This window comes from Strongylocentrotus purpuratus, unplaced genomic scaffold (assembly GCF_000002235.5).
Source record: "Strongylocentrotus purpuratus isolate Spur 01 unplaced genomic scaffold, Spur_5.0 spur5_scaffold_5, whole genome shotgun sequence".
Lineage (NCBI taxonomy): Eukaryota > Metazoa > Echinodermata > Echinoidea > Camarodonta > Strongylocentrotidae > Strongylocentrotus > Strongylocentrotus purpuratus.
In genome coordinates, this window is record NW_022145611.1 from 16,977,721 (window position 1) to 17,082,681 (window position 104,961).

Consider the following 104,961-nt stretch of genomic DNA (forward strand, 5'->3'; position numbering starts at 1 on the left):
AACCAACAGAATCAGTAATCGTACCATTTTGAGTCAAACTAATCAGTAATCAGTTATAATGTTCTTATGTCAATATGGTGTGAAGCAATATCTAGAAAAATTGATCAAGACATTTTCAACGATACATGATCTTAATGTTACTCTTCCTAAGACTTTGTAACCCATCCTGACTGTTTGCCCTCTTGAATCTCTCCTTGTTCCTCCTCGTGAGTGATTTGTGCTTTTTGTTTTATCCTGCTACGGGTATGTGACTCTTCCTTCTTCATGTACATGTATGTTTTGGATTTGTACATGTACTTTTCGCGTATGTACAAAGAATATTTTGGTAAGTCCTGTCTTGTATCACATTTTATTTGTTAAAAATTTGGAGTTTGTTGACATGACATCAATTTTAGTGTTCAAATGGAGTTGTAGGGATATTCATTAAAAAACAATTAATATATCACATTTACATAAAGCTTAACGTACAAAAAACAAAAGGTTGATAATAATAATAAGAAGAAGAATTATAGTGGAGTCTTGTAAAATACTCATGTCTGGCACATTGCCACTCCTAGTACTCCATTATTATTACACCAGCTTTAGCTGTTTACCCATTTACCTCACCTGGTTTGAGTGCGGCAATTGTAGATTAATGTCTTGCCAGTGCTGTGACTGGGATAGAACCCTGTACCTTGTGGTTCACAGTGCCAAGACTTATCCACTGGACCAAAACTGGACCAAATCAAAGATATGTTGTGAAGAATTGTAAAATGTCTTAATACAAATTGAACCAAAACAAAGTAAGATAATACATTAACAATCGATGCTTAATATAGCAGAATTACATAGGACATTTTTAAAGGTAGACATCAAATGAAATTGTGAAATTAAAAAATTACACATAGCTCTATAACTGAAGAAGTAACAAATAAAAATATTATACAGATTGAGAATCCTGATCTCGACCAGATCTGTTCAATCTTTCACCGACTCCAAAATATGCTTCACTGAAACTTTAAGAATCTTTAAGACTGAGTAATGAATCTCGAGGGGAACAAACCAACAATTTTTGTTATTCTGGGCATTTACGGTAGATCAAAACTTAAACTCACAGTCTGAAGGAAGAAAAAAAAAACAGATTGATAGATGATATTCTCAGCTAACAAAGAAATGATCTGTTATTCAGAAATGAAAAGAAATGATCTATTTTTCAGCTTCTATGGGAATAAACTCCACTATAAAGCTTAATGCAAAGTATCACATTATTACCTGGCTGTAGCTGAGCCGCCATGATAATGCGATAAGGGAATTTCTTCCTACCGGGTGCCCATTTACTTCACCTGGGTGGAAAGTGCAAAACGTCTTGCCAAAGGAAATTAGTGCCACAGCGACACTTGAACCACAAACCATGTGACCATCACTCTGGTGACATATTCACTAGACTATGACACCTCTATCTATATGAATTGATGGACAATAAAACAAAATGGGAATATTTATTGAAACCATGTTTCATAGTACCTTTTTCAAATATATATAAATCCCTACAATATAACATTTTGTCTTTATACTTATAGTATTGATATATTTTCAATACTTGGAAATATGGACAGTAATGCTAACAAGTTAGTTCTCATTGATTTTACCTAGGTAGGAGAATTAAGGGACATGCTTCCCGTTGGGCATTTGTATAATTTGTTTAGATCCTTTTTACAAATATTTTTAGAAATGCTTAAAGTGACTCAGATTCTGAAACAAAATCTTGGATTTAGCTCATGCTGCAATTATAATTATAAATCTTTAGGTCAGTCAGGAACCCCATGACCTTTACAAGCTGATCGCCATCTGATTATCAAGATATTTATGAATCAAAATCGAAATTTCATTATGACACTACAGTCTATTGTGGGAAATGAGTATGGTAAAACCGGTCAGTCAAAGATTATTTACTTTTTGAGGCACTTCATGATCATTTTGAAGCGCAATTTTGTTAGGGCTTCAATATTACACCATATCACAGACACTGATAACACGTAGGGCCATGCATCTCAGATTTAACATTGTTAAACGATGCCTTTAATCTAAAGTTATACAATCTTACTACAAAAATACTCCAAAATACACTTTATATGTAATCATGGGTGATATATTTGTATAGTAGCTATATCAGTGCATCTCTTACAATATTACATTATACAAAAAGTCTGTGACAGGGTACCACTCGTAATACCAAATTAAATTATGTTGAAAAACTAAAAGATGTCAAAACAGTCTTTAAGAAATCCCAAACAAACAACAAACTAAAACAAAACTTCTATCAAACTTAAGTTTCAAAAATTTGGAGTAAATTTCTGTACAATGTTTTCAAACATGCACTTGTGACATTAAAATATAAAAGTAAAATAAACTACAAACTGCATTTATTACAAAATGGGAAATAATTTCAAACCCTTACAGTAGATTTAAGGCTTCCATTTTATGCATCTCCATTCGAACTTTGAAATTGGTGTTTATTGTGTCCATTAATTTCCATCAAATTAAATTTGATCTTTTCTTTCTTTTCAAAGGTGTACTCTATGCCCTGTGATAATAACTGTATGTGTATGCCCCTGATGAAGTGTTAGTTGCATACACAGATGATTCAGCGCATTGTACATAATATGAGACAGGTCTGACAAAATATTTGATGTTAAAATTGATTTGGAAGGATGAGTACTTAAACCAAAGGCAGGAAAGGGAAGAAAGCACAAGGAACTGATAGAGTTAAAAAGAGAAGCAAAGATACTCGAAGGAGTGCAGACAGCAGTGGGTTATGATACCTTTGGAGGAGAACACACAAAAGTCATTGCATTGTTGAACATGTCTTTGAATGTTTGGAATCAATTTTTAAAATTCACTTTCAAGTGATTAAAATCCATGAAATTGACATCAGAATTGAACAACTGATTAATGATATTACTTTGTATTGATTCAAGATGGTTTGATTATTGATTGCTGTTGAAGATTTCCCATCATGAAATCCCAAGTTTGGACTCGCTTTTTAGAATGCCAGTCTACTGTGTTATTGTTGGTTAATCCTTAAAAACCTTTCAGCTTTCTTCTTTTGTCTCAAGGTGATTTGACCAGGACTGTTCTAGCCTAGTTTCGATGGTAAAGGAGTTTTCTCCCTCTCAAGGAAAATATGATGGGTTGCCCCTGGAATTCGACTAAAATCCCTGCCATGTCGCTCTCTCTACAACACTCTGTTCGTGCTCTACAGGGGTGAAATGGCAGGGCTGTTAGTCTAATTCCAGGGGCAACCCATCATATTTTCCTCGAGAGTGAGAAAACTCCTTTATCCTGGAAGCTAGGCTAGAAATCTCAGATTGCAGTTATTGTTTTGCTTCCATTGTTTCATCTGCCTTTTAAGCTTTACTTCTGGAAAATGAACACCGGTCTGCTATTGTGGCATTGGTCATATTATCTTCGTGGGATATCTGCATAAGGTGCTGAATTGTTGGGGCAGATGGTAATGAATATTTATATATGCAAATGATGTCTGGGGATTTTTTTTTTGTTTGTGGTGACAACAGAGGGGTAGCCTGTACTCCAGACAATAAAAACAAATGCAGGAAATCATTCATGTTGTTACTTAACATTTTATTTGCATAAAGAATCAAAGACACATGTACTCTCTGTAACTTATATTTTTGCAATAAATTTGTCTTTCCCCCATAACTGAATACATCGACTTTGTGTTGTTTCTGTCTATTATGCACCAAGCTCTTGATGGTTATGCAGTTTAATCAACTGCAAACTCCCAAAAGCTCAGTGCATTTAGTGTTTTGTCTGAGAAAATTTGCTTTTACCAAGATTTTCGTTTAATGAAATATTTTCCCCTTCTATCTGATATTACCATTTTTGGAAGTTATTGTTTTTCAGAATTCATAAAATCTCAGTAAAAGCAAATTTACCAGTTCATACCATCTTACTCTATGCTCTGGGGTAACCTGGGTAAATACAGGGGTGGGGGAGAAGTAATAAACATTTGGTTTCCTTTTCCGATTTATGGGAGTCTACCATTTTAGAGTATCTATATCAATATATGCATTTTCCAATTCATGAGTTTGCAGAAAAAGATTTGAACTAGTTTTGGGCCGCTGGAATCTCCTTGGGGAGCTAATAAAAATTGTACATCAGTTTTATCCTTGCACAATTTAAGCAATTTTTAAGCTCATGACAAAATAGGAGACTCCACTAAATTCCTTGTGAAAATGTTTATATCACATCCTGTCTATTACAAAGTACCCATAGAGCATAAAGTAATTATTCTCCAAGCCTGATGGTGTCACTTTATATTAACTGTCTACACATGATAGTTAGAAAAGCCATGTAAAAAGAGGGTAATTTTAAATTTTCAGGGATTTTCACTGACATTGAAATGATTGCAGATTTGGCAAAGGGGGTACCGCATTTTTTTTTTCAAAAATAGGGTACTTCTCGCAAGAGCCCAATTTTGTTTCTACTTGTTTTTATGCAAAAAAAGGAGACATATTTTATGGAAAATGTTCCACAAAGATTTCAAACTTGGGGACCATCTTTGAATTCGCTAGCGATCATGTGTTACACCTTTGACTATGAAGTGATACCACCAGATCTCATAAGTAAACCACTACAACTTACCTTCTCTTTGTCGTTAATACCAATGCAATAATATTCTGTTTTATTGTTTATTATCTACATCCATGTCACCCGTCAATGGCTGCCTGTGAATAGAATATCTTTGAGCTTTGTATACATAATTTCATTTGCATTCAATAGTAATATCGTATTTGATTCAAATATTCCATATTCTACAGTTACTTGACAAGATAGTGTCACTGACTTGAAAAGTTGGCCCCCTTGTTATCCATCACAAGTTCCAATAATTGATATAACCTATTAAGAAATCCCTGCATTTGATTGGCTACAAGCAAATTTGTCATAGATCCATGGCTATTGTAATTGATATCAAGTTTTAATAAAAACAAAGCCTTGTGCCAATTTGTTGGCGTTTCACAATAGGTGTGTGAGATAAATACTATTACGTTTGAAAATTTTGAAAGCACAAGGAAAAAAACACACTTCATATATGCTTTTCAAATTTGAGGAACAAAAACTTTCCACAAGCTGTGCCTGTAGCTTATTATTTCTCAACTGAAGCCATGAATCTGGAAAAAATACGGGCAAAAATGTGTCAAGTTATTTACTAATTTTTTTTCTTCAGTATTATTTTTTGTTGTTTTTGTTTTGAGGGGGGCTCACCGAAATTGTGCATGGTAAACAACAGTATTAATTGAGACTTTTTGTTCTCTCTTCTTTACCACCGATACCACAAAAAAAAGATCTACATCATTAAATCTGGAATATTACCCCAATAACACCACCTGCAGGTACTTTTCAAGTCAATGACACTACCTTGAACAAGTGATCAGTAGAACAAAGATTCAATACATGTGCCATAAAATGTTGACCATAACTGCTTAATATGAGTAACAGCAAGTTTGGTCCATCCACAATTCCAGTCCTCCCAGTAAGCCTTGTTCAGATATGATGCAGCAAAAAGTGCAGCATTTTTTTGTTGATGTAAAGTTGTAAAACGCTCTACATTTCTTTTAAACACACCTTGGTGAATACACGCAGGCCCTTTGTTGCACGCAGTTGCCATTGATTTACATGTTCTTAAAAAAATGAGCATTCTTTAGCGCAGTTTATCGCATCATATCTGAGTGAACCTTTAACCCCCATTGCCATGACAGATGCATAGTTACTGAATTGACACCCACATTATTCTAAGCATCTTTTTCTCAAACTGCCAATGGAAAATCGAGGTCCAAAAATTCAACATTTCAAAGCTTTATCACCTAAGTAGCCTTTTTTTAAAACCAAGAAATACATTCTTTCAGTGCATCTGGACAGATATCTCTTGGGGATTTATGAGAGAGAGAGAAAACAAAAGAGCATGATGATAAAAGAAATGTCCTGCAATTTCGCTTTCTTGAGTGGATCCTATTTTGATATCACATGAAATTTTGAAAACCTCCTTAATTTATTGTCAATGATTAAATGAGTTCACTAACAAGATTACTGAAAGAAAATATGGAAGTAATCCATGATTCATCTTTTGTGAAATTTACAGTGGAAGTGACGAAGGCAAGCTATCAATTTTCAATAAATGATTTGATACATCTCAACAAACAAAGTTCATTCCTACTTCAAAAACTTGCATTCTAAATCCTAACAAAATAAATACATTACACAGAAAATGGATATATATGCATATCCAAAGATTGACACATCAATAAAGTAAAATACCAACTAACATAACACGTCGAATAAGAAGCCCTGCATCTGACAAATTAATTATTTAAAGAAACACATTTCTGAAGAATGGATCTAGAATATGAAACATTGCCAACATCCCATTGGAATGCGTACTAATTTTAATACACAAGTTTCAAAGGGATATCCACAAAATTGTACTAGAAACCTTCATACCAGTAAGTACCAGTCCTGATAAAGTGATGCCCTGATGCACAAATTTGATTCAAAGTCCAGAATTTACCCTAAGCACCAAAAGTGACTTGTGTTCAGCCTGTAGCTAGCACAGTAATATACAAATACTATTTTCTTCAGAAACAGCCAAGTAATCAATTTTCTTTCCAAAGTATTATGAAACCAGAAACTATTGCGATACGAAACATTTCAGATATGTCAGTGATCAGATTAATCTAATTTAATTGTTTTTCTTTTCAAAATTCCTAGAGTATTCAAAGTATTTTTTGAGCTCAGCGTGACATTTCCATCAACATGTAAACCTCAGTCACTACACAAAACTCCAAACTGACCACTTGGTGGCCACTCGGGTTACAGATATTTTTTGTTCTGTCTGTTGAAGGTCTGGTGTCGGTCTTGTTGGAGTGACTAGGGTATAGCCATTGTGAGTGGCAAAAGAGTCTATAGAGCATCATTCATGAAGTTTGTACAAAAAGACCATACTTTCTGAAACAGGGTTCAGAGCTTAAATACGGACATACAGAGGGCGTAACACAGACTGAAGTTGTAAAAGCTCATGGTGAGGGCAGTAGCCGCATAGCTGACTTAGAGTACCTACATAAAGAGGTACTCTAAGCTGACTGAACTATCGCTTTGAAGCTTGCACTGATTGGACTGGGCGTACTGGAGGAATTTCATCTCGTAGTGGAGTCTGGATCCGTTCTTCCGCTCGCTAATTGCAACGGCCTAAAAGAGAAAAAGAAAACAAGATGAGTTAACAAGATGGAATACAGTCAATACAATTGAATAATGTAGTATTATTAACCCAACTTCGCCAAGGCTCTAGAAGCATTCGAGGAATACATTCCTATAGGTATACATTTACTTCACCTGGATGGGAAGTGGCAATGTAGATTAATACCTTGCCAAAGGACTTCACACTTCACCCAGGTGAAGTAAATGGGTACCTGGTTGGAATTTATTCCTTGAAACGCAGCGCGCGTAACAGCTGCACTGCTAAAGCCAGGGTAATTATGCTGCATTATTGTAGAGCGCTTAGAGACTTCTGACAAAGTAAGTGTTAGGCGCTATATAAGCACTGTAATTATTATTATTATTATAAAGGACATTAGTGCCACGGCATGACTCAACAGCAAACCATGTGATCCACAGTCCGGTGACATATACACTTGACCATGACATCATAGGATTTGCTTTAAACAACAAGTGTAAGGGATCATGTACAAACCTCTTCATATGCACATCATCCTGTACTAACTCAAAAATGTATCATGACTAAATATCAAAATTCGTTTTAACACATTTAAAATCTATCTTGATTGCTTCCTCATGACCATGTAGTAGTCTGCAGGCACAAACCCTAATCTGAAACTTGACCACTATTCCTAAAGTCTTGAAAAAAGGTTATTTCTGGGGAGAAGTGAAAATAATTTGCGAGCGGTATCATTCTTGTTATAATGCAAGTGTGGAAGAACATCAGCGAAAAAAAGTTCCCTGAAAAGCATGGCTCTTCAAATGCCTTCATCAGGCGCGTACGCAGGGGGGGGGGGGGGGGGGGGGGGGGGTTTGGGGTTTGAACCCCCCCCCCCCCCCTTGGTATTTTTATGTGTGTATTTTTTAGGATCCCCCTTTGTTTGTTTCTGTTGTTTTGTTTTGTTTGTTTTTTAATTAAAAAAAAAAATATATATATATATATATATATATATATATATATATATATATATATATATAATGCCCATGGCTCACCTAAAAGGTGACCTTACCCCCCCCCCCCAACGAAGAAAAATGTCAATTTTCAAATTTCGAGACTAAAAAAAAAATTAAAAATAGTGTCCTCTTAAGTAAGGAAGAGAGTAACATTAGAAAGAGGGGATAAGATTGAAATCGGTGATAGAGAAAGTAAGATAGAAGGGGTTATATCATGATTGATTAATAAGGTGATAAGTGGAGGTCATCTCATTGAATCTTTTTATTTTCTGATATATTTATTTATTTATTTATTTATTCGTTTGTTTGCTCATTGCTTTTTATTTGGTATTTGTGATTGGCTCCCCCTCCACCCTTTTTCGTTCTTTTTTCACTTCCCTTTCCTTTCCTTCTCTCCCTTTTTTTTGTAAGTGGAGAGGGGGGTAATGCCCACTCCCCCGCCCCCCCCCCCCCACCCGATCCCCATCATGGCACCTTGTTGGTGGGGAAAATTGCAACTGATCTTCCTTTCTTTTCCCCCTTTTCTTTTCTTCTTCTTCATTTTCTTTCCCTTTATCTCCTCTTTTCCTGTTGTCTTTCCCTTACCTTCCTTCTCTCTTTCTTTTTTGCTGGGAAGGGGGAGGGGGAGGCAAAGCCCTCTTCCCCCTTTCTTTTCTCCTTCCTCTTCTTTCTTTCCCTTTCCCTTTCCCTTCTTTTCCTTCTCTCTCTCTTTTTCATTTCGCCACGCTTGCCCCCTGGACCGCGCCTGTATTTCAGGCATTTCTTAAGCGTTTTAAAATAAACCACGTTAATGTTAGCTAGTCCTTTGAATTAACCTGTTGAAAATATTATTAGAACTGTATTTCTTCTGTCTTTTGGGTTATCCACACTTATATTACATTACATTACATACTAATATCAACATCTCTCAGTATGAAGTTCAAAACACACACACTAATACCCACTCTTTGTTGTGACAATTAATTCATAAAAAGACATTTAATATGTCTGCCTGCCTTAATGACAATGTTATGACTCAAATCCCCATGATGCGCTGACAAAAGGGTAACCCTTATAATTGAACCTCACAACACAGCCAACTACATGCACAAGCACAGCAATAGATGGTGCTATCATAGACACATTGCCTGAGGAAGTGCTATTACATAATACGCATGTAGTCATGTCATGCATCAATGGTACAATAAACAAATGGCTTGAGTGACAATGCAACAAATAAGCAATGTCAGTTTCACCATGTAGAAAATAAGCAATTTCAATTTCTTACTTTATTTACTTTTTCAGCCATTATCGATCCACTGCAGAATGAAGGCCTCAGCATGCTGTCTCCAAATGACTCTGTTCAGTGCCTGTTGGTACCAATTAGCCATTCCCAGTATTGTGTTGCAGCTCATCTCTCCATCTTTTTCTTTGGCATCCCCTGATTTCATTTTCACCATGCTACAAATAAGCAAATAAACAAAAAGAATTAAAAAAAAATCTTTTCGCAAAAACAATGAGCTAACAACTCCTTGCCATTTTGGCCAAAAACTGATGATTTTCCAAGTTTTCTCTAATTTGCCCTAACACACTTTTAAATCAAAGTCAGTGATTTTGACAACCTAACACATTGTAGTTGAGACCAAATAAATGAAAAGGCAAATTTTCAATCTTTTTCGCAAAAACAATGAGCTAACCCCTTCCCATTTTGGCCCAAAACTGATGGTTTTCCAAATGTTCTCTAATAAGTAATTTCCTCACTTATGATGGAAATAGAAATTTATGCACCGTCACAGTGATAGAAAATACCATACGTAAATGTTGGAAAAGAAAATTTTAAAACAAAAATTTGTCAATAAAATGTGTTCTAATGTAATACAGTCATAGTAGTGACGCTGGAAGTCTCCAAAATATTTGATTTACAAAGCGGGAAATCTCGTACTCGTCATTGTTCACGAAAATGTTAGCAGTGATCTGAATCATAATTAAACCCAGCCTATAGTCCTTATTCTCTAGCTCTATCTGAGTAACTGCATGAGGCAACATTTGTTGTTACTTTTTGCTTCTGGTGAAATTGCAGACTGACAATTTTTCCCTGGCAACATCTTCCATCAACAAGAGTGCCATAGCTGCGTTGAAAGATGGGCCAGTCAAAGGGGTGCAATTCTTCCAGGTATGTTCCTCCATTAACGCTATAACCATCCATTCTGTTATCCTTTGTATTGAGGGGATGCATATCGACGTACTTACCGCTATATTTGTGAAAAGAGCGTATTAATGCTCACCAGTAATGGTAATTTTATACGTGGCCTTGTCATAAGATGTATAACAAATAAGAAAACAACATCATAAAGATAAATCTACGATAACGACAGCAAAACTTTCGAGAAAACTTACAAGGTCATTTTTTGACACTTTAATTCCTGATTTTTTAAAACAGAAATTTAGGGGGGCACATCGACGCCATATTATTCCTCATTTAATACTTTTAACCCGTGAATGTCTTTATTTTGTCTCACGGAACAACCAAGTATTTCAACTGCAATAATAACAAGATATGGAGACAATGGACATCCCTGTCTTACACCACGCTTTATCTCAAATAACTCATCTCTCTTTAAATGTATACAGTAATTTCACCCAATATATAAAATACTGGTCTAATCCAAATATATGAAGAGCATCGTACAGAAAATTCCAGTCATTCATATCAAAAGTTTTTTGTCAAAGTCAATACTCAAAGCTAAACCATCAATATTTTCCATTTTACAAATGTTTTGTAACAAAGTAATAATACTTGTTCGCATAGATAACATACCGGAAGAGTAATGTGGCTGCAGCGAGGTCGATAACAAATAAAAAGTCTGAACAAAGACTTCTACGGGAATTCGTACCTTTAATGATTGGAGTAACCATTTCATTCCGTTTCATTCCGTGAAAACTGTGGAATAACGACACAGATAAAGAATCATAAATACAAATACATCATAGCATCATCAATATAGCAATATCACAGTCTCTTTGAGAAATCACAAAATAATGTATATTGTGTCATGATCTTCATAACCTATTAAAATAACCCCAGTCACTATTCTAGTCCCCCCCCCCCCCCCCCACTCCGTGAACGGAGGGATACCATGCGTGTCCGGTTCGTAACAAAAGAAAAAGGTCTACCCGTATTGACTTAACACATCGGACTTTTGCTGAAAGGGGGGGGGGGGTGGGTGCTGAAAAAGGCTCGTATAACAAAAGAAAAAGGTCGACCCGTATTGACTTTACACACCGGACTTTTGCTGAAAAGGAGGGGGGTCGCTGGGAACACGCATATGCGTACCCTAAATAACACTGGGTGGGGGGGGGGTTTCTAGTTACATCTGCATTATGGCTTTACATAAATACAAACTCACACTACAAGTGTCTCAACTAGACTTCACTATAGCTTGTTTAAACGATTAACTAGACAATAATACATTCCAAATCTCTACCTAGTGCTTCAGCATAATATATCTTCAAATTAGTTAGCAGTATCATCACTGTTATCATTGTTCTTAATACAATGTAAAATGTACATACATCATATTAAATCAGCATGGACTTGTATTTCTTGCATTACATTACATACTACACACATCAACATCTCTCAGTATGAAGTTCAAAACACACACACTAATTTCTACTTTATGTTTTGACAATTCATAAAAATACAGTAAATATATAACAAAACTAACCTCTTTGCCTGACTTAATGACAATATTATGAATGAAATCCCCACGATGCGCTGGCAAAAAGGAGATCCTTGAACCTCAACACAACCATGTTCATGTAGACTTTTGAGTGTTTAATATCAAGTGAATAGCAATAGATGGCGCTATACTAGGCACATTGCCTGAGGAAGTGCTATTACAAATATATATTTATTCATGTCATGCATCAATTGTACAATAAACAAATGACTTGAGTGATAAAAGTAATTGAAGTGCACTGTCACAACAAATAATATAAAGCAAAAAGGAATTGTAAACCGAACATAACAAGTCTTTGATATACCAGAATATTTTATATAACTCTATGGGAAGTCCATCCGATCCCGATGACTTATCATTTTTTAAAGTTGTAATAGTTTCATAGCACTCTTTCTCTGAAATTAGATCACCTCAAGAAAAATGTCTTTGATATCCAGTTTAGGTTAATCAACTTGATTAATGAATTCACCTGGAAAATCTTGTTTATCACTAGATGCATATAGATCGAGGTAAACAACCTTTCTTCCACGAGAATATCTTTTAAGTCGGCAACCGGTCCATTCGCTGTTTGAAGCCTGGAAATACATTTGTTTCTGAAAAATCCATATTTATTGACTGCTATGAGAGGCATCGCTGTTTCTACAAGCCCAGCCCGGCACTAAATTATTTGGCAAGACGTTAATCTACATTTGCCACTCTCTACCCAGGTGTTAAATGGGTACTCGGTAGGATGAGAACGTTTGCTTTAGCATCTGTAAATGGCACCTGACTTAATTGTTCCCCAGGGAGTGGAAAATGTTCATACATTGTGTGCGGGCAATCCGATGATCGGGGTATATAATGATATATCTGTTAAGCGCTTAAAAGAGACATCGTCAATGTATTAAGCGCTATATAAACGCGGAAAATTATCAACATTATCCTTCGTGCTGTTGTATGACATTTGGCTGTCCCTTGAATCCTCACGGTCGGACGAAGAAAGGTTCGAAGGTTCCTGGTTCAGGCGAAGGGAACTGAGCAATGGTAAAAAGAAATGAAGAGGGAGCGAGTAAAGAATGAGACGGGGTGAGTGAGGAAGAGAGAGAAAGAGAGGAGGATGAGGAGGGAGGGAAGGAGAAAAAACGGATTAGGAATGTGAATAAGAACAGAATGCTTTATAACGGATTCCTTTATGGATAAAATAAAACATCATTCATTTTATATAGCGACTGGTTGATTAAAAAATTGATGATTCGATCTCGCACTAAACGAATTAAAATTCAACCAGTCGTAACACAATCCAAAACGTACATTCCCTTAGTATGTTTCAATAAACGAACCAACACCGAGAATTAAATTCAGATATCAAAACATAATGTAACATTCATATCTGAACTCGATAATTTCATACCTATTTTGATAATATAATGTTGCGTTTGATTTATTATACATTATAGATCAATGGCATAGCATGGCTCCAGACATTAAGGGGGCTCTGTAGTCATCGGGAAACAAAAGAGGCACCACATCTGTCATGGTAATAACATTAGCATGCAATAGAACAAGGCTATAGATTAATCGGAGGGTGTTCGAAGGGATTATGTCAACTTATTTCACATTGCCTCTCCCTTTCCTTCTACATTGCCCTCTCCCCCCTTTTTTTTGTTTGCCATTTGCCTCCTGCAGCTACGCCACTATTATATCATGAAGAACCTACCATCCTGGTGAACTGGTCCACACAGCCGAGTCTGATCCGTTCAGCTACCGAGGGACTGTCTAACCGAAAGACACCAGTCAATCCTTCATCTGTTCTAGCTGACATCATGGCGTCCTTGATAGCGAAGAATACTGAAGAGCTCAGGAAGAGAGGCGGCTCACCGCAAGCCTACGTAGTAGTACAGACAAATCAGAGTATATACAATTATTTATCACCCGACGAAGTGTTGCAGCGGCACACGAAACGTCGTGATCTTTTAGATCTCTTGTTGACCATACATTGCGAGACAAACGAATATCACTAGCGACATATTTCCGATACAATCAATTTGTTTCTCGAAGGATTGTATGTGGTATAAGGGTTTGTATTGGGAAAACTAAGTCTTGTGTCGGAACAAAGGCAAATTTAGACGAAGCGTTACATGTTGTTACGAACTTTGACTATTATAAATTATTTATACATTCATTAGTATGTAAATGTGTGATAATACGTATTCGAGTTGGTAAATGGGAGATTCAATAAACCACCAGTCATGTGTAATACTTCTTTTTCGTTATTTCCTGTTTTGAGTATTTGTGTGTTTGTGTGAGATAATCAGTCAATCATACAGAGCCCTCTCGTTGCATTTCGATTTTGTTTCTTGAGTTTAATTGTTTCTGTTTTTGTTGATCTGCTGGTTTGCTTGTTTTTTGTTGTTGAATGTTTTATCGTCAGGGAAGTTACATATTTTGGGATTTTTATCCAACTTGTGATTCTCTTTGCCTGTTTTTGATTGTTATATTACATGGTCAATCAAAAACTTAGCAAGTTTGAAGCACGACCTAACTTTCGTCATAGTATAGTGTTTATATCTTTTTACCCTCGTCGATACTATTTGGAGAACTAACTCTCCCAAACTAGAAATTTCGTTTTCACTAGCAGCGGTTGGCAACGCTTTTTCTTTCCATTTTTTATCACCTTTTTAACGTTATCTGACCATGCTGGTCGGTTACATCCGGTAGCTGCCTTCCAATATCTGAAATCAGGCGCGTACACAGAGGGGGAGGGGGGGGTTTGGGGGGTTAAACCCCCCTTTGGTAATTTTTTGTGAGTAAACCCCCCCCCCTAAATTTCTCTAAACCCCCCCCCCCCCCCCCCTTTTGGATTTTTTTTTTTTTTTTTTTTTTTATTAAAAAAAAAAAAAATATTCCCATGGTTGACCTAAAAAAGCTGACCTTACCCCCCCCCCAACGGAGCAAAATGTGTACGCGCCTGTCTGAAATGTATATGCAATTATATCCCATCTTGATATGTATAAGGTGAAGATTTCATCCCCCCCAACTGTCAGATGGGCCAACGCCCCTTCAACACACGAGATTTTCTTTAATTAAAAAGGTGAAATCAGGGGGATGTTTTACATTTTATGCCCTAGTTATTCCCACTCTTTTTATTAGCTACTGTCCATGAGCCGGCCATGTTGGTATCGCGGGGCTGTCGAATTCTTTACCAAGTGATCGCAAGATCGAGTCACACTGTCGGTCTCATCGGCTGTCAGTCTTATGGGCTGTCGGTCTCATGTTATTATCCAAGTGTATCGCAAGATCGAGACACACTGTCGGTCTCATCGGCTGTCAGTCTTATGGGCTGTCGGTCTCATGTTATTATCCAAGTGATCGCAAGATCGAGACACACTGTCGCTCTCATTTGCTGTCAGTCTTATGGGCTGTCAGTTTCATGTTATTGTCCAAGAGATCGCAAGATCGAGTCACACTGTCGGTCTCGTTGGATGTCAGTCTAATGGGCCGTTCGGTCTCATGGGCCGTCACGATTGATCGGTACGTTGAGCTGAAAGTCAAGTGAAACGACCAGCTCTCCATTCAAACTGACCTTAGATGAGCAGATGTTGTCAGGGTTAGATGAGTTCTTGAGAAGAGTCACGTTAAACTCTAATGGCACGTCACCAAACCCTGGTATCTTGTAGTACCCAGGCCCTTTGGTCAAGAGCTGACCATTAGGTGACCATCGTAGATCCTCCATGACAAACAGACCATACCCCTGGATAAAGGCCCCTTCTATCTGCAATGTGTTCGAGTGAGAATGAAATGAGGTTGCTATTCTGGTCATCTAAGTGTGTGAGAGAAGCAGTGGGGTTTCCAGCATAAGGTAAAACTTGGCCCTAGATGTTTCATAAACTTGTTATCAATAACAAATGATAAATTACTTTGACAAAGTTGTTCTCTTCTTTCAAATACCACGGTTTCAGTACCTTATAACAGCTATAATTGTAACTTGATATTGATAACAAGTTTTATAAAACAGGGCCCTGGTCTAAACCCCCCCCCCTTCCATTCCCAAAACTCAATAAAACTTTCAATACTGAAAATAAAACTGATAGTAGCTGCGATGAAATACTAATATATAGTAACCAATTTTTTTTTAATCACCATTATATTATTACGACCTTTACAAAAGTACCAAAACATAAATCATCAATATGTATTCTTCTGAATGAAACTCAATGTCCACTTTTTAAATAGAAGCATCCAACATATAGACGTTTGTTTGCAAGTAAAACGGAAGAGTGGAAATTACAAAAGTCATATCAAGTAAGAAAAATGATTCTATATGAAATCTAATGTGCAGTGCTAAATGTCATCTTGGAATATTGGGGAAAAAAGTGAGGAAACAAATGGATTTCTTGAGTGAAATGGACGAACTGACCTGACCAACGTCGATGGCAGGGTTGATGCTTTCCCCGACATCCATGACGATGTCGGTTCTGAGAGTTCGATGATCACCAGTCAGGCAGTCGATCTCGACTTCGGAGACTCCGACACCGTACGTAGTGTAAGGGAAGAGCTTGCCCTCGTTTTTCTCGAAATCATAGTTCAAATCTGGTGTCCTGCGCAGCATTGGATACAGAATTATATTATCAAAAGAAAGTTAATTTTATCTCTACATGTTTTATTTAAAACGGAAATGAGAATATGCGGTAAATTTAGTATGGGCCGTCTATAGCTGAAGATATTACCTTCACATCTGTTTTGGTTTTACACAAAGGTCTCATTGTATTTAGATATAATTTTGTCGATTAAATCTGTAGTACACGCATCCAACTAATGAACAAATTTAAGAGGCCTACTTGTCATTTCATTCTACGAGTTTACTTGTTCACTGATAGAGCCAGAGTATAGATTTTCACATGTATATCGCAGCCAAGGAGGCACTACTTGATAATGTAGCTGTTTGGAGACTCACTTGTAAAATCCAGTTGCCGACAAGCTCACACGATCGTTATAAGCTGCTTCGACCTGTAAAATAAATTTAATATTTTACTTAGGGAATGTGTCAAATATAGTTTGTTCATCAAAAGGATGCACTTTTCCTTTATAAATTTATATTTACTGAATTAATCAATCATCCTACTAAATCATTATTTAAAAGTACTAAATAGGTCATAAAATTGGGATGGTTGTGTAACACGTACGCCTCCAATGATGAAATTTCCCATCAATTTTTAATTGAATCAAGAGTATCTATAATTTCTTTTTTCAAGAGAAAGATGTGGCTATAATCTCGAACATTGTTTGAGCAAATAATAAACAACTTTTCTTATGGCAAGTAATACCACCAAAATATTTCATCATACGACCTACAATATTCAAGATACGATAAGTCAAATATGAAGAGCTACTCATTTTGCCCTTACCCATGCTTTCCAATCGCCTTTCGGGTTGGCGTACATAAACGGCTCCAGTCTTTGTTTCAGAGTCTCACAAGCTTTCTAAAAATCAGAAGTAATGAAACGAAGAACATGGTTTATCTTAAAATAATAACAGAAGATGATTTAATTTGTAAACTGAGACACAAAGAGTCACTGAACATGGAGTCACGGATTTTAACTATGCTTGAAACACCAACAGGTGCAAACATAATCAGCTCACTTATTATATGTACACTGTTGGTCATAATGGTGGAATAATTATTTTTACCCCAATTTATGGAATGATTTTGACAATGATTTATTTCGAATAGATCTTGATAATAGTATACATTCTCAGATTTTATTGAACAATAATTTGTGAGTGTTTGTTTTGCGTGACTGCTAAGGCATGTGTGTGCTACTAGGGTAATCAGCTAGGGGACCTACGTCTTTAAGTCATAACTGACAGTAATGAGGATTAATGCCTCACAAAAGGGCACTAATATAGCACATCGACACAGTTTCGATCCTGGGGCCTCACAGTAACGAGGCATATTGCTTAGCCACTGAATCATGACTGTACGCAGCGGTTGCTAGGGTACGCGGCCGCCCCCACAAATCCCCCAAAACGAAGAAAATGCAATGAATTATCAAAAATTAATTGCATTTCCCACCGGCCCCCAACAGGAACAAATATTCTGTATGGCCATGCAACATGGTTCAAGGCATGGCCACACAGAGTAATTTTTCCTGTGGGGGACCGGGGGAAAGTGCAATGAATTTTGGATAATTTATTGCATTCTCTTCGTTTTTTGGGATTTGTGGGGGCGGCCGCGTACCCTAGCACCCGCTGCGTACCATCATGATTCAGTGGCTAAGCAATGGCCTAGTTACTGTGAGGCCCCAGGATCAAAATCGTGTCGATCAGCTATGTTAGTGCCCTTTTGTGAGGCATTAATCGTCATTACTGTCAATTATGACTTAAGGACGTACGTCCCCTAGCTGATTAGCATAGTAAATTAGCAGTCACACAAAATAAACACTAGCAAATAATTATTCAATACAATCAGAGAATGTATGCCATTATCTAGATCTATTAGAAATAAATAATTTTTAAAATCCTTGCCTAAACTGGGGTAAAAAAAAAAATGATTCCACCATTATGACCAACAGTGTACATACTCTCAACAGAGCATGTCCAACGATTATTAATAATTATTTACAACATGTTAATAATTGATATCCCGAACATATGGTTGTGAAACTGTTAGAATGTCAATACCGGATGGTAGACCTAATCATAATATTTTCACCTATATGACTTTATCAATATTACAGTTCAGTGGGTTACGCACTTTTGGCAAGTTGACCACGCGATGGCCCTGTGCAATAAACATAACGCTAGTGCAGAAAGTTCATCAGTTCTGTATCGCTTCAAAAAATGCCTTATCAATGCCCAATTCTTTGTAAAGTCTAACATCAAGTTATTTTGTGTAAAAATGATGAAATATTGGTAATGGGAATGTGGCAGTTAACAGGTAATACCGACATGACAGCTGCGTCTTTAATATGCCGAAGACAACGTTCAATTAATTCGTTAGTGGGACGGATGGACAGATGGACAGACGTATAACCCGTATTTATAATGCCTCTGCATTGCACCAAATTCGGTGGGCAGAGGCATTAACAAAATCGAAGGTAGTAGGGGTATACCCCTTCTCGTATGGATAATGCATGTGTATATATGTTGGAAAGTGAGTAAGGGGGCATTGGCTAGCCGGATATGTTTCTGCCGCCGTGCAGTGAGTGACTAGCTTTCCTCAGTTCCATTCTCACCTTAACTGCCCCTCCATTCAGATCTGTCCCTGTACTGGCAGCCGTCCCTGACATATTGGGAACTTTGGTGGTGTTGGTCTCTGTCAGATGGATCTCCCCCTCGGGGACTCCGAGAGTCCTGGCAGCGATTTGGATCATCTTGGTATGCAGACCCTGACCCATCTCCATGCCTCCGTGGGTGATGAGTACAGACCCATCGGTGTAGATGTGAACTAGAACACCAGCCTTCAAAGTATATCACCCAAGATTCATAAACGAATCATAATAATTATGGTCAAAAATGATTTGTTTCTCTACCAATATCATACCAATGTTTTTACAATAAAAAAAATCTAAGCATTACTGTCACAGTGATAATTTCTAGACGCTATATTTGTCCAACCATGGTAGGAATTGTTTAATAAAACATCATCAACAAATAATTATAGCGGATCTAGGAATCCTAGAAAACAGTGTGGGGTTGGAAACGTTGCCTGGAATATGGTTTCGGGAATCCCGCCGACCTTGGAAGACTCGTTGAGTAAGGTAGGGGAGGTGAGAATGAAAAAAGAGTTTTCCACACCCCATCACTTTTCATTTCCTTTGAATTTTCCTTTTACACCACCCGGTTGAAAACAACTATAGCAAGGCCCTTTAGAACAAAATGGCTTTTGTAGACAGTAGGACACCTAAGACAGCCTCACCTGATTTAAGTGTGTTATGTGAAAAGAAATGCCGAACTTGGCAGGGATGATAGCAAGTCCTCGCTTCTTCCAACGATTATTCCTACAGTGTTAGGGAGATTTTTAAAAATGAAATTATTTGAAGATTATTTGTTTAAACATTGTAATCATCATAGTAGTGGTAAATAATTCTCTTTAAAACAAATATTTTGCATGTTTACATGTTTGACCACTAGTTCTAAGACAAGAAATTTCCAATACATGTACTACAGTTGCTAGGTTTTTTAAAAAGTATAGTAAAGCAAACGACGAGGATGGGATTCGAACCCACGCGTGCAGAGCACAATGGATTAGCAGTCCATCGCCTTAACCACTCGGCCACCTCGTCTCTTAAGAACCTGTTGGCATTTCCCCGACATAGCAACAACCACGAAATTGTTATAAATCTACACATTAATTTGTTTTAAGTTACGCCTTTTATCTATAGGGTAGTGTCAATTATAGTGACGGTATATAACAAAGAGTTGTTCTGACCATTTTCATTCTTATTAAATAGCTTTTATCTTTTTTTCTTACACCCCCCCCCCCTCTCTCTCTCTCTCTCTCTTTCTCTTTCTTACTTTCTTTCTCTCTCTCACTCTCGCCATTGTTTGTCCTTGCCTTGTCTTGCTTACACTCTTCTACATCCTCCCGTCTATATTAAGTTTTGCTGTACCTAACGCATAGCTGGTTACCCCCCCCCCCCCCCCCACATCCCCCAAAAGACAATTTATGAACGAACCTGTTGAATAAATCGACAGCCTCCCTTCGCATGGCATAGTCACTTTTGGTGAGGCACTCATCCCAGCAACGAGGTAATGTGAAATCCTCAATTTTCTGGTTTTGAGGTGTGACATCACCCTCCTGGTAGAAATTCATCTTTCTCATCTGATGAAGAAAACAAAAAAGAAGAATGAACAATAGAAAGCTATGACAAATTTCAAATGTTGATGACAAAGAAATATATTTTTAGTAGAATTTAAAGGGAAAGTCCACCCCCAAAATAAGTTTGTTTCGATAGAGGCAGAATAATAAGAAAATCAGGTGAGTGAAAGTTTGAGCAAATTCTGAATGAAAATAAGAAAGTTATGAATTATTGAAGTTGTGATCAATCAAATACAAATTGGCAACTCTGTGACTTATTATACGAGCTCTCCTTCATTTGCTTTGTGCATAATATTCTAAAAAATACATGTTTTCTTCGTTATTGATGACGGAATATATATTTGTTCCTTGCAGGGGGAGTATAGAAACATATATGCAATTATTATATTTAGGGTGCATGTATGGTTGAAATTTTTCTTGAGGGAAAATGAAAATTTTAGATTTTTTTAGTACTGAGCAAATGGAAGTTGAGCTCGCATGATACGTCATAGAGTTGCCAATTTGTGTTTGATTGATCACAACTTCAAAAATCCTAACTTCCTTATTTTTAATCGGAATTTGCTCAAACTTTCACTGACTTGTTTCTCTCATTTTTCTACTCCTATTAAAACTAACTTAATTTCAGGGTGGACTTCCCCTTTAAGTAAATTGTTTAGATGATATGCCTTTATATTGATACATGAATATACCATTTTTTAATACGAACTTTCTTAAAGGCAGGGAATTTTACCGACATTGCTATATTTTCAAATGCGCCATCTTTTGATGTAGTTGTACATAGAGCGAATTCCGGCTCCTGTACCCGAGGATTATATGGCTGTTGACATATCGGAACATTGTGAGCAACAGATGACAGTATAATTTTATGAACATCTAAAGTAGTATCTGTAGAATACCCTGCCTTCAAGTTCATAACCTCCTAATCATTTTGCTAATTTCCTCGTGTAATATTTACCATCCGATTAAAACTTATGAAACATATGCTTTACAAGAACTCCATCTGTTTACCGCCGATATGTTCACATGATTATTTTGCAAATGCTATAGTAAATATGTAGAAATATGATAATATTTTCAAAATCATACGGTAGTTGCATCATTCGTTATGACATGATTCTCCATTTCGCTTACTTCATGTTGAGGGATCCCGCACTTGATTGCGACATCGTCCATGAGTGTTTCGGTGATTATCATCGACTGCGGAGTGCCAAACGAGCGGAAAGCTGTGTTGGATGGCAGATTGGTGCGACAGACTCGTCCCTCCACCCTGAACGCGGGCAAGCGGTACGCGTTGTCGAAGTAATTCATCGCTTTATCCATCACCTGAGATAGACAAATCAAACAGTTTGAACAAAGTTTGAATATGTGACGAGAATAAGGAAAGCATTTATTTGCTTTGTCAATAGTAGTCAGGTAAAACTTTACTTGATGTCAATTGATTTGTACCTTGTCAGGTTTCCTAATTCTAGATAACACTCAAATTGTCACAAGTATTCTAAACGTTTAGTTAAAGTTCACATACATAGAATGTAGGTCAAGTTCTGAGCAAATGATGATCATAATGTAATGCATATAAATTACAAAAAACAAACTATGTTAACATTCATATGATAGCAATACAAATTTCGATGATATTGGCGGGCTCAAGGGCGACGATAGAGGAGTTAAACTTCACCTCTACAAGTGATTCGTCAGCAAATTTTATTCCTCTTTTCGCTTGTTGAAAAAATGGGCATTTCCTTGAAAAAAAATTTACTACGACCATTTTGTACAACTGTAGGAAAATTTCAAAATATGGGCGCCATTTTGTGTGTGATAGTTACGAGCTATATATTGGTAATTGGAGTGGGGATGCCAGTGGAAGCTACTTACGTTAGTTGAAGTATCATAACTGAAGCCGCCGTTTGAGAACAGCTTGATGTCAACACCGACGAGTTTGCCTTCCTTGGTACATCCGACCTTATAGCGACCTAAGAAGGGATGCCTGGTCCCTGTTGAGATCATGTCTTCATCACGATCGAGCATGAAGCGTACTGGACAACGAACCCTAGAGATAACATGGAATTTAACACATTCAAGAGTGTCTTTGACAGGGTGACAAGGGCATTACTACAAGGTGGGGGCAGTGTTTTTATTTTAAATTTCTGTGTGCAATAAACAGCTCAATGATTATTGCTGGAAAATTTCTGAAATTTTTTTCACGTTCTCTTTTCCCTTAATAAACGGCATCCCAAATCAAATATTCAAATAGGCGAGCAATTTGAAATGTTATCTTTCAAGTCAACGATTTGCAAACTTTACAGTTGATTAGTCTGAATGGAAGGATTTGTGCTTATCAGACGAAAACTCTTAATTTCTTTGTGATAATTTTTTATGGAATTATGGAATATTTTTTAGATATCTTTATATGTCCTAGCTAAAGCGTCAACACGTGCCTCAATATCGCTTCTGGCTACATCAAAAGAACAATTGCCTACTTGTTTGCAGCTACTGCACATGCGGCAGCCAATATCGCCGCCCGGTACTGCTTTCCACCAAAAGCGCCACCGACCCGTTTAACTCGACATGCGACCCGGTTAAAGGGACCTCCAAGGACAGAAGATACGAATCTCTGAAATCACAGAATAATGTGTAGTTAAAACAAAGGGGGCTAGGGAAGAAAATTACAAATATTTTTGAATGTTTATATTCATAATCTATAAAGAGTAGGAGAGTGCAATGCAGACATACAGGTGTAGGAAAAGAGAAGCCTAGATCTGTACAACTGTGGTACACTGATTAAGACTACGCCACATTGGGTCATAGTGTACCACATTTTGTAACATTGTTTACACTCTGTATAACATGATACTCTGTGTCTCTGTGACCACACTGTGTAACATTGTGACATTAGCTATAATACATCGTGATACACTGTGCCATACTGTAGCACACTGTTTAATTGTGTGTCACACTTAATATTGCGTCACACTGTGACTTACAGAGTGAAAACACAGCACGAAAAATATAAATACACTGTAAGAACACACTTTCGTCAACACTATCAAATTGTCAAATCATTTCCGTCTGTGGTCACAGTGTACATAACACTTTTTTCTTTTAACAGAAATATAGAGGAACATGTTTAAAACAAAACTAATGATTGGAATCTTACGGGCACGGCGGACGGGTTTTGGGTACCACAAAAGACTTCAAACTCGCCATCCTCCCCCTTTGGCACTACGCATGCGCACTGGGTCTCCATGTAGAAGTGTTCCTGACCTCCTATCTTCATCTCTCCCTCAATGACGTAATCAGACTTTTCGAAAGCCTCCGAGAGATTGCCATTTTCCAGTATTCTCAAATAGTCGAAGAAGGATCCCTTCTCGATTGCGTCCTGAATCGAAAAGGTTGAGAAAACGGGAAAATATTCATCGTGGTGAAAATACATGAAAAGTTAATTAAACATAGTGTTATTCGTTTATATTGGAAGAGGTGTCTGAACCGCTCAGACGCAATCTTTATATAGTCATTGGTTGAAATGTGTGCCATTCAGGAAGAACGCTTGCAGTTTGCAAAAGGAGAAGTGTTGCCAAATTATCCGAGCAATACCGGCATTCGTATGATAAAGAGTTCTGTGGGCCATGTTTTGTTCTTCTTAGTCTACATGGCTTGTTGTCATCTCCCCGCCCTTCCCCTTCAAGATGTTCCTGCATAGCCCTTAGTCATTAATTGATTGTCGCCGTTTACCTCGATCGTGATCACGGCCTCGAGATCATCGAAGTCAACTTCGACCAGCTTGGCACCTCGTTGAGCTACCTCCTTGGTATCAGCAACAATAGCTCCGACTGCATGCCCAATGTACATCACCTAGGTGTTCAAGGATATATCAGGTGTAATTTTGTAAGTGGACATCGCAAAGGGTTATTGCAGTAATGTGCTCGTAAAGAATATAACAATCAGAGAATAGATCTTACCCTCTTCATAGTTACAGACGAGTGGAAATCCCCTTTTTCAGGAATGTATTCCACAGAATTGAGAGTGGATTTTCACTCCTAAATGAAACGATCACTGATATGACTCGCAAAAAGTGGATAGAACCGAATTCTAAGGGAAAAAGGATGATTATCTTTTGGACAATTAAATTTTATCATTGTTCCTCATGCTCAATACATAAAATGACCTCTTTGGTGGCGAACAGCTCCTCGTCTTGAAAGTTGACTCCCACATAGTTGCTGCCAGGGACATCTACAGCAGATATGAAGTCACGAACACCCTCCAAGGCTAAAGCTTTAGATGGGTCGATAGCTCTATACAACAGGAATTAGAGAGGGCAAGAGGAAATAGGGAGAGAGAGGGAGAAAAAAAAGGAGATAGAGACAAATAAATAAAGAAACAAAAGAGAGGTATGATATCGTATCCATGTGATTGTGTAAAAGGAAATATACGAATGAGGGTGGGAGAATTGAAAGGAATGGTGTTAGTGAAAGAGGAAAAGAGGGAGAGATAGATAGAGAGAGAGGGTGTGTGGGTGTGCACATGTGTGTGTGTGTGTATATATATATATATATATATATATATATATATATGTGTGTGTATGTGTGTGTGTGTGTGTGAGAGAGAGAGAGAGAGAGAGAGAGAGGGAAAGAATATATCATTAATGGTTTTTAATTATTAATTTTGTTTTGACATCGATGATATGTTTCTTACCACACGTTTTGCAAGAAACAATTATGCATAATTTTGTATGGTTATGACTAATATAATTATAAATGCATCTACATGATTTGCCTGGGGCTATATTTTTACAAAGAGTATACTTTATCCATGCAAGCAGTCGGAGGAAATGCTTACGTGATTTTTGCATGCGCCCTCCCGCTATAGACAAAGGCCATGTGGAGTTCACCTTTGAAAACAGATATAAAAAGAGAGCACTGTTATATAAGAGAAAATAGTCAGAATGCCGGAAAGGTATTTAATTGCTCGATATTGATACCCTCTCTTGTATTTATGTGTGAAATGATCTTTTGTGGAATTTAATGACATGTTTGTATGACCGATTATTTATTTACTTTGATAACTTGTTGCTAGTACCATCTGTATATTCCCAGGACAATGCTGTCGGATAAAGCTGTTGTCTGTTTGATGATTTTGCTTGTTTGTAATGATATGAACCCGCTGTCTATTTTACAATTGTACTTCGTTATCTTTATGATGTAATCGCAGACACATGTACAGCCCAATTGATGTAACTTTCTCTTTATAAGTGAACATGCCTTCCTTTACTTAATTCTCTCCTCTCTTCCTTTCACTTTTTTTTCTTTCCTATCAACGTTCTGTTATATACAATGTAAATTTCATAATAATATCTATAATGTTCTTTCGGTAACTGTGTTAATTTATTATGGGCGTTCCCAACTCAAGCTACGCTTTCCGGGTTTTCGCCTCCTTCCGTATCTGAATTAATTACTGTATACTCTATGTTGAAATAATTGTTACATATATCATGTATATATACATTGTGTTTTATATTGTGCTGTTGAGAAGGAAATAAATGTTAATAAATACAATACAAATACATAATTACTACTATCTTTGCGTCCTTAGATTCAAATGAGCATTACTTATGCTTTCGAATGATGGGTCTTTTTTTCTGAATTAACAAAAGTTTGGAAGGTGAAAGTTGATCCTGTCTTCATTTATTGATTATGTCCAGAAAATGTCTGGGATTATACTAAAAAGTGTATATTTGAACGATCACTAACGACTTTCTGTGGATGACTAAGCGAACAAATATTTGAAAAAATAACTCTAAAAGCTCTAAAAAGTCTAATAACGTCTCTCTGTCGATGAGTGTTAAATACTTAATACGTCTATAAAAAAACCCTCATTTATTAACTAGACGCTCATGTGTAATCAACATTTGAGTGTTTTTACCCGACATTTTCGGCATGTCATCGATGTACACTGCTTCTCCCGTGGCGTGCTGGTAGGCACCCTTGTGACTGACGGGACGACCTACAGGGTCATGGTCTGGCTGACCAGAGGGCACTTCCTACATAAAAACATACACGCCGTCCAATAAAGTATTAATTTACATGCATATTAAGATACAAACTATACACTCTTAAAGGGCAAGTCCACTCCAGAAAAAAACTTACTTTCAATAGAAGCAGCAAAATCAGACAAACCATCAAAAATCAATTCATAACTTTCTTATTAGTTATCCGATTTTGCTCGAACATTTTTTTATTGGTTTGTCTGATTTGTCTGCTTCTATTATAAGTAAGTTATTTTTTCAGTGGACTTGCCCTTGAATATACATTTCCTCCTATTCAATTGCCTGGAATGTTTTCGTGTAATATGCACTCATCAAATAGCGGTCCTATACGTATAAAGTTTCCTTGAAAGGTTGCTGTCGTTATCGTAGATTTATCATTACGATGTTATTGTTTTCGATGTTATTTGTTTTTATTTGTTATACATTTTATGACAAAGCCAAGTGGAAAATTATCATTACTCGTGATATGCTCTTTTCACAAGATCGATATGCATTCCCCCAATACTATAGATAACAGGATGGATGGTCCTTGCGTTAATGGAGGAACATACCTGGAAGAACTGCACCCCTTTGACTGGCCCATCTTTCAACGCAGCTATGGCACTCTTGTCGGTGGCAGATATCGCCCGGGAAGAATTGTCAATCTGTAATTTCACCAGAAGCCAAAAAGTAACAACAAATATCGCCTGTTTTTCAAAATGCTCATGCAGTTACTCAGATAGAGCTAAAGAATAAACACTACAGAGGCTGGGTTTAATAATGATTCAGATCAACTGATAATTTTTTCGTGGACAATGACGAGTACGAATTTTCTCACTTTGTAAATCAGAATATGTTTTAGAGACTGCCAGTGACACTTCTATTACTGAAACATTACAACACATTTTATTGACAAATTCGTGTTTTAAGGTTTCTTTTCCAACATTTACGTCTGGTATTTTCTACCACTGTGACAGTGCATAAATTTCTATTTCCACCATACGGGGGGAAATTACTTATAACTCTTTATGATGAATAATTGCTTAATGAAAATGGTAAACTTACCGGGCGAGACTGCAGTTGTTCAAGTACCATGAAATAAAACTTGAAGAAGAATCCCACAGCTAATGATTGTCGGTAAGGTTCCATCCCGCCCGGAGCCCCGGCGGGAAGGGGGAGGTCGTCTGATAGGGAGGTGAAGGCTACTTCCAGCATTGATTCGTCCCATTTTCTTTAGGAGGGTAAGATGGGGACACAGAGTCAGAGTCGAAAGAGAAAAAAAATAAAGACAAAGAAAGACAGACACCGTTTTAAGACCAGATAGAACGCGGGAAATGAGGAAATGGAGAGATCGGGTGAGGATACGAGGCGTGTATAATTATGAAGAAAAAGAGTATAAGGCAGGGATGAAAATTCTCTTTTTGGAAATATCTCTTTTATTCAATAAAGTAGAATATTACTGTCAGGATTAATCAAGCAAATCGAACTCTCTTAATACAGATGAGTAGGAATACACTTTTAACGATTTACCCCAAAAATTATCAATCACTTCCATTGGAGTTGATCTACTACATTGGCGGTTGAATAACTCTGTGGAGAGTGGATTCCACTATTTACTTTTTGAATTCTGAACATCGATTACCATTTCAAACAAATAATCCCTACCATTTTGGCATCTGATAAAGCTTAATCAAGGTTTTTATTTCCATTTTAAAGCGGGAATTTCCGAAAAAGTGCAAAAATAAATTTTTCCTATTGTTTTTCTTTCCCCGAGTAAGAATGTATTCGACTTTAATCACATACGCTGATATCTACATGATAAAATATATGAATTCTGTATTTAATATTTTGTAATTGTTGTTATATAACATACTTTTAATGTCATGCATTTTCCAGTAAAATGGATTTGTCCTGGGCTATTGTATCTTCTCTTTTGTTGTTCAAGTTTGAACAATAAAGTGATGTTAAAAAAAAAAAACGTACAGGATGAAATGTATGAAATCTGTATTCGACTAACTTTCCTCTCAGTTTCTGCATGGTATTGGTAGCAAGGACGGTGGTTGCTGCCATCCCTCCGAAAGACAATGTCAGGTCTCTGACGATGTCGGTGTCGCACTCGAAAGCGACTCTCATTCCAGCGTTGACGATAGCGATGTCGTCTTCACGGCGTGGCGATTGTTTGAAAGCGAAGACATACTCATTCTTTGTAGAGAAGTAAAAATGGACGAAGAATAAGATGCTGCAACGTGCTCAATGATTGTGATCAAAAATTGCGTGAGTAAAAAGGTCATTTGTTTTTGATAACATTATCACAAATGTTACATATGCAATAATGCAAGGGACCTTTTCACCATTATTTTGTATATATTATTAATCGTTAAATATTCCTTCAAGTGAAACACTTTCACCGTGGTGAAAGAGACACACTGTGATAAATCTTTGTCTAAACTGTAGAACACTGTGGCCGCTCTCTGCACTCACTCTGTTTCTACGCCGTAGAGCACTGTCATTAATTTTTTTTTTAATTTAAAAAAAAATTATCTTGTATAATCAGCTATATTCTTGTTGTTGAGTCTATTGGTTTTATTATGTATGTATATTCATATATGTTTTGTTATGTTTTGTAAAGTCGAAAGCAATATTGAATAAAGATGATTTTATTAAAGAAAAAAAAAGTTATTAAAAATATATTTTTTGTTTCTCTACAATGCTTTAAATTTGTTTTTACACAGTGGAGCACTGTGTAACAATGTATTTACTCTTCCACATTTCCAAACACTGCGTTATTTCTAGCATGGTACTTTAAAAAATACAGATTTCATAGATGTATTATTACAAAATAAAAACCGTCTGTAGGCAATCAATTATATTACTTAACAAATTATAACGACATAGCATAAACATTATCTCGAGTTCATAAAACTTTCTTAACTGAAATAACATTCCATATTTTATGTTTAGAACCTATTTCTTTCCTTGTATCATTTGTCATTATATGCGTTACGTATAGACAGTTTACCTCTTGGGTGAACGGAATCGTGATAGACCTCAACACTTCGTCTGGCTCGATGATATTTTTGCGATATCCCGTAAAGAAATGTTCATCCATAACCACAAAACGAGTACCTGTATTTGTAATGATTTGGATAATATACTTGATAAATTTGTTCTTAAAGCTTATGGAAAACAACAAGGGCATCACATAATTAATGAAAGTCAAAATGAATAATTAACCATGTTCAGCAAGAAAAATAATTTCTCTGATCTTTTTCATTTGTAGATTAGGTATCAAACCTTACGCTTTAAATTGCACATTCCTACAATAAATGAAATGTCAAACAATCAGAGACTACATTGGAGAATAAGTCTAAAGTTACGGTATGATCATTTAATTTGTCTACAACAATAGCATATACATGTACTACATAGATTTGTTGCCGTTTCCCTTTTTACCTCTAGAATGTGATACCAGTTCTTAAGTACACTTGGCTGCCATGAATATTGGATTAAGATCTGAGATGGGGCTACCAGTCACGATGTTACCTCCAATCATCTGCATGTTGGATGATACAATAAGGCCAGATGCAGCAATGGTGATAGAGGTTGTATTAGTAGTATTTGTGGTGATACTTTAAGATGATGATGAGGATGATTATAGTGATGAAAAGGACGATGGTGATTATGATGATGGTGGCGGTTCGTGAAGATTTAATAATTTTGAACATCTCACTAAAAGCACAGTTAATGTAACCTTAAAGCAGCGTAAGTAAATAATCACCGTCAAAACATCAAACTGTAAATTTTACCCTAGGTTAAACCATCAGTAAGAGTGGGCCAACGTTAGAATTCTAATAAAAGTATATTTGTGACTTTATAAATGGAAGAGCTATGCTTATCCAAGAGAATTCATTAATTCTCTAATGAATTGAATATGATGATGACAATATTTATGTTTCATAAGATTCTTTTTTTTTATTTGTATAGTTTCATAAGATTCTTACAGCCACGTCTCTGATTTGCCGACCAGCGAACCAGCGGAGCATCTCAACGATTGCGGAGAGTGTTGGTGTCTTGAAACCTGAAATAAGAGATATCTTTAAACTCTGGGTGATCGTGCAACTGAGAACATAATATACAATGTATAAATGTAAGAAAAAAGAAATAAGCTTCAAGACAAACAGATGAATGGAGATAGAGAGAGAGAGAGGGGGCGGGGGTGAGAGAAAGAGAGGGGATAGAGAGGGGAGGGGCAGATGAGGTGGAGACAGAGACAGAGAGAGAGGGGGAGAGAGAGAGAGAGAAGAATAAAGACGGATAGAGAGTGGGTGACAGAGAACGTTAGACAGAGAGTCAAACTGATATTATCTGTGAATAATAATATCAACATTATACTCCTGATTAGTCATGTTAGTGTAGTGCATGACATAGAGGCAATATTCCTTTTGCATCAATCGTTTAAATGTGGATTAATCTTGTTTTATTGCAAAAACATCAAAGGTCAGCAAATATCAATACGTTCACATCTAAATGAGATTACATTGTATACAAAATCACCTTAACATAAATGAAATTTTTATTTTGTTTCTCTTGCTTACCCTCTTCTTGTTCGATGATCTCTTTGAAGAAGCTTTCCACTTCACTAAGAGTGGCGGCAGAACCGATCAAAATACCACCATCTTTGACCTTTAGCTCTCTTAATTCTAGGACATGGTTCACATCGATTAGTTCAGGGTAGAGCCTGTTCCCGAATTTTGTTTCAATACCTGCAATAAAAATGACGTCAATCAATTTTGTGTCATATTATGCCAGTCTTTCTCCATTCTCAACTTTTCAAATGTAATACCACTTGTGTCCATAAAAAAAAAAATATTTTGAGATAGATTATTTAATAATTCCTAGCACTTCAGTTAAACGAAATGATCTTACAGATTTATTTTTATTTTTCCCCAAAAAATCTGTAATTGTTAAGGTTTCATGCGCTGACTTATGAGCAGGCCTTACGTATCTTTGCTATTTCAAAGTATTAATCTAAAGCTATAACCATTTGTGTTCTATGTGCCTTCAAATAATGCATTTCTCATGTTTGAACTTAATACTCCTGGAAATGCAAACACTATACTATAAACTACAACAATTCAAGCCTACTTTAATAAAATAACTTTTCTAGACGTAGATTTATACCAAAGATTGGTGCTATCGAATTATATTTTGTGTACGCATATTTGATCAATAATACTCTTGGTACATTCTAGTATGCATTCTTTGTTTTCGTAAAAAAAGATTATTTATGTTTTGATCAATTTCAAGTAATTTTGTGTAAGTGTGATATTATGTATAGGAGAGTCATTTGGGAATAACACATCTTTCAGTGCATCCCAAGTATTTTGAAGTGAGAAAAAAAAGGAACGCAGAAATATTACCAATCTCAGTATTTCCTCCAATTAACTTTGCAGTCGGATATTTCGTCTTCAAGTCAAGTAGCTCATTCAAGGTCAAAGGTCGATACCAGGTCACGCGCGGACCTTTGAAGGTCAGAGAACGCATATCCTCTTTCGTAGCAGATAGCTGTATATTATTTGGAAGAAGCAAAATAAGAATAAAAAATAAATTGCACTACTGACTTGAATGACGTAGCGTTGACACTTTACATGTGGGAAGAATATGATGGATCCTCGTTCTAACAAACTCATTGAGGCCTATCGGATAGTTCGTTGTTTGTTTGGTTGGTTTTATTTTCCATATAAAAACTATATAAACATACTTATTTACATAAACAAACAATTATTTTAAAAGAATACGCCTGGGTTGCTCTCAATATAATTGCTCTGTTCTTCATGGAATTACAGATGCTCAAACCTTTTTATCAGGTTATATCAGGGATAAAAGGCAACAAAACCCAAATGCCCACGCTTTCTGTGCCGGGGTGTTCCTAAATGGATTTTACATATGCTATGTAAAATGATGAAGAAAACATGTATGGGGATGTTGATTTTAGATCAAAAGAGAAAGAGAGGATAAAAAAGAACTATTGTGAAAATCATATACCATTAGATCTGGAGGGTATATTATATCCTGTGTTGGGTCGTATTGTGTGAACTTGGTTGGATCAAACAATCGGCATGGTAGTAAGCCCTTGAGTTAATTTTTGAAAGTCTTTATCGTTTTATGGGTAGTTAATACTAGATATATCTACTGCTAATCTAAAGTTATATGAATTATCAATCTACCTATACTTTCTAACTTGATTTAACAGGTGGGACACCTGTTAAATCAAGTTAGAAAGTATAGGTAGATTGATAATTCATATAACTTTAGATTAGCAGTAGATATATCTAGTATTAACTACCCATAAAACGATAAAGACTTTCAAAAATTAACTCAAGGGCTTTTTCAATACCTATCGTACTGTTTTAATACAGACATCACGTTCAGATTATATTATGCCATCGTTCGCACATTTCAAATATTGACCCACTTTGCTATTAAAATTGCCTCAGGTTGGTTTGTTTAAGTCCTCTTGACCATGTACCTTGTGTTTACTAGCACTGTAGTTGTTGTTTCTAACATTATATCTATGGTTTCCTAATAGTATTAAAGATCAAGGTATGGACTTCTTCAATAAATACTAATTTATCAATACCATACTACCGGGCTCATAGTCCATTGGGCACGAACTGTTCCAAAGAGTAACTAAAGATTGATAAATATTTGTTTAGGAGATTGAATCAGCAATTTTTGTAGTCTTTTTATTGTATTTTGCGTTTACGTTTGTGTCATTTATAGCCTGTAATGTACGCGTATGTAGAACCGAATTTCCTCTTGTAATATTTTACAAAGGGAAAAATTCTACAGCTGTTCATCAAGAACCATTTGATCAAAATGAAGGGGGAAAAAAGTAGTACCACATAACGGTGGTTACTTTACAAAATTATTTATTGTCTCTGTTGTGAAACCCTATTTAAAATTTGTATGAACAGATATATTTACTTTTAAATTGTTCAGTTCATTTTGTGATTATAAATGTCCTTACCTCATCAGTGACGTTGTTTTGCCTACATTTCCCTCCACAACAACCGCCATCCTAAAGGAAAATGTTTAAAAGATAAATAAAATAATTTACTGATTCAGTGACAATTCTTCATACATGGAAGGTTGACGATTGTTTGTAAGGATAACAGTTAAATTATTATAATCATCTTTATCATTAAAACAATCAACATCATCATCATCTTAACTTAGCAAACGTCTCCATCATCAGTATCATCAAAAACATAATCGTCCTCATCACCATAATCGTTAACATCGCCACACCACCACCATCATCATTGTCATTATACATCATTAATTATCCTCATCTGCCTCATCATCATCGGTATTTTGCTCCTCCTTCTCCTCCCCCTCCTCCTCCCCCTTTTCCTATTCCTCCTCTACATCCTTCTCATTATTATCATCATCATTTCCTTCTCATCCTCTTCAGCATCATATTTTCCACTTCACCTTAGCAAACGTCTTGTAACCTTCGAGGATGGGTCTGTAACCAGTACATCTACAGAGGTTCCCACCTAGGGCTGTCTGGATTTCTTCCATGGTAGGATGAGGATTGTTTCTCAGAAGTGTATACATCGACATTACCATTCCCGGAGTACAAAAACCACACTGAGTACCAGTATATATATATTTTTATTTTTATTTTATTGCGGGCCTATTATATCAGGGCACTGTTTCTTAAAACTTTAAATCAATAAGAACTGCCACAGATCTATGGCGAATCTGTTCATAGCCAATAAAATAAAGGGATTTCGATGGCTTATAGATTAATAGTTTAATGAAACCGGACTCACGTGTTATGGCGGCAGCGGTGGGATAGAATTTGAAATGAAATGAGGGCGAGTTCTGTCTTTACCTGCACGGGGTGCAGCTTTGTTTTCGTGCTTCCAATGCCTTCTACAGTTGTGACAGCAGCTGCACCGTGAATTGAACAGACGGGAGCTAGACACGCATTTACAGCTCGATGGCTACATATTCATGCAGACAGAGAAGAAGCAGGTTTTACCGAAAAAGAGGACGACAATGTCAAGAATTGTAGCACGACTTCAATTTGTATATTTCAATAGATGGTTAATGTTAGAGTTTTCTTTGATTTTATTCTCAGAGGTCTAGTCATGGAGTTTCCATCTCATTTTCATATTATCTCTCTCTCTCTCTCTCTCTCTCTCTCACTCTCTCCTTCTTTCTCTCCCTCCCTGTTTATTGGTATCATCATCATTATCGTCATCATCATTATGATTATTATTAGTAGTAGAAGTAGTAGTAGTACCGTACTACTATTAATAATAATTATTATCATTATTATTATCATCATCATCATCATCATCATTATCATAATTGTTATTGTTCTTATTAGAGATTAATAAGCCACCGCCATTATAACATATCACTAAAAAAAAAGGATACCGAATCTTGTTGGAATTGGAATCATACGAAGAAACCATCACTGTACACGCCCCGCAGCTTCCTTCTGAACAGCCCAACTTTGTACCTTTTAGCCCCACTGTATTTATACATGCGTAATTAAGGAATTATGAAATATCTCAGAATGTTAACCCTTACAAAAAATCTCAATACTGATATGGGACAACATTTAATGTTTAAACATGCTGTAATATATCTGTAAAAGCAAAGGAACAAAAGATTCATGCTCAAACTACAGGCCATTAACGTTATGTACCGCACTGTAAAAAGTATATTAAATTGATTCATGTATGAAACCTTCAATCTTATTTGACTGCTAATGATCTTTTAACTGTTGGAAGAATAATATGTCCTATACTATAGAACATCATTCTACAGATACATGGCTCTAATGTGCTGTCGATGATCGGCGTGAGAACACAATGAACCAATAAATGGTTGGCGCATGCCATTCAGATAAATCGAAATTTTGATAAAATTAAACATGAACTTACTATTGTACATAATGGATTTTCAAAGAGTCGTACTAGATAAAAATGAGAGATAATTTTCTAAGCACATTAGCATATCAACATGATCAATGTTTTTGCGGCCTAGACTTTGTAACGAAATGATATGCTCGTATGGACAGGCGGACAGATAGACATACAGACAGACATACAGACGTGCATACTGCATACTGTTTTGCCTGGAGATGGATTCCGTTTTAATCTAGTTAATGAAGAACAAGTTTTAATGTTATTAATACCTTAGATTTAGAAGGCTATTGGTCCAGATAATACACCAGCTGAAAATTTCGAAAATTATAATGACTTATATTTTCAAGCCTTTAAGATATATCATAAATCTGTCTTTTCAGTAAGGAGTTGTTCCTCCCCAATGGAAAATATCTCGTGTTATTCTAGTTTTTAAATCGGGACAAAAATCTGATATGAACAATAAATCAATAGATCAAGCTTCCTTGCTTATGATAGTTGGCCTCTGCATTTATCTTGATTATTTTTACTTACCTCATACTTTCAAGCTTTCAATTATGTATTTTTTTTTTTAATGTTTTATATTTGATTTATCAATAAATGCAGAAAAATCTACTAAAATATATATATATATATATCAATTCTTCCAGCGATAGCTAATATTGTTGAGAAATTTGTATTTGTATGATCGACTTTATGGTTATATGTATCAGAACGGAATTATAAGTTGCAACCAAACTATAATGACATCTCCATTGAACGTCACTGAAGACTGGCTTGATAGTTTAGATAAAGGTAATCTTGTAGGAGTGGTGACCCTTGACTTAGAAAAGACCTTTGATACAGTGGACCGCTCAATTCTTTTAAATAAGCTACGATTTATTGGCTTCAATGAATTGTCATTACAGTGGTTGTTAGCTACTTAGCCCATCGCATGCAATATACTTGTGTACATGGGATTCATTCCAATTCACGAAATATGCAATGTAGAATACCGCAGGGGTCAAATATGGGTCCGTTGTTATTTATCTTCTTGAGTAATGATCTGCCTTTATGTCTGAAAACATGTGAAACATCCCTGCTGATGATACATGTCTTTATTACGCTAGTGGAAATCATCAAACTCTTACCGAATCATTCAATGCAGACTTCATTACTTATTGATATTTGGTTAAAAAGAAACAGACTTGCCCTAAATATGAAAAATTGTGAATTACTTTTTATTGGAACGAAGAAACGGATGAAAAATATTATAGAACCAGATGTTTAGATACAAAATGTCCTCTCAAACGTGTAACCCTTTGTAAGTATCTTCAATAGTTATTGATGAACGTTTTGATTGGGGTTAACATATTGAATATTTAAGTAAGAATGTATCAAAGAAAAAAAAATGAAAAAAACTTGGACCATATGTTACACAGCAAACTGCATTAATATTTTATAAATCAGTAAGTTAATGTAAGTTTGATTACTGTAGTGTAATTTGGAGGAATGCTGGGACAGGAAGTTTAGAAAGTTTGCAAAAAACTACAGAATGGGACACTTCGGGTGGTACTCCAAGTTGAATGGAGGGTCCCGAGCCAAGATTTATTTCTTTGTTTGAAACAGAAAATCTATCAGAGCGGAGAGATAAACACGTTTTATGTATTTTGTATAAAAATTGTTCATGAAATGATATTTGGTGGGTTTAGAAAGTACTTTGTTATTAAAGAATATTATTATAGCTTGAGAAATGCTCATAAAACCTTAAAACTGCCAAAACCACATATGAAATTTAAGAAAAAGAGCTTATGTTATAAATGCATTAAATCTTGGAATCAGCTACCTATGAACGTAAAAGATATGTCTTTCTATGTATTTAAATCAATTTTAAAAAGCCCAAATGGGAAATATGGGTGACAGGGGGTATGTGAAAAGGTAAGGGGAACAGGCAAGATGAATAAAATTGCAAATAGAAGGCAGATAATTTCATAGATTATAGGATTGACAGACAACAAAGACAACGGATTTGCATTTGTTTTCTTTAAGGATACACTTTGTTCTTATATAAACCAGCAATGACATCTCAGGATCTGGATGATGCTCTTCAACCTAAAAAAGACAATCGTTTTAAGCATCATATTGGCGAATATAGCGAGTTAATTCACCCCCCCCCCCACAAGCTACACACAACTATACACGCATTCAATATGTTTAAAACGCTTGAGAATACTTTCTCCTTATTATCTTATGAATAATAAATTGTTGTTCAACATCATGTGAGGAAATTAAATTAGTCAAATCACATGGGTCAGAAATTCGATTTATATCATATTACTGATCCACAATTGACAATAGGTACTATTGTATTTCTCGTACACCTTACAGTCTACGCAGCATCAATCTGTTTCATCATATAATTCTGTAGTAATGAGCAAAAGAGGTTAAAATTAATTATGTTCGCACGGAGAGCAACCTAGAAAAGTTTGCTTAAATATGATACGACTTACTCTTTTTCCATTGCAGTAAAACATCAGCGGATCACTATTAGCCTGCGCCATGTTTGGCAAGAGAGAACTTTGCTCCTCCTTCTTCTTATGCTTCTTCCTCCGCTCTATCGGAGATCAGCAGCTACCAGAGTACTGCAATATTATTGTGTCAGATCGAGGACAAGTACAAGGTCCATGGTCATAGCAGGCAGGAATGGCATGTCAGGTAGATAGTGTACTGGAGATTGCAATAGCACTATCAGAGTGTATATTGTATAGAAATGACAGAAGGTTCTTTGGGTTTTAGAGCATTGGAAAGTAGGACTGCCCGGTTGAAGGTCTCTGGGTCATCTGGTCTGAACAGAGCGAGTGTCAACTGATAAATGCCCCTGTTGTTAATTTGTTGTTTGATTTATAGGCAAGTCAGTAATTTTATGACCATTATTGCCGAATACCAGAGGCGGCGATCTCGGGGGACGGGGGAGGGGGGGGGGGGGCGGCGGCCACGTCCTCCCTCAATTTTTTTTAAGGGGGGAATCGTCCCCCCGGAAAATTAAAAAAAATGCATCAACAAAAATGTGTAGCAAATACTTATTAAAGACTGCATCACACTTTTAGGCTCTGGAGGGCCCAAGAGTGCAGCGTTTAGACTAATAAAAGTAAAAAAAATCTTCTCTCTCGGTCGCTACGCCCCCTTGCATGGTATCCTTCAAAATGTACAGCTAAATATTGTAGAAAATCTGTATTCCGTTGGTATCATGTAAGGACAGTTAACACTGTATGTTTACAAGATTAAGAGTTATAGAAATTGATCAGTGCTACAAAAATGAATATTCCGCTTGCTACAGCATACTTTATGTAATTGCCAGGCTTTGTTTGTTTTATTTCCGAAAATCATCATAAAAAACAATAACACAATATAACAAAATCAAAGACTTATTTCAGAGCCATTAACCTAATGGCTCTGTTCTTCCATGGAGTCCAATATATATATAATGATACTATAATAAGCAATGATATAACAAAATAATAAGTCGTAATTAAAAAGGCTGATCTTTGCCATTTCATTTAAGAGGCCTAGAGTGGGAAATAAAAATCCCATCCATGCCCAAGCTCCCTACTTACTAAAGTCTATCTACTAAACTGATATTACACCGGCAAAGTAAAAGTGAAGTGTGAAAAAGGGTATATTTCAATTCAATTTGCTAAGGAATGTAATTTGTTATTACAACAAATCTTCAAAAACATGTGAGGGGGTCATTCATCTTCGCCCCTCTCGTTCACTATGCTCCCTCGTCCCTCGCACTGGTGTACTGATAGGGGGTTTGGGGCAGGTGCCCCCCAAAATTCAAACGTTTATTTCACGTTTCACGTTTATTTTTGTGAATTACACTTTTTTATGCGTTTATGGAAAATGACAAATTCCCAAATTTACAGTCATGCAAAAAATATGCTTATTTAGAAGCCTTCAAGACAGGGCCCGCGGATCGGCAGGCTTGGGGCGGATATGCGGATTAAGGGATTATCCAGAGGCTACATGCCCTTTATACTATTTGTCTAGGGCAATTTTTTTAAAATCCCAAATTTGATACTTGGATGTTGTACTCCGTTTGTGATTGATATTTCAAAGTAATATATTTATAATGGTTATTATAATTTGCGTTATAGCGCCATCGCGATAACATAATGTTTCTGTGCGTATTTTCCTGTTCCATATTCTTTTGGTTCTTCTTCTTCTACCCGTTTTTTTGTACATGGCTTGTTGACACTTCGTTTGACTTTGATTAAATTTACGGGCCCATCAATGTACAAGTCTATAATGACATGTCTTATTTTTCTCAAATGACTCATTCGCGATGAGCAAGATGCCATAATTTACTGCTATGAATGGAGACGTTGTTCAATATATTTAAGAAACAGCAAATTTTCTCACTGGTTAGAAAAAGTAGATACAATGTAAAAAAAAAAAAAAAAATTGTGATTATTAAATTTTTCACAACTTCGCATTAATGTTTTAGTTCAATTTATGAGATGGCAAATCAACTAAGTAAGTGTCCCACATTCAATTATTAAGCAAGTACATGTGATTCAGTGAATATGAATATTCATTCAAAATTCTAGAAACCTGAAGTAGGTGCACACCCTGTCATATCACAATGAAAATGTCAAAAGGATAGAGGCATTTGAAAGCGTTTTACTTCTTTAATGATGAGTGTATTACATATATGGATACTCCATTTAATGAAGTTTGAATTGTTATACTATCAACGAAGGAAAGTGTAAATGTAATAATCACACATTCCCATCAGTTTCATTCAGTTCATATTTGATCATATTTTACACCAATAATGCAACATTAGTATCATGAATCTAAATTAGTAGTTTAAATAACACACAGGCATATATACATATATGAAAAGAAAAACTAAAGTAATGCAAACAAGACAAAATCTCATTATATGAGATTTTTCTTAGCAATACATGAATTTAGAAATGACAAGTACATGTACATGTATTATTTCAATATTTGAAAAGTGCGCAAAAAAGGAGAAATGTTCAGACATTACAACAACAAAAAATCCAACTTTCTACAAAACAAAAAGAGAGTAGCATATCGTGGTATGATTACAGACTATATAAATAGGTTTCATATAATTTCAAATTCATACATTTGACCTAGCACAACTGAAAATTGTGTATGATTTGAGCTTGACAACAATTTACAATGCACACACTGTTATTACATAAAGAAGATTCTAACTGATATAATATTCTAACTATTGTACATGAACGAGACACTGATATCAAATACTGAATTTTAAAAAAGGGATAATGAAAACCCTGGCAAAACTTGTGGCAAGATAGTTCACTATATTGCCAAAATTTTGGAGTGCGGAAATGTATCGGCAGTCAGACTGTGCTCTACTGTTTGATTTGAGATTGCTCCAGCAACAAACAATATCTTTGCCCTCCTCATATTGAATTCCCAAAACATGGAGTATGTGAATTCAATAAATGACAGAGAAAAGGATTATATATCCCTTGCTGGATAACCAATGAAAGTAGGTGTGGTATCCTGAACACTATGTTATCTTTCATGTTAGGAAAAGTACATGTACGTTAACTGTCATAACAAGGTAACAATAAGACAAGTCATTGGTCGGTTTTTGCCAAAGCCGACTGCATAATGAAATTTAACATAAACATGTCCTTTTTACTAACAAGAGTATTAAAGCCCCTGATAATTAGCTTTAATAATGCTAGACTATGACACTGTAAATGGGTCTTATCCCCCAAACCCCAGGTCCAGACTATGACACTGTAAAGGGGTCCTAGCCCAAGACCCCAATTCTATACATGAAATGGACATGTACAAATTAGCTGATGTCTTAAACTAACACACCCATTTCACAATTTCCCACCACAATGCAATCAAAACTCATATACATTTAAAATGGTTATATCAAAACAAAATGGGTATAAAGTTGAACACACAAGCAACCTTAAATCACATTCAGAGCCTTATAAAATCATTTAACTAAAACTAATGAAATAAATTTTGTGCAATATCATCTTCTTGGCAATGGAGCAATTCATCTATATGGATTGCTTAATAACTTGGCAAGATTTTATAATGATTCAGAGAATCTCACCATCTGTGCATCTGTTTATAAACTGAGAGTATCCTGTATATACAGGTTTTCCATGTTTACCATACCGGTATATCTCCTGTGATGGAAACACTTAAAAATAAGACATTTCTCTTTAATAGAGGTTGTCTGGTTTTCCCTTCACCTCCTGTGATATTGCCAGTGTACACTTCGAGGGGTCAGTGACACAAAGACGTAAATCCATTTTCGCCATTTTTAGAAAAAGTGGTTTTTGTGTCACTGAGCACTTGGGCCGTAATGAGTCAAGTCCATGTTTCACTAGCAATTGACTTCAATGGGGTTTTTGGTAGAGTTAAGTCTTTGTGTTTCCTGGAAAGTCCACATTTTTCTGAACATTTAAATATCAAATACTAATTTTGGCAAAAAAATGGAGTTACGTCTTTGTGTCACTGAAACCTCAACTTGGGGATTGTCAACATCATATTATTAGCCAGAAAAGTCCAAAGGTATTTGTTCATGCAGTGTCTCATACATTACCAAATACATGTATTATAGTGTTATGCCCATTTATTGACATCAAAAGGATCATATTTTAGTCAATAGTTGGTCTGAACCAAGCTCTCGTCAGGCTTGCAAATTGATGATCGGATTTAGTAATCATCAATCTAAATCAACTTAAGTCTTCCATGTTGATAGTATTATAAGTTACCTATCCGACAAATCACAAATGATAATCTGGGTAAGCGCTTAATAAGTTGATGTCTCTATTTATAAAGACAAACGGAAATACTATTACCCTGTTCATCGGACTCAAGCTTGCCTGCAAACAACGTATGTACATTCTTCACTCCATGGGGAGCATTCTAACCAGGTGTCATTTTGCAGATGCTCAAAATGCAAAATACAATGACTAAATTGCATCCTACCAGGTACCTATTCAACGCCTGGGTGGAGAGTGGCAAAAGTGTGTTAATGTCTGAACAAAGGCTAATAGTGCCCTCAATCCTTGGATTGAGAGTCAGGTGAATGAACTACTATACCACAACACCTCTATAGCCAAGACTTGCCCAATTACATTAGAAAAAAATAGTATACTGAACTTGTGTCATACTAGTATACATAACACACATTTATCTGGGTAATATGATAACTTAGGTCTTCTCTCAATAATAGCACACTATTGTTTTAATTTTAAACAAGAAGAGTCATTGAATCTCTGCATTCATACTAATATAATAAGAAGATGAATAACAAAAGCTACATTTATGTCCCACACGTACACTAGGGTAGAGAATGGCACATTGGTGCTGCAGTGAGACTTGAACCATGAACCTTTTGATTTACTCACCAGTGTAGTGGACACAATTATATCTTAAATCATATCAAATATTTTCATCAAATTCAATAGTACGTGAAATTCAATTTTATTTTACATCTTGACGCATTGTAAAGAAGACATACATGTACAAGATTTCAAGGCAAATAAAATGTCAAAACAAATAACCTCAATAAGTTATAGAGGAGTAATATGGGAAAATCTACTTTCTTAGCCTTTATTGCACCGATATGCTTCATTAAATTTTAATTTCTGAGTTCCTATGTCTGACCCTTCTTAATCCAAACTTTTGTTCCAAATATAGCACCATTACAAAAGATTCTTTTCTTCACCCCTCATGTTTTCTAACTTTTTATCTCTAAACTAATCTAAAAGTACTAATACATGATGACAATCTTTGACCTGCTTTCTGAATTACTATGTCATTACCATAACATCTCAACCCTTATATTCAGTTTGTTAACAATCAAGCATTTCAATGGTGAGTGAAAACAATTGGGTTCAAAGTGTACCAATCACCCAAAATTATAATTTCTGTACGGCTAGAATCTATCTAATCAACCTACAAAAAACTCACCTTGTTTCCTGGCATTCTATACATTGTTAGCCAGCAGATATTAAAGAGAATGAAGAAGAAAAAATAGAACTGCAAGCATGAAACCCTATAGAGCCCTATTTGGTGCAAGTGCATACAGGCCAGGTGCTTCACGTCTGCAATCAAATGTTAGTTTTTATTTAGGGGAACCTATAACCTACAAGCTAACCTTTTTTAATAGGTTCCTCACATTTCACCCTGTATAACCTACAATTTAAAACAATTAATTTTGACGTCTTTACAAAGACTTGATTATATATTTCATATTATGTTCCAATTTTTTCATTTGTGTAAAGTCTGTTTTGTGAAATGTGGAACAAATAAACTTGAAACTTGAAGTAGTCTACTCGCAAGTCACTTTTATGTTCATCAAGAGTGTATTTAAACATGCTTTATCTCTTCACAGAAGTAATATTTGAAGCTCACATTCTAATAGTGTAGCCACGCGGAACCCTTTACATAGAGAACAAAATATTTTGGTTGATTGGTAGACTTTAGGCCCTCCTTTGTTTCACCTCTTCACCTCTTACAGTCCATATGATGTCATCTCTAATAATGACTTTTGTTAAACAACAAATGCTTGTTAAATTCCGGTTTGTTCTGGCTAACACAATACCCAATCAGTCTGGTCTTAAACATCTAGGAGAACCTTTCACACATCAAAGTCCCTTTACGAAACAAAAAAATATGAAAAACAATCGCCACAACTTTATGACAAATATGATAACGGCCATTCACATGCTAATAATTTCAGTACAATTTAGATTCCTTAAAATAGGTAAATATTTCAAAAAAGAGACTGAATGACTGGGCAAGGCCATCAGGCAGAAGCTGATTCTAAGCCTGAGATGGACTAACAATTCTGCCAACAGATGGTGATCACAGGAAGTTCATGATCAACACCCTGGTGCAGGTTCATTCGTTGTCAAGACGGCCATAAAAGGACACAGAACCAGATAAAGGGGTGACCCTAGGTTCGATCTGGTGACATTTCATCTTTGGTTAAAGCCCCTCACCTTTTGAATGAAATGCAATCATTTGTTTTCCACCCAGTATAAAGGAAAGCTGATGTAGAGTAGTGTTCTCTTTTCCTCTAGATGGACATGATGTAACAGCTTGAAACTGTATGGGCGAGGACCGCTATATGGTAAAGGCTGACCACAAAAAGCAACCTTAGGAGGCTGCCAGTCAATAGAACCAACAAGCCCTACAGCAGCAAATAAAATAGATGTATTCCAGATGTACCAAGGTTGAAGTTTGACTCATACCCGACTCCATTGCTTTCATGCTTGTACGATGTAGTCCTGCAAGTGTTGAAGTTTGACTCATACCCGACTCCATACCTTTCACGCATGTCCAATGTAGTCCTGCAAGTGTTGGGGTATTGGCAAGAGCTGCACAGACTCTGAAGGCTTGGCCAGCTTGGGAAAGCAGATGCTCCTTCGTATCGTCACTCGACACAGATCGGCCAACGACCGAGGCATTTCTGAGACAAGAGATAAATGAAGTAGAAATGTGTCACATTATGTCTGGCTTTAGTATTAAAGAATGTAGTGAAGAGATATGTTATTTAAAAAAATGAAATGAATGGCAAATCGTGACTAAAATAGCAATGAAATGTAGAAATTTCAAAGATAAGAAAATGAATGCGACTGCAACTCAGATATGCCTCTGCCAAGATTAATTTAATTCATAGCTAATAGCTACCAAACTTGGATGAACTTGAACTCACTCAAACTGAATGATAGTAAAACTGAACTAATTTTATTGGGTTCAAAAATCAAATCTTGCTAAGATACAGTCGTTCAATATATCCATATCAGATTCTGTAATTAGTCCTTCCTCGCAATGTCGTAACCTTGGTGTCATGTTAAACTCGTCTATGTCATTGCCAACTCATGTTTCTAGTATTTGTAAGTCAGTCAGATATCAACTAAGAAATCTAGGTTTTATTAGGAAATACGTAAGTCGTTCAACCACAGAGAAACTTGTACATGCTCTTATTTCATCACGCTTAGATTTCTGTAATTCTATTCTCTATCTACTCCCTAACACACAACTTTCTCGACTCCAGAAACTGCAAAATACTGCTGCACGTATTGTCACACTTTCTTCTCGTAGAACCCTCATCACCCCCATTCTCAAAACTCTTCACTGGCTCCCGGTATGTGACCGAATTATTTTTAAGTTGTTGTTGCTAGTTTTCCATTCTTTGTATGACTCTGCTCCTTCCTACAATATCAAGTTTATTGTTAAGTATAAGCCTACAAGACATCTTCGTTCATCTCAATCCTCCTTATTAGTTGTCCCTAAGACGCGCAGTTCCTGGGGGGATAGAGCATTTTCTCATTCTGGTCCGTCCCTTTGGAATAAGCTGCCACTTAGTATTCATAATTTAACTACCCTTCATGCCTTCAAAGTTGCTCTAAAAACCCATCTCTTTCTAAACAGTGCTATTTAATCATGTCAATGTAGCGTAATAATTTGTCTTGTTTTAGTTTACTTTATTTTAGTTAAGAAAGTTATATTTTTGGTGATAGTAATACATGTATGTACAGCGCCATGAGCGTCAGAGCCTGGCGGATACCGGCGCTATATAAATATCCATATTATTATTATTTATTATTACCATTTTCGTCTCTGAATGTTTTCATTGATGTACAATATTTGAAATGAGGAAGAAATAAATCTGTGGAAAATCCATGCTTAACTTGAAATTGCATCACAGAAAATACCCTCAAATATCCCAAAAATGACCTTTGACCTTACACATGTACTTGACACCTTATGCCAACTAGTTTTCTTATGAATACCAATGCAAAGTTTGAAGTTCACTGCTCAAATGATTATCAAGAAACCCTATAATTTATGACTATTAACTCCACAACCTTTGACTTTCTTGCTGCAAAATCTCTACTGGCTGTATCTCACAGCATATAAGGCCCAATTATGAACTTCATGACCCAAATGGTTCTGGAGACCTATGACCTTTGACCTTGGACCCACTTACCCCAAGCTCTAATCAGTTGGTCTTCCTATGGTGAAACATAAGCTAGCACGAAATTCGAACATCGTACCTCCAAGTTTTCTTGAGACATCACGATAAAGAAAGCAGGACGCACAGATGTACGGACAGACGAACGGACAGACAGACAAATAAATAGACAAAGGAACTATCTGACAGACAACCCAGAAACATAATGCTTCTGGCACCACCTTCAGTGAACCATAACAATCAAATTGAAGCTTATTCTCGAACAGAATAAATGATGAACAAGAATTACGACAAATATTTCTTTTTTCTTACCAGGTAAGGTACCAAGAATTTCAATAAGATGTTCATTCCTTGGAATCTCATCAGTATACGTCCACCAAATCTTGGCCACTTCCTTGACAGTTCTTCGGTGCAAACGAATATCATCAAAGGTCATAGAGTCTAAATCAAGTCTAAATCCAGCCTGCAATACAAGTTCAAAGCAAGGCGGTGACTGCTCCCATACACCGAGTTCAGTGATGGGAAAAGAGATGTCTCTGAGTGTTGGGCAAGATTTCATGTCAGCACAGTTCATGAGGAGGATCTCCAGGAGTGTGTTGCTCTTCAGGAAAGCATTGTAGAGAGGACACCGATCCAGGGGCTCAGCGATAGGAAGATTGCAATAAAGAGGTGATGCGCCTCTGGACAGGAGATACCTCACCAGTTCAAGGTTCACCTTGTCAATGCAGGTGAGGATGGGTACTGCATCCTGCGATGATCGGAACTGCTCAAGTTCTGTGGGTGGTAGCTTCACACCCATATCGGCATCGAATCCTGCATCAATAAGTGCTTGAACACAGGGTAGATTCCCCTTGCGAACTGCCAAGCACATGGCATTGTTTCTGGACATCAAGGGCTTATTATCACTGCATTTTTCTAGGATGACTCTTAATGATCTGCAAAGGAGAACAAAACAAGACTTATTATCAGGTTCAGAATATTGAGATTGTAGTTGAAAAATTGGAATCCTAAAGAGAACAAAAAACATTTGCCTGCAAAATAATGTGATTTTATTGTTATAATGGTGTAAACAATAATATCTAAGGGGGGAAAATGCAATCTAATCTATGTTTAACATTATTCAGAAATACTTATTACATAGCAATGTATATATTATTAGACACTGATGGAATTAATTATTATGTTTCACTTGGTACACACTTTAGAACAACTAAAATAGGTCATCACAAGTTATCTGCAGTTTAAAAATAAACAAAAACTGAACAACAGTCAATTAAAGTGAAGTTGAATCTCAAAATGTAACAAATTAATTGCTTACTCCGTGCTCTCGTCTTCGGCGGCCATGTCAAGGGCTGAGAGAGGTGCTTTCATGGAGGAGATAGGATGCTTGTAAAGGGCCATGGGATCAGCTCCACACTCCAGTAACCTCCTCACAGCGTACACATTGTTTTCTCGTGTGGCCACCAAGAGTGGGGTGAGTCCAACCTTAGACGTAAAGTTCACATTGGCTCCTGGTCAAGCAAGATTAAGAGAAACACTGAATTTTCTTGAGGTATATTAAGGTGACACAACTTTTGCTCTGGCAACATTTGCTTGACACTCTTCTTCTTATTTCATCATAGATATAAGGCTAGGATAGGAGATAAGGTTGCAAGGTGAAGGGTTAGGATTAGGTGCAGTGCTTCTCTTTATAATAAGAACGTTGAGACTGCTCATTTTTGGTGCTTTAGAAATGAAAATTCTCTGTAACTGGTAGTGTCTGCAGGTGCATACAGATTTTTGTTTTAGAAAAGAAAAAGTTTATTAGGTAATTAGGTACTGGGAACAAAAATAACAGTAAATCCTGGAAAACCTGATAACCTTTCCTTTTAAACTAAACAGTGCCATATTTCAGCAAGTTTTGTCTGCCGAGAGCCAGAAGAGCATTAAAACTTAACTTAAAATGAAATGATATATATTGACTGTCTCGTTCTCAACAAATGATATCATGCATTTTTCATCAAGCACATGGTATAGGGCTCAAATCCCTGTCACAGCTCCATATGTCATTATATGTAAAGTCCTTTGGCACGACATTAATCTGCATTTGCCACTCTCCATTCGAGTGAAGAAAAGTGGTACCCAGTTAGAAATTAGTTCCTTGAAAAGCTAAGAGTGCTGTAATAGCAGCCATGCTAAAGCCCAGGTAAAACAGTAAATTAAATATGACAGACATGAGTGCTATACAAGAACCCATACTATATCACTATAATTATAATTACCTTTTTCAAGCAGAGTATCAAGAATAACTTCATTCTGAGGGCTCGCTTCATGCAGTATTTCCTGCAGGTACGGGGGAGGTCGGCTGATGAATCCCAGCATGGCTTTATTCGGTCCGAACTGAGCTGCCTTGAAGAGGGCAGTAAAACCACTGTTGTTCTCAAAATTGACAGGGACGTACTCCAGCAACTTGTTGACGCACTCAATGTGGCAGTTTTGTACAGCTATATGTAGAGAGAGAGAGAGAGAAAAAGAAAGAGGCAGCAAGAGAGAGAGAGAGAGAGAAAGAAAGAGAGAAAGCGAGAGATTGGGAGAGAGAGTGGGAGAGAGAGAGAGAGAGTGGGAGAGAGATCAAATACCATTACTGAAGGGTTCAGGAAAGACCAAATATTCCTTGAGTGAGCTAGAGTAAGTTAAAATATTCATTATTTAAAACTTTTTCCCCACAAGCACATCAATAAAATACACTAAAAACAAAAACAAAACAAATCAGAGAACACAGTACTTACACAATCTCAATCCAAAATTTACTGGAAACTTTCAATGATGCTTTTACAATAAGTTTGGGATTTCAACCTCTTCGAATTCAAAGACATGGCTATGAAGTCTTTAATAAATAGTAGCACATTGATTTGAACATTCAGACATGAAATACATGCAGAGGATACAAGAAGAGTAATAACAGAATATTCTGCATCATCAGTTATCAGGAGAATATGGGTGGTATTCTTGAAAGCGGACTAACTATAGTCCATGGTTCAACCCTATGACTAAGTATGGAATGCCAAGTGTCCATATGAATATGTATTTGAATAAATTAATCTGTCACTAAATGAAAATAAAATGTTTTCATTAAAGAAATATTTTGTAATAACATCTAGTTAATTTCAAGTTTACAACAATATATCTATGAAATAATTATGTTATCATGGTAATTTAAGGACATATCATATTAATTAAAACTATATTCATATGGACACTTGGCATTCCATACTTAGTCGGATGGATGACTATTTTGGGAATACCACCCTATGATTTTAGCTTACCCACAAAGAGCGGAGTCATGTCAAAGAACTCATCTCCTTTGTGTGGGTTCGCTCCTGCCTTGAGCAGAGTGGAGACCATATGGGTGTGTCCTCTGAAGGCAGCCATGTAGAGCAGTGTCTCTCCTTCATGGTTTGGTTGGTCCAGTACTGAGGAAAAAGAAAATAATGTTGTCTGATGAGACTCATCTGCCAAGTATGTTCATTCAAACTAAGCCCCTATCTGTTAGAAGCCGCAGGGTGGTACTCTAGGGGTTTAAACATGTAACAGCGACAGGTGTGAATTTTCATTGTAAAGGTTTAAACGTCAGCTACAGGTTTTGATTTACATTGCACAGGTTTGAAAAATCTGCAACAGGTACCTGTAAGTATTCATTGTCAACCAAAATGATGTATGATACATCATTCATAAAATGTATTTGGAAATGCTTCTACAGATCGCTCATCTAAGAACCTTAGAGTTCTTTAGCAAGCCCTGGAGCCCTGCCACAAAGGACCCTGAACTTCGCATAAATAAGTTCATACTCCAATGTTTACATGTTTGAATTTTTGTTTGTGGACTACCCTGAATAGTAATTCTTAGGTCTTTTTATCATCTATTGAGAGCCAGAAGGATGTCCTTCAAATCAAGTATATGATTTCATGTCCATATGGATCTGAGCAGATGATATCTTCATGAATTGACATGGTATGCCTAGTTGTGTTTTCTCTGCATTACTTTTCAATCTTTCACAAAACCACCAAATTTTTATGAAGATAAGTGGTTAGAGATGGCCTTCAAAAAATTATTACACCATAACAATATGCAAGTAAACTGTGAAAACTTGTACATACCTTCTTTTGACAACTTCTCCAAGAACTCTGAGGCAAGTTGATGGTTGCCAGACAGTGTACAGTTGTGAACCCTGGTCCATGCCTCGATAACGTCTGGCGGATACTGCTTCATCGCCCAAGGAACGTACTTGTTGGGGTGCTCACTCTCGAACGGAAGAAGGACATCGCCGCAATCACTGCTGGATCCATCTGAACTGGTCTCGTGTTGATCATCCTCGTCGAAGCTGACCACGTAAGGGTCACCTCCATCCTCCCATTGTGGGCCTGCTTCATCAGACTCAACAAAGGAGCCTTCATCTACATCTGACATTTTAATTGCACGGGTCTCCAAATGTCTCCCCAGTGTTGCTAGATGTTTTTGTTATTCACAGAGTGGTGATCTCCCACAAGCACAGTAGGAATTTGAACACAATCTGCAATCCAAGATTAAAGAGAAATGAGTTTACTAAGATTAGAAACAGGAAAATTCTCATCCTTTTGATTCTGGCGATAGCGGGATTTTAATCAATGAAAAAGTCTTTCATAACATAGATAAGCTATTGTAACATTAACTGATAGAATCAATAGAGAGATCGATCAAACTAGATTTAATATTAAAGGTTACAACAAGCCGTAGATAGTAATAAATTGAAAGATAAATAAGATATAAATAGACTCCTACTACCGTTTCAAGTTTCAAGTAGATCTACTACAATCACAGAAGTTGTAAAAATGTCAGAGGTAAAGATATCAGAGGTATTAGATGCCAGAGACAAAAATGCCTGAGGTAAAAGTGTCCAGAGGTAAAAAAAAAATATAAGAGGTGAAAACGTTCAGAGGTAAATATATATGAGGTAAAAATATAAGAAGTAACAAATTTAAAGATTAACAATCTCACAGCCAGAGGTAAAAAATGTCAGAAGTAAACATACCAGTGGTAACAAAAAAAACAGAGGTAAAAAAGCAAGAGACATAAAATGAAAGAAGTAATCTTCATGGGGATAAATGTCAAAGGTATAATTGTAGAAAGCCCACATTGTCTCCTCAATTCCATTTAGTAGTGAAAATATTGACAGATTCATAATCACCAATTGGAAATGATTCAGGGCTTGGCAGGACATGGACATCAGTGAGCAATGCTCAAATGTGGCTTATATGTTCTATTAATTAAATTAATTAAGTATTTATTGTCCTTTTGGAAATGTGTTTTTCACTGGTAAATGATTTACAACCCCAAAAAACATAATCATAGATAGTTACAGTAATGGTATTAAAACTGAATTCATAACAGCTTTACTTGAAATACAATGACTGTTACTAGCATATTAATCATTATTATTGATGTAAAGGGATAGTTGAGTTCTGTTGCAGAGGGCGCTACACAAAATATTTTTGTTGTGAGATAATGAAAAAGTGAGTGTCAAATTTGAAAGAACATAATATTTAAATGACAAAATCATCTTTGTTTGATCAAAATCGGTTCAGAAACGCTGAAATATAACGATTTCTAATACTTGTGTACCACCACAAATATTGGATATTTTGAAAACTTTGAAAAAAAACGTTGAAAAAAACGAAATAACGCCTTTTACGTCGTATTTCAGTCAATGCGATGTCGGCATTTTTGTTGGTATTTTCGCGTTGCTTATATTATCCACAATTAGCCGGCTCATGTATTGTTATTTTAAATCAAATAACTAATTAATGGTCACCATGTTTTTTTGAAAGTGGAGCTGAATTGGTATGATCGTATTGGCTAAATTGGCCAAAGCGTCCGTCTGTCAAACCAAAGATCCCGGGTTTGACTCCCACCCAAGCGGATGACTGAAGCCTGCGTCGTGTGTTAACGTGCCCCTTCGGCCCTTCCCTTGTTCATAGACGCAGGTTATGTCAAGTGGAAAACACTCCGTCCCACGGATAGGACGTTAAATGGAGGCCCCGTGTAGAGTTACTCCGGGAAGCTCCAACACCGGCGCCGGTGGTGTTGGAGCTTCCTGGAGTTACGTGTAGAGAAGAGTCACTACCTTTGCACGTTAAGAACCCAACGCACTATTCGTATAAGAGTAGGGGGAAACCCTGGTGTAGTGGTCCACCTGCACACACCCCCAGTATAGTATGAAGGGGTGACCAAAGTTCGCGGATATTTTTCTTTTCTTGCACGTTACAAAACATCCAGATCAACATATATCATGTTCCATACGTCATAAGAATCTTAATTTATCATATAATCAGATTCTATAACATTCCAAGGCTTTGTTTACTTGAAACCAATGATTACACGAGAAAATCGGAAGGCTTACCACTACCGACGTCTGTAAAAAAGTGTGACCAAAGTTCGCGCATGATATTTACTGCCCTCTTGTGGTGGGCTTTATATATGTAAACATTCCAAAAAGTGACATCATTTCAACCAGAAGCCGGATTTCATATATAAACATTGAAATTGATAATAATTACTCTCTATCATTGAAATTTTGCCCAAATAGATTACCCTTGTTAAATTTTGCAAATAAAAGACAATTTTGTTGTATTGTTCACGTGTTAATGTCAGTGTATTCCCTATCTAGTCTATCTTTTTTTTTTTTTTTTTTTTAAATACAAATATTAATAAATATGTTTTGTTGATTTGTTTAAAAGTTAATAATGTAACTCATGTAATTCATACTTTTGCACGATAAAATCTTTCTTTGTTAATGTTTGAATATTGCAATCGTGCAAAAAACACTTATTCAATTTCAAAATCATGCAAAAATAATATATAATCATCATTTATCATGGAAATTAATGTTTTATGGGCCCCACATATCCTTTTTTTTTTTTTAATGAAACGCAACTAGCTCGACTCTTTCATCCACACGACAATCATGACAAATATATTGGAAATTAATCATTTAAAAAAAATGGAAGATACCCAGAAAATAAAGAAGAAAAACAGGCAATATCAAAATTGTAGAGGTATTCAGTTGTACATGAATCTGTTTATTCATAGACTCAAAGTTTTTCAAAGTTTATGTTCTTCAAGAACATTAATTTTTTTCATATTCACATTTTATTTATAATTGATTTATTTCATTTACATATTTTACATTATATTTCACATATTACATATGGGGTCATTTCACGTTAAGTGTACACTTTTTGAAAAATGGGGTTTTCCCCATTTTGGCATCTTTTAAACAATTATTATTTTATGTTGGCCATTTTATTTGATGGACCTTATCAACAGCAACCTACAGTTCAATTTTCATAACACTGCAAACATTATTTCTGTTAATTTCAGCATTTTTAGTGCATTTTTAACGGAAAAGGGATTCTCATTTCATAATTTTGATAATGTTCATTGATATTTTACATGAATCTATTGAGAGTTGTGTAAAATTTTAATGTTTTAGTGTCAGCACAGCCACTATGTAACATCATAAAACTTATTTGACCAAATTTGACCAATAAATGTGAAAATGATGAATATTTTTGTAAAAGGCATCTTTTCCGTTAAAATTAAAAAACATGTCCTCTCCATAACATTGAGGCCAGCAGCAGTGACTTAAAATGATATATATGGGCCTAAACTCTATTTAAATAATCTTCAGAATGTTTGAAAATGAGGACATGTCTCAAATCAATGAACAAAATATGTGATATATATTTTATTGCTTGGTTAATTTGATGACTTTATTTTCCGTTAAAAGTGTGTCCTCTCCATAACAGGTATTTTCTTCATATATTAAAGCACTGAGGCTTGCACTATCTATGGCACTGGTATACAATAATAATATGCCTCCATTTAATATCATGAAATGTGATTTTCCATCTACATATCTATAGATGGTCAGTATCTCACACTAATGCAATGTTAAACTGAATGTCCTCTCCATAACAGAGTTACCCATTGTTAACAATGTACAGAAACAATTATTTTTTTATAGTATAATCACTTCCTTCATGTAAGAAAACATTGATATGTTGTTCCACTCAGTATAAGAATTCATTAAATATCATGTCAACAGCTATAATTTTATTTTGGTATTGATTTTCATTAATTCCTCTATGTAATTGGGTCATTTCTGAATGCAAAGACAGAAATATTCTCACAACATAGTCTGATATTAAATACATTTTAAAGTGCAATATTTGTAAGTGTGTAACTGACAAAATCTACTGATCATTGCAATCATTTACCACCCTGGTAGCAATATAATGTATGCCATTAGGTTGTTAAGGAGAGGACACATTTTTTTAACCAGGCACTTCAAGTAGGGAAAACAAATCCTCTGACCTTTGCCCCATATACATCCATCCCTATGTTTATGTAGTCAATACATTGGAGCATGGGAGTGCATGCACATAGCAGTGTTTTCCTTGGACCAACTGCAATGCACCACTTTTACTTATGAGCATGTGTGATGTTGGTCAAATTATGCAGCAGTGACAAATATAAGTCAAAAGATTACAGTTATTGAGTGACCATGATTTAAATTTTTACAACATTTAACAATTTGTCCACTGATGCATATTGTTTCAACACAATAAGGAGGGTGGACTATAAATGCACAATTTGGAATGTAGATTTCGAAGAGGACTTTAATACTTGCATCACATATTATGCATGTATTTGTACGATGCATTAAGCCAGAATATGTCACTGCAATAAGCCAGTTTCGTAATGTAACCAAATTTAATGCATACGTCTTTGTGAAGTGCCTCAATACAAATTATTTCATTCACCTGATAAGAATAATAGTATTTCAATAGTCAGAATGCAACTGCATATATTAAGTGTTGCTAGGTAGGTCAAGCCATAATGTTTGTCCAACCTGGCAACAACTTAATATATGCAGTTGCATTCTGACTATTGAAATACTATTATTCTTATCAGGTGAATGAAATAATTTGTATTGAGGCACTTCACAAAGACGTATGCATTAAATTTGGTTACATTACGAAACTGGCTTATTTAATATAAATTGTGATAGGTACCGGTAGTCATGTTTGTGGCAATATTCTATGGCATACATGTATGCTATAATACATGTATGTCAACTTGGAATGAATATCCCCAAAAATATGCTTTCAAGGGAGCAATAATCTAGTTTCTTTCAAATAGATTGAATATCATTGATCGTTTAACATATAATCTTGCAGACAACATTGAAATTGAGCCTCATTACACATTCATGCTCTCAATTCTTTCAATTGGTTACATTACATTGAAGGTTTTCACCCTCTATTGTTCGTTTTACAGCAACGAAGAATCGGCACAAGACATCAAGGAAACACAAAGAAAAGAATGATTCATTAATCTAAAACGTTAACAATGGCAAGTGAACATAATAAGTACAGTGAGACAATGTGTCTTGAGGTGGAATGGAAAAGGTGGACAAATAAATTTGCAACAAATAAATCAGTTAAATGCCAAAATGGTTGATCCAAGATTATTGAAGATTTTCAAAAACTTTGACAAACTTTTTAATTTTTTACAGACACCAATTTCCTTTGCTGCAATATTCATTAAAAAAAATCATACTTGAATTAAAATGATATACCGGTACATGATGCATGTGAATGTTCTTTTTTAATAATTAATTTATCAATACTGATACTCACTGTATCCAATGCTTAACTAATGAAAGCTTAATTTATAGGTAAAATGACCTTTGGTCTTCGACCTAATGACCCATTTACATGTATGCAAAATTGAGATGAGGAGGGCATTTCCTTACACAACTTTCAAAAGTATCATTTGTGTTTATTAAATTTACAGGTATAAGTGCATCTCATGATTGGACTTAGAATTTTTTATTTATTTATTTATTTATTTTTTTTATTTTTTTTTTTTATTATTATTATTATTATTTTTTTTTTTTTGGGGGGGGGGGGGGGGGATCACCTACACATCATATTTGTAATAGATACACATTTTATGTTGATGATCCCAGCACTGTTGATGGTTTATAGCAACAAAAAAGTTAAAAGTATATATAAAGAAAACTATATCACTTTACGACACTGATGTGTAGATTTGATCTGAAAATTTCTCAAGAACAGTCAATATATGAAGGTATAGACTTTTTGTTAAAGACAAGCAAGTGACTTGTTATCTGTGAAGAAAAAAAAGTTGTTAAAGACAATTGTTTTGTTATCTGTTTAAAAACGAACTGTGTTAAAGACAAGCAAGTGCCTTGTTATCTGTTAAGAAAAAAAAAGTTGTTAAAGACAAGAAGTGTCTTGTTACTGTTGAGAAATAGAACGGTTTTAAAGACAAGCAAGTAACTTGTTACAGTACCTGTTATTCATTTATCAGTTAGGACTTTCTGATCAGTTATACCAACAATTATGGAAACCTATATTCTCATATTGTTTTTGCAGGAATTTAAAGTAAGATGTTTTTTTTTTGCTTATTACTCACTATAAATACTAGTTTAATTGACAATATGCATGGTATCGGGACATTTCCTACCTTATATTGCGTTATCTAACTTGGTATATGAAAATCAAAAATAAAGACTGGTGAATGTATTGATTACAAAAAAAGTAAATTGCATTTAAACATTCAGATGTCACTGTTAAACAAAGTGTCCTCTCCATAACATACAATGTATATCAACAGTCACTCTTTGAGAGTTTGGATTATAGAAAAAATAAATAATAAGACTTGTATATAAAAACTGGTGTATCAATAGACAATATCAGTATTGTTTTTATTGTAAAATACTGTTTAAATAACATGAAACAATGTATGAATAACAAAACTTTCACGCCATATATTCTGAGATAAAGTTGGAGTTGTAATGATGGTGAATAATTTGAAGTTTATCCTCTCCAATATATGTCACTTGGCTCATATAATGTTCCAATAATCTATTGGCATGTTCTTACAGAAATGTTAGAAATGAATGATGCATAGCAATTTACATATCAACTAATATAGTAAGAGTTCATATTGCTAAGATTTGTTGTTAAACAAATGTCCTCTCCAAAACACGTCAATGAATTAAGTTTGGAAGCTCATATTTGATTAAAACTTGCATTCACTTGTTTTTTTTTACACAGCATCAAATAATTTAGACATAAATGCAACACTGTATACCAAATTTGAAGTCTATATAAGAAGAAGGACAAGAAATTCTCATGTCATTAAATAAATTCAACCTCCCCATAATTCAGTTTCCTATAAAATACACTAATTTTATGGCAAAATATGGCTTAAGTGAATAGGAAATAAGTGCATCAACATCTGATAAGTATAAAAAGGCATATAAAAGTACAGAAAACTATGTGTATACCATTTACAGGTATAATAAAGCTGATGTGTTCTTTGTTAAACAAAATGTCCTCTCCAAACGCCTATTTTTGTTACTGTATTTCAATCGAATATTTCTATATGTAAACACGGACTTGACGCTCTATAATTTTACACATTTCTGACATATACCCCAAACTTTCAGAATCTGTGCATCTTTTGCTCTAACAACAATTTTCATTTTTGACCCCCAGTGAGAAAAAAAGTGTACACTTAACGTGAAATGACCCATATACCTTTTCATATATATATATATATATATACATGTATATACATTAATTTCTGAAAGATGCATTATTTTACATATTTTACATTATATTTCCACAGAAATATATTATTACAACCATTGTAACATATTCTTTTTTACATTCTACACATTGACACAATATGAATATTTTAAATATTCACATATTTCATTATTTACATATTTTTATTTATATATTTTACATATTTATAATCCATATAGACATCGACCATGTGTTATATATAATTGAAAACAATCAAAGCATAACTATGGTGATTTTTATAACAATATATCTCTTACGATTATGTGTGTGCATGTTGAAAGATCAACATTAAGAAATGGTCCTGGGGATTATACTAACATTGTAACAAAAATAGAAAAATGGATTGCTTAAGGTTCAGTCAAACAGCATGGGCAACGGAAGAAGTCATCATCCGCTACCTCCTTTCCTGCACAGCGTCCAAGGTGGACCCAGTGCTGGCAGGATTCACATTCCGCCCACATGATGTTAGTGTTGGCATTATCTGAGTCTGTAGGAGGATCGTCGAGGTTGCACTGACAACATTTCTCCCCATCATTCCCATTATCCTGGGCATTGACGTGATCACGTGTAGGTCTTTCAACGGATGTCTGCGCGGTTGCTGAACGGAAAATTGTTAAAAAAATTCCATTCTCCTTAAGGGCTACTCCGCCAGCTTCATACTCGGGTGCAGCACGTCGCTTCCTCTTGTTTGCTTTTTTTGTCGGAGGGGATGGTGCTTTGCTCGCTAGGAGAGCTTCAACGTTGCTACTAGACGGTTGAGGTGCCGGGTGCCCTTCACAGTTTGTCACCGTACTAGGTCTTGTCATTCTGATGACATCGATAGCCTCTGGATTGAAGGGGCATACTCCAGACTTCCTGAAGGCTCCCTCCAGATTCCCCCTCCTCATCGATTGTAGGTACGAATGGCTTATCAGCCCGCAAAGGTCGTACCTGGTGATGGAACGTCCTGGATGTCCAGCTAGGAAGTCCGTACATTGTCTGTTAAAATGTGCCTTCATTGGGCCAAAGCACCCGACATCCAGAGGCTGGAGAATGTGGCTCGTGTGAGGTGGCAGAAGGAAGAGGATGATATTGTTCCTTCGTGCTTCCTCTATGAGGGGGACAGTGATGTGGCTCTTATGACCATCATAGAGGAGCAGTACCCTTTGCTCTGGGTCTCGATCTGGCAGGGATGGAATAAAGTGCTTGCTCAGGAAGTCCCTGAACACAACACCGTTACTCCATCCACTGTCGGTCATCTTGAAGCGGCTGCCTGGTAGACTGCCCTCCGATAATTCCGTTGAGAAGTTCTTTCCCTTGAAGATCAGGTAGGGTGGAAGGGAGGTGCCTTGGGCAGACCCACAGGCCAGGAGGGTGGTAGTGGCTGATCGGCAAGAAACGATTGAAGGTGACCTCTTGCTGCCACTAATCACCCTCAGTGGTGCATGTTCTTGATTAAACCCAGTCTCATCTACGTTGTAGATAAACTGTGCCTTGTCCTTCAGGTCGTACTTTGTTAAAATTCGGTTCAGTTCCTCATAGTACTTGGTTATCCTAGCTGATGTTGTCGCTATGGCTCTGTTTATTGCCAAGGAGCGCGGTCTTATAACCCGAAGAGCTGGCCATCTCCGCATAAAACCATAAAACCACCTTGTAGATAGTGTAGGGCCTGCAGTTGCTTTCGTCGCATCAAGGAGCACCTCTGTTGCTAGCTTCAAAACCTGTAAATTAGATATAATATTTGCCTATAATTAATATCAATATTGTAATATGTAATACATAAATAGTAAATTGTGAAAAGGTTCAGTTATATAAGCTTTATGATGATGTTGATGTTGATATTCATTAATTTTTTCAATAATAAATGATGATCTATGATGAAGAAGAGAATAATAAGATTGATAATAATAATAATATAGTTATGATAATGACAGAATTAATAATAATTATAGCAGGGGTGGTAGTTTAATATTATCAACAACAATAGTAAAAAATATATGTATCTATAGCTATTAATAATCATATTTCTAAAAAATATATTGTTACCCTGATTATTTTATATCCAGTTTATCAAACTTGAAATGAATTGTGTGATGAATTAGAATATGAATAAATGTTGAGATTTTTACCTGGGAGCGATTTAGTCCATAACCACACTCAGCCATATAAATGAGGTGGTTGCTTAGAGCCTCTTCTTCCGCGAAGCTTAAAGCTGTGGGGCTGCCATTGGCCTTGGGGTGCCTTTGGACAAGTTTGTCCCTTAGAGTCGACTCCGGAACACCACACCTTTCTGCAGCACCTCTCACAGACATTTTTTTTTGTTTTGACGACACCAACCTCGAAGCTTCTTCCAGGTTTATCCGGTCGTAATTGTAGTATTTCGAATGTTTCTTTGGATTTTTCTGAAAGGAGAAATACATTTAAATTAATTTAGAAGAGTAACTATCATCTGACACTTTTTGGTATTAATCAAACATCTTTCAAATCCAAAGGTATGAATATTATTGTCCCACCCCCCCCCCCCCCCATCTCCCGCATCCCACTACAAGCCCCAATTCTCCCCCTCCCACGGCACCCCCTTTGTATTAGTCACTGGCCCTGTATAGATCTATTCGTTTTGAGCGTTTCTCTCTCTCCCTCTCTCTCAGCCATACACAAGTTCTCGCTCTTTTCTCTCTTTGTCTCTCCACTTATCCCTTTTTAATTTGTATTCTTACGAAACCCATAGATCATTGAAATTCAGGCACACACATACGGTGGAAGCAGTTTCCGTTTTTTGCGTAAGAAATTGACATTTTATCGTTATTTTTCGAAGTGAATTCCTCTAATAAACTGATTTTCATGTAAAAAACACAATTTGTGATGATAAAAAGCGTTAAAAAACTAGCTTACTCACATTTTTATGACGCATTTTGAACTTCGGGGTTGTCGATGGTGCTCACAGATTTCGGTGTCTCAGTCCCACACAGGCATCGCGTATCGTTCCCCTGTTTAAGCGCTTTTAGTGTTGGTGCGCGAACTTTGGTCACGCGCGAACTTTGGTCACACCACCATACAATAATACGATAATACTCTGTAAAGAGGTCTGTAAAGAGGTCCTTTTGAGGTCTACTCAAAAGGAAGAAGAAGAAGAATGAAGAGCATTTTTAAGTGTGCTACTGCTAGTCTACTGTGAGTTAATAGTCTAGTCATGTGAATATTAATCAATAATAATGTTATTATGAATAATATTAGACCTCTATAAGTGGCAACACAGTCACAGACACTGAGAATGAGAGAGTCAGCCTACACAAATACCTGAATACAGTCACTAGGCCTAACAAATATGACAAAGTCAAAGGCCTTTTAAGCCCAGATCTAATTGTAGAGGCCTAGTATTAGTTCTGTCTAGAGTCAATAAAATCTTACAATCTTACAATCTTACAATCAATTTATTCAAAATTAATGTTATCTTGCACTCACTAACTCAGTTGGATAGATGCACAGCTCAGCTCATCACTATCAGGAATAACTCCATCATCGTCTCATACAAAAATACATCCACACATCATATACAGTGCAGAGCCTATAGCCAGACTCTGCATCTAGGGAAAGGAATTGGATTCCTAACTTCAGTCAAAAATGAGTGCAATACCAATGCGGGGCCAATGCATAGCGGCTGTCTAACTTTTTGATTGCAATGAATTGTATGGTATCCTATAATAAGCACAGGATAATTTTAACACCATTGACAGTGGCCGTGACCTCGGATTATCATTTAAATATGTTCCTTTTTTTTTTCTTTTTTTTTCTTTTCTTCTTGGCAAATGTCGAAAATAAAGATTTCTTGCACCTCAATCAGTGGCGCGGGGGGGGGGGGGGGGGGGCAAATAGAATGGTGAGAGCATATCAAGAGGAGAGATGAAGGAAAAATCAATATTTGGGATCCGGATAGTATAATTTTTGGCAAGAGGCCCCAGCCTTCTCACACAATGTGCCTATGTGTACGAGAGTTGGAAAACAAATCCTCTTTGATAAATTGTAGATTGGGGTGACACCAAACTTGGTGCCATATAAGTGATATAACAAAAAAAAAAGGCCGGGGTTGACAAACGCTGATCTGGACTGCGCTGGTGACCCCCCCCCCCCCCCCCCCACGACTGAGCCCATGCTACACCATTGACTCTGCATTGTTTTTGGTTTTCTTGTGCGGTAATTGTATCTGTATACTGTACTCATTTATTAGTTTTTTTAATTTTTTTTATTTGGTAATCACAGAATGTTTCCAATACATTTAAACAAAAAAAATATAGATAGATATGTCTACATTTTAAAAGCTATAAACTTCTCAGAACTCAGAAAACTCCTCCATACAAAAATTAAAGCTTCATATAGTCGTATTACTTTGTTGTTTAGATTGATCTGTTCAATGTGTTCTGTATATTTTTTCTCTCAATCTTGATTAATTTGTGGAATATGAATATATAAATATAAAAAATAAAGCGAGGACGAACAAAATGAAGTGGAAACGTTCTTTCAAAGACACCTTAACGGAGTTCCCTAATAGCTATTTTTAGAGGTAGGCAATCTTTTGGAACCTGTAGAGGTTTGCGCACGTAACTACGTAAAGGAAATGTTGACGCCCCCTAATGAATATGCATTATGCTTGTGCCGACACGGCGTGTGCTGTCCGTACACGCTGTGCATGTATATCTATCTAGGCTATGACAGCACATCTGCACTACCGATTCAAGCAAGAGAATATTATACAAATAACGCACGTCCCAGAGTGCAATAGCGGTGAATGCAGTACGCGCGAGGTTTCTTTAGATTGGTGCCGCTCTGTGCAACGAGCCGCTTGCGGCGAGTTGACAGTGCGAACCATCTGAAGAAACCGAGCGAACACTGCATTTACGTTTCGCACAACAGGGTCAAGTGCGTTATTTGTTTTATAAAATAGCGACACAAACAGCAACAAACAAAAGTTTAGATCTTTTATAATAGTAATACGAGAGTTCGATCTAGATCTAACTGTTAGAGTTATGTTGGTTCTAGAAATAAAATGAGGGTCTAAGACCTTGCAGGCTTACCAAAAAGTCCACGGGATTCATTGTTTGATTAAAAATAAAATGCATAGGGTGTCTAGAGACGAGTCTACGTACATCAGACAGCTGAAATTCCTGGCTTCATTATAAAATCCAAAAGTAAAAACGGGTCTAAATCCAAGGCAAAAGTAAAACAAAAATTTGCTTTCTAATAATACCCCGCTCTAGCTAGAGCTATTAGCTACGCGTACGCTGCGCTGGGGATCATGGTGGAGCGTACAATATTAGCTACGCGCGTAGCCTATAGCCTACAATGCACTCGAGGGAGCGTACTAGTACTACGCGTACGCGTGCGCACTGGATCTCCATGGTCACGTACGCGCCGTGCAATATAACTTTTTACTGCGCTTTTTCTGCACTCATTTCTGCAAAATCGTGCTTGCATCAAAAATTTGTCAATGCCATGTGACGCGTATTGACCAATCACGATGCTTAAAATACTAGAGCCATTTTATAAATGTATTTCACTACACTTGTATTGTTTTGAATACATTAATTGCATCTATACTTGCATCAATTAAGTTAGTGCATTTCTAAATTTGTATTGTACTGTTGTGACTTCAAGTTGCATCCAGGCGCGTACGCAGGGGGGGGGGGGGGGGGTGTTTGGGGGGTTAAACCCCCCCTTTAGTATTTTTTATATGTGTAAACCCCCCTAAAAAATCCCTAAAACCCCCCCCCCCCCCCCTTTGGTTTTTTTTTTTTTTTTTTTTTTTTTAATTATTAAAAAAAAATAAAAAAAATTACCCCCATGGCTGACCCAAGAAAGGTGACCTTACCCCCCCCCCCCAACGGAGCAAAATGTCAAATTTTAAAATTTCGAGACCCCCCCCCCCCAAAAAAAAAGTGTCCTCTTACCCCCCCCCCCCCCTCCCCCCTCCCCCCTCCCCCCTGCCCCTCCATCCCCCCCCCCCCCCCCCCCCCACTGAGCAAATTTTTGGCCGGCGCGATTTTCAAATTTTCCTGAGTCGTTGCGAAATTTTGGACCCGATTTTAAACCCCCCCCCCCCTTGAAAAAATCCTGCGTACGCCACTGCTTGCATCAATATAAGTTATTGCATCTAACCTGTTCCAAACTGCATTTTGCGTGTCCCAAATTTATATCTTTGTCATGGGTGCATTGTTTGCATCAATCAAGTTATTGCATTGTACATGTTCCAAGCTGCATTCTACGTGTTTCAAAGTTTCTATCTTTAGGGGATAATATTGTTTTGCCTACACACTCCCATCATCCAAATTATTGCATTGTACATGTTCCAAGCTGCATTCTACGTGTTCCAAATTTTCTATCTTTTGGTAATTGTATTGTTTTGACTACACACTCCCATTATTTAAATTATTGCATTGTATATGTTCCAAGCTGTATACGTGTACCAAAATTTCTATCTTTGGGTAATTGTATTGTTTTGCCTACACACTCCCATCATCCAAATTATTGCATTGTACATGTTCCAAGCTGCATTCTACGTGTTCCAAAATTTCTATCTTTGGGTAATTGTATTGTTTTGCCTACACACTTCCATCATTCAAATTATTGCATTGTACATGTTCGAAGCTGCATTCTACGTGTTCCAAAATGTCTATCTTTGGGTAATTGTATTGTTTTGCCTACACACTCCCATCATTCAAATTATTGCATTGTACATGTTCCAAGCTGCATTCTACGTGTTCCAAAATTTCTATCTTTGGGTAATTGTATTGTTTTGCCTACACACTCCCATCATTCAAATTATTGCATTGTACATGTTCCAAGCTGCATTCTACGTATTCCAAAATTTCTATCTTTAGGGGATAATATTGTTTTGCCTACACACTCCCATCATCCAAATTATTGCATTGTACATGTTCCAAGCTGCATTCTACGTGTTCCAAAATTTCTATCTTTGGGTAATTGTATTGTTTTGCCTACACACTCCCATCATTCAAATTATTGCATTGTACATGTTCCAAGCTGCATTCTACGTATTCCAAAATTTCTATCTTTAGGGGATAATATTGTTTTGCCTACACACTCCCATCATCCAAATTATTGCATTGTACATGTTCCAAGCTGCATTCTACGTGTTCCAAAATTTCTATCTTTGGGTAATTGTATTGTTTTGCCTACACACTCCCATCATTCAAATTATTGCATTGTACATGTTCCAAGCAGCATTCTACGTATTCCAAAATTTCTATCTTTAGGGGATAATATTGTTTTGCCTACACACTCCCATCATTCAAATTATTGCATTGTACATGTTCCAAGCTTCATTCTACGTGTTCCAAAATTTCTATCTTTAGGGGATAATATTGTTTTGCCTACACACTCCCATCATTCAAATTATTGCATTGTACATGTTCCAAGCTGCATTCTACGTGTTCCAAAATTTCTATCTTTGGGTAATTGTATTGTTTTGCCTACACACTCCCATCATTCAAATTATTGCATTGTACATGTTCCAAGCTGCATTCTACGTGTTCCAAAATTTCTATCTTTGGGTAATTGTATTGTTTTGCCTACACACTTGCCTCAATCAAATTATTGCATTGTACATGTTCCAAGCTGCATTCTACGTGTTCCAAAATTTCTATCTTTGGGTAATTGTATTGTTTTGCCTACACACTTCCATCATTCAAATTATTGCATTGTACATGTTCGAAGCTGCATTCTACGTGTTCCAAAATGTCTATCTTTAGGGGATAATATTGTTTTGCCTACACACTCCCATCATTCAAATTATTGCATTGTACATGTTCCAAGCTGCATTCTACGTGTTCCAAAACTTCTATCTTTGGGTAATTGTATTGTTTTGCCTACACACTTGCCTCAATCAAATTATTGCATTGTACATGTTCCAAGCTGCATTCTACGTGTACCAAAATTTCTATCTTTGGGTAATTGTATTGTTTTGTCTACATACCACTCAGGCGCGGAGCCAGGATTTTCCAATAGGGGGGGGGGGGGGGGGGGGGGGGGGGGGGGGGGGGGGGGCCGGAAGTTTAAAAATTGCGCAGACCGTTTTTGTCCAACTCAATATACCAATACTGACAAGGTCATAATAGAAGCACCATACCGGTACATCGGGGGGGGGGGCTATAGCCCCTTGCCCGAAAAAGTAATTATCTGGTTTCACAATTCGGCTAGTGAGCGAAGCGAGCGAGCAAAAATTTGAGCATAATATGTATTTTGTGAAAGTATTATTTGTCACCAAAATAAATGAGAAAAGATTTTTAAAAAAATCATATTCGGGCCGCTCGCTGTTCCCCCCCCCCCCATTACTGGCGAAGCGCATAAGCTTTGATGCTTCATTAAATTATGAGAGAAAGAAGATGATTCGTCGTTCCATTCTCGATTCTTAATCCTTGTTTGAATTCAGTTTTCTTTAAATTATTAGAGAAAGAAGACGATTCTTTGTACCATTCTCGTCTCTTAATCCTTGTTGAATTTAGCTTTCCCCCTTCAGCACGAGGCGTGGAAGCTTTTACGTTTTATTAAATTATTAGAGAAAGAAGATGATTCATTTTTCCATTCCTTGACTCTTAATCCTTGTTTGAATTTAGTTTTCATTAAATTATTAGTGAAAGAAGACGATTCGTTGTTTCATTCTCGACTCTCAATTCTCGAACAACGAATCATCTTCTTTCTCTAATAATTTAATAAAACGTCAAAGCTTCCACGCCTCGTGCTGAAGGGGGAAAGCTGAATTCAAACAAGGATTAAGAGACGGGAATGGAACAAAGAATCGTCTTCTTTCTCTAATAATTTAAAGAAAACTGAATTCAAACAAGGATTAAGAATCGAGAATGGAACAACGAATCATCTTCTTTCTCTCATAATGTAATGAAGCGTCAGAAGTTTACACGAGGGCGGGGAAAATTGAATTTAGACAAGGATTGATAGTCGAGAATGGAACAACGAATCATCTTCTATCTCTAATAATTTAATAAAACGTCAAAGCCCCAGTCGTAAAAAAATAGGAAAAAAATAGGGGAAAAATAGGGGAAAAATAGGACTATTTTTTTCCTGTTTTCTTAGAGGAAATAGGAAAAAAATAGTCTGAAAAAAAATATAGGTGAAAAAAATAGGGAAAAAATAGTTTGTACTTGAAAATAGGAAAAAAATAGCCCTATTTTTTTCCTATTTTCTTAAAAGAAATATGGAAAAAATAGTCTGCATTTCCAGAAAATAGGGAAAAAATAGGAAAAAAATAGGGAAAAAATATATTTTCGCAACACACAAAACTACTAGGGAGCTTATGCGCTTCGCCAGTAATGGGAGGGGGGAACAGCGAGCTGCCCGAATATGATTTTTTTAAAATCTTTCCTCATTTATTTTGGTGACAAATAACACTTTCACAAAATACAATTTATGCTCAAATTTTTGCTCGCTCGCTTCGCTCTATAGCCGAATTGTGAAACCAGAAAATTACTTTTTCGTGCAAGGGGCTATAGCCCCCCCCCCCCCGATGTTCCGGTATCGTGCTTCCATTATTGTCAGTATTGGTATATTGAGTTGGAAAAAAACGGTCTGCGCAATTTTTAAATTTCCGGCCCCCCCCCCCCCCCCCCCCTTATTGGAAAATCCTGGATCCGCGCCTGAGTGATGTGTAGACAAAACAATACAATTACCCAAAGATAGAAATTTTGGAACACGTAGAATGCAGCTTAGAACATGTACAATGCAATAATTTGAATGATGGGAGTGTGTAGGCAAAACAATACAATTACCCAAAGATAGAAATTTTGGAACACGTAGAATGCAGCTTGGAACATGTACAATGCAATAATTTGAATGATGGGAGTGTGTAGGCAAAACATTACAATTACCCAAAGATAGAAAATTTGGAACACGTAGAATGCAGCTTGGAACATGTACAATGCAATAATTTGAATGATGGGAGTGTGTAGGCAAAACAATACAATTACCCAAAGATAGAAATTTTGGAACACGTAGAATGCAGCTTAGAATATGTACAATGCAATAATTTGAATGATGGGAGTGTGTAGGCAAAACAATACAATTACCCAAAGATAGAAATTTTGGAACACGTAGAATGCAGCTTGGAACATGTACAATGCAATAATTTGAATGATGGGAGTGTGTATAGGCAAAACAATATTATCCCCTAAAGATAAAAATTTTGGAACACGTAGAATGCAGCTTGGAACATGTACAATGCAATAATTTGAATGATGGGAGTGTGTATAGGCAAAACAATATTATCCCCTAAAGATAGAAATTTTGGAACACGTAGAATGCAGCTTGGAACATGTACAATGCAATAATTTGAATGATGGGAGTGTGTAGGCAAAAACAACACAATTACCAAAAAATATAAATTTTGGTACACGTAGAATGCAGTTTGGAACATATACAATGCAATAACTTAAATAATGGGAGTGTGTAGTCAAAACAATACAATTACCCAAAGATAGAAATTTTGGAACACGTAGAATGCAGCTTGGAACATGTACAATGCAATAATTTGAAAGATGGGAGTGTGTAGGCAAAACAATACAATTACCAAAAGATAGAAATTTTGGAACACGTAGAATGCAGCTTGGAACATGTATACAATGCAATAATTTGAATGATGGGAGTGTGTAGGCAAAACAATACAATTACCCAAAGATAGAAATTTTGAAACACGTAGAATGCAGCTTGGAACATATACAATGCAATAATTTGAATAATTGGAGTGTGTAGGCAAAACAATACAATTACCGAAAGACAGAAATTTTGAAACACGTAGAATGCAGCTTGGTACATGTACAATGCAATAACTTGATTGATGCAAACAACGCGCCCATGACAAAAATATAAATTTGGGACACGCAAAATGCAGTTTGGAACAGGTTAGATGCAACAGCTTATATTGATGCAAGTATGAAGTCACAACAGTACAATACAAATATAGAAATGCACTAACTTAATTGATGCAAGTATAGATGCAATTAATGTATTCAAAACAATACAAGTGTAGTGAAATACATATATTCTCTTGCTTGAATCGGTAGTGCAGATGTGCTGTCATAGCCTAGATAGATATGCATGCACAGCGTGTATGGACAGTACACACGCCGTGTCGGCACAAGCATAATGCATATTCATTAGGGGGCGTCAACATTTCCTTTACGTGACGTGCGCAAACCTCTACAGGTTCCAAAAGATTGCCTACCATTTTTAGAGCATACACAACAAGTAAAACGACTGTACCGACTGTGAGAAATCTCCGAAAAAACACAAAAATTGTGCCTAATAATCATGGAATTGCCAAGCTCGTTTCGTCTTGATAATGGTGATTTAGTTCAGCAGGTATGTTAGCTTCGTCATGAAATAATCAGATTGTTGTTTGTACCATTTACTGCTATGATTTTGGATGTGGATAGATCCTAATTGATTTGTGGGAGAGCTAGAGATTAGACTAGCCGTGGGAAGAGGGATGCAGTGCTGTAGTGAAGGCCTACAGCACTGCATCCGAAGAGGTGTGACTCTTGATGTAAACAGAGCCATGATGTACATGTATGATGTAGATTAGACCGAAAGCTTCAGTCTCTATAATCGTCGGTTGTTCCACTGAGACTACGTCTGGCTCCACTAGACCTCCGGTTATAGAGACTGAACGACTGCCTATGCCAGCCTGTGTTGAACTTATTCCGCTAGATTTTAGCCGCTAGGCCCCTCCCACAAACTTGCCACGGCCGTATTGTTATGCCCCCAAAATCCCCCAAAATGTCATTTTACCTCGTTCATTTCCAATTTTAAATTAGGCCTAGGCTATAATACATCGGTTCCACTTACTAACTTGATTGATATAATCCGTTTAATGGTCCCTTTTAAGGAAATTATCGGTCAAAATCGACATCCATCTTGCAAGCCGTGTTAAACTCTCGCTGCCGTCAATCTCATCTCTTCTAGTCTACGCCGAAGGCAAAATGATTATGAAGGAAAAACTGTGATAACGCCATTACGAACGTGTAGACCAGGCTTGCTTCATTCCGTCGCACGCAAGTTGTGTGTACAGTGTAGAGTCTAGGGAGTGAGAATGAAGAAACCAAGGCATGTGACGGAATAATCAATACCCGATGACGGTGCGAAAGTACACTAGCGTCACGTTACCTAAGACTTTACAATACATGCAATTGATCTTACGGTATGTGCATGTAAAATGCAAAAATGTTTTTCTACATTTATGTTACATGTACATGTATAAGCAAACATCCAACATTTTCAATAATGTTTTCAATCAGTCCAAGAGCCAAGCAGCAAAGAGAGCTAAACAAAATTGGCAACTCAATTATGAGCTTATGATGCCATTCTTTCACTCTTTTCTGTTTTGCATATTTTGATAGATTTTCTGTTTTCTTCCTTAAAAATGACAGTGCATAATTTGCATGTATTCATCCATAAAAATTAATTATTCTCTTTTATACACCTTTTAGTTTATAATTTCATAAATTTTTGTTTTTCGCATAAAATATCTTTAGAAAACGAAGGGGAAAAAATTCCTTTTTAAATACATATAGTCAGGAAATTATATCACAATTTACAAACTCAGAATCAAGATGCCAAATTTTCTCTGTACTACCTTCATGTGATTTAATCTAAAATTTCCCTTACTTTATTATCAGTAGTCTGCTTGAGAATGCTGTCACCATGATACTCTCTTTAGTGTTCACATTTATTTTCCCAAAGTGAAGAAAAGATCTTGGTGTGATGTGATTTTAATCTTGAAAGAGAATTTTGTAATTTGTTAGATGAATTTTTAAGATTCTATGAATATCTTGATTTTTCTCTTTTCCCCTTTTCCCTAGATTGGCTTGCTAGCATGGCTGCATAAAGGAGAAGATGCCAAGTCATTGTACAAAATCATCACTGGCATACGGGTCGGACATGAACTGTGGCATAGACTCAGTGGGCAAGATGAAATTGAAGCATATCGGGTAAGAACAATTGTTCGTTGTCACCAGAAATCAGTTTTCAGATATTGATCAGTTTGTCTTAAAATTAGTATGTTTTGCTTTAATTTGTTAGAGCATCAGCTAGATTCGTATTTAATGTGCCAATTAAATTATAACATCAAGCGTATATATGTTCACTTGTTTCAGTTTGCCACCTGATGTGGCAATAAGTTAATATATATATATATATATATATATACTGGAGCAAAATGAATTGTTTTTATCAAGTATGTTACACTGTGAACTTCAAGTACAATATCAGATTTTGAAACATTGTCCATTCATCTGATATTCTGTTAAATATTTGTGTACATACATACATTTAGGGTGTATACATTGAAAAGAAACTTGAAGAGTGAGAAGTTGGGAACTAATTTTGATGAATTTACTTTCATACATATCACTTTTCATTTGCAAATACAGTACATGTATATTCCTACCATTTTCATTTTTGGCAGGGTGTGGATAAATTAAAAGAGTTTATTAAATTCTAGTGAATCAATAGTGCATATAATCATGTGTCAAAATTAATCTCAATCTTTTAGTAGTCAATGTACAAAAACGACCGACAAGAGTTGATGTCTGAAAATTCTATATGTCCTGTGTTTTTCATTTAAAAATTACAGTTAGATAGCATGTAATTGCAAATTTTGTAGCTCTTTCTAGCACTGTACAAGCTGGCATACTATGTCCCTTGCTAAATGAACATGACTGTACATATACCTGTAGTTCATGACTGATCGAGTGATATAGTGAGAACATACATAAATCAAAAATTTCTTTTCTCTTTTCCTATTCTTCTTTCATACATGTAGGCTGAGACAATTGGTGCAATAGTAGACTACACCAAGAAAAACCCCAAGGCGAGCAAAGAGGACCTAGCAAAAATGGTAGTCATACAGCTCCAGCTATTTGCGAGTAAAGTAGATGCTATGTAATTATTGTTATATGATTCTTTTGTATAAATATGTACATTGTATAAATTCATTTATATTCATTTTAGTTGAGTAGATTTATGTTTTTTAAGTATTATAGTACCTAATGTATGTGTGGGCATTACCATCTCACAATGATTTTTCTATCTCACTTGGTTAAATTTGACTTGCAGAAATATGAAGAAAGTTGTACATTAAAAAAATCAACTTACCGGTACTCGAAATTCAAATGACAGAGTTTGTCCAGGTGTTCAAGGCTCAATTATTGAATTACAGATTTTAAAAATCAATCTTCCTTTTTTTCAATTTTTTGGGACACATCCTTGGAAAATCAGGTTATATTGAGATGGTATACATTTTAATAGATGTACAATATGTTATATGTCATGACCAAAATCATTGTATCTATCCATGTATTATGAAATCTCACAATTTGATTTAATTTGTAGGGTGACACTGATTAATGTTCAAATTAATTAATTTTCATGAATATATGCAAAGGTCAATTCTAAATCAAATTAGTCAATTCTAATTTTGAACATTTTACTTTCATGAAGATCTACAAAGGCAAGGAACTGGCAATGTTAACTATCCATTGAGTTGCTATTTTAAACAGAACAATTGTTAGATGGTAACATTAGATTGCATATTAAAGTGATATGGAAGAGTAGTTCTGTTCACTGTTCGCATGGACATTCCTATCGACTGCCTAACATTTCTTGTTGTGCTATAGTGTTCTGTGATATCCATATAGAGTCAATTTAAAATCAAAAGCATTCAAGTGTATAGTGCAATGTACAGTGGATGAGTCTGTAAAATGTTTTATTTGTTACCTTAAACTACTACTACTTTGTACATTTAGTTTGTGAAAAGGGTTTAAGGTTACTAAATGAGAGGAAATGGCTGTTACAAAAATCATTTACTTGTGAAGCACTCTGCCGCTAAATGCATAACATGATAATCGTAGCTCAGTTGTTGTTGCATTGTTATATCTTGATGTATTTATAAAAATATAAAAGACATATGCATAATTATGTAGAATAAATGGAGAAGCTGGAGTCTGATCTACTATGTAAAATTTACTTCTAACATTGGATACAATGTTTTTTATTTAGATCAACTGAAGTACTGAACTCATGTATTGTTATATTTCTTAATATTAAGGTAAAGCATGCATTTGAACACCTAAAAACAGCAATTAAAAGTATAAGAGTTCTAATCCCAAAATGGTGCTCATCACATCATGCCATTTAGATAAACATGTTGTCAAGAGAAGTCTCTTTGAACTGATAAAGAAGAAATTTCTGGATTTTGTTTAAATAGTGAAACCGAAGCTCAGCTTTGAGTTACAGCATGGAGGGTTTATGTACCAGATCAAACTGTACTATTGTTATAATATATTATCCCACTGCTTGTTTACTTGTACATGTACAACAATTATTTATGTAATTATTAAAACTGTCAGTCTATATGTAATAAATATGGTAAAGTCATTCAAATGTACAAATATGAATGTCTCTTTTTGTGTGTACATTTCCAGAACCCTGCAATTATTTCATCTCGCATGTACAATATTATCAATTGAAACATGATTGAGCTCTATAAAAGCAAGAAATCCACCTCATTGCAAACTTACTGGATAGTTTGGATACTTTAAAGTCGTCCTTGTTTGAAGCGTTTAAATAAATTAAAAACTATATGAAATTCTGTTTCTTTTTACTTTGTGACTAATGAAGATAACGGTAATTAAAATGTTGACTACTAGTATATCTGTAAATAATTCAAAACACAACAATTATGAAAGTGAATCATAGATACAATCACAACACTTTTTTTACTACCACAAGTCGCTACAACATCCCGAGGCTTTTGTCTGAATAAGTTGTGAGATGGCAGGTGTGATACACATTCAGTATTGAAGTCTACTCCATAAATAAATGATATACACAATTGTTATGATTTTAATAGTGGTTAATGGTTTTTTAGTGGTTTTTATTTAGTCAAAAGTAAACCTAAAGTTATTATAAAAATATATTTTTTGGAAAAAAGGGTCCCAAAACTTGGCCTATTGTTTCCTACAAGCTACATGTATAGTTCAACACAAGATATAGCTTTTGACACGCAGTAACTCTCGATCGAAGGTGTCAAAAGATTATGTTAATACATTTTAACATGTACAAGTTCAAACAAGTGGCACGAGTCGTGTATGTACAAAATCTGAGAAGACAAATAACGACATGGTTGTAGAGTTGAAAATTCTCAATTTATTGAACACACTTTGATTCAACATTTCACACTCGAGTCAAAACCTGATTATTGACAAAACAGTATGGTTAAACTGTTCCTTCTCATACAAGCCAAGTTAATGATTTTTTTCCTCCCAAATGCATTGCACTATTCTTCAAATTGGCACTAATTGTATACATTACCAACACAAAAAGTTGGCGAAAAGTGACTCATAAGAATAGCACAAACAGTGTGATAGGGTTATCATTTGCAAATAATAGTTCAAGAGAATCATTTATATTGGGGAAGGGGATTCATCCCCCATGAAAAAAACTAATACAACTGCATGTGAATATTCTAAAATACATTGTGAAAATATTTTTATGCTTCATTCAGTTGTCAGTCTAAATACCTAAAATATTTTTAAACCATCAAAAAAATATGTGATACTTTAAGGCAATCACAAATTGCAGCACTTATCTACATTACATTATGTTTGCTGACATCACATTTCAATGTACTGGTACTGTACAAAACAAAATCAGAATGGTGCACAGTATCAGGCCACATTTTACGTAAATAGTTCCCAATGACAGGAGCAGAATTCTCTAATAAAATTGCTCTTGGCCAATCATATGCAGCGATTTCAGGAGCTTATATCAATTAGTGTAACTATGGTAGCATGTGTCAAATAATAGGGCATGGACATTTTTTAAAACATATACTAGTAATGCATTCTTTCAAAGATTTGTCCAGTATAAACTCACTGTGATATAACTTTTATTGATAATTTAGATTCTATAAAAACTAATCTCTCATTATCAGAACTTGAGGCTTCAAATCATTTCTTATAATACAAATAAAATGTATAAGTCTGCTTTCACATTAAATATAGAATTATAAAGCTAACAACTTTTGACTTTGCAACATGATATGTCTTGCTATAAAAGAAAAGAGTTCTGTGAAGTATCCTAAATTAAGTACAGTGAATCTAAGTATGGCAAACAAAGCATAAATAAAGCTCAACATACATAGATTAGTTTAAACTCATGTATTCATCTATGAAAGCAAAATCAATACTAGGTACAAAACAAAACATCATCACTCATAACTCTGTTAATTTCTTTAAAACTACATGAAGATGTATTAATGTAATTCAACTGACCAGCAATATTAGTTTGTAATTGTACAATGTGTTTAAGGCATGTTTAAAGCAGGCATACAAAATTGTTCAGCTTCATTCAATTATAAATTCAAGTGCTCATGTGACCTCCTATAGATGGAGATTTTAATGCTTCGTACAACCAGTCACATATTCAATAAGCATTATTAATTTATACCTCTGTCACTCACACTGCCAAACAAACTCCAAACAGATGAATTCTTGGCATTTGAGGAATTCTTGTTTGATGAGTTGTCGGTCTGTTCTCGTCGGTGTGACCGAGGTATTACAGTTAAAAGTTGCAGGAAGACAATACATGTAAACTCAAAAAATGGAAATTGAAGAAAGTCAAAGTATTAGATAACCTATTAGACAATTTTTCGCAAATTGATACCCTCATGGATGAAAAAAGTTTGGTATTTATTCACATACCTAATAGTTTTCCCATAAAATCATATTTCTATAGAAACAGAAACCATGTTTAAATGATTATTGCAAGTTTGCAACAAATAATAAAATGATATTACATGTTTCCTGAAGAGAAACGCATGTTCCCAAATAGTACAAACTTCTTTAAAATCTACATCCACTCTTGTTCACTTTGGGGAAAAAGCATAAGCATTACAAAAATATAGTAAATGACATACAGCCAGTATGCAGCTCTGCAGTCGGATAAACAATAGCAAGTTCAAGATGATGATTAGAAAAAAACTGTTATATAATTTCGCTCGACTGATTAATACTTTGTGATTAATATTTACATATCTCAATAGAATATAAAGACCACGCATATATAAGAGCACTCTATGATGTAAATTAACACTTTCACATTAAAGGCATATTTAAATTGCGCAACAGAACTAAGTTACAAGCAGGAGAGGCGAGACTAAACAGCTAGGGATGTGTCATAAATTGATTCATTACACAATTGCTAAGCAGAAAAGGGAAAGTCAATTCATAAGAAAGTCAAATATTGAAATACTGCTTTGGAGCTTTCAATACACCATTGTTTTTCAACAACTTACTTCGAAATATAATTAAATGCTATACAGCAATTTCCCTGTCATACCATGGAGAGCCTAATACCTCCTTGGTCAAAACATATTCTCTCTGTTGCCATTTAAAATCAGTGGTAAATTTTTTGTTGAAAAAAGTCACGACTGGTATTAACAACTAGATCAAACAAAATTACCAACCAATGTTGAGCACAACTATGGCAAATATATATATATACCATTTTTGGCAAGAGTTTTATATATTTACTCAAATGCATACCCATGATCAACTCAAGATCCTCTTGAGTAAGATTAAATATCTTTGGACTCTCTTTAGTAATTGCAGACAGATTTATAAGATTTAATAAACAAATTCACAATGTTATGTGTTTCTTTTAAAGATAAAAACTATATAATTAATTTTACAAGTCCCAGCTTGGAATCTAGCAAAGGTTATGAGTATTTATCTTCCAATACAGGCTATTCAATTTAAATCAAATTTTCAGAATGCAATATTATTTTACAAAAACAAAATCATAATTGCGATATAGATTAAAGCTCAGACTCTGGCTCTAATAATTTCTAAAATGTCTAAAATTCAGGCTTTTAGATGACATAACACATAAAAAATACTACATTTCATTACACATCATATGAGCAAAACATGATTTCCAAGCTCTATACTTGTGAAAAAGCATACATTGAATACACAAGATATTAGGCTTTCACAAGTAACAAAAATACATGTATAACTTAAAATCTACTTATTCATCTAAAAAAATGAATCTTCAATATAGATATTGCACTTTCATATGGTTCACATGGTTCATAATATCATTCAAGCAATAAATCAAAAAACAAGATAATGAAGGCTTTTTAATAAATTCACTATATGGTGCTAAATCACACTATATACTATGGATAAGAAATAAACATACAATGAATAACCTACAACACTGCTTCAATTATCTTTCTTTTTTAATGAAAAGCTAAATTTGAGTTGAAAATAAAACAGAATTTTTGGCATTGGACGAGATGCTTTTTATTTACAGGATTCTAATAAATCACAAAATGTTGCCGATCTGGTCATAAAGTTTGGCCATTTTTCTCTGCCACCATTGGCCATGATTATCTATAAAATTCAATATTTTAAGAGAAATATTTCACCTTGTTTTGTTCCCCTTGATAAATCATCATTATCTAAACACTTTGGTTATTTTTGTGTTAATACAGTCAACCATTTTTCAAACAGGACCATCATGGACAGCATCTGCAAGGCTTTAGAGTTAATGGTGCCTTGGGTATGTTCTTGACATATCCCAGAAACAATTCCCCACTAGCAGAAGGTTGAAGGTTCTGATCAAAAGCTGTCATTTCTCCAACTTCCCAGACATTCCATCGAAATTAGTGTTAATCTATTTTAATTGCAATAGGATGTCATACATTTTAGATTTGAGGCTGGTTCATATACACCTAGGCAAAGCGCCACATTATTTGTGTACTAAATGAATGGCAATGTGGCAATGAAAAACGTAAGTGTGTGCAGCAAACGTTCTATTGGTACTCAAATGTCTGTATACAATACAAAAATATGAAGCGAAGTACGCTTTGAAAACCTATGGTAAACCATCAAGGTTTATAGCGACATATGTAAACACGCCTTTACAAAGGGTTCTCTCCACCAATGGACATAAGTGGTATATCACTTTATATAAAGGGTTAAAGGTCTTGTATAAAAGATCAGTCTATGGGATGCCATTGGTTAATGGTGCTTGAGATGTTTACTGCTAATCTCCCACAACTGACTTGGTTTTATAGATGCACATTTGGTCAATATAATCTCGTTAACCCCTGCTTTGTGTTCCAAACACTGGCTCGTGCCTGCATGATGTAAAAGACCTGTTGCCTGCAGGAAAGAAACAGAGAGAAGCAAAATTTGGTTAGAAAATCTGCTGTAAAACTATAATTTGCTGTTGAGTATTACATCAGCAAAAATAGTCAAAAATGTCAATATTCCATGATTTACACTAAAACTATTTCCAAAAATCCCTTTGAGTTTGTTTATGTTTTTCAAATATTTTAAAATCAATGTCCTAATAATTTTCCTTCACTGATCACAGTCTATGCTTCCTGCCTCATCAAGTCACCTCAATTTGAGGGCTCAAAGCTTCCATACTGAGTTTTTACATCCATTTTTTTATCAAAACAAAATTATTAACCTTTCAAGACAATAGGCAAGTCAAGAAAATATATTCATATGTCATACCTGTTTTTTCATTAGAAGATTCATTTTCATTGCCCCAAAGCTTGTCTCAACCTTTTCTGATATGGCAACACTAAGGTATCCAAGGTGGATTACATAAAAAGAGATACTACCATACATACACATACCACATGAATTATATGGTTTATCAAAACAGTTTCTACGAAGTTATGTACATTAAAAAAAAATATTTGAATTAATAATTAATTGTGATAGTACACTACTACACCATCTTAATCATTTATCAACAAAATTTAAAAATAAGAATTAGGAATTTTTAGCACGGTATGCCTTCGAAAATAAGAAATCGCACTTGATATTTAAATAAAAACAGTCTGGGAATTCCCCTGTAACTGACCTCATCAAAGGACCATCCGCCTCCTGAGCCGCCGCACCTCCTTAACCTGACTTCCTTGTAATGATCATAGGCACACTGGTCATGGATGCGCAGCTGCCCATTCTCTGTCACTCGGAACAGCTGGTTACCTCCCGCCCCGTGACAGTATGACATCCCTACACGCCCGCCATCTTTAGACCCCATGGAGTCTACACAGAGCGACCCCTTTTTTGTTCGAATCTGAAAGTTGGAGTGACATAGAAGAGATAAGGAGGTTCATTCATAAATGTAATTTAAAGCAAGGGAAACAGATGACAAGGCCATAATAAAATGATCAATCACCATGTATTCAAGATAAAATAATTTTAAAATCAATAAAATTATTTATCTAAAATACTATACCAGTAGGCTTAACTACATAATATCAAGTGACATGAACAATAAATCTAACTCCTCTGAGAAGCTTTGTAGCACTAGGAAAGACTCAATTTGAAGAAATCCACCCAGTGTTATCAAGAAAAACAGGTCTTCGCAAAACCTTTCACCTGAACTAACACTGTGTTTTACAATTTAACCTAAAAATATTACACTATATAAAGAATCAAGGGAAACACTTTGCAAACTCAGACTTTGTTGTGGCATCAACATCAAGATTTTGAATTTTTAGCATAATTTCAAAAGTATTTGTTCGAATTCCAAGAAACTTGTACCCAAGGGTTATCAAGTATCACAAATCATATGACACAAATTTCAGGTCACAAAGTCAAGGTCAAAGGTAAATTTAGGTAAGTAGACTTGAATTATGTTTTCACAACTCAGGCGCAACAAAAATGAAAAGGATATGATAAAAAAATGTTTGGTCAACACTCACCTCTCCCCAGTATTTATTAGCATGTGGCAGAGGGTATTTCTCTATGATATCGGGTGCAATCTCTTTCATAAACCAGCCAAAAGACTTGCAATGAAACTTTTCTCTGAATGCAAGCTGCTTCTCTATATTTCCAGTCGAGACAAGAAGAGACTCTGGCTTGCTGCGGTAGAAATACTCTTTGTAGTCGTCGAACCACACCTCCACAACACGCCGTAAATTCTACACAAAATAAAAAGCAGATCAAAGTCTTTAATTTCTGTAGACTAGCTCACAAATGTAGTTATTTCTTGATTTAAAATTGATATACAAATGAACAAAAAAGAGTTATTCAACTCACACTAAAATTACAAAGAAAATCATGATATCCTCAATGATGGTAGGCGTTTCTCAATGCTTTTCCATCTTCAGCCTAACAATACAATCAGTTTTCATCAAGTACAAGTATATACAATTTCTTTATTGCTGGTGTCTGAAATTATAAATAAATCAGCAATGCACTGAAAATGTGTCAAAAAGAATATTTCAGAAAGTTATTTTGTATAAGATCATGGTTCATCAATGAATTATTGCACTGACCTGAAAGAAAAGATTGCGTACGGATTCTAATATTTGGAGATACAAGTCCAGCTCGGTCAAATCATAACATTACATAAAAAGAGAAATATTCAATAAATTTATTCTTTCGGTTAAAATTCTCTCACCCTTTCACTGAGAATAAGCATGCTTCCATTCGGAGCTGAATAGGGGACTTTCCCTAGTATTCTGTAAACATGACCAACTCTGGAACACGGCACCCATAGCAATGAGCCTCCACACATCCAAATCTATCAAACAAACCAAGAAAATGGATTAATACATGAACAGTTATTACAGAGATTTAGCAACCCGACACATTATTGGATTGGGTTCTTAAACTATCCATATTAGTAATGAAATAATACACTGATCAGAGTACATTGCATGCAACAGCTTGGGAATGGTCTGTAGCATACAACAGGTTTAAAGCCGAGTGTGTTTGGGCTGTTCTGAAATACCCAAGAGGTGGTAGACCTTTTTCTGCATGGACTAAAAGATGTATTCAAGAAATGAATACATGTGAATACTGAATTAAGCCCTCTTTCTGTAATCAAACAGCACATTCAATTCATATGATTGATTTATTAAGAAAGATACAATATAAGTTTATCTTTACAGAGTACTGTTTTGAGATTACCATCAGTAAGTTAGATTAATCTTTACTATTTCATTGTCTTCAATAAACAGGGTAAATGTAACAGCGTTCAAAAGACTCACTTTAAAAGAAAGTTCAAAGTTTTCTCCACCCCAGATTTCAAGTCCTTCATCATAAGCACCTAGTTCAAAGAAATATTTTCTGTCCATGGCAAAGAGCCCCCCTGCCATTGCTGGTGACCTGTTCAAAACAAAAAAGATGGATAGCGTTATATGATCCATAGATATTCAATTCACATTTATTTCATTCTCGATTAAAAATTACATTGATACAAAACATACAAAATAATTCAAAAACAAATTTAGAAAATGAAATGGGGAACTACAAAAATAAAAACCCTTACGTCTTGTACAAGCGTAGTTCCCAAAGCATTGAAAATAGAAAAAGATAAAAAGGTATTTAAAAAGTTACAAAATAAAAGTAGACTCATAATCACAAAGACCAATACCATCAATCATTGTACTGTAGTACCAGAATCTTTTGCATTCATGCAAATTTTGAAAGTTTGGCAAGTGGTTCATATTCATTAACACTTTCATGCTGAATGAGTGATTTACAACACAGTTCCCTGAATTTGGCAAAGGTTTCACATAGGTTTCTGTTGTTTGAGTAGAGCAATTCACAAGTTTTATACATTCTCAAATGACCCCTGGGGGTGTTCACAAAGATCCTAAGTTGAACCTATCTCTAAGTTGGAATTAACAATTATGGAAAGCCATTAGCATCTTTGAAAATATTTTGTAAAAGTTATTTTAAAAGGCATAAAATGTTGATTCAAATCATTCATATTTTCTATTATCATGGGAGATTTCATGTTCTTGACGTGGAATTTATGAAAACTCTAAAATACTTCAATTTTCGCTTTTGAATGTATTTTATTTTAAGGCTACAAATGGCTCTTGATACATAAAACTGACGACCCACCCACTTTAAGGTATGCAACGCGGCTCATACGCAACTAACATTTTATGTCTGACAGGAGCTCTTACCCAGTTTTCAACAATGTTAATTTCTCAAAAGACATGAATGTGCTCACCGTTAGTCTGCGACTAAAAACAGGTCTATTTCTTCTCATTATGCATTTCCTACATGGCCTACCTATATGGTTCTGAGGCATGCTGTCTCCTGCTCTTCTCAAACTGGGGCACAGGAAGGTGCTTCCAGTAGAGACTCCAGTCAAAGCCACCCCTATCCTGATCTCCAGTACCCTGAGGGTACACCCTATAATCCATATTGTCTATCACATCAATGATGGGACATACTGCAGTGGTCCTGAAAAAGGATAATAGAGAAAGGTAAAAGAGAAAGACATGTAGACGTGTAGAACCATGTAATCTTGTCATTTATTATTTATGTCAGGGGACTATTACTTACAAGATTTTCAAACTTCCTTTTTAGTCTCCAATTTCTTAATTCCTGAATTGTAAGATTATGATTGTTTCATTTTTACTTTTGTACATATATTATTTTATGGTTTTATGATTGAAATAAATGAAATTGAATTAAATTGAATTACTCAAATCAACCAAGTTTGAGGACAGTGAATAGAAATGTGATGAAGCATATGGGTATATAAGGACCCATTCTGGTATCCATGTAGTCAATCACATCGAATAATATACTGCAGTCATCTTGGTATAGAAATGTAGATTTATGATGATTGATTGAATTGGAAAACAAAGATTTACGAAGGTACATGGTCTGTGCAAGCCCGCTGGTGATAGATAGATACTTCTTGCCATGGCGGATGCAAGGGTTTGTTTGAGAAGATGCAGTTGTTATATCATTATTCCAGTTTGTTCGGCGCTGTTTCTAGTATATGGTAAAACTAGATGGAATTTTGACTGCGCGCAGTCGAAAATGATGCCTCCGCCATAGAGCAATTTAAACAAGTTTGGAGTTTAAATCTCCAGTGGTTCTTGAGATATCATGATAACAATCTCAATGTATGGAATTTCATAAGTTGACCTCTGTGACCCTTGACCTTTGACCTACGTGCTCCAAAATCTAATCAGATTGTCTTCCTATGGTGATACACACTATCATTAAGTTTGAAGTTTAAATCTCCAGTGGTTCTTGAGATATTATGATATGGTGATACATACGATCATTAAGTTTGAAGTGAAAATTCTCCAGTGGTTCTTGAGATATCGCGATAACGATCTCAATGTATGGAATTTCATAAGTTGACCTCTGTGACCCTTGACCTTTGACCTACGTGCTCCAAAATCTAATCAGATTGTCTTCCTATGATGATACACACTATCATTAAGTTTGAAGTTTAAATCACCAGTGGTTCTTGAGATATTATGATAACAATCTCAATGTATGGAATTTCATAAGTTGACCTCTGTGACCCTTGACCTTTGACCTACGTGCTCCAAAATCTAATCAGATCGTCTTCCTATGGTGATACATACTATCCTTAAGTTTGAAGTTTTTACATCTCCAGTGGTTCTTGAGATATCATGATAACAATCTCAATGTATGGAATTTCATAAGTTGACCTCTATGACCCTTGACCTTTGACCTACGTGCTCCAAAATGTAATCAGATTGTTTCCCTATAGTGATACACACTATCACTAAGTTTGAAGTTTAAATCTCCAGTGGTTCTTGAGATATCATGATAACAATCTCAATGTATGGAATTTCATAAGTTGACCTCTGTGACCCTTGACCTTTGACATACGTGCTCCAAAATCTAATCAGATCGTCTTCCTATGGTGATACATACCATCCTTAAGTTTGAAGTTTAAATCTCAAATGGTTCTTGAGATATCGCGCTAACAAACTCAATACAAGGAATTTCATAAGTTGACCTCTGTGACCTGTGACCTTTGACCTACGTACTCCAAAATCTAATCAGATCGTCTTCCTATGGTGATAAATACTATTCCCGAGTCTTAAGTTTAAATCTTAAATGGTTCTTGAGATATTGTGATAACGGTCAAACGGGACGGACGTACGGACGGACAACCCGAAAACATGATGCCTCCGGCACCACCTTCGGTGGCGGAGGCATAAAAACATATTCATCACTGACCAGGTCTTCATCTTATATCAAAACTAGTAACAGGCAACTGCTCAATTCTGCATCACATCAGTCCTGTAGAATTTCTATTCAGAACAATGGGGAGAGCCCTAAGCCCCTCAAAAGACCACATACATTCTTAACCTTTCCTACAATATCACAATCTTTGGTCTCTTACTGAAACAAGTCATTTGTGTCAGCAGGCTAGACTCCCATACCACCACTTGAAGGGGAAAGCAGGGGAAAGTCCCCTCATTGTTGATGATTTTAATTCGGCAGATGTAATCCAACACCTTCAGGGTTTTATGCTGATAATAAGATACACGGCATACCTATTAACAGCAATGGGAGTAAGTAGCGGCGGCAGCCAGTTGACGCCAACCTCACAGTGAGCATCGAGCCACAGCAGCACATCTCCTGTAGAGTGGCGTGCTCCTATGATCCTGGTCCTGATCAGACCCTCTCTCCTTGAATTTCTCACCAGCTTCAGTTTACCATTAAACCTGGCTTCTTGGACGTAGTCCTCGAGACGCTCTTTCAAGTGTTCTAAAGAAAAACAACAACAAAAGTGAAGGAAGAAATTGTTTTAAATCATAAGTAGTAGCAGTAGTATGAGTATTTAGTATATGGTACTTGGTACTATTGGGTAAGGGGTCGTGAGTATTGGGTAATGGGTAATAGCATTGGCACAGGTACTGGCAGTTAGCATTTTATATTTATATCATTAGCATTAGTACTAGTAATACTATCATTACTGGCAGGTCTGCGATAGGCCTTGCGAGTGGGTGGCACTCAAAATCAAAATGGCCGCCACGCCTACCTTTCTACAACGGCCACTATTTGTGTGTCCCTTGGGCGGTTGCTATAGACAGGTTTGACTACTATTGGGTAATGGTTATTGGGTAATGGGCATTAAGTAATTGGTATTGGGTAATGGGAAAATGGGTATTGGGTAATGGGTATAAGGTAATGGGTATAGGGTAATGAGTATCGGTATAATGTAATGTATATTGGTAATGGGTATTGGGTATTGGTATTGGTATTGTTGTTGGCATTGAACATTTAGCAATGAGCATTAGCATTGAGCATTAGCATTGGTATCATTATTATCATTACAATTAGTGGTCACATATATATTTTTAGGGAAAGATACAACACATTTAACTTTCTTTAGATCATGAGCTTTCATTTGAAATGCGATGTCTATTTCAATCAATGTCTACTTTAAGTCCATGAAAATATCAAGTCCCAATTTGTCTTCATAGACTGATTTGTGTTAATCCTCAGTATTAATCTTTTTTTTTTTAAAGCTGAATAATTGCCCAAATCAAATTCTCAGAACAGTTACAAAGAGAATGCATTGAGACCGCAATGTGTAATTGATCACTGTTGAAGCAGGCGCCACACAATATTTACTGGCACGTGCCCTTCCTTTCTTCTCTCTCCATCTCTCTCTCTCTCTTGTATCTGCCTCTCACTCGTACCCATATTGGGGGAAAAATTAACGAAAACAAACTTAGCACAACTACCAAAATATGTCAAAGATCAAAATAGAGGAAAAAGATAAAACTTGAAAAAACACAGAATTGTAAATCATGCTGGGAACACTTCATACTTGCAAACAGACACTTGTTGTGTCGTCAATTTGCTATTTATTTGGATCGGAGATTCGGAGAAGATTACCACGGCACACACTGAATAACTTGTACAAACAAGTTTTTGACAGGGAGAAAGATAGATAGGATTTCATGTACTAAAACGCTCAGAAGTTCATCTGTACTTCTGGGTATGAGTGCCACGTCATGGTGACTAGCGAACAACTGAAATTCATTATTTCAACAGTTACCTCACAGTTACAACAGTTACACAAATAAGAGGGAGATGGGGGCGATCTATTTTGCTTTATGTGTAGTGTCCTACATAAAAGTAGGTAGGGTCGATATTTGCACTGCCATGATTTTTAAAAGAAAACACGGCTTTACACTGGTGCTACGGCTTGGAAAGCTGTCGGAAAGCAACGCAAGGTTGACTGTATATTTGATAAACAGAAGAAAATTAAGGAAACGTATAATTATGAATTGGTATCCTAGATCTATTTTGCAGCTCGTCAAATGTGCATGTCTTACTCTTAACATGGGAGGTTATTCAAAATCACTGTCTCACACAATATTGGGTCCACCTGTTTCCTGATTTGCTGAAAATATCTGATAATCAATAAAACAAAACCAATATAAAAAATCTGGATGTGTTTACACAGCAGTCACTCCCAAACCTACCTTTTGTGCTGAAATCATCAACCAGGATTATTTCATGTAACAGCTGGGACGGTGATCGATTGAACACGCTGTGGACTGTGCGGAGAAGTGTTGACCAACCCTCATTGTGAAATACTATTATTACACTGGTAGTGGGTAATGTCTCCGGATAATGCCAGTGCTTGCATCTGAATAGAAAGAAAATTAGAAATGCATACATATTTTAAAACATGACCGTTTACCTTATTTTAATAAATATTCAAGAAACATTTTTTATTTCTTGTAGTTTCATGGATATTTTACCTTTACATTACCTTGACAATAATTGAATAGTTAACATATGAGCGCAATTTTTCCATTATGTTCGTATATATATATAATATTCAAATCATTGGAGTGAAATCTGCTTTTACTCAAGATGCAGAAGTTTTGATTGAATCCATCAAATGAACTTCACTTGATTTATTCATTCTCATATACATGTTGTACATGTTTATACATATTATACCACTTCTATAAATGAAGTAAAATCTACTGAAATCAAAATACGATAATTCTTTCAAGTGTTGTCTACTTAAAGGTACAAAGTCAATGATACAATTTAAAAAAAGGCAATTTCCTGACCAAATTTAATTGGTAAACTGGTCAAACCTTTTTTACAAGTGTAAAATGTTCTGGTAGAAAAATTAAATCATGATGATATCCTATTTCAAGGGAAATCAGGGTAGGCACATAATAGCACTACATACTATGTACATATTAGAAACAGCTGGATCATCATAACTCAATTCTATACACTTGCACAACACACTCACAAACTCATACACAAAGATCGTTTAAACACTCTTTCATTTTAAGTTTTACCTTAAGATTTTTGTTTTTGTTTTTTGAGGCCGCCATCCTTGTCAAGCTTTGCTTATGATTGTGGTCTCCTGCACTTTTCCAACATTATAGTTTGGATAATAGTTTAAATTTATGATTAATATGTTATGGAAATATTAAGTTTCGATATTATGTACATATATTGCGTAAAAAAACATTTTCACATGAAGAAATTATTGTTTGTATATGTTGTATTATACCTTACATTCATATGTTCTTTGTTATTCAGTTATATTATATTTGAAAAAATGCAGAAATAAAATAAAACTAGATTTGTAATACTTGTTTGGAACAAGTATAGGTGGGCTGATCCAACAAAAAATTGAGACAAAATAAAGGGTACATTTGAGATAGCTTTTTGTCTCATCTACAACCTACTCGAAGTTCAGCGTAAACGAAGCTAAAACGACGTAGATATTGCTCGCGAAAGACGGGAATGTTGAATCGAGTTTTGAGAAAAAGTCATGTCCCATAGAGAATACATGCAAAATGTAAAAAATTGACATGCCTCCTTTAATCGCAAAAATACGCCATGATGCCTTTGTCAAAATGAAGAATAATAGTAACTACATTTGTAGAAAATTGTCTCAGCTAAAACATGTCAAAATTTGGAAGAAAATCGATCAATATTTACAGAGATACAATCAATTTTCCATAAATATGCTGACGTCATAATATGCAAATTGGAATTTTGAGTTCGGAGGCCATTATGATGACGTCATGAGTTAATTGAGGGTCAAATGAGACATGAAACAATATCTCCGAATCATACTCTATTAAAATATGAAAAAAAATTGGGGTCACCTTGCATCCTAAAGAGCTACAATGTATTTTGTATAGGCATGTTTTTGCCCATATATGCTATGTATTACAAGAGCTCGCGCGCACGGAAATTTTTGTTAAACGGTCGATCAATCCGTTATTAATAGTCATAAAGAGACAAACGTGGTATCAAATTGTTTGTAAATATATGTGGAATATTATGAAAGAAAAAAAAAGGCAATTCTATGTTGTGCAATAGTTTTACGCGCGAAAATGCGCGCGCATGCGCGATTTTTTATGAAATGCTTAGAATGGCCTAAAACGTATGCAAAATGATTTTGAGACGATTTTGAGCATTTCAAAATTTTGCGTACGCATTGACGCGCGGACGTACGCGCACGCGCGCGTTATTTGACCTGAAATTGACCGGATGGATATTGACCTTGATCATGGTAAATATGAATGAGAAATAGCTTTTGGTTATGAAGATATGATCATGAGTTGATTTTCGGAAAATTTTACAAAATGGCGCCTAGATGACGACATCAGTGAAGGTCAATGTTGAAAACGTTATTGTGCTTTGTACATATGCCTATACATATGTGTGCGAAATTTCAAGGCATTTGATTGAGCCATTTTCAAGTTATCTTGCCAACAAAAAAGTGGTTAGAAATAAGAAAAATATATAATAATAAATAAAGGCAATTCTAACGAAATTATAAGGTGGTCTGTATTAGATACAGCCCACCTGATAAAATTAGAAAAAGTACAATCTTATATATATATATATATATATATATATATATAATACATATCCCCAAGTTTGCTCCACACATATCTCAAGGTTACACTATGAAGCTTTGATTAATAAAATGTTAAAATGTCACATCATTTCATCTCTGTACAATATTTTTTACATGGTTACAGCAATACACCTGCTAAGAACTTTTCAGTGAGAAGTCACGGAATAGGTTTAGGTATTTGTATGACTTGTGAATAAAAAGTGGCAGTAAACATACACTAATCGCCTACCATCTGCATTTTAGTATTGACTGGCTAGGCAATTGCCGTATGTGTCACACATCTATAAATAATCAATGCACATCAGAGCAAAATAAAGCAAGATTGTCTTTAATTACGATAGTGCCAGTCGATAATCTACACTTAGTCTACAAATTAAATATCAAGATGGACGATGCCACAAGCCCATTAAGATTTTTGCTAAGTGGCATTTTTTCCTACATTGCATTAAGAACAACATCTCTGCATCGATACCCAACTATGTTTTGCACATATTCGTCTTCTCTTAACTTTAAAGTCCCCCCCCCCAGCCATCATTTTTGTTTTCCCTCTTATATCTGACTTCCTGTTAAACACTTCTGAAGCCCCATCCTCCTCCTCCTCACTGGTTCTAGCATCCTTGATCATTTATACTCCTGCTACTGAACACACAAGGATGCCTGCCGTTACCATGGATACAGGATGGCGCTGAATTTCCCTGCGGTAAATTGGTGTCTTATCTTTCACTTCTAGCTGTATTTCACACTCAAAAGTGTGATAAGACAAGAGAACCATTACTAGACTGGAGGCAGTCTGGCTATGTTGATTTCGAACAACACCAACTAATATCCCGTCTTGATTACAGGCTTTTAGCAACCCGATTCCTTTGCAATTTCACCATCGCATAAATTAAGTGTCAGCTTGATACTTTTGATATGCTCTGTTTTCAATTTTCGAGCATCAATTAATCAATACTTTCAAATTCTCAACACTTTAAGTTCTTTTATTTATAAACCCACACACAAATTCTGCTCCATTGGAAGAAAGATATCTAAAGCTAATGATGGCTATATATACCCCAACATATTAAACAAAAGTTGTTGTTTCTTGCATCAAGTTTTCAGACTGATTTCCAATCAACCCCCTGGCACATATCCTACATTTATCCCCCCCCCCCCCATCCCCTCTCCCCTCTAGAACTTGATCTATCCTGGCCTACTTCTCTTCTAATTCAAACACCATGAATCCCTTTCTACCATTATGACTGGCATACACTCTTGACATTCAGATTCATCCACTCCTAAGATTTCAAAATGAAGCCACAAACCAAAATATTTACCACCAGGATAACGCCTAACAGACGGTTTATACTTTCACCTCCCCCATAACAGACGGCCAAAGCCAAACAATGGATTGTGCCTTATTTTCCAAATTGAGGGATTGCTATTTGAGTTTGAAGCCTAATTCTAAGGTTGACATAGCCCTCCCGAATTGCAATGCCTCATCCTTTCTATGAATGTTACCTTTCAAAGTGATTAAGACAGTAGTTATAAATGTTCTAGCCATTCTTATTTATAACCTGAGGCAATCACCCCGCTTTTTACTCAAATTGAAGAAAGAAATTGAGCTGTCCTTTTTGTGGTAATTTGTGCCCACTTCATTAATATCTAAAAAAAAATCCCTCAGAAACCAGTGCATTGCAACTGATTGATATTTGCTTTTCATCAAGATAATTATTTTTTTTTGTCTCCTGTACATGAGTAAAATACACATGGATAATCATTACACAACTTAATTAAATAACGCAATTTATGTCTGAGGCAAGCTTGCTAAAGTATGATTTAATGTACACAACTTTTAAAATCAATCCATAAATATGAATCGTGCGTATTATTCTAATTTTCTAATAATCAAGATAATGAGGTGTATGAAATTGATGCTACACTTATCCTTAAACCATGTATGTATGATAATCTAATACTTAACAATTCACTAATTATCTGAATTCACATGTGCCACATGTATGATAATCTAATACTTAACAATTCACTAATTATCTGAATTCACATGTGCCACATATACATTTTTTCTATTTAAAAAATAAATTGAACTATATAACTTACTGTTGGCTTCTGAGGTCTGCAATGTTTCTATCCAATGAGATCTGATCGCTGACATACTGGTTGAAACCATACTCCTGGATGAGCCTATCCACCTTTGCCTTCTCTGATGGTTGAGTTCTGACTGCTGCCCCGCCCTCACCCGGTCCTTCCCTCGCTGGTAAGTTGACAGGCTCGTAATCACCTAAAAACCAACAGAATCATATCTATAGTAATGAGAGATGTTGAAATTATTTGATGCATCCCTCAGGGTTTAGTAGCATTTCATGAGAACAAAATTCTCACATGTTCCCTTGCTTTTCTGAATTTCTCTGACTGAGTTTTAGAAATTCCAGGATCACTATTTCGAACTGCAACTGAAAAGTCTTTTAGTGAACAGAAGGTTAATACATGCAGTGGATATCCTGTTTGGACATAGGACGACATATGATAGGTGACTGACTACTCTCTTTGGGAGGGGCCAATGAAATTTCCCCATATTTCCTAATTTTAATGACTTTTTCTTGAGTCTGTGACTTTTTCCTGACTGGAAAAGGGGACCACAACTTCCAATATTCCCTGATTTGCAGGATGGCTTGAAAACCTGATCTCTCTTTTAAAGATTGGGTTGTGAGTGACTGGGACATCCTCTTCAGTTTCAGCTGGTCCTTCTCTCATCAGCAAGCTGGCATATCTCATAATTACATACATATATACATATACACAAGATCAAATATCACTTAAATGATATACCATCATACCAATTATTTCTATTAAGACCACCTAAGGAAGGCATGCCCCATCAAGACCTTCCTAGACAGGTGGCCCTTTTCCTGAATAGATCCAGTGAACTAAAATGGAATATTGATATCATGTTCATTTTATATGAATACTTTATATCGCATGGATCATATGGTTGAATCCACCGATTTATTAGAATTGATAGCAGTGATGTATCTACATGTATTAATGATTCCTCTGTATTAAGATGTAAACGGCACATTTTTGGGTGATCTTCAAAATATAATTTTAATGAAATTAACGGTTTTGTCCTAAATATCATTAGTGACCAAGTGCTTATATATGTTGTAAATAAAATCCATGTGTTGGAAGATATATAAAACAAAAAGAAGAATCCTTGCTAGTTTCATGCTTTATAATTTCCCACTGTTCATTAAAAAATTTGTGAACTTAATTCTGTCCATAAATCGGACATTAAAGCTGTCAAGCATAATTACATGCTTAATGGTTCAAATGATTTTATGAGAAAAATTAAGTTCACAATGTTTCTGCTTTCTTAATCCTTATTCAAGTGAAGAAGAAGTATATTTAAGGATTCTTCTTTTTACATATTTTTAACACGTGAAACTAATTTACATCAAGAGAGAGAGAGAGAGAGATGAAGATATATTTTGCAACTTGACAACTTTCATCATTCCTTCTAAATTATCACCAATTCATATTCTTAAAGGTATTACAAAGTTTTGGTATGGGGTCATGAATTTGGTTCAAATTAACATATTGGAAGCATATGCGTTCCTACAATATTCATTGATCGTTGTCCCGGTTGAAATCGAGTCTAAAGTTATAAAATTATAAATAATAAACTCTTTATGTTGTATAGCTCCCTCTCAAGGTCAAGATATTAATTTAGCTATGAAACAATGTTTCTTGACTAAAATCGACCGATTAGCTATTCCCGTTTGGAAATTATATATCACAACTACATATTTTGAGATTTTCACGGTCGCAGCTACCATTGTACAGCCGTAGGCGCTATTTGAAATTATCAAAATTTACCGGGAGCACCGGTAAATTTTTATATTCAATTTTTCTCGAAAACAGAAGTGTTTTGGGGGTTAAGTTTTTTAGAGCTTATAATCCACAGGGGCATCCAAATATATCAAAATTGTAAAGATTCATTATCCACCCAATTTTCAAAATTTCCCAAAACTTTGTATTACCTTTAAACAAATGTATGGAAAAAATAATGTGAAAATACATAATTCGTGAATTGTGAATGATATATCAAATATCTCATTGCAAGTATTCAGAACAAAAGAATACAGTTCTGCTTCAATTTTACAAAAGAGGGTCAAGCGAAATCTAGAAATCAATAATGGTTTCAGATGCAGATCTTTGGATATCAGATGGTTGACCTTTTGGATACAGTGCAAAATTGGAAATTGATAAATAAATTAAGAAACATTCCCAGCTTTTCAAGGACTGTAACTAAATTAATAATATTTTTCATTAGTCTACTTGTGAAGCATATACACTAAATGAGCAGCATACACCATATTAAAGCAATTATGAAGAGAAAATAAAATGTTCATAAAATTGCCTTCAAGCAGTCTTAATTAGAGTCTGTATTGTATTCCCCAGGCCATAGTGCACGTAGCCTTGTGCAGTATATGAATCATAATAGATCTTTTTGTCAAGAAAGTGAGGGAGAGGGTGGGGGGGGGGGGGCGAGAGGGAGAGAGTTTGGGGGGGGGGCGAGAGGGAGAGAGTTGGGGGTGAGAGCAAGAGAGAGCGAGAGAGATAGACCTATAAGAGTGATCTATAGATGAGAGAGAATACGAGAGAACGGAGCAAGCTACACGTAAAAATACACACAAATGAAACATCACCAGACAATGTCGCCATTGATAGAAGAGAGATATGAATTGAAAATAGTGATTCATCTTTATAGAGAGGGAGAGGTCACTGCACAAAGGAAAATGTGCGAGTTTGAAGACAAAGCATAGTCAGATAGAGGTAGACATAGATAATTAAACAAAGACAGAGTGGGACACGAGGAGATAGAGAAGAGATAGATGGGTGGAGAGAGAGAGAGAGACTGATAGAGAAAGAGAAGGAGAGGGATAGGAAAATAAAGAGCAAGGGAGAGAGAATGGGGAACGAATGAAAGATAGCAAACAAAGGAGAACGCCATCAATACAAGATATAAAGTGGAAAAGTAGACTTACCACGTACACCATCTCTGAACACTGCCCCTACAACAGCAGGTGTGTCCATAGGTCTGTGCAATACAACATGATCCTCATCATATTCACCATGAGGAGGGTTCCCTGGTATATGGCCCTGAAAGATAAAAAGATAGATGGAACATTTGTTAAATGCTTGAATGAATTTGAAGGTCTGAGGAGGTATATGTGGAAATGATGAGCTTAAAAGATTTGGGAATGAAATAATCGATAAATGGTCTGTCGGTCAGTCCGAAAGGCAGTAGATGAATGAATGATTCAATTAACTGACTGATATAGTTGACTTATTGAATAATTGATGAACCATTGAATAATTGAAGATTAAATTTCAAGTGATCGGATATTTGGTTGATTTATGAGTCATCTTTTACATGGTTGGATGATTGAATGCCAGATATTAAATTGATTAAAACATTGTAAAAATAATTTAAACTATGACAGATCTGATAATCTGAATTTCACAATTGATGCATGGATGGAATCATTAATATGTAAATGAAATTATTGATTGAATGATTAGCTACTAAACTGACAGACAAAGTCAAAAATCAACTACTTCGGTGGTTGAAATTTCTGTAGTGATCACAAAACCACTAACTTCCAAACATATAAATTGTGGTCATGACTAATACTCAGATTTCACTGTATGTTTGTACAGCATGGAGTAGGCAATTATCAAAATCAACAAGTGAGCAAAGAGGCACTGCAGTAATATAATGCAAGGTAAACACTCAAAAAATGTATTTTGCTTTTCAACATAAGCTCTCTTGAAAAGTACATTTGTCACTAAATGGAAAAGCCATTGCATGTACATTTGTAGGTGTGCATTTTATATTTTGAAAATTGAAATATATGCATGACTAATTCGAACTGAATTTCACTGCTGAGCCCAAGCAGTTAAGAATCAAAATACAATTTTGGTTACAAGTCCTTGAAATACAGTACATACCGGTACATGTAGCAGAAGACTGCCAATGATATGGAAGTAAAATGAAACTTACAACCTCAGGGTACAATTTACAATAATGAATTTAAAACCCGACTGGTGATAAAAAACAATTAAAGGCAGACACACAAAATGGGGTCACATCAATAAAACCACAGTATAATCCATATTTTGGCAAATGATAGATTGTGGAAGAAGGATCAATGTTAAAAGTAACCACACTGTTGGCTAAAGTCATTTGATAGTGCCGTGACCCAAATCTGTCTGTTTTAAAGCACGATTGGCTGCTATCTGTTTTGGGAAACTGACTGGACGTTTACCATCAACAGGTAGAGACAATCAAGATAATAACAAAAATTTAAAAATACAGAAAAATATGTGATTTCAGCATTTTAGCTGCAATTTTCATATTCCATCGCTCATCTCATACTTCTAACAATATTTTCTGTCATTAGATAAAACAATTTGTATTTTAATTTTGCAGCCCCCTTGTTCAAGGTGCATGTTTGACGACCATCCCCATGACATAACACATAATCAGATAATGACCTCTCTTTTTACTTATTTTCACATTAATACCTTTCCCTTTTATTTTGTTAAAATAATAGTACCAGTAAAAAAGAAAAAACATTGCAAGTGGTCTTTCCAGATGCACCAAAGTCTTAATATTGCTTTGAAACATGAGTTGTGTAATACAAATAGTACAATATGTCTGCAGACACTGAATGCAGCTGTCTCTGCTACACTGGCTTCAAGTGTTAGCCTTGCCCCAGAGGCCCAAACTGCTTCACTTTTAATACACGTACCAGTATGCATTATGTAGGTAAAGTGCCATTTGATCAGGTGCCTAATAACCATTGAACAACTCATCATGCAACAAGTGTTTATGCACGCCAGAGGCGAACGGAAGTGGATGACATCCGTTGAGAATATTTATGCTTAGGGATTGCAATCTTCTGATTAAAACCTGCTCACAGAGACACCAAAATAACGTCTGCTGAGAGCTATATGGGCATTAAAGGTACTATATCCCTTTTGCAGCCAACCTCAAATGCTGTAGAACTTTGCAGGAATTATGAATATGTCATGCATGTCCTATTTGTGAAATTTAAACGTTAGCAGTGTCCTCATATTCAAATTATGCAAGGAAACCTGTTTACTTGCTAGACTTTACTGTCAGACACTATTGAGTGACTGACTGGCTTTTTTCTTCTTTGGTAATAACATACATGAAAAGAGTTGTAAAGGGTACATGAGCATTTGTCTACATCAATAACCCACTTCTTGTGATGACTAAGATTAAACTGATTGAATCTTTGCGCAGCATAAAACGTATGACCATTCGGTACAATTGTCTGAAAATCAAGACTATTACTTTGGGGCTCTATAGCCCTAAAGTCGATTTGACAACTAATAGTCATTATTTTCCCACTTGAAGACATTTTTAAGCCCCACCTTTTTTAGGGAAGTTCTAAATTAGTATTATCTTTCAAATGCAGTTGGAATTTAACTGTTTCATTTTTTTGGCCTGCAAAAGGGACATAGTACCTTTAACTCTGTGTAAAGTGATATTGTTTAATGTCCTTTTGGCTCTGATGAACTGTCACTTTCTTCTTTTTCATCTAGTCCAATACTTCAGGACAATTTGTATCTATTTGATTGTATTTCATTCTTAGGAATTACATGTACATGTAGGCCTATTTCCTATGTTATTCAAAAGCAAATGAATGGACTTTTAAATTATTTCATTATATTCTTAAATCTCTGGTGACAGTTGGTAATTTGGTAAATATCTCTTAAGTTCACTATACAATATCCTATCTTTAACCCTGGAAAAAATAGTCCGTAAACCTGATGTTATGTCTACAAGGAAGTAGGAATGACTGAATGTATGTCATAATATGGCTAAAAAGATACACATTTCATTCCAATGGCAGGACTTTTATAAAGTTCTCTCAAATTCCATTGTTTTGTTTTTACTAATGTCCATGTTACCTGTTAATCAAAATCTAAAGTATTGATAAAACATTAGACTGTTGTTAATGAAGTACATTTGTAATTATAACCTTTGGTAAAATATGAGGACTCACAATAGTAGGACTTATATGGTAGTTCCAAGGGCATATTTACAGAAGTACGCCACCGTGTTTAAATAAAATAAACAAACAAACAAACAGTATATCCATGCATGGCATGCCAATCAGATATGTCAGTTCAGAACCACAAATGTAGACATTACGGAAGTCAGTGGCTATTTCAACTTGTGATTCATACTTTAATATCATACTGAACCTAGTCAATAATATGGTAAAAGTGTAGATTGTAAATAAAGTTAGTGCAGGTTCTAACTATATATTACTCAATCTCAAACAAGATTTTTCTTGACAAATCAAGGCCATAACATATATCAGTTATTCTAGTTAATGTTAATACAAACAAATCAAATTCAAAATCAATGAAGCCTGGCTTCATGCTTCATGAAAATTGCAAGAGCATACAATCAAATCTGCCATTTCATTGCTAGTTTTTCATCTACATGTACTTTTCAAACTTATTTTTAATTTCAGACTTATTCTTCTTATTTTTTATGAATTCATTTAATATATATTGTATTTTATCTTGAAATGTTCTGTGTATATTTTGATCTTTGCTTGTTTTTTAATCTAAAGAATGAATAAAAAATAAAGAACTGAACCGGACTGAAACAATACTGTCACCACTTTTTTTTATTTTACATTAAAGTCTTTAATCAATGACAGCTGGCACAAAGATTGCAAAAGTGCCATTTTTTTCAGACACAAAAAATGAAGTAAACATTCAATATACATGTACTTCAAAGAGTGGGGACCAATAAAAGCTCCGTAACCATCACATTTTAGTGCTAATGCACTTTTGCACTGAGCTCCTAAAAAAATGATTCCTTTGATTCCATTAAAAACTAGATGGAATTCGACTGCGCGCAGTCGAAAATGATGCCTCCTTCATAGAGCAATTTTACAAACCAAAACAGAAGAAATTTTTCGAATTCAAGTTCAATTGTAATCCATTGACAGGTTCTCAGAATATCGTGATTACAAGCAATTTCTCATATACATATATGACCCTTTGATCTTTGACCTCATGACCCTAAAATCTACTCAGTTCATTGGCTCTGCAAGATGTCCTGAGTTAAATAGTAATCCATCTGTCAGTTCTAATGAGAATGGTTCACAAGCTATTTTTGCATACATAATGAGCCCATGATCTTTGACCTTTGACCTTATGAACCAAAAATCTACTCAGTTCATTGGCTCTGCAAGTAACATAAATGACCTAATTTTGGCAGGAATCCATCAATCGGTTCTTGAGATAACGCGATCACAAGCTGTTTTTGCATACATAATGTGTGCTGTGGCCTTTGACCTTTGACCTCATGACCCCTAAATCTAATCAGTTCATCGGCTCTGCAAGTAACATACATGACCTAAGTTTGGCAGCAATCCATCAATCGGTTCTTGAGATAACGTGATCACAAGCTGTTTATGCATACATAATGAGCCCTGTGACCTTTGACCTTTAACCTCATGACCCCAAAATCTAATCAGTTCATCGGCTCTGCAAGATACATACATGACCAAAGTTTGGCAGGAATCCATCAATCGGTTCTTCAGATAACGCGATCACAAGAACAGGACGTACGTATGTACGTACAGACCGACGTACGTACGTACGACGTACGGACGGACGGACAACCCGAAAACATAATGCCTCCGGCTACTTCGTAACGGAGGCATAAAAATACAAGCGAAAGACGCATTTTACTTCTGAGATTGTGATTATAATAAATATGTATCAGGCTTGGCAGGAATGACAGCTCTAGTTTATCATAGCTAAATGCAAGTTCTTGCACAATGGCAAAAACAGCCTGCATTATCAGTACAATCCGATTGGAACTGCCTTCCAGAAGTCCCTGAAGAAAGAGACCTGGGGGTCATAACAGATGGTGAGCTGAAATTTCACACTCTGCTTCATCAGTCCTGAAAGCCAGCTATGTCCTTACATTCATCAAACCAGCCTTGAATACCAAAGCTTCTAGAAGAAAGCCGTCTTCAGCTGCCAAGCTTCCAGATCTAACTTCAAGGGGGGGGGGGGAATGTCCCATCTTGCACCATGGTCATTTTACATCTGTATCTTGCTTGCTGGATCATATCAGTATTGTCATTGTTAAAGTGTCTACTGGGAGAAGTGTGAATTATATTGCTCCCTCTTCCTACAACGATAGTGACACAATCACTAGATTATTGAAGGCTCTTGTGTGACTTATCCTTGAATATATGGGAATGTTTGGCATCCAAGATACAAGACAGACCGGAGATAGATTGAGAAGGTGCAGAGACGAGCATCAAATATCAATGCAGTTTGGCATCCAAGATACAAGACAGACCCGAGGTAGATTGAGTAGGTGCAGAGATGAGCATCAGAGCCAATTCCATCTGTGGCAATGTTGGATTATGGGAGCAGGGTTCTAGTGCTAAACTTACCATCCTTCCAGCACAGAATGGAAAAAGACAACTTGATCCATACTTACAAGATAATAAATTGAAATGACTGTTGGATAAGGATATGTTCCTCTTAACTGTCACTGTAGAGGTAACTCAAGGTCAACCATTCAAACTCTTTTGGAAAAGAACCAGACTGGACGTGAGAGCAAATGCTTTTGCAGTTAGAGTCATGAGTGACTGGAACTGCCAACCAACTGAAGTTGTCACTGCCACATCTGTGAACTCTTTTAAAGCCAGGCTTGACAAATTTGGCAAGGTGAATTATACTCTCAAACACACATAGCTGCATTTATCCTGGCTGTGTATTAAAAACTGTTCTTATTGAGTCTCAACGTTTCAAACACCACTGTACAAAACTCAATTGAGTTCACTCAAAATTGGTACTTTAGTGACAATTGATGACACCTAAATAGCAGTAAAATACAATCTTTTCAACTTACCGATGTTAGAAAGAATATTTTGAAAATTCAAATCGTGAGTCTAGTGTCAAACTTGCCGATCAGCCACATGGTATTCATTGTGTGCATTAGAGTGCAATTGTGTGCAGTGTGTGTATTGTGTGTAATTGCTGCCTCTCGATATCTCAGCACGTAATACAGCGCTAGAGGTCAATACCCATTAGCATTCACTCTTTGCTTTGATCGAGTACTCTCAAACTAAGTCTCATCCTTGTGAAGATTTGATTAATTAATATCAAAGCAATGTGAAAATCACACAATGACACTTTCATCTTTCACACATCATCAGATAACATTTTTGGAGGAAGATGGTACTTTGATGAATTATAGACCTGTAAACCCGTCTACACAGAGTCGGGCTAACTGGGACCAAAAACAACTCGGCCCAGCTGCAAAAACGGTCAGTTTTCGAGTCTTTGAGCCGAGTTAGCCCGGCCCGGATTCCTCTACACATATCTGCATTTTCCAGTAAATTTGGTTTATTGTTTACACAATGATCGAAGCTAATTTTGTAGGCACCCGGTGCATGCAGGTGCAAAAGTACATTCATTAAGCGCCCAGATTTCCCTATATTTTTTTTAAGCATTCTGACATTTTAGTTTTCAAGAGTAAAAACTATTAGTTGCAAAATATTATAAAGCGATTGCAAACTGTTAAAATGCATATTATTAAACATGTGGGACTATGTGTTGAAAGAAACGCTGCAAAGTTGTACAAATATCTAAAATCTTACGTCCATTCTGCGCTTGTTGTTTAATTCATCCTTCATCCTGTTTTCCTCTTGTGACATTTCTGGGATGAAAAGCAGAGTCCTGAGCATGAAAAATACTGCTACACATAAAGTAAGAGTCAAAACACATCTTTTTGCGCGGAACCTCATCTTTCCAGCTTCACTGATTCACGGATCGCAGCTCCGAGTCAAATGTTTTCTTACGTCTTCTCATTTTCTGCTGACGGCAGACGTACCGGCGATACTTTGGCTAGCGTTAGGCTACTCGAGCAGCCAGGACGATCGAGGAGGGCGTAGGCAAAAGTAAGCTTCAGCCTTGGTTGCGTTTGGTTGTAAAATGTAAAAAAATGCGATATAGTATATAGTACCATTTTTCTTGTTATGTATTTAAGTTGATATTCAAACGATAGCATACATAATATTCCTACTATTTACCCTGTTTAAGCAGGCAAGGTTCTAAAAAAAAATAAGGGGGGGGGGGAGGGGGTGGGGAGGAGCTGGCAGTTTTTTTAAATATTCCATGCCTTGTTTAAATTCTTTCATAAACAAAATTTGCGGGGCTTGAAAAATGTTGGGAAGGACTTGAGAAGATGCGTCGCTCCCTTTTTACATAAGAAAAGTGCCCCTTTTACTTTGATAAGTGCCCCTATTAATTTGTAAAAGTGCCCCTTCCCCTTTCCACCTCTGATAAGTGCCCCTTTTATTTTGACTCGTACCCCTTTTCCTTTGACAAGTTCCCATTTTCCTTTGCAATAAGTGCACCTTATATTTTCACATGTGCCCCCTTTTCTTTTTAATAAGTGCCCCTTTTCCTTCCTTATAAATGCTCTTTTTCCTTCGTATAAGTGCCCCTTCTGCTTCTCATAATTACCCCTTTTCATCTTTGATAAGTGTTTGTTTTAACATGTGCCTCTTTTTCTTTTTTATAAGAGCCACTCCCCCCCCCCTTTCACAAAAGCCCCTTTTCACTTCTTATAAATGCCCATATCAAAATATGATGGGTGCCTCTTTCCCGTCAACAAATGCCCATTTCCCATTCTCATAAAGTCCCTTTTTATCCCTGGTGCGTGCCTCTCTTTTTAGGTGTAAGAAGTGCCCCATTTTCACCTCTGATAATTAGCCTTTGTACTTTGACACGTGTTCCTTTTCTTTTCTAATAAGTGTCTTAACCCTTTCGATAAGTGTCCCACTTTCCTCTCATCATTAAACGTGCTCCTAATTTCAAGCGACTGAGAGCAATTTCCCCCATAGCTCGCTCGCCACGGTCGCTCGTAGTTATAGATGTTTTAATTATGTAACTTATCAAAGGCCTTTTCAGTCTTCCGTTAACAGAATGTGCTTATAACCCCATCAGGATTGGTTTTTCCTTTTTATAAGATGAAATTTTTCGCACTGCGACCTCAACAATCTTAACATTTTTCCTTGCTCGCTTTGCTCAGTTACAAATGAATGTTTAGACCATCACACCCAATTGCAAAGTATGATGCTTAAGTAATATCTTATATGATGTATAAAGAGATACAAATATTGAAATCCTCCCTGATAATGTAATCACAATATAGGGGTATATACCAATGTTTAAACAATCAATCATTATGCGGATTGCGGAAATTTGGTGAAATAGAATTTTGGTATACTATTAAAATTGTTGAAATGATGTGTGACGGTTCCATAAGACTTGGATCCAAGCCTCACTTTATAAATATATTACTAATATAAAACAAAACAATATTCATATCCATTTATATTATCGAAGGAGTCGTGGCATCATGATGCGAGCCTTGCTTTTCTGCTGGTTTGTGCCTCCTTCTATTTACTTAATTATTTAATATACTGATTTATATATATTTACCACATTGCACCGATAAGGGGAAGGAAATCCATTTGAAATCCAATCAATCAATGCACAGGATAAGCAGTAGGCAATTTCATATAAGTTTGGCAAGTAAATTCACACATATTCTTTTTTTGGTTAATTAAAAGTTGATCATAGGGAAATCTGACCTTGATAGCAAACTTGTCTATAGAAAAAAAAAGTTTAAGTGAAATCGGATACAAAATGAGAAAGTTAAGATTTTTGGGAAAGTTGGAATCATTATAGGTATGAGCTCTTTAAATTGCCTGAATCGTTAATGTCTCTGTAATGTAGTGGCAGACAACTTTCCCATTTATTCCAACATACAAAAATGACTGAAATTCTATTTGTCAGAAATGTATGACTCGACCAGAAAGAAATTTCTTTTTAGAGGACCTGTAATGATATACTCTCCAAAATACAAGTCAATGCGCTTGTGCCGTCCAAAGCCGTCGGCTGTCTGGTTGTTTACTAACAAGCATTTACCGGTATGCTTTCTTAGCAGCCAGGTAAAATAACTACCATCCCCACCTATAAGAACACCTAAAAGAAAACATATTTCGATTACTGCCCGATGAGGGAGAAAACAATAAAAAAGTGAAATATTTGGACACGACAAGAAGGAGAGTAATCCACCACTACGTCACAATCCACTGACAAAATTGCCTATTTATGATTCACATATCTGTAAATGACTACATAGTTCAAACATTCATTATTTTTTAAATTATTGGTACAATTTATTTAAAACTTTCGCAATTACGTTTCTCTGATCTTTCTGCTTTCATTCAAATGAACTTATTATAAGGGTTGGAATACTCTTTAAAGGGCAAGTCCACTCCAAAAAATAACTTATTTGAATATAAGCAGAAAAATCAGACAAACCGATCCAAAAAAATTGAGCAAAATCGGATAACTAATAAGAAAGTAATGAATTTTTGAAAAAGTATGTAAAACTATGGAATAGTGAGAATCACATGTACACAAATTGCCGATATGGTTATCAATTTGTGACGTCGTGTCCTCACTGTTTATCAATTGCTTTATATAGTTTAATCCCATTAATTTCCCTCTTTATCCCCCCAAAAAATGTCCATGCCTTTGCCCAGTTTATATGATTTGTATCATATTGCGTGCATGACATCAGGCGCGGATCCAGGATTTCTTAGGGGAGGGGGCCCAACTTTTTTTTTTTTTGCTCCCAAAAATTTGAAAATCGCGCCGGCCGAAAAGTCGCTCAGTGGGGGGTGGGGGGAGGGGGGGGGAGGGGGGGGAGGGGGGGGGGGGGTGGGTAGGCGGACACTTTTTTTTTTTTTTTGGAGTCCCCCAAAAAAAATCTCAATGACTCAACCAGCCGAAAAGTCGCTCAGTGGGGGGGGAGGGTAGTGAGCACATTTTTTTTTTTTTTTTTCCTCGAAAATTTTGCACCCCCCCTTGAGCGCCGGGGGGGGGGGGGCCCAACCTCCCCAAAAAGGTAAAAAATCGCGTGATTTTACATGATTTTTTTTTCAGGGGGGGGGGGGGCCGGGCCCCCCCCCCCCCTGGATCCGCCACTGCATGACATTACTATCAATCTAACTTGGATACTGGTGTGAAGAAATAAGATTCTTAGGGAGGGAAATTTATATTACAAATATAAAGAAAAATAATTAGTAGATAGTGAGGACATGACGTCCCAGACTCATGAGTGAGTTGCCAATTTGTCTTGTGATTTTCTAAGTTTTTCATGTCATTACAAATTCATAAATTTCTTATTAGTTATCTGATTTTGCTCAAACTTTTTTTTATTGGTTTGTCTGATTTGTTTGCTTCTATTGAAAGTAAGTTATTTTTGGAGTGGACTTGGCCTTCACCTCGATGAGTTCATAATCCCTATCCTTCCCCAATTTACCACAGCCGAGTAGAGAGAGAATGAGAGAGAGAGAGAGAGAAAGAGAGAGAGAGGGGAGTAAAGTATACGAAAGCAATTTTAGCCCAAAAAGAAATTTTCCAACAAACTTGATTTCCTGCCAAAAAGAAGTATAATGCTTTGTGACGTCATAAAGACCAATGTTTTGATTGTTCAGCAGGTGATTGTGACGTCATGAAGACCAATGTTTTGATTGTTCAGCAGGTGATTGTGATGTCATAAAGACCAACGTTTTGATTGTTCAGCAGGTTATTGTGACGTCATTAAAAGTAAGA

The 104,961-nt window shown here is 35.8% G+C and overlaps 4 protein-coding genes, 1 long non-coding RNA gene and 1 other non-coding gene across 7 annotated transcripts; 1 reads left to right on the plus strand and 5 right to left on the minus strand.

Moving 5' to 3' along the window:
• Nucleotides 1-6,778: 6,778 nt before the first annotated feature.
• Nucleotides 6,779-12,567, minus strand: LOC100892553. The gene is made up of 3 exons (XR_971112.2): nucleotides 11,931-12,567; nucleotides 9,491-9,663; nucleotides 6,779-7,242 (listed from the first exon to the last, which is right to left on the minus strand). It is a non-coding gene; the product is annotated as an uncharacterized LOC100892553 (long non-coding RNA).
• A 50-nt stretch (nucleotides 12,568-12,617) lies between these two features.
• On the minus strand, nucleotides 12,618-38,267 carry LOC576712 (xanthine dehydrogenase/oxidase). The gene is given in 31 exon segments (XM_030998667.1): nucleotides 12,618-12,958; nucleotides 13,642-13,809; nucleotides 15,508-15,696; nucleotides 16,342-16,522; nucleotides 16,879-16,931; nucleotides 17,330-17,404; nucleotides 19,160-19,384; nucleotides 19,843-19,924; nucleotides 20,603-20,748; nucleotides 21,877-22,068; nucleotides 22,618-22,792; nucleotides 23,223-23,356; nucleotides 23,900-24,121; nucleotides 24,475-24,594; nucleotides 24,908-25,034; nucleotides 25,579-25,630; nucleotides 26,662-26,779; nucleotides 27,337-27,429; nucleotides 27,830-27,995; nucleotides 28,782-28,966; nucleotides 29,784-29,890; nucleotides 30,218-30,317; nucleotides 30,766-30,842; nucleotides 31,360-31,527; nucleotides 32,287-32,329; nucleotides 33,795-33,845; nucleotides 34,262-34,420; nucleotides 34,668-34,779; nucleotides 35,219-35,315; nucleotides 37,746-37,803; nucleotides 38,202-38,267. Coding segments are annotated over 31 exon segments (3,777 nt in total). The 5' UTR covers nucleotides 38,253-38,267; the 3' UTR covers nucleotides 12,618-12,907.
• Nucleotides 20,128-20,209, minus strand: TRNAS-GCU. The gene has a single exon. It is a non-coding gene; the product is annotated as a tRNA-Ser (tRNA).
• Nucleotides 38,268-42,878: 4,611 nt separating the features above from the next.
• On the minus strand, nucleotides 42,879-61,992 carry LOC753292 (ankyrin repeat and SOCS box protein 2). 2 transcript variants are annotated; one of them, XM_030998849.1, is made up of 7 exons: nucleotides 61,861-61,992; nucleotides 50,854-51,266; nucleotides 50,023-50,169; nucleotides 48,979-49,200; nucleotides 48,036-48,228; nucleotides 47,030-47,652; nucleotides 42,879-45,208 (listed from the first exon to the last, which is right to left on the minus strand). In XM_030998849.1, the coding sequence occupies exons 2-7, from the start codon at nucleotides 51,161-51,163 to the stop codon at nucleotides 45,069-45,071; spliced, it is 1,635 nt and encodes a 544-aa protein (XP_030854709.1). In that variant the 5' UTR covers nucleotides 51,164-51,266; nucleotides 61,861-61,992; the 3' UTR covers nucleotides 42,879-45,068. The 2 variants fall into 2 exon arrangements, with proteins under 2 accessions (XP_030854709.1, XP_030854710.1); XM_030998850.1 differs by having other exon boundaries at nucleotides 61,823-61,982.
• A 7,658-nt stretch (nucleotides 61,993-69,650) lies between these two features.
• Nucleotides 69,651-73,860, plus strand: LOC100888786. The gene is made up of 3 exons (XM_003723399.3): nucleotides 69,651-69,780; nucleotides 71,280-71,408; nucleotides 72,242-73,860. The coding sequence occupies exons 1-3, from the start codon at nucleotides 69,730-69,732 to the stop codon at nucleotides 72,362-72,364; spliced, it is 303 nt and encodes a 100-aa protein (XP_003723447.2). The 5' UTR covers nucleotides 69,651-69,729; the 3' UTR covers nucleotides 72,365-73,860.
• Nucleotides 73,861-75,912: 2,052 nt separating this feature from the next.
• On the minus strand, nucleotides 75,913-101,143 carry LOC575722 (N-acetylgalactosaminyltransferase 7). The gene is made up of 11 exons (XM_776106.5): nucleotides 100,926-101,143; nucleotides 94,230-94,344; nucleotides 91,282-91,462; nucleotides 86,756-86,922; nucleotides 84,812-85,025; nucleotides 82,545-82,718; nucleotides 81,509-81,626; nucleotides 80,917-81,039; nucleotides 80,216-80,434; nucleotides 79,366-79,584; nucleotides 75,913-78,650 (listed from the first exon to the last, which is right to left on the minus strand). Exons 1-11 carry the CDS (start codon nucleotides 101,070-101,072, stop codon nucleotides 78,507-78,509), a joined length of 1,821 nt encoding a protein of 606 aa, XP_781199.4. The 5' UTR covers nucleotides 101,073-101,143; the 3' UTR covers nucleotides 75,913-78,506.
• Between the last annotated feature and the right edge of the window lie 3,818 nt (nucleotides 101,144-104,961).

Bases quoted from the DNA above. Each gene is read 5' to 3' on its own strand.
- LOC753292 (XM_030998849.1), bottom strand. From the start codon at position 51,163: ATGTCAGATGTAGATGAAGGCTCCTTTGTTGAGTCTGATGAAGCAGGC. The intron at 48,229-48,978 runs GTAATTATAATT...TTGCTTGACCAG, and splicing joins TGATACTCTGCTTGAAAAAG to GAGCCAATGTGAACTTTACG. The intron at 47,653-48,035 runs GTAAGCAATTAA...TCTCCTTTGCAG, and splicing joins GCCGAAGACGAGAGCACGGA to ATCATTAAGAGTCATCCTAG.
- LOC100888786 (XM_003723399.3), top strand. From the start codon at position 69,730: ATGGAATTGCCAAGCTCGTTTCGTCTTGATAATGGTGATTTAGTTCAG. The intron at 69,781-71,279 runs GTATGTTAGCTT...CCTTTTCCCTAG, and splicing joins ATGGTGATTTAGTTCAGCAG to ATTGGCTTGCTAGCATGGCT. The intron at 71,409-72,241 runs GTAAGAACAATT...TCATACATGTAG, and splicing joins ATGAAATTGAAGCATATCGG to GCTGAGACAATTGGTGCAAT.
- LOC575722 (XM_776106.5), bottom strand. From the start codon at position 101,072: ATGAGGTTCCGCGCAAAAAGATGTGTTTTGACTCTTACTTTATGTGTA. The intron at 94,345-100,925 runs GTAAGATTTTAG...TTTATCTTTCAG, and splicing joins ACAACAAGCGCAGAATGGAC to GGCCATATACCAGGGAACCC. The intron at 86,923-91,281 runs GTAAGTTATATA...CTTTCTATTCAG, and splicing joins GCAGACCTCAGAAGCCAACA to ATGCAAGCACTGGCATTATC.